General features: G+C 39.3%; 2 protein-coding genes across 8 annotated transcripts; both read right to left on the reverse strand.

The window, feature by feature from the left end:
- Positions 1 to 1856: 1856 nt before the first annotated feature.
- Positions 1857 to 111874, reverse strand: LOC128733852 (formin-like protein). 7 transcript variants are annotated; one of them, XM_053827679.1, is made up of 11 exons: positions 110862 to 111376; positions 89120 to 89610; positions 88259 to 88902; positions 33294 to 33377; positions 19164 to 19250; positions 10331 to 12080; positions 9972 to 10264; positions 9460 to 9912; positions 9292 to 9393; positions 9097 to 9228; positions 1857 to 2548 (listed from the first exon to the last, which is right to left on the reverse strand). In XM_053827679.1, exons 3-11 carry the CDS (start codon positions 88526 to 88528, stop codon positions 2336 to 2338), a joined length of 3384 nt encoding a protein of 1127 aa, XP_053683654.1. In that variant the 5' UTR covers positions 88529 to 88902; positions 89120 to 89610; positions 110862 to 111376; the 3' UTR covers positions 1857 to 2335. The 7 variants fall into 7 exon arrangements, with proteins under 7 accessions (XP_053683654.1, XP_053683659.1, XP_053683657.1 ...); XM_053827684.1 differs by lacking the exons at positions 89120 to 89610; positions 110862 to 111376 and adding an exon at positions 111587 to 111874 and having other exon boundaries at positions 88259 to 88710; XM_053827682.1 differs by lacking the exons at positions 89120 to 89610; positions 110862 to 111376 and adding an exon at positions 111587 to 111874 and having other exon boundaries at positions 88259 to 88713.
- A 3970-nt stretch (positions 111875 to 115844) lies between these two features.
- On the reverse strand, positions 115845 to 116591 carry LOC128737947 (M-phase-specific PLK1-interacting protein-like). Its single transcript, XM_053832730.1, has 2 exons — positions 116112 to 116591; positions 115845 to 116054 (listed from the first exon to the last, which is right to left on the reverse strand). The coding sequence occupies exons 1-2, from the start codon at positions 116532 to 116534 to the stop codon at positions 115884 to 115886; spliced, it is 594 nt and encodes a 197-aa protein (XP_053688705.1). The 5' UTR covers positions 116535 to 116591; the 3' UTR covers positions 115845 to 115883.
- Between the last annotated feature and the right edge of the window lie 1079 nt (positions 116592 to 117670).

A 117670-nucleotide genomic window follows, 5' to 3' on the forward strand; every position in this document is an offset into this window, starting at 1 on the left:
ATAGTTCACCGCCTAGGCGCCATTCAGGTGTTCGTCGAAGTGCTGCTTCCATCTATCGGTCAGCTCACGATCGTCCGTCAGAATACTACCAGTCATATCCCGACACGTTTCAGCTCGCGGCACAAAGCCTTTGCGGGATCCGTTCAGTTTCTGGTAGAACTTCCGCGTTTCCTGAGACCGATGCAGCCGCTCCAACTCTGCATATTCCTGCTCTTCCAGGTAGCGCTTTTCTCCCGAAAGATTTGGTTTCGCTGCATCTTCTTCTGTTTGTGTCTTTCCACGTTCTGACGTGTGGCACCGCGCATCTTGGCCACCCACGCAGCGTTCTCCTCATCCACCACCGTCCTACATTCATCGTCAAACCAATCGTTCCGCTCATGCCCGATGGAGCTCTCCGCTACACCGCTGATGGCTGTTTTGATAGTGTTCCAACAGTCCTCGAGAGGGGCTTCGTCGAGCTCGTCCTCTTTCGGCAGCGAAGCTTCGAGTGAATGCGCGTAGTTTGCGGCGACGTCTGGCTGCTTCAGCCGCGAGAGATCTAACCGAGGTTGGCATCGGTACCGAATGTTGTTCACAACGGAGAGTCTTGGGCGCATCTTAACCATCACTAGGTAGTGGTCCGAGTCAACGTGAGTGCTTCGATAGGATCTGACGTCGATAATGTCTTAGAAGTGCCGACTGTCGATCAAAACGTGGTCGATCTGTGATTCTGTCTGATTTGGTGACCTTGTGATGGATTCTGTGCTGGAAAAAGCTACTACGTACGGCCATGTTCTTGGAGGTGGCAAAGTAGATAAGTCTCAGGCCCATTTCATTGGTCCGCTGGTGTGCACTGAACCTTCCAATCACCGGTTTGTATTCCTCCTCCTGGCTGACATGAGTATTGAAATCCCCGATGACAATCTTGATATCATGTTTTGGGCAGCGGTCGTATTCCAACTGCGCGTAGAATTCATCCTTGTCGTCATCCGTACTTCTGAGGTGAGGGCTGTGCACGTTGATGATGCTTATATTGAAGAATCGGCCCTTGATTCCCAACCTGCACATTCGATGATTGATTGGTCACCACCCAATCACCCGTTTCTGCATCTCGCCCATCACTATTAAAGCTGTACCTAGCTCGTGGGATCTTCCATCGGTGAACCCCATTCAGCACGGCGAGTACTGATACCGTTGAAACGAGGTCCCGGAAAACGCCATCCAATCACGACTTTGCCCCGGTCTATACCCGTGATTCAGCGAGTTGTCATCGTACGCCATCTGGCCGATAACCTGTGGGGCCACCTTCACACCGGCCTCTTCAAATACGATAGAGGATTTTCTAACCTCGCAGCCCACCCGGATAACCGACTAGACCACAGCCGATTGTAGCAGCCCCTTCGTTCATGTTTTTCAGTGAATAAACTCTCGTGAAAGGTACGTTTTGTCAGGTCAAACTGCACATTCGAGATCTCCTCCGTACAACGCCCTGGGACTCGGAAACAAAAGAGTCGCAACGACTCCCATACCAGAAGTCAGAACTTTGGTAGCTTCCCCCCTCCCCCCCCCTTCTGGGTTGCTGCGCCTTTCCGAGGCAAGAGCTTATAAACTAATAGTTGTTTCTTAGCAAAAACTACTATAATCTAACAATAGAAAGTATCAAGAGGGAAGTGCAAAACGAAACTGTTTCTTCATCATAAGAGATAGACATTGAAATAAGGCATGATTATCAATAATTCTCTATTAAATATATACTTACGAACTTTTGTTCTGCCATAAGAAAGCTACTACCCCCCTTTAAATTGGATAAAAATAACACATAAGGATCATTTCGGCATAACAAATTGATTGATAAAATGTTCGTAAGAGCGTTCAGTTTCAATTTCATTGTATAATAAAATATGTGCATACGAGCTTTCCCCATATTTGAAATGTTCGTTCGTTATCATAGCATGATAAAATATTATTCCATAAGATATGTACATATGAAGAGACGAAAGTTTCACTAAAATGTATGCTGAATTAATATAATTAACAAAAGCCTACTTACGAGTAGAGACAAAATAACAACATTTCATTTCTAAAGACTGTCTTCAATCACTGTCTTCACTGTTAACCTATGACTAAAACTGTGTATGTACATAAATGAAGAAAGATCATTTAAAAGAGTATGCTAGGCTCAATAGTTAGATAAAGCAGTACAATACAGAAAGTGAGAGTCACAGAGAGTGGCGGAACGCACACGGTGTCGTGTGGCAGTACAATTGTTGTGCATGGTTGTGCGGAGTCGTAAAATTAATCAATCACATTTCCTGTCATTTTTTCAATCCTTTCGATGCCTCGTCCACTGTTCTGGTTAAAACTCCAGTTCCTCCATCGTTCGCGAGAGCCGATTGCTGTCGATTCTCCGTCGTTGGCTTCTCCGGACGGCATCCGCCCGGCGGTACGGTTCGTTCTTCAGTCCCAGCAGGATATCCTCCAAGGCACCGTTGTAGACTTCGTCCTGCTGAAGCAATTTCTTCTCGCGCACCGAGTTGGTTTTCGTCTTCAGTTCGTTGATTACTGCCTCCTAGATGGGGGGGAGAGGAAGATCAGGCCACAGGCATTTAGCAAGTCTTTTATTTTTATTCAGGGTGCTGGCACGGGGAAAATACATAGTGCCGTTAGGTATTACCGTTACCAATCGAACTGCTAGTTAGCGTGCAAAAGCCATTTTATATACAACAGTTACAGTTTTGTTAATTTACAAACCAACTCTCCTCTTAGCTTTATGTGATTGAAAAAAACAGAATGTGATTTTGTGTTCACGCGTGTGAGATAACAAAGCTTTTGAACTTATACATGTGCAAGCAACCGAATAGTCAAACTTAACTAATTTTGTAGAATGAAAAATTTGAGAAATTATACTGTTGATGTCATTCGTTGTTAAGTTGTGCATTGGTTCCGATACCTGTAGCTACTCGCATAACAGTCCCATTTTCTATGAAGTTTCCTATGTAAATGGGACTATTAAGCGAGTAGCGGCAGTTTAATTTTGTTAAAAAACACATTCCATAAATTCTCGGGTAAATTTTCAAATAGACCTAAGTGACAATGAGAGATTCTCTTCGCGTCTCCTCTCTTCCGTCATTCACGGCTACATAAACGCATAGAAAAGGAAATTTTCAAAACATTTAGCTAACTAGTGACTCCGGCAACCGTTTTATGCAAAGCTGATGTGTTAAAATGCATAAGAATCGCCGTAAAATGCGGAAGAGAGGAGACGCGAAGAGAATCTCTCATTGTCACTTAGGTCTATTTGAAAATTTACCCGAGAATTGAATATATACAATGACACGCAAACTTTATTTCTATCAAATTTTGTGAATAAATGTACCTATTTGAAATGTATCGTAGATTCCAAAAAAATTAATTATCAGTTAGTATTGTTTTCCAGGATTGTCATTGATGCGAGAATGTCATTCGGAATCAAGCACCAGTGCATGAGTAGAAATGTTGAACATGAGCAAGGGTACACTGACGTGCCCAGGCTAGGTCTCACTGGGAAAATTCAAGGTAAGACAGAATAGTTTCTGTAACCCAGAAGTCCGCGGTTTTTAATAAATCGGTTACTATTTTTGCGACGAGTAAATTAATTGCAGTTATAAATTAAATTTCAAGTTTAGTTTCGAGCCTAGTTTAAGCACAATTTCAAGTTTAAATGCAAGACTAATTTCATGTCCAATTCCAACACCGAGTTCATGTCCAATGTTAAGTCTAGTTTCAAGTCGAATTCCAAATACTATTCCAAGTGCAATTTAAATTCAATTTCAACCTGGTTTCGTATTCTACTAAGACACTCCAAAAACTTCAGTCGGTTTCTCTGAATATTTATCCTAATTCAAAAATTTATATCTCATGAACCTAACGCAGACAAACAGTTTCTTATGAAAATGTAAGTAAATTTTCTTAGAATATTCACAGATGGATTACCGAGCGATCTAGAAGTGGTCCGTCTCCTTCAGAAAAAGGCTCTCCCAGAAAAATAAGCAAAAAAAAATTAAAAATTTGACAAAAGGGGAAAACACGGAAAAGAGTAGGAAAGAAAAGGTGACAAAAGCTGGATGGACATAACAAGAGAAAAAAGTGAGAAGGATGAAAACGGGAAGAAAAAGATGAAAAACGAGGTGACTTTACAGACGAAAACTAAAAACGAAAGAAAAAAAGAGAAACATGAGAGAAAAGAAGGAAAAATCATAAAGAAAAAAATCTTTGAAATTGTGAAGAAAATGGAAGCAGGAAAATGGAGCAACGAGAACAGAAATAGAGGAAAAACGAGACAGAACAAAAAAGACATGCAGAGAGACAAAAGATAGAAAATGAAAAAGAAGAACAAAACATGACAGAAAAGAAGAAAAAGCAGGGCATAATAGGAGTAAGAACAGAACAGACGAAAACGAAAACAGATAATGGAAAAAACAGAGGAAAAGAACAGAAAATAGGACAGAAAAAAACGGAAAAGGAACAGAGAAAAAGGAGACAGGGAGCAGAAAAAGGTTAAACGAGAGAGAAAATAGAGAATGGGACAAAAAGCGAAATAATGGAATAGAGAAAGAAGTGAAAACTAGGAAACACGAACCAAACTAAAAGTAAAACGCAAGAGAAAAAGACGAAAACCGGCAGATACAATGGGGAAACCGAAGAGGAAAGGGAAAAAAGGGGGCCGTGACCGAATGAACGTGACAGAAAAGACTAAAAAACGGGACATCAAGAGAAAAAACGGAACAAACGAAGAAGAAATGAGAAAGAAAGGCGATAAAACTGCTAGAATAACACGAAAACTGTAAACCAGAAACGAGATAAAATAACCAAAAACTAATGAAAAACAAGAAGAAAAGCAATACTAAAAATAAGAAAAATGGTAAAGGAAACGAAGTAAAACGGAACAATGGAAAAGGAAACAAGAGCTAGAAAGAAGGAAAACGAGCGTAAAAGAGGAAATACCGAAGGAAAGTGACAGTATTTCAATAAAATAGTACACGAAACAAAAAGTGGAAAGTCGAGACTGGAAAGAGGAAAAATGAATCAGCAAAGAAGCTAAGACGAGTAGATGTAAATGTGTAAATTTTCTTGACGTATTCACAGATGCATTACCAATGGATCTAGAGGAGAGTCCATCTTCTGCTACTCTTCAGAAAAAGAAGTAAAAAAGAAAAAAATGAGCCAGGAGAGAAAACAGAAAAGAGCACGAGAGAAAATGTGACAAAAACTGCATAAACGGAATATAAAAATGGGAGAGGGAGTGACAGAGAGAGCATAAACTGGAATGACAAAAAGCAAAACGAAAGAAAAACGTGACAATGGAAGGAAAAATAAAACATAACAAAAGAAAAAAGTGGAAAAGAAGAAAAAGAGAAGAGGAAAAAAAGCGAGAAAGCAAAAAATGGGTGAAAAAATTAAAACCCATAAATAAAACAAAGAAAATGAAGATAAATTGAGCAGGAAAGGAAAAAACGAGACAAAATAAGCAAAACAACTAACACTACACAAAACTAGAGGAAAAACGGGACAGAAAAAAGAAAAAAATGAGTAAAAGAGAGGAAAAGATGAAAACGGAAGATAAAACGAAAAAAAGGAGATCAGAACGTGACAGAAAAGGAGGAAAAGCAGGGCATAGTAAGTGGAATAACGGAACAGCTGAAAACGAAAAACGGAGTAGAAAACGAGTTGAAAAACGAAAAAGACTAAAACCGGGACCGACAACAGAAAAATGCCAAAAACAGAGAAAAGTCAGAACACAGGAAAAGGCATGAAATGGGACAGGAAAAGAAGATCACAAGAACAGAGAAGAATAGAGAAAACAGTGAACAGAAAAACGGGATGAAAAACGACAAGAAAGGAAGTACAGACCAGAAAGGGGAAAAGGAGAATAGCTAGAGATAAAAGAAAACCTAAAACAAAGGAAACGGAAAAGAGGTCAAAAAGGATATAAAAGGAGAAAGCTGGGACAAAAAATGGGAAATTTTGACAGAAAAAGAAAAGAAAACCAGGAAAAAACAATGAAAAAAAAGGTAAAACGATAGAAAAAAAGACGAGAAAAGGAGAAATAAAAAAAAATAGCACCTCCCAGCCGAGATTCGAACATGCAACGACTGGTTTGTTAGGCCCTAACTAACTAACTAAGCTAACTGAGAGGGCGTAACAAAAACTGCAAAAACAGAATAACCTTATAAAAATGACGGGGAAAATGGCATATTAAAAAGAGGAATGTGAAAACAGACAAAGATGAAAAATGGAAAGGGAAGGAGCTAAAAAGAGTTGGAAAAAGAAAACTGGAAACAAAAAGAGAGGAACAAGAGAAGAGAAAAAAACGGAAAACGGGAAATAAAATAACAAAAAAAAACGTGACTGGAAAAGAGAAAAAATGGAAAAGAATAAAAGTAATACGTGTGAAATAATAAGACGAAGAATGTCAATTGTCTAACAGTGTTGAAAAATTCATACCAGCAAAAAACTCAATGAGATTTCAAGCACCATGAAATTTCAACCTAGATCAGAAGCGCCGAACTCACATATGAAATTCTGTCGCTATTATACGTGATGTCTCTGTTGCTATGCGATGTGAACAAAATTCAGCTGTGAGCATTTTGCTTAATTCTTCCACAGCTGGCATTTCATTTAACTTTACGATTTATTTAGAGATTCATTCTCTCACGCTCACTCACAGTTACGTATCGCACAAGAGAATGCCTATGCTGTTCAACAACGAATTTGTATGTATATGTGTATAGCTCCGGGTAGCAGTTGAAGGAAAGCAGGATGTGATCAAGCGGGAATAAACTTGCTTTTTGCTATGAAAACAGAAAAACTCACGCGTGAGTTTTTTCTGCATAGGATCAAGTTGACATGATTCACAGTTGATTTTGATTTTTGATGAGTTTTGAGATTTTGAGTTTTTAACATCACTGTTGTCTAATTTAATGTCCAATGTCATGTTCAAAACTAGTTCAATTGTATGTGCGATTTTGAGCCCAATTTCAGGTATAATTTAATTTCTAATTTAATCTCTTCCAGGTAATTTGATAATTTGAGATTCAATTTTAGTCTAATTTCAAGTCTAATTTCAAACGCAATTCCAAGTCTAATACACAATTCCAAATCTAATCCATAGTTCAATTCAAATCCCATTTATGTTAAATTTTATTTTTAGAGAGCGAAACAAGGCGCTATATCCTTCGTCAATTGCAGCCTGGCTTTTGATCTAAATGGCATTAGCTCATCCCTGAGGATCCAGAGTATCAGTTAATCTTTATTAGTGACGATACCCCAGCAACTGTAAATAAATCATTAGTTATACGGGAAGTATTCGGTACGGGAGGTCCACGCTTTCTTCTATTCCTTTGATTTCAAGGAGTTGAATGGAATTTGGTATTATTTCTGGTTCCACTTGATTTCTTGGAATTTTCTTTGTGGTACATGTTGCGCAGTTGGCCTGGCCGTTGACAAGAGGAATGATTGGTTCGAGTAATCGTCATTTTCAAGATGCTTTCAAGAATTGGCTCATTTGTAGCAAATTATATTAGATTAGAATTTCAATTTGAATTTGAAGTTTAACTTCGAGCCTAATTAAAATTCAATTTCAAGTCAAATTTTAACTTTAATTTTAAATCCAATTCCAAGGCTATTTGAAACAAAAACTTGAAATTCTGTTTTAAGCCCGATTTCATGTGTGATTTCAAGTAAAACTTTCAAAAAAAGTTCTTCTAAAAGGTCGGGTGCCCCACCTTTTGTCTATGCATGGGCACGCTAGTTGCAAGGCATACCGGATAAGGTTTCTTGGCTTCGAACAACCCATGCTTGCTTTGGAATACTATCAAATATTTGACATTTTTGGTTAAAGGTAGAATATTTATGCACAGAATTTTTGCTAAATTGGCCACATGCGGTAATCAGAATCCGAAGCTGTACATTATTTTAGATTTTGACAGCACAGGTTTTCACTAGAGTTTAATTAAAGGTCAAGGCAAATCGGGAATTTGTAAGTGTACAATTAGAGTTCATAAGTTTCATAAGTTACAACAATAAGTTTCATAAATATACAGTATCAAAATAATTTCATGTTTTAATCTGGTTTCGTCTGCTTGAATTACGGCCTCTCCGTCAAGTCCCGTAGTCTTTTTCTTTGAGTCAGCATCTTTTGAATTAGGTTCGAGTCTGATTTGCACGCTTTTCTTGCAACGACAGTGTTCGGATAGTTCTTCGCTTGATTTACGTCAGCGACAGGCAGTAAACTCCAGGACATCCGAAGCTCATTTCCAGTCTTGTCGTTGAAAATGAAAAGTGATAGTCGAGTTCATTAATGGTTAATTACGTACCTCTTTAAGTGATAGAAATTTTCAAATGCTGTTGAAATGGTCAAATAGGCTAGATCATGTACGATGAGCAAAAAGCACATTTTATGAAAATGATTTATATTTAACATAGCAATGGATAAACTAATAGTAAATAAACTAAACACAAAAACCTGATTATGCACAAGATTATCATACAAATAGTTACTACACTTTGAAGCGAAAGGATATTAATAACATGTATTAAATCTTAGTCATAGATTGTGACATATACTAATGTCAAATCGAAAACAACCTCAACCAAAAAGCAAACCTTTTACCAAAGAGCGCATCCCGGCCTAAACCTTAACCAAAACTTAAATATGCCTCGGAAAGAAATTTCAAAGTGACGTGCATCCACTACGCACCGGGTAATTGCTGGCAGTTTCCAAAAAATAAACTTTTAGAAAAATAGCGAAAGCATGAGAAAAAACACAGTTCAAACTCTAAATAACAAACAAACAAAAAAGAACACCTAATCACACTGTCTACTAAAAGCTACACACTCGGTTTTTGGTTTACTTTGAACTTATTGTTAACTAATCAGCGAACTCGTGCTAAACACATGTTGCAATTCCCGATTCATTTGTGTTAGATTCTGTAGGAATGCACTGGACAACCGAATGCTAGCATCGCCAACACCGCTAACGTTGCTGCTGCTGCCACCGACGACGGTAGCAGCGCTACCGCCCGTGGAAGTAGCATTATTTGCGTTCTGCGCTATTGCAAAGGGAGGAGGTAAGCGTACCTGTTGCTTCTTCTGGTTGTTGAGCTTGTTGTTCCGCAGTACGACTTGCTCTTCCAGCTCATCCTTCTTGTTTGCCGCTTGGAGAGCGGCCAGCTCGAGGCGACGCCTTTGTTCGTTTTCCTGATCGCAAGTCTGAATAAGAGAAGGTTGATTAACGTTGATTTATGGCCATAAAGGCTGAATATCACCATTTACCTTAAATGCTCTGACAAAGCGCACCAGCAGCGAAAAGAATGCGTTGGCATCCGAACTGCGAGACGATTCACCGAAATATTCGATACACTCTTTAAAGGAATCCTGAAATGGATGAATGCATGATTTAGTGTTTGCACGATTTTCACAAAATAAAAAACACGAAAATACCTGCGCAGTTTTACAATCCGTTCGAATCTTTTTCAATTTTTCTTCGGAATTATTCAGGAAGTCTCGCAGTACGTGGTTATGTGTGCCTTTTCCTCGCAAGTCAGCCTCTTTTCGAACCGCCTCCATACCCTTCTCCAGTTCGCTTACGTCAGTGATTAGAATTTCCAGCGAAACCTGCGCGGCCTTATCGATGCAGAACAGCTCGGAATCAAAGTTCAAGAGCTCCGGGAACTTTTGCCGTACCGTTGCAACGATATAATGCATCAAGCTCATCCGTTTGTCGTTTGATTTTGTGTCTAGCAGAGTGTCCAAGCTTTGCAGCTTGAACCCGTAAGCCGGCCCTCGCTTGCTACTATTCAAATAATTTCCAAACGCAAGAATTACCTCGAGCAACGAGCGGAACTTTTTCGACGATTTTATCGAAGACGAAGCCGATATAATAGCGTAGATTTGCTGCCGGAGAAACGTAAAGTTATGCGTTTGACTTAACATAATAGTAAAAGACAACTCACCGGATTAATCAGATGCAAACTGTCGAAGAAATTTCCGATGTAGTTCATAATGGACAATTTGGAGGAAATCCGTTCGACCTTGGTTAACTGCAGCATGAACTTATCCTCCTCGGTTAGCAGATTCAGATCCTTCTTCTCTATCACATACTCCTTGTAGAGCTTCTGTTCCTGATCAGTGGGAACCATCTTTTGCAGCAGCTCAACGTTCTCCAACGATAGCTGTTTGAGATCGAGGTTGTTGATCGCTTTGATGACTGATTCTACGGGCATTTCCAGCTTGCGGCGAGAGATTGCTAAAAAAAGAAGCAAGCATTACAATTTATTAGACTACAGCTTCTGTTGGGTTAGCCAAAACTTACCAATATTTCTTAATCTCGTGTGCTCTAGCAGTGATATATGCTCCGGTTTCTTGAATCGCTTACTGGGGAACGTAGACAATCCGTCCATGTCACAGCTACCGTTGGTCAGCGGACCGCCCATGCCGATCTTGAACCGTTCCTCAAAATCTATGAAATCGATGTGCCGATGAAGCTTCTCGTCATCCAGCTCGTTGAAGATGGTTCCGCGTACCTGGTTCGGTTTCAGTGCAACCCAGTTGAGCGTTGGCAGTTTGTATTTGGTTTGTACTTTGCGTTTGATAGTCATCGCACCGTCCGTGCAGTGGATAGCGCCACCAAAATTCATGAAACCGCCCGGACCAGCCGGTGGAGGTGGAATAAACGAGGGTGGTTTCGGAGGAGCACGTGGAGCATCGCCGTTCAAGTTAGGCAGAGCCGGTGGCGCTGGCGGGCAAGGTGGAGGTGGAGGCATAGGCGCTGCGGGAGGCGCTGGTGGCGGTGGAACCGGTGGAGCGGCTTTGTCTGCTCCGTTACTCGTAGGACTGAGCTCGGAGAGCTTTCCGCCCTTCGCCAGGAGGTTGGATACATCCGCAATCGACGTACCCTTCGGGAGAGTTTTGGTGAGATTCTCAAGCTCCAACAGCATAGATTGGCGACTTTTTGATTCCTGCTCGTGCTCTTTGAGCGCGCGTTTTAGTTTCGTTATTTCTTCTTCTACCGTTCGTTGTTTGTTGAACAAATCATCTCGTTCGGCTCGGGTTTGACTTAGTTCCGATTCGAGCTCTCCGATTTTGAAGAGCGCTTCCCTCTCAATTTCACTAGCCTGATCTAAGGCACGACCTAGTTCGTCTTCCAGTTCGTTGACCCTTTCCAGGGCGGCAGTCTTTGTTTCACTGTCTTCCATAAGTGCGGCTACATCGAACACATTATCCAGATAGGCCGATATCTGAACCTGCAGCTCTTCGGATTCGGTTAATCTAAGTTTCTCCAGATAATCATCCAGACCGAGGGCAGTAAATTCGTACTGCAGGTGCACCCTGTAGTTCATATCTTCTACGGAATGTACTACAATATTTACAAATTGCATGCAAGCCACCATAAAATCGATGTTGAACAATTCATAGTTCATAAAGTACTCCATGAGCGTCTGAAATCGACGCTGCTCGGAGCAAACTACCTTAAAATTATCGAATGCCGATAGAATAATTTCGTGACCGCCCTTAACTAGGCAGATCGCCGCTAGTAATTCTAGAACCAGAGCTTTCGTTCGCAAAGACTTGTGAGTCAAACTAAGCGCTATACAATTGATCGCTTCTCGATGCTGCAGCACCATATTGAATCCGTACTTGTTGTTCATGATTGCCCTCATACACATGTTGCACACATGAATATCATCAGTCGTCAGTCCCATGTTCAGCTTAGCAATGTGCCTCGATCGCCGCCGGATGCTGGGACTATCCATCATATCTCCTAGCCCAGGTCTCATGAACCCATTCACACCAAGCTTGTGGTTCGTTTCGTTACTTCCGTACGACGTGAGGGTCGTATCTTTCGGATTCAAACCTTCGTCCGATTCAGACTTGGCTTCCTGTATCCTCTGCTCGTGACGCATCATCGCGAGCCGAAAGCTGAGATAGTCAATCAGAGCATCCAGGCCCTGATTCTCCGTGTCCAGGAACTCTTTTACCCACTCGATGTGATTGGTGCGCAGGGAGATTTCCAAATCCCGCAGGACCTGCGTCGATGTGGATTCACCGACCATTTTTCGTTTCTGTGAGAGAAAAAAACAAACATTCGGGATTTATCACCAGTAATTTGAACTAACGAACGACACAAACAAAATACTTGAAAGTGATATATCAGCGATAAATATCGCTCAAAACAAATAAGTCATTGTCATCCAGTTATGGATTAGCTTTGCATTTCTCCTTCCCGGTAATCATTCATGGCGATAGAAAACCGACACCGATTTCGATCCCGCAGTCGCAGCTCACAGCAGCTCAACATGTGCAATCAACCGAAGTGATTGATCAGCTTGACCGATACGCACACGGCATCCGTTTCAATCTTCCGTCTACCAGTCTCCACACATCCTGCGCCCTATTTGAGGTTGCATAATGCAAGTGACCATCATCATCGGGAACTGACACTTGTTTTGATTTTTGCAACACTTTCGTGCCTGTCGTGACTTCGACTAGATGCCGTCTACAATTACGACAGCTGCAGCGTCTCAGTTATTCATTAACGAAGCACCATGTTACAAGTGTGCGTAAAGGGGTAATCGGAGTAGTGACTATTAATAAAAACTACCGGTAGTGATGATAAGCATACTGTGTAAGTTCAAAGAGCTTCTGCCACAAGTTTATCAATATAATTATCATATAATTGCATAATTTTAATAGCATCCTTGGTACTTGAAAGCCCTAACGATATTGAGTTTGTGATAGCAAAATCAAACCAAAAGATTTTAATCTGATGATGTAAATTCCTGCAAGCCTTGTCGACAATGAAAGAAACGTGTTGTTTGGAGGTCAAATTGGAGTCGAGTAGTACCCCGAAATCTACACTACACATCTGACGCAATCTACACGTCTTAAAGGTACGCTTGATAGTCGGTATTCGAAGATTATCGGATTTAACTTTCTCGAGAACGTAACCCGTTGATAGATGCATTAGCAAGACGATTCGACGGGTACGATTTAAACCACCGCACAGTGGGCAGTATCGACCGAAAAAGCGGAACTTTTTGTTGCCGCTATTTTTAATGGGTATAAAGGGTATTATATAAAAAATCACGATAAATAGATTGGTGAGTCTCAACGCGCAGAAATAAAGAGAAGTGGCCCGTTTTGCCCAATTCACCCGTTTTTCTAATAGTTTTGGAAGAATTATGTACAAACTCTCTAGGGGCACCTCAAGCGTCCAATAAAAAAATATGGGTCTAACAACTTTCGACTAGGATCAAATACACTCAAGTCGCTTTTTACGCGAAGGATGCGTCCCGCGTAAATCAAAACCGCGTAAATTCCGAAATTCGCGTAAAAGAAAACCGCGTAAATTCCGAAAATCGCGTAAAAAACCGCGTAAATTCCGAAATTTGCGTAAAAAAACGCGTAAATTCCGAAATTCGCGCAAAAAAACGCGTAACTTCCGAAATTCGCATAAAAAACCGCGTAAAAAGCGACTTCAGTGTACACCAAATTTGAACAAAAGCAAAGCACTTGTACTGTTGCTCCTTTTCCTATCAATACATACTCATATTTAAGCACAAGTTGTAGGTTAAAACAAGGTAAAACATTCCCTTACACGACATTATAGTAAAAAACTAGATCGTCATTCGATCTCATGACTTTATCTACTTTCACAACAGGCGTGCCTTTTTGAAAATCTCTGGTAAATGTATCGAATTAGCATTTTTACTGTAGTACTAAATCCTTGAGTATAATGGAGCAAATCAGACTTCTACATTATGTTGTATTAAAATAAAATTGTTTATAGAATTTCAAATTAGAGATTTTGTACATAATTCTTTCAAAACTATTATAAAATAGGGGTGAATGGGCTAAAAAAGTGCTACGTCTCGTCATTTCCACGCGTTGAGACCATCACCAATCGATTTCTCGTGATTTTTTGCATAAGTCACTTTTTACCCTTTAAAAACAGCGACAACAAAAAGTTCCGTTTTTTCGGTCGATTCTGACCACTGTCCACTGGAGCAGCGATCGCCAGATGGTCCAGTTTAGCGACGGCGATTTGATGACCCAGCTTGGCAAAGGCAGCAGAGAGGTCTGTGTAGATGATGTCTGTTTGAGAACGGTCGTCGAAGCAGTTCTTTACATAGGAAGTGAGCGTTAGTAGATTTTGTAGACGTTGAGCACTGTAGCATGAATCCGTGTTGTTCATCGACCATGTACTGCAGAACGAACGAAGAAATTGGTACGACCACAATGACTCGAAGAGTTTCGATAAGGCGGATACTACTAATAGCGCATAAATCGGTTCTGCCATCTTTGAGAAACGTTCGAGTAATTGACATCTAGTAAAAACACATTTTAAGTACAACTTTTAAGAGTAACGGAAGTCCACTGAAGATGCTATTCGACTAGCAGTCGAGCGAACTAATAAATCGTCTAAACAGAAGTGAAGAGGAAATCGTTTTTGTGGCGTTATAACTATCGACGTAAAACCGCCTTAACAGTGCCAGCTAGGAGGCCATCGCCGAGTCGCTGCACAGAATCCAGATACCTGCAGCGTTCAGAATTCTAAGGAGTTACTTCTAAAATCGGGTGCTTATTTACGAGTCCGCCGAGGTGTGGAAGACGAACGCTGATACTGACTGATACTGGTCAGCCACCATGTTATCGGTGACAGGCGAAACACCGGAGGAGGTGAAAATGCTAGCGATCGAGGCGTAAGAACGATAGAAAACTGGATGCAGGTGGGCTGCAAATAGCCCATCACAAAACGGTGGTCCTGCTGGTCAGTAATTGTAAAAATACAAATACAGATAATAAAGGGTGTCCTCACCAATTGCTCTAACTTTTGAGCCGTTGCACAATGGGTAAAAACGAGCTCGTAATCCCAAGAATTAGAAGCCACTAGTTTGGAATCTTACAAGATACCTATTCCTATCTAAAAAATGCAGGAAATCGATTGGCGATGGTTTCATCCTGCGCAGACTTCGGGATGTGGTATATTTTGCCCTATTATCCGATAAAAACTAATTATATAAAATATAGAAACATCTTTGCCGCCCGTAAAATGAACTCAAATAGGTTCCAAATGTTGTCAAAACATCAGAAGAATCAAATCCCATCCATTCTATTCTGTAGGATAGAATGCAAAAATAGTTCGTTTTGCCCAATTCACCCCCATATACATAGATAACCTAATTAAAGCGATTAAAACTAACTCAAAGGCAAAAACAGTCTTCAGAAAAAATGTGTATTTTATCATACTGAATAACTTTAGATAACAGTTGAAAGCAATGTAAATAAATTGAATAAATTGAATGCAAAGTTATTGTGCAGAATTGATTTTTGAGTGTACTTTTTAAGCAAATCATTATATCTCGCAACTGTACAAAACGCTAATTGGACCGGTTGTCCTCAACGGGCACGAAACGTGGACACTGCTAGAAGAGGACCTACGAGCACTCGGAGTTTTCGAACGGCGGGTGCTAAGAACCGCGCGTCTCTACGGCGAACCAAGTATTCAGAAAGTGGTTAAAGCTGGACGGATACGTTGGACAGGACATGTTGCTAGAATGCCGGACAACTATCCTGCAGAAATGGTTTTCGCATCAAATCCGGTAGGAACAAGACGAAGAGGGACACAGCGAGCGAGGTGGCAGGACCAGGTGGAGCGAGATCTGGCGAGCACTGGGTGCCCGCGGAACTGGAGATCAGTTGCCATGGACCGAAACAGATGGAGAAATTATACTGCGCAGGCCTTGTCATAAGACGTTAGGCCAATTAAGTAAGTAAGTAAGTAAATTAAGTATATCTCGCAACTAGTAAAAGATTTATAGTTACTATATTAAACAAAGTTGCTCATTTTAGTGTGTTCTACAATTTTTTTGAATCAAAAAATTTTTTTGAACGGATTCAGAAAAGCAAAAGTTTGTATCACTCTGCTAGATGAATATAACATCACCCTAATAGTTTAAAAAGATGCGCTGTATTTTATCAATAAACTTCTCTAAAGACACCATCGTTGAAAATTTACGATTTTTTTACGAACTAGCAAATGAACGTGTTTTTGTAGATCTAGGAGATAATCAGGCTAGACGGGACCATTATGAAATCTTCACGGTACTAAATCGATGACATTCAACTCTCCTGATGTCTTTCGGATGTATTGGTGCTGCTATTGGAGTTTATGCCCATGTCTATGAATTAGTTTTAATTGCTTTAATTAGGTTTTACTATGTATTTAGGGGTAAATTGGGCAAAATGGACTATTCTTGAATTTCGCACAGTATGGAATGAATGGAATTTGTTTTTTCTGATGTTTTGACAACATTTGGAACCTATTTGAGTTCATTTCACTGGTGGCAAATAAGTTTTTATACTGTTTAGTTAGCTTTTATCGCGATTTTTTGGAATAATAGGGCAAAATGGACCACATCCCGAAGTCTGCGCAAGATGAAACCATCACCAATCGATTTCCTGCATTTTTTTACATGGGAATAGGTATCTTGTAAGATTATAAACCAGCGGCTTCTAATTTTTGGGATTACGAGCTCGTTTTTGCCCATTGTGCGTTGGGTAAAATCAACTGAAAATTTGCATGGAGAAAGTTCAAAGTGCATTGTTTATACTGTGTGAGTGTGAGTCTTTTTATCAGGTGCGCAAAGATATGAAAAATGCCGTTGAAAGAACAGCTCGTTTGCGAAAAAGTTCTGCACAAGTACATCGAAAATCAGAATCTGTCACATCGTGCCTTCGCACAGTGGTCTAAAAAGCGAAATACGTGATCGTTTGATATAGCGCCGAAACGTGAAGTTTTTCGCATATAGTACCTTTAGGAACATTTCTTGGTATAACAAGCCCCTTCTTGTGAGAAACATCTTTGGGTGATTAATTCCATTAAAGGTGAGATACGAAATTTATTTTGTCGTATATTCGAGATACAGGTTTGGTACTTTTGGCAAATTTGTAGTAAATATCAATACAAACAACTTTGTTAAAGACACCATACTTGTATCTCTTCATAGAAATTGTCTATGAAGCGTTATTCGAAAACAAACCCTTCAAAACAGTTTTTAAACCCTGACTTATTCTGGTCAACTTTTACGTGTTCATAGTGTTCTATAAAGTTGTTTATCTTGCTAAAATCAACGTTTTTGTAGAACATTATTATACGCGATTTTCTGCAGTTTCGGAGATTTCGAGCTTTTTTGATGAAAAATAGTATTTTTTTAATGTTAAATATTTCCCAAGGTGGCAAATCAAACAACCCGTACTTAAAAGTACAACATAACGATGTGTTGCTTATTTTATTTTTGGTTTGAGTAAAGTTAATTGTTAATTGCTTGTCAATTCGTGTTTTCTAATTAAATAGTTATTTAGTCATTCCGAGAAAATTCGGCCTTCCGAGACTGTTGCTGAAATTCGGCGCTTTGGATTTCGGCCATTCGTGATTCGAACATTTGTGTTTCGGCCATTCAGTACCAGCCCATTAAGAGTGTAATCTTTTGAAAAGACACCAATCCAAAGTATAGAACAAAATAGACTTAAGTTACTCATTTGAAAGCTTCTCTCTTATTAATTTCGTCAAACAATTTTGAGTCTACATTCATTTTCAACTCGAAACTAGGCGCAAAATTTGCTGATAACTCAACTTGTTAAAAAGAGATTGTCAACGTAAACAAAATGGCATTTATTGCATTCGAAGTACATTTTAATTGTTCTATAAACATGACTGAGATGGATTTTTAAAACAACTATAACTATTGGGGATACAAACAGATACAGCCAAGTGATACTTGCTTTTAAAGGTTTTTTGTTGTACTTTTAAGTAGGAGTTGTTTGATCTGTCACCGTTTGCCACCTTGGGAAATATTTAAGCTCAAAGTAGTACTATTTTTCATCAAAAATGCTCAAAATCTCCGAAACTGCAGAAAATCGCATATAATAATGGTCTACAAAAACGTTGATTTTAGCAAGATAAACAACTTTCTAGAACACTATGAACACGTAAAGGATGATCAGAATAAGTCAGGGCTTAAAAACTGTTTTGAAGGGTTTGTCCACGAATAACGCTTCATAGACAATTTCCATGAAGAGATACAAGTATGGTGACTTTGACAAAGTTTTTTGCATTGATATTTACTACAACTTTGCCGAAAGTACCAAACCTGTATCTCGAATATACGAGAAAATAAATTTCGTATCTCACTTTTAAGGGAATTAATCACCTAAAGATTTCTCTCACAAGAAGGGGCTTGTTATACCAAGAAATGTTCCTAAAGGTACTATATGCGAAAAACTTCACGTTTCGGCGCTATATCAAACGATCACGTATTTCGCTGATTGGACCACTGTGCATCGGTAGAAAGTTGGGAATCCCAAATTCTACCTACTGCAAAGGATAAATTTTTTGTTCCAGAGAACCTCCGGAAACAGAAAATGTCGAACTTTGCCAAGAAATTCTTGATTTGGCAAGCAATTTGTTCATATGGAAAGCGAAGTACAACTTTCGCGACCCCACGCACCATAAACATAGACAGGTGTGTTTGAAAGAGTGTCTCCAAAAGCGTTTTCTTCCTCTTCTGAAGTCTCACAACTGTCCCACGATCTTCTGGTAGGATTTCACTTCATGCCATTGTGCAAAGGCTGTGCTGGAGTGGCATAAGGCAAATAATGCCAATTTCGTACCGAAAGATCATAGCCCCTCAAATACACCAGTACTGCGGCCAATCGAGAAATAGTAGACTATTATGAAGCAGGATCTTCTAAAACATCCTAAAGTAGTCAATAGAGTTGAAGAAATGAAGAAAGTACGGGTAAATATGCAAACCATGTCGATTTTGAGGTTGTGCAAGATCTCATGGATGGGGTTAAGACCAAAGTACCAAAATCGGATGCGGATGCGAAATTTAATAAAATAAAAACTAAGTATAATTGTTTCATTTGATGTCTTGAAAGCTTGATGACAATTGGATAAAAACTCGAATTTTGCGAATTAATTTTGTGTGTCGCAATTTTAGCGTGGACATAATTTCGCCTTTTTAAAAATATCATTTTTGTAAATCAGTAGGTCAGTCGACATATTCGGATTCTCCATCATACATTCTTCAACATTCAGCTTAGCCTTATTGTGAAAAAAACTGTAGTACCAAAAAACTTACCCGATGACTCCGTGAGGCCTTGGGATCCAGATATGTTCGCAGCTTGGTGAGATAGTGGGCAGGAGGATCTTTCGCATGTACCATTTCCTGCAAAGGAAAATTATAAAAAAAACTATACGTTAGCATGCAGGTCTCGTTCGAATGGAGGCGCACAGGCGAAACAGTTTCCACTTTTACGTGATGAGTAACACTTTCCCATCGGATTCAGATGATAAAGGGACTGCGGCGAATGTATGTGCAAAAGCACTGCCAACCGCGTGCATTGCAAATGTTTTATTTATGAGCTGTTGGCACTGTTCCTCGAGTACAATATAGATTGAAGTGTGCAACTAGAAACTATCGAAGCAGTTAAAAAAATACATTACATGACATCACTGTATTTATTATGGATGCAGTCGCTTATCGCGATATTTTTCACTTTCAGTACACCATTCCAGTCGGCATTGGCGTCTCGTATGCTAAGAGTTAATCACGAACGAAACAAACGGGCTATAAATACACTTAGTAATCACGTACCGCTTCTGGTTTCTGGGTGGCTGAGGAGTACCGTATTACTCCTACAATGCGTCAGCATGTGATTAACTAGCTGTTGGTATGCTGTCAACTAACTGTTAGGGCTCAGCAAAATAATGTTATCAACTGGAAAACCCACATACGTGCGTATTTATTTGCATCCTTGTTTTGTTAATCGCAAGTCGAAAAATGCGTTCGTTGGTTTAAATGCACCATAGTAATCTAGGTTGGTCACTATTACATAGTTTTCGATTGAAAATATGGTTTGGTTTGAAAGCTTCAGCGATAAATTGTTTAGGAAGCCTGGTCAGCCAGGAATATCGATGGCAGATAACAATATTCACCGTTCCAAAGCAATGCTCTGTTTTAGATGATATTACTAGAAGGGATCGATCTATGATGAAATTTGCGGAATTTCTTTTTTGGTAATTTCTTATCACATCGATGCTTGCTCATATATAGTTCTACTTGGCAAAAAAGACTAAAAATTGTTGATGGAAGATTTTACGCCACCCGCCACATTCACCAGATTTAACGCTGTCCGATATTTATGTTGATCGATACGAAACACCCACATTGGAAATTTCAATAAGACTGCTCAAACTCGAAATACCAATGAATCTCAGTATCAGTTCTTTTCACCTGACAAAGACTACCACCCTAGCGCGCATAAATTATAACAAGATTTAGTGCGATGACGTACCGCCAAATTCTTCAACCGTGCGGCTCATGCTTAATAACGTATATACGTGCTATTATCATACCCGAGTTTGGCACAGAGAATGACACGTTATGATCTCTACAGTACTTTTCCAGTTTGCTCGTTGCACAACTATATGACAAATCAAGACCCCAGAGCAGACAGGCATACATCAAAGCTGCTAAAAATAAAATCTGTTCCTATAAAAGGGAGTTCTGCAGTAAAAAAGCAACGACTTTTTGCCAACTTTTTCAAGCAGTATACAGCACTCAACTTATGTATAGTTCGCCGCCGCCGTCGTCGTCGTCGTCGTCGTCTGGTCGGAATTATGAATGAAGCTGCCGGTCGCAGCAGCAGCAGCAACAGCAGTAGACTACAAGCGAGTTGAAAAACAAGAAGGACTGCTGAGCTGAGGTTGGGAACTGCACGCAGTGAGTCAACATCCTCGATGACTGAACAAACATAGCCATTTGGCATCGAAACAACGCAAGCAGCGAAATGGGAAGAAACCGCTGCCAAGACATCCTTTTAGTGAACGCCATCGGTTTAGTTGTACCGTTACCGGTCGGCCGGTCGAGACGGTTGCACTGAAGTGGTTAAAGTAAAACATAACATCTTCTGAATGATTGATATTTGTGACTTTTTTGTACTCTTTAAAGCTATATGTGTTGGGCAAACCTAGGTAATTAAAATGAAATATGATACCGATCCGGTTTTATCAAGATGAATGTAATTAATCATGGAATCAAGACGGAGTACGAAAATTACGAAAGTACTGTTGTAACTCAAGTAGATTTAAAAAAAACTTCACTAAAAATTGCGAAAAAATTACATCAAGTATTGACTTCAAATTTCACTATACGCAACCGAAATTTTTATAATCGAGTCCAGGACCTTCCATTAAAAATATGAAAACTTCACTACACGTTACACACATCTAGTTCTTTCCAGTTAAACTGGATATCAAAGTTTTTTATGCCGCGACTGTAACTATTCAATATTTTATTTAAATACCTTTGATGCTAAGGAAAATCTCGAAATAAATACCCTTTTTTCACCAGTTCGATGGAGAGAGGTACAAAAATACCTGGTGAGCAGCATTTCATGTTATTTTTCGATTTTCTTACTGCCTTTTCAAGATCCATTTTCCGATCTTCTGAATCTTTTCTATGGTCTTCAAAACGCATGGAGATGGCTTCTTGAGTCACATGCAACTAATCCGCATGTTGTAGTTGTGTATGAGTGTCAAATTCGCCCAAAAGTGCTTGCAGTTTACTGTCCCCGAACTTTTCGAAAGCTTTCCACGCTCTCCGTCTCTCACGTTGATTTTGCGAACCGCTCAAAGCACTGCGATTTTCCAAAAAGATGAATGTTAAAGCTAATTCTGGTTTCATATTCATCTAGTACAAATATAATACGGAAACAATACGAAAATGGTGCAAAAAATGGCACAACAATAACACAAAATGGTACAAAAACGACTATGAATTGATATGAAAAGGACACAAAAATAGTACCAAAAATAACACAAGAATGGCACCGAAACCGATACAAAAATAACACAAAAAGAGATAATAATATAACACAATTGTAGAAAATACAAAAAAAAAATATAAAAATGAGCCTTATGACCCATTCCAGCGTTACGGGACACTATCCCTACTATGCAGATCGGTTTCTGTTTCATCACATCCCTAGCATTCTAGTGGAATATAAAGTACTTTTTAAACAATTTTTTTACAACGTATTGTTCAAGAAATTGGCGAAATAGGAGGCAATTTACACGGTAGCAATGGGTGCTAATTGTGTCCCGTAACGCTGGAATGTGTCTTATACGGTTTTACATTAAATCTGTTCAACATGAATAACTTCGTTTTTGCGACAGAAGCGTATATTACTGGTAGGATCAACCACACACCAAAATGGCACAGAAATGCTACGATACAAAATAGCTACGGCTACAAAAAGTCGCCAACCACTAAAAGCACTGGGATTTTCCAAGAGGATATCAGTTAAAGCCATCTATTAGCGAATTTCGCTTTCATATTTGTATACCTGGTACAAAAGATACCAAAATGGCTTAATATCAGTAATGGAAACAAAATGACAAAAAATCAATACAAAATGACAGACTCGATGTTTGGCACAAAAAAAAACAAAAAAGTCCAACGCCTCTATGGCTCAAAAGTACATCAGTACCAACGAGCCACATGCCCTGGCGGGGGTTGTGGGTTCGAATCCGGTTATAATCTCAGGTTATAGCTTGGTTCTATCCATGCAACTTCCAGCATTGGACAAAAGGTAGGAGTCACAACGACTACTTGTTAAGCGTAGCTTCTAATAACCCCCCCCCCCCCCCCTCTCACCTTTTCGCTCTTTCACCACCACTCTAAAACATTTTCATTACTTTCTCCTACCGTCCCTTCATCAATTGTAAAATTTTCGAGATTTCGATAAAATTTTATCGAATTCGGTGCTTTTTTAAGTGTGTAGTAATCTAGCGAAATGGAGGGAGAGAACGTTGAAGAGCACGAAAGCTAGGCAACGAAAGAAAGTTTGGTGAATCGATTTCTCCATTCAACAGTTTAGCAACAAATATGAATTTTGCTTTGCCATTCTGAAGTATCAATAAGACCGATAAGGCGACACCGTTCAGGATATATCTCAGGATCGCGCCAGGGAAGATCACGCAATGATAGGTGAATGAGTTTCTTCTGCACTCGTTCAATTCCCAATGTTGATGGCTTGGCTTGATAAGCACTCTAGATCAGACACGCGTTTTCTAATGGTGGTCTAACTAAGAAGTAATACAGAGTCATTGAACTTATGGAAACAGTATGGAAAACCCGTCCAATTTGTGATATAAAACCGAGCTGGCGGGCTACTTTAGAAATGACAGTCGAACGATTCAGATTAAAATATAGCTTGGTATCGGGGACAACGTTGAACGTTGAACCTATCCATCAAAATCGACCAATCCTGGGGTAACGGTTCGATGAAATGTCATGATCTGCCACTTAGCCGAGCTAACGATGAGCCGCTTCTTGCAATACCAATTGTTAAGAATGTCCAGTAGCCTTTGCTAATTACGATAGGCTTCGATGGATTAAATAGCGAGATAGAATTTCAGATCGTCCGTGTATCATCAACTTACATCCATCACCCAAAAGTAAAGCTACGTCATTACGGTACAACAAAAAAGCACTGGGACTATATTGTTACCTTGTGGTACACCCGATTTGTTTGTGAACGGGGATGAAAGAAATCAACTGACTTGCACACATAGTGTTCGCCGGCTTGAGTAATACCAGCCGAGCCGGGAAAATTTCCAGAAAATTATTCGACTTCGATGATTTATATGGTCAAACACTGTCTTCGGTTCATAGTAAATTATGTCAATTTTCGCCTTCTGCTCTATATGCGAGATGTATGTCGGAGCCAATACAACTGGCACGCAACCATGTCCTGAGAGACAAATGTCGCTCCAAATTTCAACCAAACGGTTAACGCTTCTGCTTTAATGCAGTCCATCAGCGGAATCACACCAAGTTGTTAGTGCTAGTGAGGCCAAATGGGGAGCACGGGTTGCAATAAAAACCGAGTGATAACTGTTCGGGATGAAGAGAGACATTTTCTGACATCTTTAACTAGCAATCTAGCAGTCATTAACTTTTCGTCGGAAAGCCCAATTTCAGAACCAGTTTTTGGGCCCAAAAGCGGGAGTCTGTTTAATAAAATGCAAATACTGCATTCTTTTTGCCTATCTGAACACAGCGAATATGTTTTCATGAACAGAATTTTTGTTTCAAACAAAAAAACTGCTTTTGAAATTGGCAGAATCGATGGCGACTAATTTCACCTTAAGGTACTCGGAATAATTGTAAGATGCTGTCCGAGCTCCGAAGAGATTCATGACGGTCTTTTTAATGACTACGTAAACAGAAATTACATACATATCTGGATAAGTCTGGATTTCACCAAACATCAGCAAAAATCCAAATGCATCAGTCATACAGCAAGTCCCGCTTGCGGCATTTGGCATAGTCCTACCGTAAATAAAATTAGACACAGCGACCTTCATACTCATCATATTATGCATTCGGAATTGTGCTGCTGTGAGAACAACGGCACTTACTGGGAGGGTTAATAAATTTGATTAAAGCAGAGGAGCGTTTGGTGCGAAAAATGTTAAACTGAATACTGGGAAAGTTTCGATCTGCGGCTAAAAATATTGAGTTAGTTTGTGGCAGTGGGACTCCAACCCATAATTTCTCGATTAGTCCCACTGGGTGGAGTCCCACTGACACAAACTAACCCAATATTTTTAGCCGCAGATCAAAACTTTCCCAGTATTCAGTCTAACATTTTTTGCACCAAACGCTCCTCTGCTTTAATCAAAATAGAATTTACGTTTGACCGCGAAAAAGTCAGTAACAGTAAAACAAAAAAGGGTTAATAAAGTTTTTACTAAAATTTGGCAAAATAAAAATAAGTTTTTGAGGAAAATATTAAAATTATGCTGGATAACTTGAAGGCGATGTGTACCGAAGTTGTAACCTGTTGTTCAATGTGTAACGTAATGACGTTCTTACATGATAATAAAACAAAATAAGCACCAAAACAAACATCCTTGCTATTTTCAGGTTCTTCCATACAAATTAAGATGATGTGACACACTCCAGTAGTTTGCGTCACAATACAGTGTTTTTGGGGCAACAAAAGTCAAAACCACAATTTGAATAAAATTAAAGCAGCACTCAGAAATAATTTTAGATAAACAGATTCACGATAAAAACCATTTGAATTCAGAAATCATGGTTAAAAGGTATCATATAAATTCAAAATTATGATGAAACTAAGTCAAGATAATAAAAATATAATTTTATAATTTATACTTTTAAAAAATAAAACAAAATTAACAAACAAAACAGAATTCGGACATGAGTACGTGCAATTCGAAAGGATGTTGAACAGTTTCAACCTACGTTATGGTTGCCTCAACGTAGTAGTTTTACGGTATACAAACATAAGCTTTTAAGACCGTTTTGGTAACTTTACGCAGTAAAAAATAAATTATTCATTGAGTTAAACGCCCAAAACGAGTTTTAAGTAGTTATAGTGGTAAAAAGACTAAATTGAATACCTATTTTGTATGAAGCGAAGCACTCCTGGGAAACGAACATCATCTCGTTTTATTTGATTTGTTATTATTTCTACTTTATTATCGACCAGCTAAAACGTGCTTCATGTGTAAAGAAGGTGAATAATTGAAAAATGCAAAAAAAAAACAACAAAACATGAAAAGACACTATCCATAAAATAATCTCAGCACGCACAAGGTACAGCAGCATCGCTTGACCAACCCGGAGGAAAACACTAGCAGGAAACTAGGTGCCTGTGTGAGTGCTCGTGGTCGTGTGTTGGCTTGCCGTGCACGGGCAAGTTGGCAGTTTGCAAGGTAATTCTGTATTTTTATGGCAATAGCATTTATAGCTGACGTGACATTGACATTATTCTAGCTTTCTCACCCATCTCTTACCGCGCGTCACACTGACACTGTTACTATCTATACAACAGGCAGGCCGGCAGACAGGCAGCAGTATTGTTTGAATGTTGTGTACCACAACACATCACATCAAGTGAACTGACGGCTTCGGAGGCTAAAGCTCACCAACCAAATGGATTTATTTATTCACTATTGGCGTGACCGGGTAGTCAGTAAATAGTGAAGCGGTGGAATAATTTAAACATTTGAATGTTAATCAAACATGTGTTGCCTGAAATATCCATTATTATAACGGTACAGAATATATTCACATGAGATGCAGGAATCTCTACGAAGTGAAATAAAAATTTTCACATACATTATAATCGGGGTACAATTGCAGATTGGTTATCATCAATATATTTCACAACTGCGAACGAGCCACAAATAGAGTAACAAAATTACAAATCTGAAACTTAATTTCCATATCTAGTTGATCAGAATTTACTGTCATAATATTACACTATAAAACGAGTTTCAATAAATTGAACAGTTTTCATAATAAATTTTAGTTGAATTTACATTAATGGATAAAACACGCACAGACCAGCAATAAATGACAACCATTTCTGTCAGTTTCAGCGCTGGTCTGGTCAGTTGAAATGATGACGATACATTCTATCAAACTGTACTCATTTGCTAGACAATTTTTTTTTTGCAAACGAAGTGCACACGGAGTCGAATAAATGCAGTTCGTCGCAATGTATCGCATTGCATCGCGGTGCGAATGTCGGCGTCGTTGTCGTTGCACAAAGCGTCGCGGGCGGACGGGGAAAAGAGTCAATTTTCAACGATTGTCAATGATTGAATAATGGCAGTGCATATAGCCACGGTTATGCTGCTCCGGCTACAATGAGCACTGGCGTGAAACTGTGCCGGTCAATGTACGCTTCAAAGGCACCGTAGATCCATAGATCGTGTCTAAAAGCCGAAAATGTTAATGGATAAGTAATAATTTTTTAAACACCTGTAGATCGTCCAGTTTGTCTTTTGATTTTTTTTATCTTTAATATTTTCGGCCTTCACACGTTAAACTTGGTAAACGCGTGTGATTGATTTGAAACGTAACTTAATTCCTTGTTCTTAAGGTTTAGTAATGTCTAAACTTGTTTGAAAAGTGGCCCGAAGCTGAGAGAACATAACAGCTCAACAATTTCTACACCACTGAACAGCATCTCATGTATCTCGATTCGGCTTTTAATCTTTGAACTGAGCAGATTTTATTATGTCAACAACGCAGTAGTTGACGATGGGCAAAATCACGCTCAAGGCGAACTGGGTAAATTTAGTTCTGACGTGAACGTCACGCATGTGAAAAACATCGAAACACAGAATCCAACCACTGCAATTTACTAGCTGAAATAAAATTCTGTTCGACAAATATGGTCCACCCTAGTGTTCAGTGTTGGCACATAGGTATCTCGGTTGTTCGAAAACGATCAATTTTTATGGCATTTATATCCACAATGAGTAATAGTTATCCCGCCTCAAAGACGCCAACACATAGCGCACCTTGTAAGCAAGCTGTTGTTGTGAGCCAATGTATAACATCCAAGACGGCATCCGGTAATTGACATCATTATTGACACCATAATATTTGTGTTCAGCTCCATTAAATCTAACAATTTTAACTATGATGGTCCAATTTATTTAATAATTGTGGCCATGTACCGAATTTTCTTAATTTTGTATATCACGATCGCTGAAAAAACGATGATAAATTGTTTTTTGGTAATCGTTTACCATCCAGCAGAGGAGTTTTTATTTAGCTCTCCATTAGCATTCAACATTAACATCAATCGGGTTTTAAAACAAAAAACACTCGTGTTTGCCCTGATGAATGTGTGAAAAATCAACTGTTCCGGAACGTAGAATAAGCACAATGCCATTCCAAATTTGTTCGGAAGCGGCAGAAAACAACTAAATCACAGGGAATGCTCCAAAGCTGCTGTTTATGACGATTAAATTTTCGTCGTTAATTAAATCTTCATCGGGCTGTAATGAACACTGACGTTGTTCTCTCTTGACGAAAGTTTGAAGGCGCTTGGTTGGCCGACACCTCGTTTTCATCGCCCATAGAGCTTGTCAGCTCAGAAGGCGGAGTCACAGCGCTTTACACTTAATTGCAGTGCGATAATGTCTAGAAGGTGGCACAATTTTGGATAACAAACTTCGATGGTTTTCTTCTGTTAAGCCATTCCAAGACTCCAACGGGTTGCGGTATGAAGTAGAAAGAAAATAGCTTGTATAAGGTGCTTAATATAGCTCGCTTCCTGATTCGTGCCTGTTAGAATCAGTACCAGGAAATATACCATCAGTCGCTTCGCCTTTTTATCGCTGTTGCAGGATATTCAACTGGATTCCGAAAGCAATAGTGACAACGTTCCGTCGTCGTACTGAACACTGGGACGCAATGACATTCAACTCGTGACATGTATAAATCTTGTCTTTACGTATGCCCCGCTAATGCGTCTCGCGCTTTCAGGCCAACGATAATCCGCTCGCCATTGGGCTATAATTCGCCTCATGATTCTATTTCTCCATCATCGGAACGCACATCAAAAGTATGAAGCCTCAACCCGCCCGGCACAGTCGAAAATCGCTGTTTCGTCCATCCTACAATCAGTTCCTGTTGCTATGCGCGGCGTTCCGTTGCTATGCTCGGTATCGATGATGAGGGTTTCATGAGGGCTGATAGTTCATCTTTGCTTCCTGAAGTTTTTTCCGTCCGTAGCAATGGTTTCTCTAGCGATATCGATCCCTCGTCGTCGAACCTCTGATCCTATCGCGCTCTGATGCTGCTTTCTACCGGGTACCTCAGAATTGAACAATGGAACTAGAACAATGATGAAGAATAACCACCCCATGCGCTTTTACTACCAAAACGTGCGAGAATTACGGACAAAGATATATCCACAGACAAACAGACGAGACACTCGCGATAATTCCATCGTCCAATAAAAAACCACTCATTTTTCAAAAAAGCATGTTTCGCAACATGGCCACACCGCGGCGCTCGAGTGTTGCTTCGAGTTTCCAGTATAAAACCATACAAATGTAAAAAACCTACAGCATAAAACCCTGCAAATGTAAAAAATCTGCAGTATAAAACCCTGCAAAAGCAAGCTACTCCGCAATATGCATAACAGATGGCGCTAGTGTACTAGCAAAATGTGTAGGACGATGGTTTTTGAAGAATTTCTTTCTATGTGTCATGTCAGTTCGTCAGTGATATATCCATTCTTTCTGGCTGTGAGTGTGAGTGCTGACCGAGACATGGTTTGATGTATGTTTATACAGTGCGCTGTTCGTCAATGACTTTGCTGCCCGTGGCGCTATGCCTCGTCGAACTGTCAGTGTGGGTACTTATCCCCGGATAGTCCTAACGATATTAGCAGCATTCATAAGCATGTGAACTCTATCGGTGCTTTTGTCTCCAACTTGGAACTCCTTGATTATGCTCTGCACTTTGGGGACTATAATCAGCCTCAACTTCAATGGTGTTTTTGTCAAATGACGGAAAATTTCAGGGCGACTTCCTAAGGAATTTATCTACCGCTAGTTTTACACTTATCGACGGCTTTGACCTACATGGGTTGATGCAAGTCAATGGCATAACCAACAGAAATGCTTGATTTCTTAATTTGGTTTTGTCTAACGGAGCCGCAACACCCGTCTGCCGCGTTTCGGAAGCCATTGAGCCTTTGTTTGCTCTTGACGCAGACCATCCTGCTTTGGAGGTTCTATTGAATTTCCCAGCAACGATTTTTTTAAGGATTGCTTCGAAAATGCTGGAACACTGGACTTTCGACGAACCGATTGTGACAGGATCAGATCCGCTATCTCTCGCCTTGATTGGCAGACACTAAACTGTGCTATCATGTGTTGACAACGCCGTAGAATATTTTCAACAAATAATCTTGAACGTGATAATTGAACTTGTACCCGATGCCCACCACCCACCTTGGTCAAACCATCACCTTACTTACTCCTAAGCCGGGGTGCTCCCAACCAAAAGCCGGGGTGGTTCTAGCCGTATCAAGAATTCCTCTCCACTGTACTCGGTCCAGGGCTGCTCGTCGCCAATTCGTTGCACATCTGGACACACGCAAGTAGGCTTCAATCTAATCGAATCATGTAGGTTGGGCCGCTCTATTCCTGATACCGGTGAGGTTCTTAAAGAGACCGAATTTCACTGCACAGTCGTCCGGCATCCTTGCGCCAGGTGTTCGATGGGAATCTCTCCGAATAGAGCATGCAACTCGTGGGTCAGACGCCTACGTCACTCTCTGCTATCCATTTGTACTCCGCCAAAAACAATTCGCAACACCTTTCGTTTATATACGGCAAGTGTACGTAAGTCTTCCGTAAACAAAGTTACTGTCTCACTTCCAGTTCATCGCCGTCAATAATCACTGTCCTTGGGAGGCAAACGTTGCTTCCTCTGGAGCCTCTTCGTACCAATCATTTGGTTTTCGACGCATTGATTTGTAACCCAATCCTTGTAACCTCCGTCTGGCGTGGAGGCATCCCAAGGATTCGAGTAATGATGTCAAGGTCGTCTGCGAAGGCTAGGAGTTGGCTACTATTGAATAATATACAGGACAGTCCTTCCTCTTGCCACAATCTTCTGCACGATTCGAAACGACTCGAGAGTGTCCCCGAAACGCGCACGTAGCACATCACTCGTTCCAGAGTAGCTTTGATCAGCCGCGTAAGTTCCGGAAAACCGTATTCGTGCATTCTCTGTCATAGCTGTTCGCGTTTAACTGTATCGCATGCTGCCCTGCAATCCACGATAATATGATGCGTTCACATTGCAGTGACATTTTTGGAGGATTTGTCAGAAAGTGAAAACGGGTCCCCATAAAGCCCATCTGATTCTGCCCTACGAATTTTCATGCTATTGGGGATAGACAACGTTACAAAATAATCTAGGAGAGCACCTTGTAGGAGGCGTTGACCAGCGTAATGCCTCGGTAATTACAGCAATCTGGCCGATCGCCATTTTTGTAGATGGGACAAACCATTCCTTCCATCCCACTCCTCAGGTAGTTTCTCCTCGTCCCAAATCCTTCAAACTATCCAATGAAGTGCCATTGCTAGTGGGTTTTTGCCATTTTTGTAGAGTTCTGGCGGAAGTCGGTCCTCTCCGGCGGCTCTATTATTCTTCAGCTGATCGATTTTCGGCCGGATCTCTTAGAGACTGGGAGCTTGCAGGCTGTTGTCGTTTGTAGGCACCCCTGGGTTAACTTCCATTGCGTCTCCTTCTGTCATATCACGTTGAGATGCTCATCGAAGAACTGCTTCCACTAGTCGACCATCTCGCACTCGTTTGTGACTATATCGCCTCCCCCTTTCCTACACATGTCAGGTTTAGGTGTGTAGCCCTTGCGAGTTTGGTTCACCTTGTCGTAAAACTTGCGCGTGTCATTAGCCCGGAATAGTAGTTCCAGCTCCCAACGTTCTCTGTCCGCCTTCTGGCGCTTTTTCCTCCTCAGGATCGTGGTCAATTCCGCACTCGTCGATACTAGGCCTAATTCTTCCTCGCAGAAATGCTTAGATAATTTTCCAAAGCTCTTTTTTCCTCTCCATTGCGTGTTGACATTTTCCTTCAAACCAATCATTTCGTGCGCTCGAGGTTTTCTGATCTAGCACCGCGTTCGAGAAAAACCGGTCCTCGATGAGAATATGGTCGATTTGGTTTAAGGTTCGTTGATCAGGTGATCCAGGTGACTTCGTGGATATCTTTGCAGAGAAAGAAAGTGCTTCTGCTCGCTCGACCGCGGGAAGTTGCAAAGTTGATGCATCGCTTACCGTTATCGTCGGTGTGCAGGCTAAGGAACCCAATCACCGGTCTATACATTGCTTCTTTCCTGGCGACCTGGGCGTCCATATCCCTGATGACGATCTTAATTATCCGTGACGGGCAGGAATCGTAGATCATCAATTAGGCGCTGTTGTGCTCATGTAAGAACTAGATTTCAACTGCTCAACATGGGTTATATCCTAGCGGTATGTTGCGACCAATTTTACCGAATTTCGAATCACACATTCGCACATTGGACAGCGATGGACAAGTTGATGCTGTCTACACTGATCTTAAGGCAGCATTTTGACCGAGTGAATCACGAAATTCTGTTGAACAAGCTAGAGAAACTGGGAGTCTACAGTTCCTTAATCGTCTGGTTTAGATCCTATTTGACAAACGGATCACTCTGCGTAAAGGTCGGAACTTCTCGTTCTGAAGTAGATACTGAAGGTTCTGAAGTTCTGAAGTAGAGGAAGTAATATTGGACCCTTTTTTCGCTATTTGACAACGAGCTTTCTGTCATACTGCCATCTGGATGTCGCCTGTTTTACACCGACGATGTCAAAATATATAACATCATCAACAGTACCAATGATTGCTAACTTGCAACTAAGTATTCAAAGTTGTCCCGGTGCTCTTTGATACAGTATTAACAAATACATTGTGATAACCTTTAATCGCGGACATAAATCGATCATGTTTGCTTATTCTGCTTCTGTATACATGCTTGAGCGAGTTTATCAGATTAGAGATCGAGAATTGAGATATATGAAAAAACTGTAATGTTACCGGCTTGAAACAGTTAGTTTTGAAGCAATTCTCAGAAACGTTGGTTGAGCAAGCATAGGATGGTTCACCGTTCACCGAAATGATTGTAATAGGTGGCTACAAACAATACAGCAATAGCTGTTCCATTACGACAGTGGTCATGGGTTTGTAACATGCACTGCTATTATGCTTTTGCCAGTTTCAATTTCTCATGAATCACAAACGTGCGTTCTCGAGCATGAAGAAGAAAGGAAAAATCGCACTAGTTTTGTGATTGCTTCAAACATTATTCTCCTGTGGCTTCTTTGTCAACGTTTGATGCGTTTGAACGAATTTGTATTTTTACTAACAACAATCAGCAAATCGTAAAGTATGGTGCAGAATACTTTCCAGCGCTCTAACTAGGTGTATAGAAAAACAAAAGGGCATGATATAACACAATAAAATACCTACATATTACAGAACAGAATGAGACTTGTAGCATGGTTTATCGTACAAAAAATGCCGGCCCAACTTCAAATCTCCACTAACTGACAGATCGAAGCCGAGCCGCTGGTCAACGACTTAAACCGATTATCGATTACCATTCGTTAGTTATGTGAATTTGCTCTCGATTTCGGAGACTGACAGATAGCGGATGGACGCCTCGCATAAATATTTATGGCTTATTTCCACCTGGTGCGCGGCTTATGGAGTAACACCCAGGGAAGCCGAGACAGACAGAAGACATATAACTTTTCGCTATATACCTCGGGCGGCAAATCAACGATCATCAAACCATATTAAACTCACCTGATCGCAAATTATATCCCATTTCTTTTCGTTGTCGTAGTTTTTCAACAGTTTCGCTTTATCCGGTGGTAAATCCATAGAAGCCTGGAAATAAAATAAGAATACAGAGCAGAAGTGAGAACTCAATCGTAACTGAAGCAAAAAAAAACATACAGTCAACACAATGGAATAATTAAGAGGAGATTAGCAATCAAATTAGTGGTCCCTGGCCAGTTGGTCGGACTTGATTTTGTCCGGTAGAAGATATCAACCTGTTTCCTGTGATAGTAAAATGCAAATTTTATAGGGCTTCATTGAATTTACATATATTAACTAACTATGTTCAATTTATACGTATATCGGCATCCCGTATTCATATTCAAAGGTGGTCTCAATTCTGAATACCATATAGAAGTTATAGGAGAGTTATCGATATACATACTTATCAACTTTTGTTTCAAGTTGATGATAGGTGAACAAAATTTGATTTATAACGTAATAAATCTATTACAGACGTTTTTTATAGCATAGCATAAACACGGTATATCTCGTAAGGTTGCATACTGATGTAATTCAAATAGATGAGCATGTAACTCTTCTTAGTGATTGTTATTATGCGAATTACATCTTAATACAGTGAATATAATTAACCAAACTTATCATTATCATAATTCCAAGCATTCATGTTTTGAAAATAACAAACAATTAAAGTCCCTATAATCAAGATCAATAACTAAAGGTAAATTTAATAAACGGAAAATAATGCAGAATTTTCTATTAGCGTCCAAATATTTGATTGTCAGTATGATTTCCATGGTTTTGATTAATACATTTGTTTTGTCACAAAAAGTATACTCAACAATAACTCATTTTAATTTGCAGTTGAAAACAAACCACTCAGCTCAGCTTTGACGCATTGCTCCACATAGAATCATATCGATTAAATACCACCATCGTTATTTGGGTGATGGTCAGCTTTCGCTGGCGGTCCTTTGTATCACTCAACATTTTTCGTGACGCGGCACAGGAACATACAAAAGGATAGACGGCTCATTGACACGCGATAAACCGTGAGTGAGAATCCCGTTAGAAAAAAAACAGCGAATAGTGACACAATCCAACAAAATGAGTCACCGGTTTCTACTGATTTTAGGTTCTCCAGTTCATTACTATTGTGAAAATAGAATAAGATCTGTTTATATGACCAAGACGGAAGAATTATCCACTATATAGATCTTTCCTGTAAGCAGTCTAATTCCTAGATGTCAATTGTTGTTTAAACTGTTTATAGTCGGCATCAGGCGAACACATTAGAAATGTGCAACAGATTTACACATTCTCCTCGGCGAAGGGCGCAATAAACAGTGATTTTCAAATGACAAAACGTGATCTGAATTGAACTCTTTTTTTTTTGTTATGGTTCGTCGTTACACGATTCGACCGTTCGGCGGCTGGATATATGACATCCAGTTTTCCCCTGTATATTTATGTAGATATCCATGTTTTCTCTGCTCGTAAAGAGCAACAAACAAAAGGGTTTAATCCGAGCACGTTGTTTTGGCGTGATTTTCTTTCACTTTGTTTTAGTATGGATATTTTCGATCTACAGATTTCACTGTAAGTATGTATATCTTTACTGAACTGTTGGTTGCTTCTATGTTTATGAGCTGAAATAAAAATGTAGCATCGATTTAGTTTCGAGCGTGAAGGGGTGTGAAGTATTCACAAGGTTATAGAGATATGACAGAGTTTCAAACGACAAATCCTCGTATTTGTTGCGTTTCAAATTGGTTATCTGAAACGATTACTGTGATACTCTAATCAGGAGGCTGAGGCAACATGTTTTCATCTTGTATGAATACAGATAATGAATGTACCTAGTGATGTAAAATGGTTCAGTATATTAAATTTACTACGCTCCAGTAGCAAACCAAAAACAATCTCATCTGACATCATCCACCGAAAATGACTCATTCGAGCCACTGAAGCACCGGACAAAACGCTGATGTCGAAGGTGATGATCATCAATTCACAAACTCGACGATGATCAAACACTTGAGTATAATTTATTCACGACAAAGTCAGCGTTTGAATAGCCACATTTGAATCATCTACTGCTGAACCGGGCACTGACTGACTGACTATTTCCAGTCACGCCATTAGTCACGTACAAGTGCTGTCTGTACCACGGTAGACGAAACCGATACATACACCTAAATTTAAAAATGATTAGAAAATATTTTCAATTGAGTTCTAGCAAATTGAGCCGAAGAACACCTAGATTGAAAGGAGCACATTTTCCGCTTGTTTGTGTTGAACTACATAGGTTAAGGAACCCCCTCCGGAGTGCAGACCTGCTCGCCGGATGTCGTCGATTTTAGCTCTCGACAACGGTGAAGGGCATTCAAACCATCTAAGATGTGGCTACACTTTACAGAGGGCGCGACATGATGTGAAATTACGACGGAGAATGTCTACGCTAATTGCCTGGTGTGCTTTATGCTCGAATCCCCCTCGTAAAGCCACACACATTTCAAAGCAGATGATCAATCCTGCTGCAGCATACATTACATACAGCAGGGACTTGAACGTGTTTGCTGTAAGGCAACTGATTTGGATTTGGATGGCAGATGTTTTTGTTTTGTTTTCGGTTTCATACCGTTATTGATAAGATCGCACGAGCCAGGACTTGAATACGGTTGAATACGGTTCTTTCATTAGTTTTTGCGATTTACATTGTTGTTCTTCCGTCTGATTTCGGTACAATACCGACGATTGCTCTATTTCTGGTAAAGATTATGACAAAAAAGTTCAGAAGGGCACGCGTGTCGTTTTCGCATCCGACCGGATGTACAGTCACACGCTGAGATAAGCGAAACTAATTCGCTTGGCATGTTTCTAGCCGAATATGAACTACATAATTCAAATCAATCAGAAATAAAAAATGAGATTGCCATAACTCTATGGCTGAGCTAATTTTATTACATAGTATAAAAAATTATGAAATTACTTTTCTCCTGGGACTTCAAATTCAAATGACATTGTTAATAGTTGATTTAAATTTTTTCGATTTTTTGTGAATCTCACTAGTTCGTCTTCTCCATTGATAATCATCAACGTATTAGAATCAATTCTCAACCGATTTTGAACCGATCTTTGATGTGTCAAAATTAAAAAATCGAGTCCCTCTGTATCACTCAGGTGAAATATTTTTTTTTAGGTACAGAGCCTTACCCCGAACACTGTTGAAGATCGCGGCTAATACACTGACGGCCGAATAACGTTACGTGCAGTGCCTTGTAAGTAGCAAGTGTCTGTACAGTTTCGTCGTCCAGTCTAAAAATAACCCAACCCGCCAGTGTTGGTGGAGTTTTAAGTACGTCGCACGCTTACTAAAGTAGGTTGTGGAGTCTTCTTCTACCACAGTCCACTGTAGTTCAAAAATTAACCAATAACTGTGATGCACAAGGTCAATTCTTCGATATGGGGCGAATCAGGGCGCAATACAGTGATTGAAGACAGTGGAAATCCTCCAAATTTCGTCCAATCTTATAGATAAATCCAAGCTGCCGAGATGCTTTAGAGATGATTAGTTCACGATGTACGTTAAATATCAGTTTCGTGTCCAGCGAGACGCCAAGGTCACTAATTCGGTCCACTTTGCGTAACTCAATACCATTTCGCATTTGGCAACGCTCACAAGGAGCCGGTACAGTTTGCGTAAATGGTGCAAATAGTAAATCGAGCAATTCGTGTAAGCGGCGGCAGTCAGCGTACATTAAATTGCAGCAAATACCCAGCAGTAAAGGGACATCGTTAAACATTTTATGATGAACAAAACTTCAATATTCGTTAAAAAATCCAATGGCGAACACTGAATGTAACCTATTAAAAGGCCCAAAGTCGGTGGTGAAGTGAGCGGTTTTTGAAAAAAAAGCAAAAAGTTTTCTTTGGCACATTTTACGATTTATGCGATATACGTATATTTAACGATGATGTGCATTATGCATTGTGAATGTATGTTTGCTCAAAGCCGAATTGAACCATTCGTTCATCGTCGATGTTATGAATGAATGGTTTGCTAATATTCGGTGCAAATATATTCAAACGGTGAATTTCCCAATCGCTAATAAAAGATAATGTGCTTAATGGCACATTAAGCAATAAACGATCTTTGTTTTAAGTATGTACTAAAAAATGTCTGTGTTTTTCATCAATGGTTATTGTTTGTGAAGTTGGTTTTATTCCAATGTGTCTAGTTGAAAGTGTAATCAATTGAAAAATGCAGTGTGTTTCGAAAGATTCTTTGTTTTTATGCCGTTGCAATTATGGACATAAAACGAAAACTAATGATGACACATTCCAGTGTTACGGGACACAATTAGGAGCCGTTTTTACTTGATTCTAGTTTAAATAAATATATGGCAAAAAGTTGTAAAATATGTGATTAATGATTGTTTAATTATGTGATAAAAGATGGCCGTGGATTTGGTGAAATAGGTACTTATTCGCGTATATTGTAAGGTTTAGAAACAGAGGACAGCTCCATCACATCGCATCGGCGTCAACAAGAGACTTCTCAACTATACCATGAAAATGTAAGGATAAAACGATATTAAACGTGAATTACCCGGAATCCGGGCGATCAACACCCACAAATTATCCAGTGTGTCCCAATCGCGAACTAGGATTATGATTAGATATGATTTGAAGGTCAAAGTATACAGAAAGCAGATTGTGCTACGGATTAACGGAATCGAGCTATTGTGATTAGAAGTATAGGAAGCTGCACCGGCATAACGACTGTGAAATAGGCACTTTTAAAAAATGTTTTTTATTTCCGTTGTTTGAATCACCGTGCGATTATAATTGAGGATTTTGTTGATTTAATAATCGTGTATATGTAAGCTATTGTTCAGTCCAGTTCAGAAAAGTTTCTGCCTAGGAGTTTCGAAATGTGTCGAAAGTACTGGTTTTGGGATAGAATTTCACGTTAAATCTATGACCTATATTTTTATGAACCATTTGCTGATTCATGCCATGGAATTGGTACTAGACGAAAACTACGACTTTCCAACAGGATTCTGTTCCTTCGCATCAGTCGAAAGAACACACAAGTGTGGTGTCGTCAAAATTTACCCCATTTCAAATTGTCACAAGAAAGGCCTATTTCATCACCGGATCTCAATCCTTCGGATTACTTTCCATCGGAATATATGCACAATAAAATTGGAATCATAAAAGATCATAATCAGCAAACATAAATTGTTGCTAAACGCGGCTAAATATCCTAACACACGATGCAAGTTTATTACACTCCAACTCAGTGCGGAGAAAGCGGTTGCTTAACTGTAAAGATGGACGCAGAGTTCTTTGTGACGCTCGGAAATTCAATAGCGCCAGTAATCTCGGGGAGTGAAGCTCGGCATTTGGCAGTTTTGCCACAAATAGATCTTGGTGTATTTTACAACGAAGCTCCAATGTTTCTCATCCAAGCAAACAATAGCAATCAAAATACGGCAGTAGATTATTTGGGTCACGCCAGGGGAGATTGCACAGAGCCAGTCGTATAAATTGTACGTACTAATTCGATCCGAAGATTCCAATAAAGCTGGCGAGGAATCTAGATTAAACAAATTATCATTGCACGATGACGATCAAATGCCAGTTTCAGGTCACGAGTGACACCAGAATCGTTTACATAATCAACCCTTATCAAAACCTGATCATCAGTTATGTAGTGAAATACGATTCAATTCAATTTGCATCAATTAATTTGCAGTTCAATTTAAAATTAACAAATGTGTACAAAAGTATTTGAAGACGACGGCACACCTTGATGCAACGAAACGTCAAATTGTCAAATAAATCTTAAAATCATCAACATTTGCCAGTTGGCAACCAATGCCGAGAGCAGCCAGCGTCCTTAAAGAATAAAATAAACAAAAGTGGTCGCAAATTATTGACTTGGGGTACACCACATATATTGGTGAATGGGGACGATACTTTCGACCCGAGCATCACTTGCAGAACCCTATTGCCGAGGAGTACCGTGGACCCCCGTTCGTTTGCCCGCTTTTAATATGAACACTTTTAATTTGAATCCCATTGATTTGCACGACGTGCAAATTTAAAATGGTTTAAATGTCATTGTCAAAATGACATCATTTGCTTATGCACACAGTGCACATCAACACGATTTGTTGTACTGACCAAGCCTGTTTAACCTGTTTCACATTACGTTTTTCCAACGATTATGACAGAAATCTGATCGGAGAATGAAATATTCGCTGCTTGCAACTACCAACTAAATCAAACCATCAACACAATAACAAAGAGCAGGGCGGCCAGTTCATACGAGTTTCAGCACATTTAGGGTGACCAGTTGTTCAAATTAAAAAGCAACCCCGTTAGTTTGCGTTCAAACGAACGGGGGTCCACTGTATGCGAACTCTCTAATATAATAACGACATTGAATTGTGCTAACCGAATCACACTGGGCTTGTTAAACCCACTAAGCAATAAAGTTCTCGACGTCAGCTGAGATTAATGCAAACGATCATTCGTTAATGCAAAACAAACTTTCTTCTAATTTGTTGCTACGAACAAACGGTTTACGTACACCGACATCGTAGAGGCAAACGATGTACAACAAATAGTAGTAGCAACACATGACGAGTGCGGTCGGTCAGTCAATTGCATTTTCAGTCTCCTCACTACTCCACTGGTAGCCGTACCTAGAAGTTAAACATCATTTATAGCGCATTCGAACAATGGCTAAGCTCGCGTTATCGGTCTCATTTATTATCCTCTCCTTTGACTAGGTTATTTACTTCTCCGGCGGATTACAAACACGATGCACTCTTCTAGAAGAGGAAAGTTGAGCTTCAAAGTGATCCGCTTTCCTCTTCGCTGTATGTACAACATTCTACATCGTTACAGTACAGCTCCATTGTTTTGAATACATTGTCAGCAGATTTTTTTTTCATCGCAGCATTTTCTCATCTCATACAGAGCAAAACTCTTATATTGGCGAACGAAGGCAGACTATAGCGAACATTTTGTTGTCGGCGTTCAGCATTAATCACTGTGCAATATTCTTGGGATATGGCGGTTCGGTTTGGAGTAAGAATACTAGATGTGGTCCTCGTAACGTGTCGTTCTCGACTATATTGTACTGAAATATTTCTTCCTATGCTATGTGTCGTACGTTTTACGCTATGCGCTGTGTCAGCGTATAATTGTCACCGTTCGACGCGGTACAGTCCGTTTACGCTTATACAGCATAACCGATCCGCGTCGCGCTGAACCATTTCAATCATGAGCGTCCACCACACGCCCTATTTACATTTTTTTAAAAATTGTTATCTATAGTTAAGAATTTTTAAACTAAACAAGGAAATATGAACTAGGATTTATATAATGCGTATTATTCCCATGTAATTTGAAAGAACTCATTATGAAACAATCGTCCACCACACGTCCTATTGTTTCAAATTATATGTATTATTATTTTCATTCCTTATAACTTTTTATTCTATTTTTATGTATTATATCCTCTTTACCATTGATCTCTACCCTTATATTTGAGTCTATGTCCTCTACTACTCTGTATGGACCTATAAATTTATTGTCCAATTTTTTACCTATTTCATTTTTAATTAGGACTAAGTCATCTTTGTTATAACATTTTGGTACAATGTTTAAGTTATTTTTCATTGTTCTTTTCATCTTGCTAGAAAGAAGGTTTTCTCTTATTTCTTGATGGCATACTTGTAACTTTAACGTCAATTGCTTGCTATAGTTGTCTATGTCATAAATAGGCACTGGATTATCATTTGTTAAATTTGAAGGCATGTTACTATTTTTTCCGAATACTAAATAAAAAGGTGTGTATCCAGTGTTAGTGTGAACGGTATTGTTATATGCGAATGTGTAAAATGGTATCCAATGTACCCAAGAAAATAATTTTTCGTTACAATAGATGCGTAAAAAGTTTCCTAAACATTTGTGTGTGTTCTCCAAAGAACCTATAGTTTCATGATGGTAAGCTGTAGAATTTAGTTTTTGAATATTCAATAATTTGGCAATGGATGTAAACAAACTCGACATAAACTCTGTTCCTCTATCCGACGCAATTCGTTGTGGAACACCATATTTTAAAATAACATGCTCCACGAATGCTTTAGCTACTGTCTCTGTTGACTTGTTAGGTATCGGTGTTGCGGTTATAAATTTTGTTAACTCGCATTGCGTTGTTAGTATATATTCGTATCCATTGGTAGGTATCAAAGGACCAACCAAATCTACGTAGATTTTTTCAAATGCTGTGCTTGCTGTTGTCGTAATGATCATTGGAGTTTTTCCGCATCTTCCAACTTTTGATATCTGGCATTGCTTGCATTTTTTAATGAAATTCTCTACATCGCATTTCATGTTTTTCCAAAAATATCTTTTGCTTATAGTTGCAAGTGTGCGTCTAATACCCGCATGTCCCGCTGTCGGTAATATATGGTAGTCGTTTAGTATTAAAAGCTTTGACCTTTCGTCTGTTACTTCTTCTATTTGCTCTCCGATTTTTATTAAAATTGGTAATGTTTTTACTGATGATGGTCGACCATATATCTGTAGTTCTTCATATTTTTTAATGACGTCATATGTCTCCTTATTATTTTTGATGATTATATATTTTATATTATTAATTTTTGAATATTCCGCCACCTTCGACAACATTGCCCGTAGGTCAATTTGTGTCCTTTTGAGGGGAATTTCAATTACATCTGTGGAGATTTGCATGCTTTTTATGTTATCTTTCATTACCATTTTAACGTATTTGTCTTGTTTAGACGAAGGTTGATCAGTCCTATCGTCATTCGCTTTTTCGCCTTTAAGTTTCGAAGCTCTGGTAACGACTAGAACAGTTTTTCCATGAAGTGTTTTCAGGTCTTGAATCGAAATGCGTGACAACGCGTCCGCTATCACATTCTCGCTTCCTTTCCTGAAAGTTACTTCAAAATCATATTCTTCTAAAGCTAACCTGAATTTTGTTAATCTGCTGGAGGGGTCAGCTAAAGTAAAAAGGTAAACTAATGGTCTATGGTCACTGTAGACTTCAAATCTTCTTCCATACAGGTATGGTCGAAAATGCTTGATAGCCCACACCATAGCCAATAACTCCTTTTCTATCGTACTGTAATTTGATTCGGCTTTATTCAGAGTCTTGCTGGCATATGCAACCGGTTTGCCGTTGCTATTAGATAGCACAGCACCAATCGCATATCCAGACGCATCCGTATGTAAGTTGAATTTGTTGGTCTCCGTTAGATCCGGGTAATCCAGTACTGGTGGATTTATAAAACATTGTTTTAAATTCTCGAATGAGTTGTGGCATTCGCTACTCCATTCAAACTTTACACCCTTTCTGGTCAACTTGTTTAACGGTGTGCAAAGCCTAGCAAAGTCTTTTATGTGCTTCCGATAGTAATTTGCGAAAGCAACGAATCGCTTGACTTCATCCGCAGTGGAAGGGATCGGCCATTTTTTCACTGCTTCGATTTTAGCAGGATCAGGCCTGATGCCTTCAGCAGATATGTAATGTCCCAGGTATACTAAATTTTCTTGCAAAAAATTGCATTTTTCGGGGTTTAGTTTTAAATTTACCTCTCGCAATCTTCGGAAAACGTTCGAGAGATTTTTGTTATGCTCTTCTAGATTTCTACCAAATATGATGAGATCATCCAAATATACTAAACACTTCTCTCCATTAAGACCTGCCATCGCTATGGTCATTAGTCTTGAAAATGATGCTGGGCTTATTTTTAGTCCCATTGGAAGCCTTGTCATCTGATATTGTCCAGACGACGTCGAGAAAGCTGTTAGTGGCCTATCCTCTTGCTTCAAATTGCATTGGTAGTACCCTTGGGACAAGTCTAAATGCGAAAAGTACTTCGCTCCTGCCAATGAGTCTATGACCTCCTCTATATTTGGGAGTGGAAATGTATCGTTCTCAAGAACATTGTTAAGTTTCCGATAATCAACAACCAACCTCCATTTCTTTTTGTCATTCGCCGACTTTTTTGGCACTAGTAAAATTGGGCTATTCCATTCGGAACTAGTCTTTTCAATGACTCCATCTGACATCATCCTATCAATCTGGTCATTTATTTCCCTTTTTTGCGCCAGGGGAAGGCGATATTGTTTAGAAAATATTGGAGTTGTGCCATCCTTTATTTTAATACTGGATGTGTACTTATCCGTTACTGTTAATTTATCGTCTTTCAAGCAAAACACATCAGCGTATTTTAAGCATAGCCTCTGCATCTCTGCCTGATCTTGTTTTGTCAAATGTTTCAAGTTCAACTCATTTAAAAGTTTACTTGCTCTATTAGTATCGTATTTTGGCAGTTTAATTTTTCCTACCACATTGTAATCCCTTAGATCCTTTGTTTCAATATTTTTTGTTTCAATGCAAATTTCCTTATTTGCTATATTAATAATTCTTACGGGTAATTTCCCTTCTTTTGGAACTGATATTGAATTTGCTATGAAAACATGTGGCATTATTTCTTGTTGTAGTACCACACAAGTACCCGTCACACCGGTATCAACGTACCTTACCACCTCAGTACGAGCCGGTATAATGTAGCATGTTTCAGTTTTTGGTTGTTGCAATCTCATCTCCATACCCACAAAATCAACAATGGCTCCAAATTCTCTCAAAAAATCTGTGCCAATCAAGCCGTTAACTGCATCCGGCAAGCTCTCTATAATATTAAATTTAATGGGATATTCCACAGACTTGTACCCCACAAAAGTGTCAACGGATCCCAGAGTACGGGTTACTCCGTTTACACCACTGATCTCTAATGTGTGTGAATTATTGATATTGATAAATTCGGGAAGACATCTTTTGTCCAGAATACAACAAGATGCTCCACTGTCAATTATGAGTTCTATTACTCTGCCAAATAATTTAAATTTTGCTCTGAGAGCCTTCTTCGCACTAAAATTAACGAAAAAGATCGATTAAATGTGCCTCTTCTACAGGTTGTTGTTGTTGCTGTTGTTGTGTTTGTTGTTGCTGTTGTTGTCGTTGCTGAGGTTCGGCCATATGTGCCACATGTCCGTTGTTCCTCCCGCGACTGTTATTTCCTCGGTAGGTTTGGTTGGTTTGGTGGTTATTGTTATAACCATAGTTGTTATTGTGTTGTGTACCCCTACCACGGTACCTAGTGTTTCCTCGGTAACCACCACGACCTCTAGAGCTTCCTCGGCTTCTCCAATTATTTCGATCGTTGCCCCTATAGGGCGTTCTTCCTGATGTGCACCATAGTGCCATCATATTTTCTAAACTATTTTCAGTTTTTGGAGTACTTTGGCACTCCAACGCATCCGATATCGCTTTATTTAGCGATGTCGGATTCCGTGCTTTTACGAAAAATTGTGTTGAGGGATCTTTCAATCCCTCGACAAATGCCTGAACCGCTACAGGTTCGACAATATTTAGGGCTGCCGCCTCACTTGGGAAAGTTCCCATTGAAACGTGTGCGGCTGCCAATTTAGCGGACAGGTTTTCTATGTCCGCGCCGAACTCTGCGATTTGTTTAGAATGTTGTTTTTTCAATGCCATCTCCTTTTCCACCGCTCTCGGTGTAATCTTCACCGAAAATTTTCTTTTCAGTGCTTCAAACGCCTCGGCGGTTGTTCGGGCATTATCGATTGCCCCGTGGGCTGCGCCTACTAGTCTTGTTTTTAAAAATTTCAGGACGTCTGCTGGTGGAACTCCGTTGGAGTATTCCTCCAGCAATTCGACGGTTTCAATAAATATGGACAGTTTCGATGGTTCGCCATTATATCTGTCGACTACCTTCATGGCCAAGCTAAGGTCTAGTTTGGTCGCCATTTCGTAGCGTTCTTCTTCTTCGAAGTCTGAAAATTCTTCTTGAAGAACTTCCTCGTCGTCGTTTGATTCCTCTGAGTCTTCTTCGTTATCTTGTATTTTCGAATTTCCACCCTCACCCCCTTTAGTGCCTTCAGGGGCTAAGGTGTCGTCTAGGTTAGCAGGTACTGAGCCAAGCAGCTTATAGCACTGCCTAGCAACAGACTTCAGTTGTAGATATCTTCTTTTAAATTGGGCTTTAGTCTCTATTGCTTTACATTTGTTTACGGCCCTTTTTAGCTCTTCTAATATGGTTTGGATTTCCTTTATTTTCCTTACCTTAGTGCCTGGTTTATAATTGGCATGTTTTTTTTTTAAATTAGCATGTAATTTCCCTAACGCATCTCCTGCTTTGAAAAATTCTTCCATTCCAGTGATAGTGCCTAAAACAAAATTTTTTTTTTTTTTTTTGTAAAGTAATTTATATTCTTCTTTTTTTACTAATGGATACTTCCCAATTATTTCTCTGGTTATATTTGAGATGTTCTATGGTCATCACATTTGACATTTTTTCCCCGCAGCAGCCGAAATTTCCCATATCTCGCTAGTGTGAAATTTTCCATCCATCCGAAGCTGGAATCATCGAACGAAATTTTCTCTCGCAGTCATCGTCTGGTTGATTGAAATCATTTCCAGTTGTACAACTGAATCAGCACTTTTATCCGTAGAATGTATGTCGATGTACGAATGCAACGTGGAAGCTACTTGGGACAGCACTACACTTTTTTTTTTTATACGTTTGTTTTTTAAAGCAATTGTTTATTGTTTTAATTGTTTTTATTTTGAATCACAACATTTGGTAGTTTCTTACACGTTTGGCAAATTTGCCATACTAATAGCTCTTTGGGCGACACTTTCTGTCTGTTGGCGGTGCAGTTTTGCTACTATCCGCACTACAATGTATCCTACAGCCAACGCTGCTATCACGCACAGTGCAATTGTTTGTGCGGTATGGTTCTGTTCAATGACGCTATTTGATGCGGCCGGTGCGATGATTTCATCCGCACTAAACCATCCCATTGTAATTTTTTTTTTTTTTTTTTTTCACTCTACGATTCACGTATTACGTGGTCTCTTCCAGAACACTGTTCGAAGCGTGCTTTTTCGCTTTGCAACCAACAAGGACGTTTTTCATTGCACAATTTCTGAAACTATAACTTCCGGAACAAAACTCGACCACTTTTTTTTTTTTTTTACTTGGGCATCTCCAACGCGTGAATCAGAAAATTTAACCGTATCGAAACTCGCTTTCACTGCATACTGGCGAGGATCGCCATGCAATATTCTTGGGATATGGCGGTTCGGTTTGGAGTAAGAATACTAGATGTGGTCCTCGTAACGTGTCGTTCTCGACTATATTGTACTGAAATATTTCTTCCTATGCTATGTGTCGTACGTTTTACGCTATGCGCTGTGTCAGCGTATAATTGTCACCGTTCGACGCGGTACAGTCCGTTTACGCTTATACAGCATAACCGATCCGCGTCGCGCTGAACCATTTCAATCATGAGCGTCCACCACAACTGCGTTTAGCGCTGGCATCGGCTCTCCCGCCAGATGCTCTGACGCGGCGCGGCGCGTCGGTTAACGTTGAAGGGCTTTGCGATGATGATCATCGCTCTGTAGTACAAAGTGACCCATAAATAAGACCCTTATTACCAGTTCATGACTGGCGCATTTTCTTGCTAGCAAGGCTTGCACACTCAATTTGTAGCCCTTGTTCGTGATCCCTTCCCATGAAGGTGGGCGTATTAGCTGCCCTGTTGCGGTGGCGCGCGGCGTTGTTGTCCGTCCATAGAAGCATGGCAGCAACACTTCTTATGGTGGTTGGAGGATCAGTTAATTACATCAAAGAGATCAAGAGTTGTTTAGAACCATTGGCGTAAAGTTTCATCATCGTATTAATTGAATGGTGACAGTGCTAAATAGTAGGCAGTTAAGTACAGATATTGGTTGGTTGTTTGCAACAAAGTAACAGCTTGTAGCTTGCAGTGTAGTGCATTATTATAAAAATGACAAATGATTTATTATATAAATGAGCTTAAAATGCAGTATTTTGTTCATTATTTCAGAATCTTTTGAAAAGAACATCATATTGAATCACTTAACCATAGATATGATTCAGACAAACACAATTTACTATGTTTTAGACAAAAAATATGCTGAAAAGAATCGCCACCTCGCTACTGCTGAATAGGATCGTCCACTCGCTACTTTGAGTACACCCAAAACTCTGGGAGAATATTTTGTTGTTTTTGAGCAATAATCTATTACTTTTTTCGTCTTATGACCGTACGTTAGACGAAAAGAGTAACAACCTAAAAGTAACAAGAAAAATGACTGCTACATCTATGTATGCGTTTTTGCAATGAACCACACATTCGCAAATTGTACTATATGTGTTAGTTAGAGATTAGTTTTTGTAGCTGTATTGATGTGATATTCGCTCATTACTCTATTCTTCACTAACTAAATTTAGCGCTAGCGTATGTGTACACTAGCGCCGAAATCAAGCAGTTGTGATTTTAGAAACCTATTCCCAGTTTTCAAACCACTCTTCATGGATCCATTCGCAGATCGACGTCACTTTTGTCCGTTTGCATCTTATAGGGTATAATAACCAAAAGAAGACATTTTTGTACTTGAGTTAATTTCTCTTATGAGAGAAAAGTTGATTGTTGGTAGTTTATTGATTACCCGAAATGCCCAAAAAGTTATGTTTACATCTTTAACAATATTGTCATATCATATTGTTGAGCTGTATTTTTCACATTAATCTTACGAACAGAATCTGTTACAAGAATTCTAACGTATTTACATGGAGAAGATTTGCAAAATGTGACATCTTTTGCATTGTAAATCGTTTAAAAGATTTTGCTAAAAATACAATGATAAATCGCTTAGAACACTATGCACCATATTCGTCTGAAGTTTTTGGAGCGTCTTAGTAGAATACGAAACCTAAAAATAAAAAATAAGAAAACTGCAAGTCGTAGGCGAAATACGTATCTGTCATTGAATAAAATACACATAGTAGAATTAAATTGGATAAGTTTTCTTATTTTTTATTTTTAGACCATATTCGTGCCAATTTTGTTTAAATTGTAACCTATTGTGCCGGCAAGGTGCAGATCAGTTCAAATTTGTGCTCGTTTGTTCAGTATGACAATGTTAAAAATGGGCAAAGCTGCTAAATTCCAAGATTTTAAAGTTTAGGTGTCAAAAAGGTGTCACTGTGCACTCAATGTGCAACAAATTGTGCAATGAATATACCGCAATTGTGATTAATGAGCTGAATTATGTAAGACATCGTTCCCTGGAAGGTGCCTAGCACAATGTTCTCAGCGACTTTCCCCTTCTAAAAATATTCGTTTGGTGAAAATATTGACATTTATACATTGATTATCGAACTCGGAAAATAAATAAACTATTAATAAATAAATTTATAAATTAAAGTGTATTTGATGTTAACTTTATCCTGTTTCAAGCCGAATATATACAAAACTAATTATTGTGCTTCCCGAGAAAATATTTCGTTTTCCAGTTTAATATAGTTGTGCGCAAAGGTAAATCATATATTATTGACAGTGTAAGCACGTGTAAGTTTTTTATGTTTATGCTCTTATTCTTTGCTTAGATAACATTTGTTTTGTCCTATTACGTACAGACTTACAAACAACACAGTTACAATATCTTACGTTAACCGAAAATGATAAAATTTAAATGCTGGTTGCGTTTGTGAAAAATTGTGCATGTTTGAACGGGCAAACACGAAGCAAGCTACCCTAGCATTCAGGTGATGAGCGAGAGAGAAATATTGTTGTTTTTCTCATCACTCTTGCGTTGACAGTTTCTTACGAGATTTCGTAAGAGTGTAAAAGAGATACTTTGACTGCGAGCAACCAGAACAGAGCTGCGCGCAACTGTTAGGCGCACAACTAAACCGACGAAAGAAAAATTTTAGATAATAATCGCAATATAAGCTAGAAAAAAAATATATGCCTGGGTTCATAATATGAAAAGGGTCCATAACTGGTAGATGAACCCTATAATTGAAACTGGATTACATGTTTGTCATGACCAGAGCTGCTAGTTTGTTTAACTTTTGGAAATTAGTATTCGTTTGCATATCAATTTATTTTTTTTTTTTTCAGAGCGGATGGTTGAAAATAAGCTCTATAGTTTATGTTTTCTAAGCAGAACTATATTCTAGAATTCAATGGCCGGTAAGAATAAAATAGTTTGCTTTGCTTCTTCCGTAAGGCTTACACAATAAAAGCAATGCAAACTGTTTTATTCATATGGCTCAATAGAACAATTTCTCGTTTACTCGTTTAACATTGTACTTTAGCTGGAAAAATATATTGCAATTCAGTAAACAACCATGGTTTTCAAAATATCCGATAATGGATAATTAGTTGCTTTTTGCCCAGAAATTCTGGCCGCGCAGTTTTACTCTTTCGTATTGGAATACGCAAACAAAACTTACCAATACGCCCACACTTTACAGATGCAAACCAGGGAGCTAGCAGGCAGCCATATTTTGCAGCTAACATCGAACATATTGCTAGTCGGCAACAACTTTTCAAAGGACCAATCTGCAAAATGTAAACAAACCGAGTAAGGGTTATTCTCTGCTGGGATAGCATAGGAAAAAAACCCAACTCGGTTTATTTACATTTTTCAAATTGGCCCTTTTGAAAAGTTGGTTCCAAAGTGTTTTCAAATGTCGGTCACGTTGCTTTCTGTTATGTCCCATCTGATGCTCCTGTCAGTACGAGTAGCACATGGTTGCTTAGATGTTTTGATGATTGCACAAATGGTAATGCTGTCATCATCTTTACAATAAAAAAAACCAACAGACAGTTCCGGATGATAGTTTTCAGCCGAATAATTTTCGTTCGAATACGGCCCGCGATTGCTGTAATTTGTTATAGGAAGGAATAGGGCTGCTAGTCCCCCGATGCAAACGGTAACGGTTAGCAAATTCAACTTACAACGCACATTCACATTCAGCGTTTTTGTATTGAGTGCTATCCAACAGTCATGCTATGAATGTAAATCAAAGCGCAGGCGCAAACCGCAAACAGTTGGGCTGTATAATGTATACAATATGCATTAGTATATGTTATTATTCAACCGGCGACGAACGCTATTACTCTTTAAGTAACAAAGTTGTTACTAAAAGAAGAATTTTTCGTTATTCCTTTTAAAGTAATAGTTTCAAGTTTTGGGTGTACTGCTTACAGCATTTCTAAAAGTCAAGCACTCAATTTTTCCATACCATATTGTAGTAGACATGTGAGCGCTTGTGTCATTTGATGTCGTCGTCACAGTGACAATTTGGGACAAGTTTGCAATACATCAGTAAAATTCAGGACTGCTTAAGAAAGCATCTTGGTGATTAAAATGCGTTCGGGCTGAATAACACATAAAATAGGTTCTTTACCCTACCTACTTGGACAAAACAAAATCCACCTGTTCAGTATTTTCTAGTGTGATGACCCTAGCAAAAATAAATTGACTAAGCAATTATTTTATACAAATTTCCAGAACTTACTTTGCATCAGTTTCAAAGAATCGGTGAATGACCAATTAATTAAAACTAAATTAAATAATAATAATAATAAAGTTTCAAAGAATGTAGGTAGACAGAGACAATGCTATCCAATATCGAATTTGTCGGTCAATACCAGTCACGCATCGAACGACAGACTTGAACTCAGAAGTGACGAACCGCAAAAAAATCCGAAGCAAACTGTTTAATAGAGACGCCAATCATGTTTTAAAAATATCAATCTTGTATTTTCTTCAATTTTATCAACCAGATTGTATATATTATTACCTCATGCTGAAGTTATTTATGTTTCCTTTTGAAATAAAGAGATAGGAAAATTGTTGCTTTGGAGACCATGAGATTTCAGTGTTCTGTTCAACCATTTGTTTTGGTCATATGAAGAGAAATATGATTGTGATGATCTCGATGAAGTAATCAAAAAATAACGGAAATTTCTAGGATTGGCAGCTTGTGACCAATAAAAGCATTGTATGCTCCTTCGAAAAACATAACCAAATAACAACGTTGATCACTGAGTCCAATTCGGTTTTCAAACAACCACAGTACAACCAATAGACAGTATGGATTAAAACGTTTTAGTGGAAATCGAGTTACCAATCCCGGATTTTTATGATTAAAAAGATTATTTTTGTCACAGCGGAATCCAGAGATATTGACTGTTACATCTCTTTTTATCAAGGAAATTAGGGTAAAACGCCCTTCATTTAGAAAAAAAAGTGGTAGAAAAAGACATGTGTTGTGAACAACAACAACATTGGAATTCGGCATACCTTTAAAAATATTGTTCTTTAAACATCAAAAGATTGAATCTAGCCCAGTAGCGTTTGGAGATATTGAAATAAATGTTCTTGTTTTCGAAACTATCTCAACTGGGCACTGTATTACTTCAAGTTATCGCAAACTTGTGTGCTACACTCCGTTTTCGAAACTTGACCTTCTGTTTCTATTCAGCAGCCAATTGTGAGGCTACTGCAACGATCCTATTAATCCTGACAGTCTGTCCTGCCAAGCTCCGAACACATGACGACGGGCTCGTGCTTGTTGATTAGTGTCGTACCTCAATCAAAGCCAACTGTTAACATTCAAAACGCAATGATAGAAAATGGTAGATTTTTCTAAAGTTTCATCATGATGTAATAAGATACTTTCGCAAAAAATGTTCACTAATTGCAACTTCGTTTGGGTTCCTCAGGGATCCGTTTTAGGTCCACTTTTTTCTATTTTGTATCTTAAAAAAGTGCCATAGATTTGGTTTTATTCGAAAGATATTTTTTGTAACTTTTACCTGAACATTATCTCCGGCCGGCCCGGATAAGTTCGAATGGAAAAATCCAATTTTCGATCTTTTTTTGCAACAATGGAAAAACCCATATATCTGGTTTTCCACTGGAAACCAGAGACATCACATTGCCCCAAAAACACAATAGTTCAATGGAATTAAACAGCACGATCTAGGAGCTTGAAGAGTTGAGGATTTTCCAGGTGCTTGCGCAAAATAAATTTGCGACGTTGCTTTTCGGGTGAAGCCATTTCTTCCAATTTTCGAAAAACTGACCGCGATAAAAATAGAGTGAAAACAATAAACTCTAAACTACTTCTACTCAAATCTTCAAGACAAAATACTCAATGGGTAATTTTCTACAGTGTTTCTTCCGTGGTGCATTTTGACGTGGAACACCCTTTATTCATTCATTGGAAGTTTCGTTCAATAAATCAATTGGGACACGCACGGTTTGGAATGTGCACCGTCCCATTGAAACCTCCACAGCTTCTCCACATCAAAGGCATCCAATTGTGATGCAAAAAATCTGTTGAATATGGTCCTGTTGCGGTTACCATAATATAATATTAAATGCTGGCACCATTTACAAAGAAATACGGTTCTACAATGATTCTACCAGCTCATAAAATGCACCAAACAGTGACGTTTTCAGTATGTAAATTGATGATGATGATGGTTTTATTAAGGACAGTATGTAAATTGGTCAGTAACTACAAATGGTATTTTTCAACACCTCTCTTATTCTATACAATTTCAGTTTTTCTATCAAAATGCTATAATTTAGTGTATCAAAAGCTTCTTTAAGGTCGAGAAATTCCCTTATAACTCATTTTTGGCAAAATAGAAGCTGAGCAGCGAGCTTTCTACATACAGTGGAATAAGTGGAGATTTATTACAATATTTTCGACATATTTTCTTGTCTTTCTCCAATGATAACAGAACGACGAAGGTGTAGAAATAGCTACTCCGAATGGTTTACACCGGTGTACAGTGAGACCATTCTGGGAAAAGGCGGTCAAAAGTCTTTTCTCGCTTTTTCTAACGTTTTCGAGCTTAGATGTCTTAGGAGAAGTTAGGAGAAGGAGAAGAAAAAAGTATTCTGCATCTAATGACATTTTCATATAATTGGATATTAAAGGGATAACAAATTTGAAAAAAATAATTTTTATAGGAACCAGATATCATGGTCATATGTACGACAAAGTTGTAGAACTTTGAATTTCATTAAACTTTGCCAAAGATACTAAGTATCTGCATCATATGGTTTGCGAGATATAATTGACTTTCTGTCGTGACCCACTTAAAATCAGTTTTTTAAACTTTTTGTACACAAAATGTCATCTAATAGGTTCGACATGTTCTACTATCTTTTGGATACTATCAAAATACGCGACTTTCCAGAAGGTGTATATATCATATGTTGCTTTATTTGCTTTAAAAATGGATTTGAAGCATAAATTTTACCGTTTTACAAGTAATGTTTTCCGTAAAGAGGCACCTACTGGCAGCTAAAGTTAGCGTCGCTTGAACCGCCATAGAATATAGTATAAGTATGCCAAAAATCTCGGCCGGGTTTGGCCGGGCATTTTGGTTATTTCAATTATGATTTACATACATATATGCTGGTTTATATTCTGTTCAGAAATCAGATTACTTAAATAATTACATATAATCATGATTCTTCACTGTTAACATACCTTGAACATTTACGTGCACGCTTTTCTCTAAAACGTTTATGTCTTTGTTACAGCACTCTTGCGGTTCTTTCGAAAGACGACCGGCAGGTAGAACAGCTGCATCTATTATTTCTTCTGTTACCGTGAACTAACGACAATATCGACAAACGAAGATGTTTTCAGAAGATTTTTATGACGTCGGATCCATTGATTTCAACTTTAAGAAAACCAAGATGAGGTTAGATGAGGTTTTGTGTACAAAAAGTTTAAAAAACTGATTTTAGGGGGTCATGACAGAAAGTCAATTATATCTCGCAAACCATATGATGCAGATACTTAGTATCTTTGGCAAAGTTTAATGAAATTCAAAGTTCTACAACTTTGCCAAACACATGACCATGCTATCTAGTTCCTATAAAAAATTAATTTTTTCAAATTTGTTATCACCTTAATTATATGAAAATGTCATTAGATGAAGAATACTTTTTTATAAAACTTCTCCTAAGACACCTATACTCGAAAACGTCAGGAAAATCGAGAAAAGGCTTTTGACCGCCTTTTTCCAGAATGGTCCCACTGTGCGGTGCTATTACTCTAATGAAAATGAATATAAATAAAAATAGATCAACTTTGAAGCGAATATGCCGCTCACCATCGAGCGGAAATGTGACTACAAACAAATTCTAAGATTATTTAAAACGATACACAAAGAAGCGTTTCAAGTTTACATCACGGATATTCAAATTCGTTTAAACACTAACCCAAAATCATTTTGGAAATTTGCGTCACTTCTACTGATGTTCAATCGCGGCAATCAGAACCTTACGGGGCGTACTTTAAATGTGGGTTCACTGAAACAACCGGTAGTATCAGGGAATCGCCTGGTAGTAATGACGAGGTACCCTATCAACTGACCAACACTTGTGTGTAAAGAAGTTTGTAAAGGTGTGTGCATGCTTGATGCAAAAAGATTGTAGATCCTGATATGTTATCAAATAAAATTTTGAATCAATTTTGGCAAGAATTTGAGACTCATTTCAAACGCTTGCTTAAGCTTCATTAGCTTCCGGTCACTTTCTAGGAATCTAGAATAATTTGCACACCACTCCGCTACATATAAAAGGTGAGGCAGAAAATTACCGTGGAGTTGCTATTCAACCGGCTATTCCAAACTTTACGAGTTGCTGGTTTATAGTCATCTTTATGACAGTATGCATAGCTGACCGCCTTTCCCTTGTACAGCACGGATTCTTGAAGAAGAAATCAGTGGTTACGTACTTTTGTGAGGTCACTTCAGTGGTCACGGATGGCATTGCAAGTGGTTTTCAAGTGGATTGCATATACACAGATATGAGCAAAGCATTGGCTGTCAGTACCAATAGCATAGAAGCAGTTAGTGATTTCGACATTCGAGGCATTTACCATACCTATTCGAAGTTTGAGACTGTTTTAAGTTTGAATCAGAACGGTATCATACATTCATAAATACTACAAAGGAGCCACTTAAGACCCTTACTGTTTGTAATTTTTAATCAACAAACTGCCGAGAGTTAGCTCCCATGCAACCAGGGATGGCACGATCACTTTGACTCAATTTTCATTCATTTGACAGTACCGTCTCAGCCAAGCAAAATTTAACAAAGTTATTTATGGGACATTTGTAGAATTAGTTATCATCTACAATTTTGCTGACTAAAGCTTTGCTGTATCTTTTGTAGTTACGCTGCTACAATGCTAGTAACTCATTAGTAGCTAAGTGAACATTCACTTGGTTACTAATGAGCTACTAGCATTGTAGCACCGTAAATACAAAAGACATGCATACATCCATACAGCCCAATTTTATTCACAAAAGTTGTAGATAATAACTAGTTCTTCAACCGTCCCATACATAACTTTTCTAAATTCTGCTTGACTGAGACGATACTGTCAAATGAATGTGTATTGAGTCAAAGTGATTGTGCCATCCCTGCACGCAACTGTTTTAACTCATACCACCGACGTTAAAACCTTTTTTTTTTTTCATTAAGACCGTGGATAATTGCCTGAAGTTGCAGCACCATATACAGCGCTTTGTAAGGTTCCGTGAAAACTCTGGATTAAAAGTTAACACAACTGAGAATAAGCATTCTGTGATGACAATTACTAAGGCTATGACCCCGATGATCCGTGTGCAATATTGGCGATCCAGAAAGATCTCATCAGCATCAGAAGCCAATTGGTTTTCCTTAGCGTTTGCATGAACTGGAAAACTTCGATATAGACCAAAAATATAACGGGTTGTGCAATGGAAGAGGGGCCTCGCATCCACGTTCTTTCGGTTGGTACCCGAATGTTTTACCCACTAAACTACTACCGTCTAATACCTAATTTTGTTTTTTTTGAAGTAGGACTACTTCTTTGATTTCTATATTGGGGTGCACTTTAGAAAAACGAAAAGGGAACATGTAACGAAAAGTGGTTATGGTTTGCACGCTTATAACTCAGTCATCCGTCAACAGATTCTAGAGATATTGGTATCAATCGATTGGAAATTTTTCAAAAAATCCATAACAATACAATAGATTCCATGTTTTCCAAACAAACGTTTAATAATTGAGATAATTTTAGACGGATATTCATTATTTCATTATTTTCATGTTTTTGCCTTCCCACGCCAATGCTTCCCTAGCACAGATGACAGAAATATATACGAAATGAGCTATGGGTTAAGCTGACCTTTGATTGTATTTAATTTACGCTCTATAGAATCCGCTCGAAAATTGTTGAGCTTCAGCGGTTGTTGCTTGCTCGGAATAAGGCATCGAAGACATTCAAATTCACCAAGCAAGACGCCAACAAACCGAAGAAGCGACTCGTCCGCCAGCGAACGGTATGGTTTTTGCTGCTATCAATACCCAGTAAAATCAATGGATCCTCGCTGCAAGCCGTTAGAAGTAAATCGCCGCTAGCCACAATTGTGACGTTCCAAGGTTGGACACATTCGTGAAAAAGGTTTTGAAATTAGCTGTCGAAAAGCTGGTCCAAACAAAAAGAACAGGCGATTCCGATTCGTTCAAGGTTGATAAAACGGACGAAAACAATTTATCTTTGCTAACTGCTGCAAAGGCGGCTCCGATTAAAGCTGTACTAGTAAATATGCGATGGTGCCCCCGAACAAAAATCTACTAAGCCAATGAAAAGCGTAGCAAAGGCACCGAAAGCCCCAGAGTCAAAGGAAGTCGTTCCAGCGGAGAAAGTGCCCGAATAAAACTGCTGCCTAGATGTAAATTTCGTTGATTTGCATTACTAATATCTTGTAGAAAACAATCAGTTCTTTTAAGAACTACTGAATAAAAGTATACGAAGCAGTAAAATTGATTTTTCTCACATTTTAAAGTGATGTTGGCAGTTTAGTATGAGCGTTCGAAGTACGAGCCCGTCAGAAATTACTGACTGTTTAAACTGTATTAAGACAAACCTTCCGAAGAATATTTCTGTCTTCTTTTTCCTATCGCGCTTTGCGGCCTTTCCACTGATTTTCGGTGACATGAAGACGATGCCGATGCTTCATATTAGGTTGCTCTGCAGAAACTGGTAGCTCTTCATTAACCCTCTAACGGGTAAGGCCGTCTGTAGACGGCCTTCGCTTTTGGTGCTCCAGAGTTGCATACGAAATTTGTTTAGAATTGACAATATGCTAAATGTCTTCAGAATAGATTTCTTAACATTTTGATATTAATATCACAACATTCTGACTCTGCATTCAAAAGTTATCATATTTCAAAAACAAAAATTACGAAAAATTTCGAAAATAATTAATGCGCGAATATTTCCTTTTTTACTTTTGGAGAAAAAGGATATCTAGAACAAAATGATGGACCTTAAAATTTTTCTATGAGTAAATTTCATGCTTTATTTCAATTTTGTAATGTATTTGAATTGAAAAAATATCTGGGTAGAGCGTTAGATATGAAAAACGAATAAGAGAAATTGGACTTTTTGTAACCTAGCGCTCCTCCAGATATTTATTTTTGCATGAAAATCAGAACTTAAGGTTCTTTTGAGTGTACTTTCATGATAAAATAGTCATTGGCTTGATCGCATCGTTTTTACGATGTTGCCCGTTAGAGGGTTAAGAAAGCACCGGACACCGGTTTTGTTCAAACAATGTACGGTTTCGTTGTACGTTGTACCGCCTTTCTTTCGTGTCTATGATTCTCTGCCCTACGTTGATCCGCCTTTGTTACAACTTGGTGCCGTTTGCTCTGGTATATAATCAGAAGTAAGCCGGCGAACGGCATCATTCATTCATTCAACACTCGACTGTTGAGCGGGACAGTTCGTTTTTCCTTTTGCTCTGTGCCAGACCCCACCAGCGGTAATCTAGTACAGATACCAATCGGAAAAATTCCCTCGCCGCGTACCAGAAGAAGATGGAAGTGGATTGGGCGCTGCACTCCTCAGACGGAGATGTGTCCACGGGCGCCAAACCCAAGCGGAAGAAGAAGAAAGCGGAACCCCCATGCATCAGTGACGACGAACTTGAAGCAGAAATGCCTCAGAAAAACGCTTTTAGCACACTTACCGAAAACCCTAAGAGCAACAGAAGTCAACCAGCTCCGGTGGTCACCAAGCCGGATACATCTGAGAAGAAACAGCCTCCTCTAGTGGTCAAAAACGTCAACTTCTCCACCCTCATAGAAAAGATGAAACTGTGTGATGTCCAACCGGCTTATAAAATTACCTGTTTCGGCATCAAAATTCTCTGCTCGTCGGCTGTGGATTTTGAAAAAGCAAAGATCTACCTGAATAAGTGTGAATACGAGTACTACACGCACGACAAGCCCAGTGAACGGCCCTATCGGGTCGTGCTTCGCGGCCTGCCACTGGTTAACCCCAACGACATCCTGCTCCGGCTGAAGAACGAACATAACCTCACTGCCCTTGCCGCTCACATCATCAAGCGGAAAGGCGACTGCGCAGCACTGGACGAGTCGTTTTATCTGGGGCACTTTGCTAAAGGACACACCACCCTCAAGAAGCTGAGTGAAGTTAATAGTATCGCACACATTATCGTGCGATGGGAAGCTTATCGCAACAAACGTGCCGATGTCACCCAGTGCATGAATTGCCTGTATCATGGCCACGGTACCCGCAACTGTCATCTGAAAAGCCGTTGTAACCACTGCGGTGAGCAACACACGACCGAAGTCTGCAAGAAAAATACACCTGCCAAACGATGTGCCAACTGTGATGGCGCTCATGCTGCTACAGATCACGGTTGCCCCAAGCGTGCGGAATACATCAAAATCCGAAAGCAAGCGACTACCTCGAACCAGCTGGGTCGAAACGGAATTAGGAAAGGCCATCCCGCGCCAGTTCTAAACGAGAAGAATTTCCCAAGCCTTCAAAACGTCGGAGAAGCAAGCCAGGTGGATCCCCCACCCACACCCAACGCCTGGACCAATCAACAGCATCGTGACCGCAAACTCGACCCCCGTATCAGAGCAGAAAACAAACCAGCAGAAAGCAACGACGTGCTCTACGGTTTTGACGAACTGTGGACCATCTACAACGAATTCTGCGATCGTATGAAGCAGTGCCGGAACAAATCGGACCAAGTCCGAGTCCGAGTTTGCAAATATGGGGTCAATTGAGCCCCCTTGCATCCGTATTGCCAACTGGAATGCTCGCTCTATTAGAGCGAAAAAGATAGAGTTGAGCAACTTTCTTGCTCTACAAAACATTGACGTGGGAGTAATCACCGAAACCAGGCTAAATCCAACATCCAACTTCTCGCTCCCAAAACACACCATGGTCCGACTAGATCGCCCCAACTCCAGTGGCGGCGGTGTGGCTATCATCATCAAGCATGGCATCCGCTACGAAATCTTACCTCATCCGAAAACAACCGTCATCGAAGCTATAGGCGTGAAAATCCATGCTCTCCATGGCGACATTATGCTGTTCGCCGTCTACTGTCCTCGCCAATGTGTTGAAAGTAACGGCACATCCAAACTATACACAGAAGATCTCCAAAAACTCACTAGCGCTAATACCGGTTTTGTGGTAGCCGGTGACCTCAACGCTCGCCATACCTTGTGGAGGAACCATAAATGCAACAAAAACGGCAATCTCCTGGCAGATCACCTCAGCTCTGGCACATGTACGGTCCACTTCCCAGATGAACCGACATTTCTATCACCAGCTGGAATTACCTCCACCCTAGACGTCTTCATCTCTGATGTGGCCCTATCCAAACCGATCACCTATCATGACCTGAGCTCCGACCACTACCCAGTGGTGTGCGAACTCGAGCTGAGCCCGATATCAACCCCAGTGCAGATGAGACGAGATTATCATCGGGTAAACTGGGTCGCATTCAGCCGCTTGGTGGACTCACGCCTGCCCAATGAACCGGATCTGTCTTCCATCGAAACCATCGACAACCAACTGCAGCTGTTTGAGGAAACCGTTCATGCTGCAGAGGATACGTACATCCGCTGGGTCCCGGTGAGGCGCCAATTCTCTACGATTGACGCTTACACCCAACGACTAATACAGCGCCGCAACACCGTCAGACGACAGTTCCAGCGTACAGGCTGCCTACAAGATAAACATCAAGTGGGTATCCTCAACAGAATCATCGCCGATCGGGTTGCGGTGATCCGCAACAACCAGTTCTCGGCGGACATAAGTCAAATGGATGACTACTCGAAGCCGTTCTGGAAGGTGGCAAAAATCTTGAAGCAGAAACCGAAAGCAGTCCCCCCCCTTAAGGATGACGCTGGAGGCATTCTAGTGTCTCCCTTGGAAAAGGCCAACGCGATTGCCAGTAAGCTGGTCCTGGCACACAACATTGGGGCCAGTATGCCAAGCCCTTACGAGACCATAGTGAGAGAATCCATCGCCCAGTTGGAGTCCCAGCCACACGATGTCCCCCCAACTTCCCAGGTGACGGAAAGGGAAGTCTGCGAGGCAGTCAAACGAGCTAAAAATATGAAGGCCCCTGGAAATGACGTCATCTTCAACCTGGTGCTGAAAAAACTCTCTGGCAAAGCATACCGGTTCCTCGCGGCCATCTTCACGAGGTGCCTGCAGCTTGAACACTTTCCGACGAGGTGGAAGATAGGAAAGGTCGTTCCTATCCTGAAACCTGGTAAAGATCCCACTATGCCGACCAGTTATAGGCCCATCACTCTTTTATCAGCAGTAAGCAAACTGCTAGAAAGACTGATATTAAGACGCCTGATGGAACACATCGAAGAGAACAACATAATCATCCCGGAGCAATTCGGTTTCAGGAAAGGGCATTCCACAGTCCAACAACTGGCCCGAGTGGAAAAAATTATCAGGCACAACAAAGCGCTCTCCAACAACACCGCCATGGCACTGCTCGATGTTGAAAAAGCTTTCGATAACGTGTGGCACAATGGACTGGTCCACAAACTGGCGCTTAACAGGTTCCCACATTACCTGATCAAAATAATTCAAAGCTATCTGAGCGGTCGTTTCTTTCGTGTCCACCTACACGGTGCGAAATCGGAATTGCTTGGAATACCAGCAGGTGTGCCACAGGGCAGCCTACTGGGCCCAATCCTCTACAGTGTGTTTACGTCTGACATCCCGCAGCTCCCCAGTGGATCCTCCTTGGCGCTGTACGCAGACGATAGTGCGATATTGGCAAATGGGAGATTGCCAAAAGACTATCGAGCCCGGCTGCAACGTGGAGTTACTGCATACGTGGATTACCTCGCCAGCTGGAAAATCAAAGTGAACGAATCGAAAACACAGGTCATTCTGTTTAAACATCGTCAATCACCAAAACTGTCGCCGCCGGAGAACTGCCGGATTACTATAAATGGATGCCCCATCGAATGGTCTAGTAAGGTGTGCTACCTCGGTGTCATAACCGACGAGAAGCTGCTATACGGTGCCCACACGGATTACCTCAAACAACGGTGTATCGGGTTGATAAAGGCGCTATACTCACTAACTAGTCGGAGGTCCCGGCTAACTCGGCGTAACAAAATTGCAATGTTCAAAATGATTGTGGCTCCTGTGGTGAACTACGCTATGCCGGTGTGGGGTTCGTGCGCGGAAACCCACAAAAGAAAGCTACAGGTAGTGCAGAATAGGCTGCTGAGGAACATACTGGATGCCCCCTACGACACCAGAATCACCGATCTACACCGTGCCGCTGGATGTAAAACTGTGCAGCAGCGGATCGAAGAATCAAACATCGCCTTTGTGGAAGCGGCAATTGCATCAGAACATCAGTCCATTCGTGACATTATCAATTAATTAGTATTTTCAAATTTTGGTTAGGCTTTATTTTAATTCCAATGGAGATCTCTCCGAAAAGATACAACAAATTACTGAAGAGAAAAATAGTTATTAAAAATACCAAAAGAACCCCAAAGCTGAAAACAATATGTATATCCCTTGAAATGAAAATTATTGTAAACACAAAAAGTTATAAATAAAAATCAATTTAACGAAAAAAAAAAACAATTTAACGGCGAACGGCATCATTTTCGCATTGACATCGGTACGGTACAGAGCAGAGAGTTGCGATTATATCTCCCTCACTGGACTCGGCAAACTGGTAAAACGCAGCGCAACGGCAGCAGCAGCCGATCATTGTTTGGTGTAGAGTGCGCCGAACGCGTTGGTACCGGAGCATCGATCTATTATCTGCTATATTAGAATATTTGGTTGCGGGAGCGGAAGAGCTTGAATCAATGGAAAATGCTCTGTCCGGTAACCATTGCATTGTCACCATTGCCCTGGGAGGTGTTGTTTCAAACATTCAAGCCATTCTGCTGGGCGGATTTTCAACCACATAAATTACCACAACCCGTCCTTTTTGGGACGAACAAATTTGTTTATGAAGAGATGAAAATTTTCTGTACACTAAATTTCTTTAATTAAATTTCCAAATGTCGCTGATTCTTTAAATCATGAAGAATTTCTTCTGATTTGATCTATAAAACGTTAAATATGTGGTGACTCAGTATGCGGTCTTCTAACTCATGACGTTGCTTTAATTTTATTTTTGCTAAAAATTTTTGCCTTCCCACGCCAATGCTTCCCTAACACGGATGACAGAAATATATAGGAGAAGAGCTATGGATTAAATTCCCTTTGAATCAAAGGGATCAAAGTTTGATTGTATTTAATTTACGCTCTATAGAATCCGCTCGAAAATCGTTGAGCTTCAGCTGTTGCTACTTCCCCGGAATAAGGCAACGAAGACATCCAAATTCACTAAGCGAGACGCCAATAAACCGAAGAGTCAACGGATCCTCGTTGCAAGCCGTCTAGAAGTATATCGCCGCCAGCTACAATTGTGACGTTTCAAGGTTGGACACATTCGTGAAAAAGGCTTTGATGTTAGTTTTCAACAAGAGAAAGCTAGTCCAAACAAAGAACTGGCGCTTCCGGTTCGTTCGTCTACCAAACTTGCTAGCGAGAAGCAAGATTACTAAGTCAATGAAGACCATAGAAAAGGCAAAGGCTATTTTAGCTTAAATCGTTTCGGTTTCTTCGGCGCACTTATTGCTTGGAAGATAACGAAAAAGTGCGCCGAATGCAAAATAGCACTTTTATGAGCGATATCGCACTTTGGATGGTACAATTTTACTTGCAATTGACAATAAGCTGCTATAATAGAATATTAAATAAGCTAGAAAACCCAAATTTTGGTCGCGGAAGCAGAACGGCTTAAATTGGTGGGAAATGCTCTGTTTAATATTATTAAAGCTTTCGTTCAACCGGCCCACTCTGTAATAACCATCAGCTTCACTGATGATCAAAAGAGTGCGGGAACTCATTCTCGATCTGTAGATAAATAGCAATATCGATAACAATGGGTACAATTTTCTATAAATAGCGAGATCGACCAAATTACTTTGTCTCTATACAATCAGTATCAATAAATTCTCGATCGGGATCGCGTCGCTTTGTTATCAGTAAACGGTGTATAATTTAGCGAACCCGAACTGTGACCAGTGGACCTTATCGAAGAAGAACAAACATGCTCTGTCCGGTGTTACGATTGGGAGACGAATTGCTCTACATTCGTAGTCCTACTTCAAGCCTGCGCCTGTGCCACTAGGCATGGACCCTTATACTTTTTTGTTATGATTTATGATTGGTTATGTATTAATGATCATAAATATAGATCATGAGATTCATTCAGTTTTACACTCAAGTCTTTTTTTACACGGTTTGTTTTTTTCGATTACTCTAGAATGGTGCAACTGAGTGACCATTTCCAAACTGCGTGACGAATGTTGGGCCTCTCACAAATGTAATGAGAAATCCATGAATGGTCCCTAAGTTGCCCCGTTCTTAATAATCGAAAAAACAAACCGTGTAAAAAAAGTACTTGAGTGTATTGTAATGTGAATGAACAACAAGCTTATGTTCGGGTTTTGGTATGAACAGCTTTTAGAATCTGTAATGTATGATATTGATAGGCAAACTAACATTAATTCCGTACTAGACATAATCAGTCACCGGTTCTATTGTTTGGTTCCATTTGCATTTACCGTCAGATTTAATGCAATTTTAAACCCTTTGAAAACCACATTCTAAATTGTTTTGATTTGACGATTCACTACTATTCCAGCGGTCGGGTTATAACTGGTTGAGCTTCTTTTCGAGAAAAACCGACTTAAAATAAAAAATACGCACACGTGTATGTACGTAAACAAACATAAAAAACGCAGGTATGTAAAAGTGGAATACACAATTTGTTGTACTCAATGCAAACATGCAAAAAACTTTGTGCGAACATGCACTGCACTGGAAAAGTTTCAATGCCATCAGAGCGTCTTCTGTAATTACTTTAATCACCACCGGAGTAATAAAGACCTATTCATGAAATGATTATGACATATAACCCTCTAATAAGTACGTACTCGCTGCTAGTGTCGGATCGTTCATCTCTAGGTGTACCCCATGGTATTGCATAATGCAGTTAATAACTATGAGCGTCTGCACGTTTTAGCGTTGAAGAAGACAACGCGCAACATATTGGTAGGATCAATGTGTGCCACTTGACATGAAATATGTTTCATATGCGACCGAAAAATAAATAAATCAAGTCCCCATTGTACAACATCGTACATATTCAGCAACTAGTTATTGATTTATGAAAGCAGTAAGGCTGATATTATGACTGTTAATGTTTCAACTCATCATTCACTGGTATTTCGGCTGCTGAAATGTTACGTAGGTAGCAATCTCAAAATTTCGGTTAGGAACTTGACACAGAAAATTCAAAGTTTTTTTTCTACACTTTCCCTATCGGCGATTATCATGGCGGAAAAAATCAGTAGCACATATTATTATTTATTGAAAGATCAAAACTGAATCAGCTACCATACCACAAGCACGTCTGAAGCCGGAAACCGAAGGCAGATTGTTATCGTCAAGCCGTGATAGGCGGCATCCATAAAGTACGTCACGCCTATAGGGGGGAGGGGGGGTAGACCTAATCGTGACGATTTGTGACGTAGGGGGGAGGGGGGGTTTGAAGTTATGTGACGTCACATGAAAAAAAATCAAATGGAAAATTTATTCGGGATATTATAATTTAGCCTTCCTTTTAAGATACAACTATTGAAGGTTTCTATAAAATTAACGTTCTGATGAATTTTAAAACAAATAGTTAAATTTTTTGAATGAAAACTTTTTTTCAACAGCACTCATTTATTCTTCTATGTAGTATGAACTCTCCATTACGGCTTTACAGAATATGCAGTACACCGCTGAAGAGCTACTTGAGTACCGTCTTGCCTAAAAGATTTTTGCAATCGCAAATAGCAGTCGCACAAACTCCTGAGAGGCTACGGGGTGCTACCAGAGACCCATGGCAATGTTTTCCCTTGATATTCGTGCTGAACTCAATCGATTAACATAAACTCATACCGAAGTTCCACTGCTGCTTTTAAGGTTTTTCAGTATAATTTATACTGCCCCTCACTCAAAAGCTCTCTGAAGAATAGAGTTTATGCCACTTGCGGACTAAATTTCGCATCTAAGGTAGTGTTGAATAATTGCACGATTGAATGAATACACAAAATGACGAAATCCGTCAGAAAAGTTCTTCCAAGGCGTGTTGCTGCAAGACGTCAACAGGAAGTCCTGATTCTTTCAACTAGATTAGACGAATTTGAGTGGATGGATGTAAAGGACGTGGATATGCGCGAAACATTCATCGACGACACATCAGCGACTTCTGATATTTTCAAAATCCGTGAATCGATGACTTATAAGCTCAAAAATTTTCCTTGTTTTATTTGCTGAAATTCATTTGATAGCTTTAAATAAAAAGGTTGAAATGAATATTTAATTTTTTTGTTGTGAAGGAGGGGGGGGGGGTTGCCGTGACGTGACGTACTTTCTCAGGGGGGTCACCGAATGTGTGACGAAATGTGACGTGGGGGGGAGGGGGGGTTGATTTTGGTCAAAATTTGCGTGACGTACTAAATGGATGTCGCCATAGAAGTAACACGATCGCATAGCCCACATCAAATTCGCACCGCATATTAGACGATGCGTAAAATCAGACCACCAACAGAACTGCACCACCACAACAGAATTCGATATATCGACCGGCTTGCTTTTGCTGCGAGTTGCTGTAGTAGGATTGAAATATTTAATCAGAAAATGAGCCGGTTCTTATAACGGCATAATAATGCAGCCGAAACAACAGCCACCACCCACTCAGTCTTAAAATGTTCGTTGAACTGTTTTTTGACCGCAGCACTTTTCGCCTCAAATTGGATTAAATTGGGATCCATTTTAGACTGGGATGATAAGCCAGACTTGAATAAATTGAGATAAAATAATGTTGAGCCTTTAAAGTTGTTGAAGCACGCCTTTGGCCAACAGGTTCTGTTGGACAATTATCGAAAAACACTGGATAAAAACTTTTCTAAAATCAAATGAAACTGGATATGTTTGAGGCTCGGTGAACTCAATATAAAAAGAACTCAATTTAAACTACGATTCAATCAAAATATTAGCGTGGAGTTTAAATTGAATGAAATAGACTGACAGAAAATAAAATCAACTTGTTATAAGAAACAACATTAAACGCCAATCCCTCGTTTGGATAGCTGAACTGTAATATAGCTGATCAATAACGAAAATACTGTTTTCAGGATATTAATCCCCACAATATAAGCACAGATTTTATTTCAATTTAACTTATATTTTAATCCATCATAGACTATAGGCATTAACATTGCACAAAATGTTGCGAACAGCATTGCAAAGCTCATAACGACGCGAAAAACAGACATGCAAACGAATCCCAGCTCAAGTGGGGTCTTAAATGTGGACCATCGAGTAGGTGCTTACAACTCGAAATGATCAAAACAAAGAGAGAAATAATGGATCGAATTGAACAATAATGATAATTGATTGCAGCACCGTCGTGGCGACCGATCAGAGTGTCGGAGTATCGTTACATACAGAAAAGCATGGAATATCGATGAACTAATAGGCACTGGCTGGTGAAGAAACCCTCCAGCGATGCTCTCTGCTGTTGTAACGATCGATTGGTTAATGCCGACTGTAACAATAAAAGTAAAACGGTTTCGAACCAGTCCGATGAAGAAGGAAGGAGCTTTTGCATTAAAAGCCAACACTTTCGCCTTTAAATATCGATAATTTCCTGTTTGTATTGTACCTTTGCCAATGGTCATAATTGGCTACTCACTTGCGCGCAGAAACAAAAGTAGTTGAGAAAAACCACAAAAATAGAAATGAAAGAACTCCACGGTTACCATAAATATGAAAATTAGTCCCATCCGGCATCGCTACTTGCAATGCTAGAAGTGCACATATGGGTTTCGTTGTGCTTGCATTGTGCTCATCGAAACATATAATTAAGATATTCATAGGATTTGCACTACAAACGGATACATTGAATGGTGAAAGTTATATGCAATATAAAAAAAATTGATACTGATCAAATTAGCGTTTAATGTCATCGATTTTATTTCCAGTGGCACGGGTACTTTGGATATAATGAAACTTTCAGACATTCATAAAAACAGAAAATGAAATTATTTTTTTATGACTTATGACTGCAGGTCTAATCCTGCTAGGCAGTCATTAAGGCATGGAACAATCATCTTTAGTAGATTTCAAAAATTTACAGTCAAGAAATGAAATAAGACAATCCATTACTGCCTCTAAAATTTTACTGCTTAATCATTTTCTTTTAGAAATTGTAATTACACGGTACTTAGAGCAAGCCCTACGGCTTTCCTTTTCCGAGCAGCCGTGTTTGACACGGATGACGGTTTTATTGGATTTATTTAATTTCAGATTGTTAAACATAACGTTTGCAACAAGCTTTATGTTGCTGTTACATTGAAAATTTCTCAACCGTATTTTAATCCGGGTCGCGCCTAGAAAACAGTAGTTGACATTTATTTCATGCTGATATTTTCTGAATGTTACTGAAACGAAATTTCTTAACCTCTCTTCACGACAGCACAATGTCGAATGCAAGATAAATTTTTTGCAAAACTCTTTAATTGTGCAAATCCAGGGTTAATTCGTTTAAGGTCATCCCAACATACACACAATCTAAACCAGCAGTGATTTGGCAAAGATTAAGTGTCTACATAGGTTGTCATGAGGCAGTCTTTGATCCGCTCAATTTTATGCCTCATTCGCGATGAATCACCGCCCGTCACTTCATTCATCCGGCACAAATTTGCATTAAAAATTGGAAACTGCATACACCGCGCAACAAACTGTAGGTTATATTGACAAGATTACATTTGCAAAACACCACTTAAACCGGCTCTGACAGCTGAGTCACGGTTTTGGCCGGCTTGACCTTCCCCGAAAACCCGTTCCGCTGAGCATTCTCTCCGATGGGGCCCGCGTTCGGCAGGCAAGCGTCATCCATCCGTGTTTTCGGATTGCAAATATATTTTCGTGAATGAACATTTTCGGGCAGCTTATGCCCTTATGCGAATAGGCTTAAAGCACGTCCGAATGGTGGTAGCTTAAGCAGGAAGTCGTGATTGCGATACCTCCCAGGTATCAATCAGGGCCTAGAAATTCCCACTTTCGAAAGTTCAGATGTTACGCAGTTATGCTACCGCCGGCATGAACTTCACGCTTCGATTGCGGCGTTTAATGTGCATAGCCGTTTTTGGAAACTAGCCCCACAGCGCACGAGCCACGACACGCAGAAGTGAAGGTCCACGCGAATCCGCCGATGCAAATCGGCTCTAAAAGTAACTATCAACCACCACCGTTGATGTTGTTACCGATGATCGCCGATTATTATTTCTGTTGTGCATTAAGCATTGCGTCAGTTTTGAATTTTAGTAAACTGAAAGCGATAACCGTAACGTAACGATTGCAATAATTTTTTTGATTACGAGACAATTTTAACATTACATTTATTGATAACAAACATTCAACAGATTCCAAACCGCGACCACCATCAAGTATCACTCTGCAGTCTGCAGTTCAAATATACGGGTGAAATTTGAGTTGATTATCGATACATTGTTGCCTTCTTTTATGTTGGTCGATCAATGTGCTATCCGCACATAGTTGCGAATGATCCTACGGAGGTAACGGAAACTTGGTAGAAAATATCGATGTTCGCGGTTTACTGCATTAGCATCGCATTTTTCTTATGGGCATGTTCAACTCAACCGTTGCTGTTGATCTTGGTTGGCCACAGCGGAAATGGTTTGAGGTGTATGATATGGTCTTGAGCACAGTTATTTCTGATTGCTTAGTCTGACGAGCCGCAAGGTGAGCGGTGATTGGGCCAATGGGTTCGACTCTTCATTGGTATTGATTATCAGCATTTGAGAAAATTCTAGTTGATGGTAAAAATTGTGCATCTGAAATTTGCAAAACACTGGAAGTACAACACAAATAATAAAGCTATCAAACGTATTGTTGCATTGGCAATTGCTGTCAATTATTGCCCTTATTGCCACCAATTGCGACTAGTTAAGCCATCATCAAAAGCAATATAATATGGAATGAGGGCACACCGCTGAACAGGGTTTCGGCAACACCAATGGCATAAGGTCAAAATTGATACATTATTTAAGTTTTGCGCTGCTGAGACTGCGGGCATTTGGTACCGGTTGATGTTCGTGTAGTCATATTTTCACTGAGTATTATAAAAGTACATCACGAATCTGTCTGACTTTTAAAATATCAAAAAATAAAATATGCTACGACCGGAAGAGCGTAGCGTGGGATGAAAGTGGTCAAACATTGCAACTAACGGCAATTTTTGGAAATTATCAAATAGAATGGGCCAAAGCGTGCTAGAGTTTTATGCGATTTTATACAGATATTCGAGCTTGACAATTTACTCAGAAAAGTCCAATAGAAATTTTCCAACCTTGATAAAAATCGTTGCTCAAAAATCGTTAATAAAGCAACCAAATTTTCTCAAAGAAAAATATTGGGAGTACAAATTAATTCGTCCGTTTTTCTAAAGGCAAAAACTCGTTTATTTCAAGATCAATATGAATCAACAGAATAATTGATATATCCTCCATCCCTTGCAACTAATTTTTACCATCTCTTCTTAGACAGTTTTCTAATTCCGTCTAAAAAATCAGAGGGGTTGTGTACAAGACACGACCGCATATATAGGTGACGCAGGACTACGTAAGTCTCTTTGTAGTGATAGTAGCATGTATTCATGCTTGTAATCATTCGATTCTTCATGTATACATGCTATATGCAACATATAAACATGCTACATGCGTTGTATGTAACATTTATCAAAGTAGTAACATTGCATACGTTCAATTCTCAAAAGATTGTACATTTGAAAACCACTTAACAAAATCAAGAACACAAACTATTGCTTTCCTGCTACCTTACTGAAATTAAAGATTGTTTTTATTACCCATGGTTCCCCACGTTGAAGGGATTTTACCAATTCGATCCTATTTTATCAACAGCACATCTTTTCACTACACTTCTAACGAAACGGCAAGTATGCGTATTCATACAGAGTAGTATTGTAACCAAACACTACAGCTGTAGCACATTTTTCCAACACAGATATCAAATTCGCCTAGGTTTAATCGACTCGCAGTAAAGAATTTGCAATCTGTTGGGACAACGAATTTGTGTCATTTTTTCTGGCATACTTCCCTAACACAGACATCAAATTGGACTAGGTTTAGTCGCGTTCGTAAGAAATCTGTTGGCACGAGGGGGCTTTAACACTCTTTCTGGCGTACTTCCCAAGCAAGGACATCAAAATGGTCTAGGTTTAACCGCGGTGATAAGAAATCTTGTTGAAATGAGGAAACTTCGTCACTTGTTCTGGCTTATTTCCCAAGCACAGATATCAAATTGGTATAGGTTTAGATCATCGTAAAGAATCTTCCAACCAATCACGAAGCGAGAATTCTGGTAAAACATAGGTTCATTATTTTCAATTTTTCAATAGTTCACCATCAGGAATCCATGCTTTTCTTCATTTGGGTCAATTCTTAGAAGATTTTCCGATTGATTGGTGTAAGAATATTGAAAATCGATCGGAATACCGCTGAGCTATTAGCGCTCAAAACCTTTCATTTTTCATTTTTCGTGACGCTCGCATTTTTCGATTTTTTGGAATGACACCCTATCTCAAAACTTACCGTAAGACGTAGTCCTACGTCAAAAATGTTTCATCTTACGAGGTAAATCGGCAACCTCATGTTACATCCGACCGGAAATAACATCGGTCAGGAGGAGCAATATCTGGATGCGATAAAACATACCGTTTAAGCGTTTCTAATTAATCTTTCGCGACTTTTGCGACATGAGACCGAGCAGTGTCATGCAGTAGAATCATTTTATCATGTCTTTTCGTGTTTTCTGGCCGTTTTTCATAATGCACTACTCAAATAAGTGTAATCTGTGCCGACAGCCGGTAATGGAATTTTAATGGGTCTCAGAAGCTCTGCCGCTACTCGCATAACAGTCCCATTTATATTAGAAACTCCATAGAAAATGAGACTGTTATGCGAGTAGCGGCAGAGCTGATAATATACAAAACCATTTTGGTAATACCAGATATATAGCATGACATTCGAACATTGGTGTGGAATATTGAAGTCGATGGCAAGGGTTGACGCAATATTTTTTCTTCTCTGGGCTACCTTAGAACAATTGACTGGTTTCAGGGATAACGAAAATAATATGGGTTATGTGAACAACTGAGGGGGCCTCCAGTTTAGTCGTGAAACGACGTGCATGTTGTGGAGCTGGATATATCACAGTTTAAATATTGTGGTAAGACCTGGGAAGCAATAGTTGATGTCTTTTCATTAGCTACTGCTTTTCAGCGTACCTCAGTTAGCTTAGCTCAGCTTTTATTCTAATTAGAGCTGAAGATTAGTACTTCCCACAAATGTCGATTAGTTCTAGCATGTCCCAGGATGTGTAAGCACGATTTTGGAATGTCATTCTTGCTTCTGAATGCCGTTTTAACCAGTGTTGCGAAGCCCTCTGTCGTGTGGTCTAATTTTCCCACACACGCGTACTCGTTCCAACGAACACGCCGACACAAGCATCCCTTTCGGACTCTCGTTCTTATTTATTCATGCACTGCGACGAGTTTTTGCCAGTGTGTATTAAGCTAACAGCCACGGTCATCGCTCTCGTTCGTAATTGCAATCCGAATAGCTGATATCGAAAACTCATGATGGTTTACACTTCCGTCCGCGTGTAGAATCGAGGGTGTAAGATGAAGAAGAAAAGAAAAAGTAATGCAAAATCTGTTGTGCCTCACGAGCAGCTGGTTGCTCACGATTTGTTTGCCTCACGAGCAAGCTATGCAGAAAGACGCTACGGGGCTGTGTGTTCGCGAGTCTGTGGGTAGCTGAATGACTGCACACACCACACAGCAACGGCGGCTGTTTGTCGCATGCTTGCCTCGGTGGCGTAAGTGTTGAATGCTATGCTTCTCATACTCGCTCGCGTGAGAGTAGGCATCGCTTGCTGCTCGCTCGATTTGCAGCATTGGTTTTAACGGATGATCATCACTGCTTATTATTGTTTACTTCAATCTATAAGTCTGTGTGTCTCTACTATGGGTTTACGACGCTTCCGTAGAAAAGCGCAAACAGATAATGAATAGATATCGCACTATTCCCGACCTTTCGCTGTGTTAATTGGGCCCAAGTACATAAAGTTTTACGATGAACTGCTGTGCGAAACATCGGCATGCGTAGCAATGGATAATGAAACTTATCTGAAATGTTGTAAAACGCTTCCGGGTGATCAACTCTATCACGTCCGTAATGGCCAAAATATTGACGATGCCGATAAGCCCATTTTTAGGAAAAAAATTCGCAAAAAGGCGATTTGTGAGTACGAAATGCTTTCAACACCATTTGTGACAACTGAATTGGCACATCACACACAAGATATGCTAGCCTGGTACAAATCCAATGGAGTCGAATTATTTCTGTCACATAGGCAATAATTCATCTATTTGTTCTCTAGAAATCCCTACACTATACTACTTCATATATCCTCCCTAAGAGCCACCCCTTCCACAACCCATGCGCGCTTTTTGTCACCCAACCACTTGCGCAACTGCAACTAAATGCAACAGAAATGCAACCCCTTTTATTTATCTGGATCTCCGCACCCTTATTAGGGGCCACCCCCGTTTTGTAAACCTACTAGTGATAATTCCTTTATATCAAGAAACATGTGTGCCAAATTTGGTAAAGAAGGGTCAAGGTGTTCTGGAGTTAGGGCGGAACATACCCATGTCCCACATCAAATTACGGAAAAACTGTTGTCGAACGGAAGGAGAAATGCGGTCAGAATGGATGTTCTATTAGTGATCAGAATCAGAACAGATCAGAAGCATGGCGTGGAGGCGTTTAAGACGAATCCCAATGCTTCGGTCAGGGATGTGGCCAGAGTTGAATCCGTCCAAGTCCAAGTACAAAGTGCAGAAAATCGTGACGAACGGCAAATACGGAGGGAAAGTCACGGACACGGAAACTGTATTCCCAAATGCTGACGCAGCCTCATTATCTCATCATGGATGATGAGACTTACGTCAAGGCAGACTTCCGGCAGCTTCCGAGGCAACTGTTCTACACCGCCGAGCACAAGTTTGATGTTCCGGAGGAAGTGAGGAAGCAGAAACTTTTAAAGTTTGCCAAGAAATACATGATTTGGCAAGCGATATGCTCATGTGGCAAACGGAGTGCGCCGTTCGTGACAACCGAGACCGTAAACAGGCAGATCTACCTCAAGGAGTGCCTACAGAAGCGTCTGCTTCCTCTGTTGAAGCAACACGATGGCCCTACGATCTTCTGACCGGATCTAGCTTCGTGCCACTATTCAAAGGATGTCCTAAAGTGGTACAAAGCAAACGGAGTCACTTTCGTACCCAAGGACATGAACTCCCCCCCCCCCCTCCAACACACCGAAACTAAGGCCCATCGAAAAATACTGAACCATTATGAAGCTGGCACTACGGAAGCACCCCATGGAGGTCAAATCTGAGGAAGACATGAAGAAAAAGTGAGTTTCCGTACCTTATTGAAGGTTATGGTACTGAAGTCGAATGAACTAAACATGCCAAAAGCTTACTAATGGGTTATATTTTGTTGTCTGAAGGTTTGAAAAGGATCGGTCAACTAGATAACTTTCTACAGCGTTTTTTCCTTGATACAATTTGGTGTGGGACCCCCTTTATATACAAACATACAAATTAACGTTCACTTTTATATATAGAAGATGTCTAATGTCCTTGAAACCATGTTAATCAGCTGTTCTATGAAACATTTATAACAGCCATGGCCATACTCATCACTTATAAACCAACTAAACTAAGTTGTACACTCAATAGTATCTGGAAAAAAATTTCCACGAACACCACAGAAGATCAAAACAATTGGAGGAGTTCAATGGACCGAAACAATTTTGTGCACGTGATAGGCATTCTGACAAACATCTTTATCACAGACAAACAGACATAACACTCTCGATCCCGTTCTCTATCCCTCTGTATTCCCATTGTTAAAGGCATGTTTTCAAAAATAAATCGGAAAATGCTTCTGAACTCTCAGAATGGTTGTACGTCGTCTGCCGTTTTGATTTTTTCTCTAATGTTCTATTTGTTCATCAGAAAAAGTTCATTCCGGCTGTCAAGTATTGGCATTTATTCCTTAGCGGGACGACGCTTCTGCCTAAACACAAAATGAAATATTGTACAAAAATAGCATACAACATTATTGTTCTTCAGGTTAATATTTCTATGAGGGATGATGCAACTCATCTATTAAAGCAAGCTGAAACGGCTCAATACTTAGCAACAATGTTCAAATATAAGACTGATAGTCCTTCAAACACGCCAAATTATTTATCAGGGTCAACATGCGCTTGTTTACCCTTCGCAGCAGCATCACAAGAAGTTAGTTAGCTTGACTTGACGCGAGATACTATATGAATTACCCGTGTCTCAATGCAATCTATTCATGTGCTCTCATCATTGTTGTCCTCCTTCTGTGTGTCGAGTGGCGCTGTGTCGCCGTTTCCTTTTCAGTTCACCGTTTATTTACCTTAACTTTATGCGGAAGTAATTAAATGTATGCTCTCAGTCATATGTCGTGATTGCAGTAGGTACAAATGGCCCCGGTCACCTTCAATGTGGGTTGGTTCTTTCGAGGAAACGTTATCAGCCTAACCTACACGATAGGGCCATATGTCAGGCAGAATGTAAGTATTGATAAGATACTGTTTTTCAATCAAATGAATCACGTCATATTTAATAGTGATAAAGCTTAAGTGGTAACCTGGCTTACGATTCATTCAAAGAATTTGAAAGTATAAACCTTATATGGTTTAAATCGATGACTAGAGCAAAACGTTGATCGTTGTTTCATCGCCGATTGGGAGTTTAGTTTTATGAATGGAAATTTACTTCCTTTTCAAACAATTTTGATTTTGGTACATAAAGAGCTAGTTTTGGACAAGCTCAATTATGCAAATTTTGACACGCAGGACCCGCTGTGCTGGAAGCAAACGACCGGCTTAGGATTAGTCAGTGCAGTACGGTTTCCGGTGCTACGGATGCTGATATTTGCATTCTTTATCACACTTGGTTTATGGATGTTATGTTGTTAAAGTGATTTGCATTTTATTGAATGCTGGGAATTGCAATCGCCGGAATCAGTATGCAGGTTTCGTCCTGTTCCTTGTTGAGGTGCTTTGCCGAGCATGTGCAATGCTACTTGTGGGAAAAGTAATTCACTAATAATAACTTTGTCTAGTTTTGTCTAGTTTGGTAACTTAGATTACCAAGTTTTTCTTAAAATTTTTATCAATGCGTTCAAATTCGGCATTGTTGATTGCAAGAAAAAATGTCCACCAAAAGTGCGTAATCATTCGAGGGGCAATATAGCGCTTATATAGTTTTATGTTTTCTAATACAAAGAAACGATACTGAAATTGTTTATAGATGGAACGCATGCCTTAAAGTTTAGTGGCCTCGTAACGTTCGATCGATTGAAATATGGTAATATCGGCATCGATATTTTTTATTGGTAATGAAATGTACCGTCTGTGAATACAATCAGTCTCTTCGCAGGATCAACAACGGGCACCACTCTGTACGTTTCATTGCGGCTAGCGGTCATAAAGAAAAACTTTGTTCAATTGTACGGCTCAGTTCGGCCTGGATTCTCTAGGCCAACGGTGCATTTGAGTCATACCTGATATTTATCGTAAAATACGGGCAGAAAAATATTGCTCCATTCATCGGTATGTCTGGTTGGGTTGCTGTGCATACCAACTGTGTTTAAATATTTATCGAAAGCGAAAGCACCATCCTGGAGTGTCTCTGTGGCTGTCGCGAGGGCGTCATGCACGAAGTCTGCATTGTTTATCGATTTCTCCTCCGCTCGGCGGTCAACTTCGAACGGAAACTGTACCAGAGGGCTGTCGGCGGCATTGCTGCAAGATGAGCTGCACAATTGAAAGGGTCTGCCTGTTCGTGATTTGGTTTCGTAATAATTTGTGATTTTACAAGCGGTTAAATTCTGTGCGGGAACCGAATGCAAAATAACTGCGGCTAGCGTGGTTGGTGATTTGGAAAATCATTTAGAAAACATTTACCGCCGATCACTTGACGCCATACTGTTTGTAATTCTCTTAAAACGTGTTTTTCCATATTATTCAAATTGAGCTTATTTTACCACTATCGATTTGATTTAGGAATCGAGCTGCAAACACATATCTTTCTACGAGTATAAAAAAATGTTTTATGATTATGATTTATGACGAGCTCAGCAATTTCAATTTTTAACTACTGATTGTTATCATTGTAAGTCCTGAAAGCTATTTGTAGTTCTCTGATCTAACAGTGTGCTACTTAGTCAGTAGTTTTTTTTATGTATTTTTGATTATACTTAAAAATTGAAGTTGACTTCCATCTAGCCAGGTTTCGTAATCGATTCTCGGTGTGCCGATTAATTGTAAGGCTAATGCTATGATTCCTTTAACAGACCTAACAGAAAAGAACAGTCCAGCACATCAAAGTCTTATTGTTTTGTCAAAAAAAAATCATAAAACTCATTTTACGCGTGACAGTGAAATATGACAATGCACATCGCCATAATTCCCCAGAACTTTACTGGGAACGCACCATACCGAACCGTATGCCATCATCAGCAACTGCATGGAACATTTCTGACTAATGGCGCAGCACTTCCTGTAATCAAAACTTCGCTGACAGCAGTTTAGTGTATAGTAATGCATACTGGAGCAGAAATCCGTCGTCGCACTTAGATTGGGACGGAACAAAAACACATGTGGTCAGGGTAACGCTAGATTGACAGTAGCGTATGGGTTGGTACGGAACCCTCCTCGTCGTAGACGTCACGCGGAGTCAAGGGCAAATCAATTTTACCGAAAGATAGGCGGCTCGATCTAAATGTGAAGGAACGCTTTGTCGGGTTAGAAAATAAAAAGAGGAACTGCATTAGGGGAGAAAGTACAAACGACACATTTTAATTGAATAATCCACCCGCAAGTCGACTAATCAGGCTGGGTCTGGTTAAAAGTAACCGTAGTGCGTGGGAATGGAGCGTTATGGTTTTTCTGGGTGGTGAATGGTTACAGGGAAGACTACGTGCAGCGTGTGAGGTTGATGGTGAATAATTGGAAAGTTTGTTGGATCGATTGGGTGCGGGTGATTGAAGAGACCAAGCACTAGTGCCACAAACGGAATCGGTTACAACCGCAGATGACTGCGGGCTACCACACCACAGTTGACGCACGGTTGACGTTTACCGCTAGCACATAATACGCTCAAAATGTCAGATTTCGCTTAACACGTGCGTGATTACTGAGTCGGTATGGTTTAATATCTTTCAGGCTACAGTACTTTGGATTAAAATGTGAATCTGTTTCGCAGTCTTATACAAAGTTATTGTATGTTATGCCATACTTTACGTTTACGATAAAAATTAAAATTCATTTGTTTTGTAGTAGAAAACCGAGCAGAAGTGAATAAATGTTGTTTTTTTTCAATCAACACATTTTGCAAACTCCACACAAGGATGTTTATGTTTGAGAAAAGTTAATTATGATTTAGTAATTTAATGTCAAATGAATCTTTTTAAACAAGCCTTTATTGAACACCATTTTTATGAACAAAAAAAGTTCTAAAGAGTGGACCGATTTTGTTCAAAATTTGTGTATTTGTTCCTCTGGAAAATTTTAGACGCATTTTCCTTTCACTTGGCAAACTTAAGGCGTTAAAATTAAGTCAAAAATCAAGTTTTGCCCATTAGACTTTTTATTCGATTTTTAGTGTTTTTAGGTTTTTCCCATGTATCCCAGCATAAATATTAAAAATTCAGAAATGTCTGGCATAGTTGTTAGAAATAGACGTTCTTTGAAAATCCGGCGATTAATTGATTACTCCAAACGCTAAACTTCTCAAAGCAGTTCAAAACGAAACTTATACCTTGTGTATATTCCTTCTTATAAAATGTGGCAGCACTCTCAGTTCATATGAAATTTATAATTTATAACATTCAGCTCAATTGGTGGCAGTACGAAGTGTGCTGGGTCAGTAAATATAATAAAAATCCAAAGTAGTAGAATTAAAATGAAAATTTCTCGTTCGCTACTAAAAAGTTTTTCCTTATACGTTGTTTGGTTTCCAAGAAAAAGGAACCAAAAATTATAAAAATCACGATTTTACAACAGGGATGTCTCTTTACATCGATTTTGTTCTATGAGTCGAGTTCTACGGAATTATTAACTGTATGATACATTCATTTTCCCTACCGGATCTTTATTTTGTTATTTTGTTATTTATTGTTTACATTCATCGGACAAATGGTCTACATGAACACTTACGAACTAAGAGATAAAGCTAGGGGTTTACATAAAAATTGTCAAACGGTCACGAAAAACACTAGATCTAACATTAAAATGGTCGCAGTGGTCAAATCTTCCGACAAAAAAAAAACATTAAAATCAAACAAACAATAGTACCGGTTGAATAACAAACACATTGATCTGATCGGCTCAGTCTGTGCGTAGTCTGTTCTGTGCTGTTGAAGTCTCATATTGTTCCAATATCGGAGATGGCGTGGCTGCACATTGAAGTTTATTCTGGCGAGGATCCAAGGTGCATCGATTTCTGCCAGTAGAACCTTGCCGACGAAGGTCGTCCTTTGGATGTTTCGTCGCTTTTCAAGGCAGACGGCATAGTGCTCCGTAGGACGGTAGCTCATCTGGGTTTCGCCATGGAAGGAAGCTCAAGGCGTGTTTTATGAACCATGACTGGATCTTTTTGATTTTAGCTGTCCAAACACTACGAAACGGGTTCCATACAATGGCTACTGTTTCCAAGACTGATCGAACCAGGCTGAAGTACAAGGCGCGCAAGCAGTACAGGTCACGGAACTCAGTTGAGACGCGAAGAATAAACCCAAGATTTCTTCGAGATTTGGCAATGATGTGACGGTAATGCTCCCGAAAGTTCAATTCAGAGTCTAGCATAACCCCAAGGTCACGTACTACGTTTATTCTATCAACGTGTTCGTTTCCTATCATGTACGTCCATTGAATCGGGTGCTTTTTCCTTGTAAAAGTGACTACTGAGCATTTCGCTACGTCAATCACCAAGAAGTTGCGTTTGCACCAGTCGTGAAATTTGTCGATGACTCCTTGTAAAAACTGACAGCCAGTGGAGGTTTTGATTACCCAGAAATTTTTAAGGTCGTCGGCATACAGTAGTTTGCAACCTTCCGGTAAGCATTGGCATACGTCGTTGAAAAATATGATTAATAGTAATGGCCCAAAATTACTGCCTTGTGGGACCCCTGAACGATTACGGAATTCTCCTGATTCTGTTGAGCCCAGTTTTACACACAGTCGACGATCAGTCAGAAACGACTTGAACCAGTTGATAAGATTTATTGATACCCCTAAACGGTCAAGTTTGGCTAGCAGGATTTGGTGATTAACTTTATCGAAGGGTGTCTTTAGATCCGTATAAATTGCATCAACTTGAAGCCCCTGTTCCATGTATGTAAGACACAGCGATGAGAACTGTACGAGGTTGGTGACGGTAGATTTGCCAGGGAAAAATCCGTGTTGCTCTGGTGAGATGTAGTGTTTTGCGACTCGAAAGAGTTCGTTGTTAATTAGTATCTCAAAAAGTTTTGAACCAGCACATAGTGAAGTCACTCCACGAAATGAATGAAATTATGAAATGAACTGTTTGCTCCTTTTTCTCCCCTAGATTCAGGAAGCGCGGAAATTAAGTTAAAATTTGTCCTTGGACAAGTGGTCTGTCTTTTACCAGGGAAAAATTTTTCATATCGGTGTACACTAACTAGCAAGAACGCAGCATTCGGGTAAATCGTTCATTAAAACAATAAAATTCACAGAAACCCATTTGGTGGATTTTGTTTCGTTCTGTGTTAAAGAATAAATACTCAAGATCAAGTTGGCACAATCAATTACCGCCTTAAAAGCTAGTTTTGACACGGTTAGTCATGCAATTTCTTTGAGTAAGCTAGCCAAATTAGAGTGTAGCACAAGATTTTGCAAATAGTTAGAAACATATCTTATGGCTAGATAACTTTACGTACAACTTGGTAGCTGCCGATCTGCCCCGTTCATGATTAGTTCTGGTGTACCAAAGGGTAGTAATCTGGGATCTCTACTATTCTGTATCTACATAAACGACGCAGCGTTACTACTCAATAGAGAATTCTCGGTTTTTTGCTCAGTAGATGCTCATTTGACTGCAGAGCCTCAACGAAACAGAATTCGAAAAAGGAGTGTAAAGGGCAATTGTAGAGTCAATTATTATCTACAATATCTACATTATGTTGAACAAAGTATAATTTTATCTTTTGTATTTACGGCGCTACGCGATTGCTACCCCGTTGGTAGCCAAATGAGCGCTCTTTTTGCTACCAACAGAGTAGCAGCTCGATAGCGCCGTAAATACAAAAGATAAAACTATACTTTCTTCAGCAATAATATAGATAATAATTAGCTCTACAATTGCCTTTTACACCACTTTTTCGAATTCTGTTTCGTTGAGTCAGACTGCAGAATGTTGCTTTTGGACTGGTTTAGTGACTGGTGTAATACGGATCAATATTATTGAGTATGAAGAAATGCTTTTACCACACTAGAAGTGCAGTCAGCGCTAATTACGAAATTCCGCAACCAAACTAAATAGGGTACTACAAATGAGGGATCTTGCTGTAATACATGATAAGACGGTAAGTTTGAAGTCCCACATTTCTACCATGGCAATTGACAAGTCCAATCGTTGTCTTGGATTCATATTTAAGATGGCCGATGACTCAATGATCTACATTGCTTTGAAGCTCTTTATTGTTCCATCGTTCGTTCGACGCTGAAATTTGGAAGCATTGCACTATGGGCAGAAACGAGAAAAAACAGAAATAGAAAAAACGGCACAATTAGGATTGGAAAGTGACCCATTTTCCTCATTTTCCCCTTTTCTTAACACTTTTTTTTACCCTCAGAGGACTATGCTATGCAAGGCTTTGAGAAAACAAAAATTAAAAATAATTTTGTGTAAAGAAGTTCGCCAAATCGAATTGGGTCCATCCCATTAAGTTTATAGCACATAATTATTTTGGTTGAGCTTCCGTTTGGTATAGTCGGTCTGAATTCAGGAGGCGTTTCCACGTTTCTCGATCTTAGGCTGACGCTCTCCAATCGCCTCTAATACCCGCTGCTCTAGCATCCACGTCAACAACGCTCATCTAACGGGTACGGGGTCTGATTTGAAGTCGTCGGCCTCTGTCGGGTTCTCGGTTAAATTTTATTTTCGCATGGTCTCTCATCCGGCATCCTTGCTTCGTGGCCAGTCCATTGTAGCCTGCCGTGTTTTAGTCGCTTCACAATATCTACATCTTTGCATACTTGGCATATTTCATGATTCATGCGTCTATGCCACTCTCCTTCAGCTAATATGCCTTCAAGAATTGATCGCAGGATCTTACGCTCGAAAACTCCAAGAGCTCGTCGGTCGCTCTCTTTCAACGTCAACGCTTCGTGGCCGTAGACTACCACCGGGAGAATCAGCGTCTTATAGAGCGTGAGTTTGGTACGAAGTTGCGTCGATAGTATCTTCATCTATCACCACTTCAAAAGTATCTCCATCTATCACCACCGCAGTTCCTGCTGGAACAAGTCCGAAGGGTTACCACGCTCTCTACCAGCCACCATATACTTTGTTCTGGTAGAATGTATGGTAAATCCTATCCTCGTAGCTTCCTCCTTAAGATGCATGTACGCTTCTTCCACACATCTACGGTTAACACCGATGTTATCGATTTCGTCCGTAAACCCTAGGAGCATGTGATATTTTGTGACGATGGTACCGCTTTTAGATCTTCTCCATGTTCTAACAGTAAATCCGATAGTCCGTCACCTTGCTTCAAACCATCTTACGTCACAAACGAGTCCGATATCTCACCCGCTATCCTGACGCTTGATATTGAACCATGAAGAGTAGCACGAATCAGCCTAATCAGTTTTGTTGGAAAACCATGTTCAAGCATAATGTGCCACAACTTATTTCGTTTAACTGAATCGTACGTTGCCATGAAGCCTATAAACATATGGTGAATTTGCAAGTTGAATTCTCGCAATTTACCGAAGATTGGTCGCGAGGTGAACATTTGGTCCGTCGTGGAGCGTCCCTCCCGAAAATCGGTATTTGCCAACAAATAATTCCTGCAACGGCCTCAGTCTGAAAAGCAGGATGCGGGAGAGAATGTTGTATGCAGAATTGTGGAGAGTAACAACTCGGTAATTGCTGCATTCGAGTTGATGGCCCTTTTTTGAATAGGGTATATGACACCTCTCCAAACCCCCTTCCATTGTCATTTCCTCTTCATAGTATCACTAGAAAGAGTCAAGACGCGAAGGGGAGAGAGCGGAAAATTAGATAAGAAAGGGCCATTGAAGCATTGCTAGATTTATAGTTTGTCACCAAATAGTACGGTGAATAGAGAGCTGGGAAGCAATTAGTGAGAAATAAAAAAAGTAAGAAATAAGAAGTAAGTGAGAAATCGGAAGTGTAAAGTTAGAGCTAGGTAGCTTGGGTTTCACGTAGCACGTAGGAATTCGAACATACGACGACTGGCAAGTTAGACTCAAGTAGCACTTGTAACTAATTATATAAATAAAAAAATGAAAAAGGTTGCACAACAGCTACATTTAGGACGCTTGTAACGAATTAGGTTACAAAAAATTAAAAATAGTTACTTTTTAGTTTGGTGATGACAAAAATCTCAAAATGTTTCCAGATCGAAACCTTTTTTTCGAACTGTCATCAACTTGGTCGTCGCAAAACAGTTAATTTTTAGTTACGAGCAGTTACAAAAGCAAAAAAGTTAGCTAGTAACATTTTCGCAACAATTCGTTCACTGTACCTTGTAAACACGACGGATTGAGCAAAAAATAATTTGATTTACCTCCAAAGTTGTACTTATCTATACCTATAAGAATGGATTTCTGTCTGTCTGTCCCGGGCTGGTACCGAATGGCCGAAACACAAATGGCCGAAATCCAAATGGCCGAATTTCAATAACAGTCACAGAAGGCCGAATCACGTAAGGCCGAATCACGAATGGCCGAATCACGAAAGGCCGAATCATGAAAGGCCGAGTCACGAATGGCCGAATCACGAAAGGCCGAAATTTTTCGGAATGCCTAAATAACTACTCAATAAAAAACCATGAATTGGCAAGTAGTTAACAAATAACTTTAATCAAACAAAAAACAAACTACTACTATTAAACAAACAAAACATGCTTTACGAACGCCTTTGTTTAGCGCTTAATAAAACCGCAACTGCGTCAACAAAATTTTTGCTGCTCATTTTGTGAGCATTAACACATTTCGAGTAGATTTTTTCGTCTATTTCTCGGCGCGAATTCGAAACATCCCCTTGACGAATTCTAAGGATGTTCCTCTCTATCGCCTTTTGCTCCACCCGCAGCTCTGTGATGATCCTGGTCATTGACAGGTGATGGGAACCAACAATAGTTGCGTACATTACCTGCTTGTTTTTATTGAATAGTACCCCATCAATGGACAGCATCGGTTTTCCTCTCTGCGACAACACAATTTTGACGACAGGTGCACTTTCTTCATCGTTGAAATCAGCAACATCGGATGAATCGCCGGATGCACTCATTTTTCACAGGACAACTACCAACTACCGTGCGGAAAGCAAACCGTGTTCAACAACAATGGACACAACTGTTGGCTTTGCTATGTGCGGTCAACAAAGATGGACACGGCGGGATATTGAATGAAATATTTCGGCCGCTTTAGTGATAGGGTAATAAACTTGTTTTTACCTGGTTTTTATCTCATATTTCTTAATTATAAATACATCTTCATTATAAGGTGCTAGACGTATTTACCGTGTTAGTAGCAAATGTTTCCTAGATGATTCAGGGCGAGACGGCCGTAGGCCGCGAGTGTGCGCCGGTGACCCGCCGTCGGAAGCGCCGGCCACTGCGGGGGGGCAGCCCCCCTGCAGAAACCACTACTATTTAGGTGCATGCATTTTCCTAGGTTTACTGTCTATTAGGGATTATCCCTTAGTTAAGTCCGAACGAGCGGCAGCGAGTAAGGACAGCATGTACCCAACGTTTGCGCAGGTTGAAGGCTATGAATATTTTCGGTCGAATATGACATTCGGGCATTCGTGTTTCGGTCATTTGTGATTCGGCCATTCGTGATTCGGCCTTTTGTGATTCGGCCATTCGTGATTCGGCCATTTGGTATATTATGCCATTCGTTATTTCGGCCATTTGTGTTTCGGCCATTCGTGATTCGGCCATTTGTGTTTCGGCCATTCGTAGGTAATCCGTCTGTCCCTATGTTCCTTATAGAATCGAAAACTACTGAACCGATCGGCGTGAAAATTTGCATGTAGGGGTTTTTGGGGCCAGGGAAGGTTCTCTCGATGGCAAAAGACCCCTCCCCTCACTAAGAGGGGGGGGGGGGAGGGCTCCCATACAAATGAAACACAAATTTCTGCATAATTAGAGAACTAATCAAGCAAATGGAACAAAATTTTACATGTGGGTGTTTTTGGAGACAAGATTTTTTTCTATGGTGAATTGAGACCCCTCCCCACTTTAGGAGGAGGGGCTCCTATATAAATGAAATACAAATTTCCTCATAACTCGAGAACTAATTAATCAAATGGAACCATATTTGGCATATGGGCGTTTTTGGAGGCATGAATTTTTTCTATGATGAATTGAGGTAAGGGACCTTTTCAGGAGGGAGGGCTCCCGTGCAAATGAAATACAAATTTCCTCATAACTCGAGAACTAATCAAGCAAATGGAACCAAATTTAGCATGTGGGTGTTTTTGCAGGCAATTTTTTTTCTATGGTGAATTGCGACCCCTCCCCTCTTTAGGAGGGGAATAATGACCCCTCTCCCTTTTAATGAGGAGGGCTTCCATACAAATGCAATACAAATTTCCTCGTAACTCGAGAACTGATCAAGCAAATGGAATAAAATTTGACATCCTTATAGAATCGAAAACTACTAAACCAATCGGCGTGAAAATTTGCATATAGGGGTTTTTGGGGCCAGGGAAGCCCGCTAAGAGGGGGAGCTCCCATACAAATGAAACACAAATTTCTGCATAACTAGAGAACTAAACAAGCAAAAGGAACAAAATTTTACATGTGGGTGGTTTTGGAAACAAGAATTTTTTCTATGGTGAATTGAAACCTCTTCCCACGTTAGGAGGGGGGCTCCTATACAAATATAATACAAATTTCCTCATAACTCGAGAACAAATTAATCAAATGGAACCATATTTGACATGTGGGTGTTTTTGGAGGCATGAACTTTTTCCATGATGAATTAGGACCCCTCACCCTTTTTAGGAGGGGGGCTCCCATACAAATGAAATACAAATTTCCTCATAACTCGAGAAGTAATCAAGCAAATGGACCCAAATTTGGCATGTGGGGGGCTTTAAAGGCAGGAATTTTTTTAATGATGGTTTGAGACTCCTCATCTCTGTGGTAGGGGGATAAGGACTCTCAAACAAATAAAACAGAAATTTTTGCGTAACTCGACCAGCTAAGCTTGCGGACGGCCAGCTAACTGGGTAGTAAATAATTTGGTTTGGTAGAGTTTATGATGAGCCTAAATTTCACTGCTTCTCCCTGGAAGGGTACTAGCAGAGGGCTTCCCCAACAGCTCGCTTTCAGAAACCGCACTGTTATTCACTAACGAAGGATTCCTAAACGGTGCTTACTAGATAGTCAGCAGGACCATTGGGCTAGCTCTGCAATTATCCTGTACTCCAACAGCCGGCTGCGGGGTCTGTCGATAAAGAAGGATCAAGTCTTAGAAAGACGTTTATGCTCGATAATTAATCGATAAATTAGCCTGTATTAACCTGATGCACTGATTGTTCTAGGAAATATGACCTTTTGATTATAAAATGATGTTTAGGGAACTATGTCAACTGGTCCCTTATGATTATAACAAATGGATTACACCAAATGGCGGTATGTCAAATGAATTAATGCCAAATGTGCTCCCGAAAGTCTTGTAAGATCCATTCATTGCAGGCATTGCATCCATTCAATCGGATCTCAAACTTCGCAATCTGACTCGATGGATTGTACAATACACTGTTTGTAAATTTGTATTTAACTTAATCATTTATATAAACTATCAGTCACGTAATAAAAATCTCATTTGTTTTTCTATCAATTAAACCAAAATCAACACGCAAGGAATGATTTTGATTGCGATGTACCGTACAAGCACCATATTCAACACAGTGCCTTATTTTGGACAGTTGCAGATTTTTCTTATATATTGACAAAACTCTCGCTATTTAAACCATTTTAATGATCTAAAACCATCAGATGTATTGATCAAATTGTTTAATTAGCTAGAATTATGTGAATATTTAACAAAAATTTGCAACTGTCCAGAATTAGGCACTGTCTTGACTATAGTGCTTGGTATATAATCATTTCAATAAATTATAGGAATTTTGCTCTTGGTTAGTCAGCTTAAAAGCCAACAAAACGATGAATAAATCATAAAAAATCCTTCAATGCAAGGAGAAAAGGAAAAAACACTCGAGTATCGGACGTTGTACAGAAGAACCTCCTTGAGAGTGAAACATCAAGTTGTCAAGAAATCACGAAATGCAGGTGGGTAGAATAGGACAGCACCTACCGGGAGTGTTTTCCTCCATTTCACAGCGTACTCTTTCGGCAAGTACAACATGAGGACACACTTCGTGCTATTAGACCCCACTCAAATACTGACAAAACCATCGGATGCGTTGAAGTGCATCGCTTGCTACTCTAGCTCTAGGTTTCAGAGACACTCAAGTAGGTACAGCCCTGCCAACATCTTTATTCGTGTCGCTGCGCTGTGTCGAGTGCCGTAATGCCAACTGAAATAAGATCATAAAGCACACTGGTACCGATTGAGTTTAGTGGCCTAAGTCAGAGCTACTCGCGCTCATCGTTCCCTTTGTGAGTAAATTAAATGGAAAATGTACGAGACGCATATATACGACGACAACAACGGCAGCAGTAGCAGAAGGAGCAGCAGCAACAGCTTCTAACGTGTAAATATTTGTTTCTGAAGGAGCAGAGCGTCTCCAGCTGGTGATGTTTCCAGCCACTGGAATGGAAGAGTGAATGCATCAATTTACGTAAGACAACTCCCATTCTAGAGGGGAAACAAAGACCGATACATATACTACGAACGAAACCGGGAAAGCTGCACAACGCACATTTGTGAAACGTGGCAAGTCTGCCATTGGCTTTAATGCTATTTGTTAATAAATTTAATAAATTATTCACACCGATTTACAGTTGCACAAATATTGATTATTAACATTATGGTTCAACTGTTTGAAATAAAAATTATTTAACAAAAAATTCTTACCAGTACTTTCGCGAATCGTCGATCTAGCTCGCTGATGTCCGGCATGGGCTGCAAATTGCGCGACCGGATACTGGCCTGCCGTACGTGACAGCTGGACGGTTTCCATGTATCAATACTGCTGATACCACTCGACGGCGACGGTAGCAGTGAACACGGCTGCTGAATATCCGGATGGTGCGTTTCGACGATCACGCTGCCGCATTTGGAGCCACCAACGCCGCCATTCCTGGCGGCTATGCTGTTGGCCGCTTTGGACGATGCCAAGCCCATTTTCGGACACGGACTGTCGCCGGGGTTACAACGTTTTCCTAATTACAACACGGAAATTATCCACAAAATAACACTGCTGCATAAACATGTAGGATTTAGCTCATTCATAGCACTCGATAATTTTGTTCTGCTTCATCGACGATTACGTAACCCTTTCGTTTAAATTATGCAAGACACAGACCCTGCTTAAAACGGTAGCACAAAGCACAACATTTACACCTTCGAATGGATCTCTTTCGATCGTTACGGTTGAATTGAATTTTTTTATGCTCTCACAGCATATCACAGACATACACGCAGTGTTCAGAATATACCACATAAAAATCACGTGCCTTCAACTTCCTTACTGCGTATAGAGCACGTATGCAAATAAGCTGAAATCATACACAAAACAACAACTACAATTACTTTCAATTAATGCTCGCAGTGTTCACCACCGAAATAGAAGCTAAACTCTCGCTTCCGGTGCTGGCGATGAGTGGAAAAAGGCCCTCGGAGTAACGCGTACTCCCCGGAGCTCCGGATGACCACCCACGCCAACGCAGCCGCTGCCGGTCCTAATTCGAACCCACCGAATCGAACACTTCCTACCGTCGGTCGGTCGTCTGCACCAGTGTCAGTGCCAGTGTCTGTTCGCCTTCACCGTCGGACTTGATGTGGAACGTTGAAAATTGATCGCAGTTTAATAATCCAACCCGATACATGGGCCTAGTTCTATACGCCCATTTTGTCCAGACCAGGCCGATGGATGTAATTTTCTGTAAACTGATGGGCGCAGGCTGCTTGAACGCAGAACAGGTTGAGGTATTATGGGGCTCCTCTTCCTTGCGGACACACAACCGTATAGCGAAAGCAGATGGTTCCTGATGGTAAGCCTGTATCGATTTGCAACATGGATTTCGAGCTAGCGGTCACTGCCTCCAAGCGCATTCAGCGCAATTCGGTCGCGGAACGCGGCTGAACTGCCAACTGCCAACGTAGGCCGATTGTTTTTTTGCTGCGATGTTTGTTTTTTTGGTTTCGCTTCTATGCAGTACACCAATGAATACCGGACCAGACCGAAGGATGGGCCTGTTGTAGTGCTGAAATAAACGAAATCGAAGTAAATTGGTTAGAATTGGTGTGCGGAAACGCGGACTTGAATGAGAAATTTTGTTTATTATAAATTGAAGATTGTACATTCAGTCATACCTACTAGTTCAGAACAGAATTTTAGTTTTGTATAAAGACTACATACATTTAATATTATACATTTGAGAGGCTTGGAGCGATTTTGAGCTTAATAAGGGATCATTTTCTTTTATGGCCTTTATAGGGGGTTTACAGCGATTCTGAACAATTTGGGATCATTTTCTTTTTTGACTTTTACAAGGGGTTTAGAGCGATCCTGAGCTTAATTTAGGGACATTTTCTTTTTTTGGAAATACACTTTATTATACACAAGGATATATAAAAAAGCGGTAGTTTGGTCCGTATGTGAGGCTGCATACTACAATCATAAAAAATCTACAATCTTAGATAAAATAGGGTATATTCGGTAATAATTGTCGGTCAGACGTCGTCCGACGCAAACGAACCATTTGCCTGCATCCGTCTGACACAGTCTAACCGGGCAGTCATTATCCTGGTCACATAAGAGATTGTCGCATACAAAACGCATACAAAAAAATCTGACTCTTCATTTCCCAGTGCTGTCTACCACCCGGAGTACACTCCCCTAAAGCTGATCCCTCAAACCCATCAGGGAGAAAAGTTTTCTTTCAAGTTAGAATAAGATTGGAGCAAAATTGAGGCAATTTAAAAAAGTAAATATTGGAATATTGTAACACATGAGAAACCTGTATGTTATTGAAACGGGTACAAACTATTACATGGAGACGAATATAGCAGAGGAACTGAGTATAAGAAAAATAAAGCTTAAATATGTGATAAATCTATGAAACAAAGACATAGAGATTTGCGCTCTTCGGCAAAAATATGAATTTCGAGAGCTCCAATAGTTGCCTGGAACAATGTATTCTTGTAAAATTCAATTAACGAAAGATACATACAAAAATCTTTACTAATCTTTAGCGCATTTTCAAAAAAATTCTATGACTCTGACCCCCGATAGAGATAGAAATTTCATTTTCTCAGCAAAGCTGTTTGTTTTTATATTTTCTACAGCCTTACCGAAGAAACCATACCTCTATCGCCTAACACTAAAAAGTGTTTTGATTTTATCATGGTACACCCTGACTAACTTTTGGCACTTTCAGTTTATGTGGGGCATTTATACGAACAAATGTTCCGAAAAGACTATATTACTCAAATGAAAGCATCTTTGCTTTGCGTTAAGGGGGGACCCTACTCTGGAAGACCGAAAAATAATAGATTTTCGTAAAAAAAATTCAGATGCTAGAATTATAGTTGAGTGTTGGGGTATTATGGCTATTGGTTAAGGTATATTTGAAGATATATTTTGTATTTTTTGGACACCAGAATAGTGTTTATTATGCTGGTGGCAGGTGAGCGCATGAATGCCCTCCAGAAAATAGTTAGATTTCAGGGATGATTTTGAAGCTTTAGGTCAATACCTAAATTGTTACGTAGCGGTTTTTGAAAATTCGAAAAATTACCAAAATGGCGGCAATTTTTCCAAAAGAAAGGTGTTTTTTCACCAAAAATCACCAATTAAGAGCTCATAAAAAATTGAGATATCAAAAAACCGCTACGTAACAATTGAGATAATTCATTTTTACATGCTGAAAACAAATTTAAGCCAAATCGGTCCCCCAGATTCTGAGATACACGTACCGCCACAGCTAAAGAAACATGGTTTCGGGGAAACGCGTTCAAAGTTTCGTACAGCAATGGACTTCCCTCGAGGTAACTCCACAATATTTGCCGTAAGTTTTCAACGAGATCCGTTATCAAAAAATCCTTTTGGCATGACATTTCTGAAGGCATAAGCGACTCGAAAATGCAAAAAAAAATAAAATTCTATTTTTCCGTCTTTCCAGAGTAGGGTTCCCCCTTAAGAAAAAGTTCCACTTTTCACCCTATTGGACCATAGTGCACTGGTGTGAAGTACACTATCACACGTTTGAAGTGTTGTTGATATAAATAATTGAGCGGTTATACATTAAACTTTACGATTTTAGAATGCTAAAATTAGAGCAAACTAACAACGAATCTAAATACAGTGGTAACCCGATTTTGTCACTCCCCGATTTTGTCACCCCCGATTTTGTCACGTTTTTGACCCGATTTTGTCACCCCCGATTTTGTCACCCCCGATTTTGTCACGTTTTTGACCCGATTTTGTCACTTCATTGAAATCGATTTTGAAAATCATTTTCAAACATGTCAAATGTGTTAAAACACTGTGAAAAGAACTGTGTTGATTTTCGTGGAGTTTCCACAAAAGTTGTTTCTTATCTCCATAACTGTAATAGCTAGAAGGTCACTTTCTTTGGCAAAGTTCTTTATAATAATCTTCTCAAAAATTTTGTAGAACATTGTTTTGCTCTCTCTCTTACTACTTGAAAAATAAATTTTCTATCTTACTTTTAGGGGGGTTAATCAAAGAATCGTTCATACCATAAGAAAGAGCTTTTTACGCTATGAAATTTTTCTGAACATAGTCAACCAGTATAATCAACCATTTCGGCGCAATTAAAAACGCGTGTTTTCATACCTGTGGGACCTCACAGCACAGGTGACAAATGTCCACAGAGAGGTAGAAAGAAGTGCGAAAGGTCCTAAAATTGATCAGAATGAAATATATGTAGTTCGGTCTAAGTTATCTGCAAAAAAATAAAAATTGAAAAAATACCCGATTTTGTCACTGTCCCGTTTTTGTGACCCCTAAATTCATCATGGGGGTGACAAAATCAGGTCATTACTATATATACTTTTCTATACTTAAATCTATACCTATAAAGAAGGATTTCTGTCTGTCTGTCTGTCTGTCCGTATGTTCCTTATAGAATCGAAAACTACTGAACTAATCGGCATGAAAATATGCATGTAGAGGTTTTTTGAGGCCAGGAAAGGTTTTAGTGATGGTTAGAAACCCCTCCCCCACTAAGAGAGGGGGCTCCCATACAAATGAAACACAAATTTCTGCATAACTCGACAACTAATCAAGCAAATAGAACAAAATTCGGCATGTGGGTGTTTTCGGTGACAAGAATTTATTCTATGGTAAATTGAGACCCCTCCCCTCTTTATAAGGGGAATTATAACTCCTCTCCTCTTTAAAAGGGGGGGCTTCCATATAAATTTCCTCATAACTCGAGAACTAATCAAGCAAATTGAACCAAATTTGGCATGTGAAGGTTTTCGAGGGCAAGAATATTTTCTATAGTAAATTAGGACCCCTCCCCACTTTAAAAGGGGGGGCTCCTGTACCAAAGAAACACAATTTTCCTCATAACTCGAGAAGTAATTAAGCAAATGGAACCAAATTTGGGATGTGGGTGTTTTGGGAGACAAAAATTTTTTCTATGATAAATTGGGACCCCTCCCCGTTTTAGGAGGGGGGGATCCTATACACATGAAATACAAATTTCCTCATAACTGAAGAATTAATCAAGCAAATGGAACCAAATTTGGCATGTGAAAGTTTTCTAGGGCATAAATATTTTCTATGGTGAATTAGGACCCCTCCCAACTTTAATAGGGGGGCTCCTATACAAACGAATTACAAATTTCCTCATAACTCGAGAACTAATCAAGCAAATGGAACAAAATTTGGCACGTGGGTGTTTTTGGAGACAAAATTTTTTTCTATGATGAATTGGGACCCCTACCCACTGTAGGAGGAGGGGCTCCTATACAAATTAAATTCAAATTTCCTCATAACTCGAGAACTAATCAAGCAAATATAACCAAATTTGGCATGTGGAGGTTTCTGGAGGCAAAAATATTTTCTATGGTGAATTAGAACCCCTCCCAACTTTAAGAGGGGGTGCTTCTACACAAATGAAATACAAATTTCCTCATAATTCGAGAACTAATCAAGCAAATGGAACCATATTTGGCATGTGGGTGTTTTTGGAGGCAACCATTTTTTCTATTGTGAATTAGGACCCCTTACCTTTTTAAGAGGGGGGGGGGGCTCTCATACAAACGAAATACAAATTTCCTCATAACTCTAGAACTAATCAAGCAAATGGAACCAAATTTGACATGTAAGTGGTTTTGGACGCAAGATTTTTTTCTATGGTGAATTGAGACCCCTCTCTTCTTTAGAAAGCGAGTTATGGCCCATCTCCCCTTTAAGAGGGTGGGCTTCCATACAAATAAAATGCAAATTTCCTCTTATCTCGAGAACTAATCAATCAAATGGAACCAAATTTGGCATATGGGAGTTTAAGATGGCAGAAATTTTTTCTATGGTGAATTACGACCCCTTCCCCTTTTAAGAGGGGAGCTCCCATACAACTGAAATTCAAATTTCCTTATAACTTGAGAACTAATCAAGCAAATGGAACCAAATTTGGCATGTGGGAGATTTTGGAGTCTTGAATTTATTTTACGATAGTTAGAGACCTCTCACCCCTGTGGTAGGGGGATATGGACTCTCATACAAATAGAACAGAAATTTTTGCGAAACTCAAAAACTAATCGAACTCGAGAAATTCGAGATTCTTCCATAAAACATTAGTCAATACAAGACCGCAAAAACTATCTATAGTAACACTAGATCATCTAGGTTTTAGGACGAGACGGTCGCGAGTGTTGCCGGTGATCCGCCGTCGGAAGCGCCGCCCACTGGGGGGCTTGCAAAACTCGAGATTGTGACAAAGATCATCCGAGATTCATGATTTATGTACAACACAGGTTAATTTGTGGCAATACGAAGTTTGTCGGGTCAGCTAGTGACTCATAAAAACCACATACCTTTCACAAGCTTGCAGCAAATTATTATTATTCTAATTACCACATATGTTTGTGGTCTTTGAAAACCGTTCACCGTGAATCGTTTGTGACTTAAGTCAACAGTTTAATACGTTATTTAATTATCTGGAAATTATTTAAGCGTTAACATATATTAGAATCGACGACGCTCACTCTCCTTGATGTTGTATAATTGACTGCACCTGCACATAAAGAAACTGTCTATGAGCGCAGTAATTAACCCATTTATACGAAAACTGTTTAAAATCTTTTAGAGATGTCGTTTTGTGAGCTCTTTAATTTTATTTTTTACTCATCGAAATACATTTTTTGCAAGTATTACAATTCTATAGGCTTTTAAAGATAATTAGAAAAATATTACATTTAATTGTACTACACAGTATGTTACTATCTTTTAACAAATGAGGGTATTTGAACACTTCAAAGCTGCCGTTTTATTTAAGAAGAATAGACATCCTTTAACTCAAAGCATAGAAATTGTGATACTTTCTAATTACCAAAAGCACTTCTACCTTCACTGGCTAACAGTGATAGACAGTGGCACAAACAATCTCTTTTGTGCTGTGGTTATTGGCAAATTTCCAGAAACACAAAACAAACCGCTGTGCTGAGCTGACAGGAAAAGTTTTCCGAAAACATTTCTCATCCCTGTGCATTTTGCCGTAAATTCGAATTGGGTCGTCAAACTGCATTTGCATCTTTGCCGGTTTTATTTCGCTAGTGCCTGCCTGGAATGACCACACTTTTATAAGTCCGCGTAAAATGGAACCACTAAGTCTCCGAAGCGGAGAGGATCGAAGTCAGGAATGCCACGGCAATCAATCTTTCTCATCTCCCTCGGGTCTTGTTAGTGCGCGCTACACGGTACGGTATAACAGCCTTTGTGACCAATGAAAGCCAAAGAGTGAAAAAAAACTAGAAAAGAATGTTAATTCAAAAATATTTTCCATGGCTATTTGTTGCTTATTCCCGCGCGTGGACCGCACTGTCTCCGGCGGGATCGGCCCTTAAAGCCCGTTCTGATGCGTTTGGTGTGTTGGATCTTGTCTGTGGTGTTATGTATTGATCCATTTGTCAATGGTTTTCATTAGAGTTTTTAAAAATTGATTCGGGGCAATTTGGTAGATATATTTTAGCAATGTGAAATTTAAAGTTTCAGAAATTTGAATTTATAGAACATATGTACCGAAAATATATCATTATTATCACAGCAAAGGTTGGAGCAAAACATCACAGCAGCGACAGTGCCGGTTTGTAGCCGGTCTAAAGGCGGACACTTTTGTAAGCGAGAGGGCTTCACCTTTCCGAAGATTAAAAGATCTACAGGCTTTAAGCCTCGAAGTGTTTATCGAACTTACGACCGTAGGTTCAACACCAGGAAGCTAGCCTAGCCTAGCTAGCTAGCCAAGCTAGAGTGCTAACTCCAAACAGAAAAGCCGGTTTTGGTTGAATCCAGCTTGCTCGAAACCACCACCGCAGCACCGACCGGCCGGAGTCTTCTCGTTCCTACGCATAGTGCGAAAGGCAAGCGGCCGTTATGTCAACAACCGACAGAAGCCAGTAAGACTGCATCGGCAGGGAAATAAATTTCGCGTCTATGGCCATAACAGAGCGGCTTTAAAATGAACCGTTTGAAACTGACGGTGGCTGAGTTAGTAGCGTGCGTTTTGTCTTTCGCCATGAGACAGTTATACTGCAAAAAAAAAAAACGAGAGAAAGAAAAACATTCCTCGATTGTTTTCAGCATAAATATGGTGAGCACTACATTTGCTGTTGACATGAGAATAATTTTTTTCAACGTCAAAATGTTATGATGCAGCAATTATCGCCTAAATGGAAATCAAACAATAGTTAAGAGATCGATCAAATTAATCAGTTAATGGGTATTTCATTTCATTTCATTTGCATTTATTGTCCGATAGCGTATAAAGGCAAGCCTTTTTTTATCTGCTATTTCCGATCTTATTAAGTCAGTTTTGTACAGTCTTCTTTTATAAATAACTAGCTGACCCGACAAACTTCGTATTGCCACAAATTAACCTGTGTTGTACATAAATCATGAATCTCGGATGATCTTTGTCACAATCTCGAGTTTTGCAAGCCCCCCAGTGGGCGGCACTTCCGACGGCGGGTCACCGGCAACACTCGCGACCGTCTCGTCCTGAATGATCTAGTGTTACTTTAGATAGTTTTTGTGATCTTGTATTGACTAATGTTTTATGGAAGAGTCTCGAATTTCTCGAGTTCGATTAGTTTTTGAGTTTCGCAAAAATTTCTGTTTTATTTGTATGAGAGTCCATATCCCCCTACCACAGGGGTGAGAGGTCTCTAACTATCGTAAAATAAATTCAAGGCTCCAAAATCTCCCACATGCCAAATGTGGTTCCATTTGCTTGATTAGTTCTCAAGTTATAAGGAAATTTGAATTTCATTTGTATGGGAGCTCCCCTCTTAAAAGGGGAAGGGGTCGTAATTCACCATAGAAAAAATTTCTGCCATGTAAAACACCCACATGCCAAATTTGGTTCCATTTGATTGATTGGTTCTCGAGATAAGAGGAAATTTGCATTTCATTTGTATGGCAGCCCACCCTCTTAAAGGGGAGATGGGCCATAACTCGCTTTTTAAAGAAGAGAGGGGTCTCAATTCACCATAGAAAAAAATCTTGCGTCCAAAACCACTTACATGTCAAATTTGGTTCCATTTGCTTGATTAGTTCTCGAGTTATGAGGAAATTTGTTTTTCATTTGTATAGGAGCCCCCCCTCCTAAAGTGGGGAGGGGTCCCAATTCATCATAGAAAAAAAATTTGTCTCCAAAAACACCCACGTGCCAAATTTGGTTCCAGTTGCTTGATTAGTTCTCGAGTTATGAGGAAATTTGTATTTCGTTTGTATAGGAGCCCCCCTCTTATAGTGGGGAGGGGTTCTAATTTACCATAGAAAATATTCATGCCCTAGAAAACTTTCACATGCCAAATAAGGTTCCATTTGCTTGATTGATTCTCGAGTTATGAGGAAATTTGCATTTTATTTGTATAGGAGCCCCCCTTCCTAAAGTGGGGAGGGGTCCCAATTCATAATAGAAAAAAATTTTGTCTCCAAAAACACCCACGTGCCAAATTTTGTTTCATTTGCTTGATTAGTTCTCGAGTTATGAGGTAATTTGTATTTCGTTTGTATAGGAGCCCCCCCTTTTAAAGTGGGGAGGGGTCCTTATTCACCAAAGAAAATATTCTTGCCCTCGAAAACTTTCACATGCCAAATTTTGTTCCATTTGCTTGATTAGTTCTTCAGTTATGAGGAAATTTGTATTTCATTTGTATAGGAGCCCCCCTCCTAAAGTGGGGAGGGGTCCCAGTTCATCATAGAAAAAGTTTTTGTCTCCAAAAACACCCACGTGCCAAATTTGGTTCCATTTGCTTGATTAGTTCTTGAGTTATGAGGAAATTTGTATTTCGTTTGTATAGGAGCCCCCCCTCTTAAAGTTGGGAGGGGTCCCATTTCACCATATAAAATATTCATGCCCTAGAAAACTTTCACATGCCAAATATGGTTCCATTTGCTTGAGTAATTCTCGAGTTATGAGGAAATTTGCATTTCATTTGTATAGGAGCTCCCCTTCCTAAAGTGGGGAGGGGTCCCAATTCATGATAGAAAAAATTTTTGTCTCCAAAAACACCCACGTGCCAAATTTGGTTCCATTTGCTTAATTACTTCTCGAGTTATGAGGAAAATTGTGTTTCTTTGGTACAGGAGCCCCCCCTCTTAAAGTGGGGAGGGGTCCTAATTTACTATAGAAAATATTCTTGCCCTCGAAAACCTTCACATGCCAAATTTGGTTCCATTTGCTTGATTAGTTCTCGAGTTATGAGGAAATTTGTATGGAAGCCCCCCCCTTTTAAAGAGGAGAGGAGTTATAATTCCCCTTATAAAGAGGGGAGGGGTCTCAATTTACCATAGAATAACTTCTTGTCACCGAAGACACCCACATGCCAAATTTTGTGCTATTTGCTTGATTAGTTGTCGAGTTATGCAGAAATTTGTGTTTCATTTGTATGGGAGCCCCCCCTCTTAGTGGGGGGAGGGGTTTCTAACCATCACTAAAACCTTTCCTGGCCCCGAAAAACCTCTACATGCATATTTTCATGCCGATTGGTTCAGTAGTTTTCGATTCTATAAGGAACATACGGACAGACAGACAGACAGACAGAAATCCTTCTTTATAGGTATAGATACTAATAAACTAATTTGTATTACTAATGTCGGTTCCAATAATCTAGTAAGCCCCTCTTAAAAATGCTTCTGACGGTATGAGAACTACGATGATGCTGAGTATGTTTATATCAACTTTTTATTTTCAATGTAAAGCGCAAGACTGTGCTTAATGTCTTCACACTTTCTCATGCATTTTTCTGCTAGTTTGCCTTTGTGTTAACACAAAAAGCTGCGATCCTGAAATTTCAGCAGATCATCATCAGAATGAAACGTAAAGGAAACGAATAAATATCACTGATGAGACATAAGATGTGCAGTAAAAGAACTATGAAGCGAACGAGGGTGGTTCTGAATAAAACTTGTTCATTTGTTTTGTATCATTGTATTTTGTCAAATGAAGACATCCAGTGGATGTGCGTTTGTGCACTAATTTGACATTCAAAAGTAATTAAACGGATAAAGTTTCACTACCCTAACAAAAAAATGTATCCTTTGTTGCTGGTAACATTAGGCTGTACTGCTGGCAGATCAGAACGTGGGATGAAGACTGGAAGTATCGTAAGAATCCGGCTTCGAAGTTGCATTTATAGAAGCAGGCTAGACTGACGAGAGCATAACGTTGCCATAGCATATGGTGTTACATCGAGCCATGAACGATGCTAATTTGTTTGCTTTTCAGCATAATCGTGTGCAGCATGGGAGAAATGTGTGTGCTATGGTGCAGCAATGGTGGATTGTGTCTGAGTCATTTCTGTGAACTTCCGAGCAAGAGGTTAAGGATTCGAAAAATTTCCGGCTGTAATGACGTTGAATACATGGTGAACGCTTGTTCTATTCCTTTTTATAAGATTAACAATGTAACCCAAAAGGTGAAATAACGTCGAGCACGAGCAAGAAGTGTGCTAAATAATATTCGTCTAGTGCCAGTTTGGCAAGTAAATCTTGTACTAAGCTCATGACTGGTAAAAAATGCATGGTTCTTCCGTTTTTGGTAATATTTCTTTAGGGTTTACGAAAGAAAAATCTGAGCAAACCACAGAGTGCTTGATGTATAATTTCTCCTGAGTAAAAGTACGAAAATGGAAAACTTCTCCATCCAACCGTACCTGTCCAGTGAACGAACACACCGGCCGCAACGCATACAACACAAGTCGACCACAAATTCTACTGTCCAATTTTTCACTCCTAATGCACAGAAGAAGCAAAACTATGGCTTCAAAATTATAATAACTTTAAATGGAAGCAGTAATAATTGTGCATTCCTAACAGTTCAATTATATGAAAAGTCCACCGTAAGTGGAAAAAATGAGTTAATCACAGCAAACGATCAAGAATTTCTCAAACTAACTTCTAATTTTATCCTTCTCCAGTAGCATAGAGTGCTGAGCTATTCGTCGCCAATTCGGTGAGTGTGTCGCTCGGCATCTTCACGACGTGGCCGGCCCACCGCAGCCTCCCGACTTTCGTTAGACGTACGGTAAAAATCTCTGCAATTAGTGCCTGCAGCTCGTGATTCATATGCCTCAGTTACTATCCGCTTTCAGTTTGTGGGCCGCCAAATATCTGCAGCACCTTCCGAAACTCGACAAGGGTGCGCATGCCCTCCGTAAGCGGCGTTACAGCTTCAAGTCCAGTTCAAAAGTAGTGTATTTTGAAGATGCGATACTCTTGAAAACCTGCTCAATTTGTACACCCAACGAACACAACAGTTTAATACAATTCGCAGTCGATAGCTCTGGCGGAGGCATTGATAATCAATTCTAGACCATAATTGAAATGCGGAAGCAACAGGGACTTAAATAGTTTTAATTTCATAGAGAGTGGTAACATAGATGCAGTCAATTTTAAATGTCGTAAACCCAAGTAAATTTTACTACATTGTGCATTTACCTGATCATCCCATTCTAGATCTTGTTGGAAAATTACCCCCAAAATAGATATCTTTGAAATATAACTAATTTTCTCTCGATTAATTACTATGTCTGGCAAAAGTGTTGGACGTTGTCTACGTGATATGTACATAGTTTTAGTTTTAGAGGAATTAATGGGAAGCAAATTTCTTTCAGACCACGAGAATACATTTGAGAGATCATTATTTACAAGTCGGGACATTTCACTAACTGAAAGCTGTGACGAAGACAAATAGATTTGGACATTGTCAGCAAAAATATGAATATTACAAAATTTTAACACGGCAAATCGTTGATAAAAAGAGAAAAAAGCAGTGGCCCTAGAACTGATCCTTGTGGGACACCAGAAATAATGGGTATTTCACTGGAAAGTTGACCCTCAACTTCTACAGCTTGGTATCGATTATTCAAGTATGAAAATATCAGGTTGACTGCATCACGAGAGAAATTAAATTGATGAGAGAGTTTCTTCAAAAGTTTCACATGAGACACCCTGTCGAATGCTTTCGAAAAATCGATAAGAAGAAGAAAAGCAATTCTTTTCTTATCTACGGCTTTGTGAATGTCATCATGGACTTTGAGAAGAGCTGAAGTTGTACTATGTTTTGCACGAAAGCCAGATTGATGGGGAGTAAGTAAATTGTAATCTTGAATATATTCGAGAATTCGCTTCTTGATAACCTTTTCGAAAGCTTTAGACAAAGAACATAAAATGCTTATCGGACGTAAGTTATTCAGATCAGCACCACGTGGTTTTTTTCGCAGGGGGATAATTTTAGAAGTCATCTACGAAGCTTAAGAGTTGGTTGCTTTTACTGAAAATCTCTTTGATGGCTGCTCGTCGGATAGCGATATTAAATAGCATGTATGATGAACCTTGTCACCATGTCTCGAAGGGACTCGAGAGTGTCCCCGAGATGTACACGAAGCACATGACTTGATCCAATGTTGCTCTGATCAGTCGCGTCAAGTTGTCCTGAAAACCGTGTTCGTGCATAATTTGCCATAACTGGTCTCGATTGACTGTATCATGTGCTGCTTTGAAATCAATAAAGATATGATGCGTGAGCACATTGTACTCACGATGGAAACAAAATTGGTCCGCAGTGGCGCGAATTCTCCTCGAATCCTTGTACTATTGGTAACAGCGGGTGTAACAGGATCTGGAAGAGTACCTTGTAGCCGACGTTTGCCAGCGTTATACCGCGGTAGTTGTAACAGTCGAGCCGATTACTCTTTTGTAGATGTTTGTCGAACTCTTTAAAACACAATTTTCTCCGGAAGAAACTATTGAATTAAAAGGAGGAAAAACTACTTTTTCCTCTAAATTAGGGAGCCACTCTTAGCGCGATACTATCGTGTGCGACCGCGTCTGACTCCATTGATGAATCAGAAGAGAAAGAAGTTCTTTCTCTCTCTTTCGGATTCAGGTATCATTCGAAGGGAGAGCAAACGATTGAACTTTAATGTAGAGAAAAACAATATTATAAGCAAAAACCTGATTTAATCCACCTAGTGGTGAAAGGAACCTTTGTTATACGGTCTTACTTGCAATTTGAGATAGAAATCGTCACGTTTGGTTTGGTAAGTTGTTACTAATGAGGGTAAGTGCAAGTAAAAGTAAGTTGTAAGATGAAATATTATTCTTTAACATATACATTGCGTAGTAAAGGTCTAGTTAATAGGTTTTTGAACTATGCATAATTTCCTGTAACTCCATTCTATTTGATTCACAACAATAAAGTTTTCTTGAATAAATTTCATCAATTTTTATGAACCTTCGGTTACTTACGTTGTTGTATTTTGTACACCATATGTAGGTTTTTGAATGCCATATTGTTATATAGTTACAAATCGTATATTACGTATATACTAACGTATATTCTTAAATAAACTTGTTATGAGCAAAATGTCAGAATTATTCTATGCATTAATACTTTAAATTGTTAGGAAAATAGATTAGCATAAACCGACATCACAGAAACGAAGCAAGTAGCATGTGAGGTGTACCGCAATTGGCCCCAACTGGAATTTTCTTTCGTTTCTTCATATGGAAAAATAATGTCTGTGTGCAGCAAAACTACCAGCAAATGTAAAGTGTTTAAAATGTATTCGTCTGTTGGTAGTCGAGTAATTCGGGGTCAAAATCAGGGTATTTTTTATAATCAAAGTTCTACAGTTCGTAAACAAGGAAACATAGAGGTATACTATGTTCAGCATAGTTGTGTATTTGTATTATTTGTAATACATGAAAAAGTCATACAACAATTACAAAAAGAGCTAAAATAGAAAAACTGATTTTTCAAATTCATATACAATAAATAAGATCTCTTCGTTGAAGAGATAGAAGGTTACTGTCTTCAGCAAAATTTCTTGTAATAATATGCTCTAAAAGTTTGCAGAACACATCAATGTGTTATATTGAAACTGAAGGAAAATAATTTTTTTATTTCACTTTTAGGGGGATTAATCAAAATTCAAATTCTACCAGACGATAGAGCTTTCAATTTCAAGAAACTCTTCCAAAGGTTCGATAAACTTAAAACCAAGTTCTCTTAGTCAAAACTCTAGTGCGCACGTTTTCTTTGGTTTTGGGCTATTGTGCGCGCGCGAACTGTGTTACAAAAGTTGGCGCGAGTGTTCGAGGGTTAATATCTTTTGACCGGTAAAACCAATTCTTATGAAATTTTGCATATATATTCGTAGTGTGGAAACCTCTCGTTTGATATTAAAATAATTGAAATTAGGTTATTTTTCTTGGTTAAAATCATAATAAATTATTGTTAATTTTGGTGTGGTGTATTGAATTACTCATAACTTTCAAATTAAACATCCAATCAAAAAACCATTCAATAGTGATCTATCCGGCTATATTACCAGCCAAATGAAGCTAATAGCACAAAAATCGGTTTGGCCATCTCTGAGAAACAGGCGATCATTTGAACCTTGTCAAAACTGGTTTTTTAAGCATAACTTTTAAACCACTTGTTTGTTTTCAATAAAAATTAGCGTGAAGTTTAGCAATAGTAAGAGCTTTTATTTGGTACTAAGATCGATGAAATCGGTTATGTGGTTCCGGAGAAAATCGAGTCACGTAATTTTCACATTTTTGCTTATAACTTTTAAACTAAAAGTCAGACCACGAAACCATTTAATAGTGATATACTAGGTAAAAATACCTTTCAAATAAAAGTTATAGCAGACGAATCGGTTCAGCCATCTCCGAGAAATAGTCGATTGAAAATTGAAGCGCACACACATACACACATACACACACACACACACACACACAGACATTGCTCATTCGTCGAACCTGATCGATTGGTATATGTGACACGGCCCTCCGGGCCTCAGATCGACTTCGTGTTTTTCGACCAATTCCTAAACCTTTGTTATATTGTATAACAAAGGTAAAAAAATACAAGGTAATAAGATTTGCGCTGCAAGATTAATTTTGAAAGTAGACTATATTTTGTATACAAATTAGCTCAACTCGAAAGCTGTCCTCTATGCTCGGACATGAAAAAATGATTTATTAAAACCTGCATCGATAGAAGAAAAAGATCCACGAACAATTTAAAACTCCGATACAAATCTTGTTAGTGCAGTCCTTGCAGGTTTGCTGTACAAAAGTTGAGTAAAGTTCTATTCACATAATTTTTTGTTTGAGTGTTCTGGTAATGCGGAATGCACGTGAAAATGTACTCGCTAACTCCATTTACAAGGCACGTTGATAGGTTGACATCAAACTGATATTTTGCCGCAATTTTTTCCTGATATTTTCTACCTTTTGCATTGCTTAACTAATGTTATTTCACATAGGAATCAAAGATATAGCAATTCTAGACGAAGTAAGCAAATTTCGCTGATTACTTTACTGTCCGGTCATAGAGGACAAGTTGGTGTCCGACCGTAAAGGACACGGCACAGTTTTAAAAAATCAAGTTTCAAAATCTTGTATTTTTATGTCAGATTTAAACTGTTTCAGAAAACAACTTTATCAAGCCACCGTTCAGAAATATGACATCTTTTATTTATAAAAAATATTTTCAACTGCACTTTTATGAAATTTACTCGATTCTCTTTGTTTTATTGGTTGAACCGTTCGAAAGTTCTCATTACTTTAGCTTTTGAAACAAAGATGTCATAATTGGGACACCATGAAATCTTGCAGTTTACTACTGTTACATGCTTTCCGAATATATTTATAAAGCTTTGTTTTTGAAAAATCCTAGTGTCCTAGGCCATAGAGGCTGTCCGGCCATATGAGACTTCCCCCTATTAGAGAGATAACTATTGATCCAATTCCATACGGTTTACCAAGATTCTATTTTATACAGAACATCAAGCAGTTGCTATCTAACAGTTGTTTTAAATGCTCTGTTAAAATCGAGAAAAACTGCCACAGTATTATTACCCTTTTCAATATTGGACTTCCAATTAAGTAATATCAAGTTAATAGCTGTCTCCTTGGAATGATTTTTTCTAAATCCTGACTAATGCTCAGGTATTTTGGGAATTTACAAAACTCAGATGTTCAAAACCAGGAGCGCAGCGAGCAAGATGGTTAGACCAGGTGGAGCGAGATCTGGCGGAGAGTACTCGGTGTCCGAGGAATTGGAGAGCGGTAGCCCTCAACCGAGTTACGTGGAGAAACTTTGTTTAACAGGCTTTGTCTTAGGACGGTAAGCCACCTAAGTAAGTAAGTAAGATGTTCAAAACTAGCTGTTCTTTGACAATGATTCCAACAATTTTTTTTTCTTGAAACTCTCATATTATAATAGCTCTGTATTGTGTTACATTTTTTGTGTTGCTATTTTTCCAGAGTCTCGGGACCAAACCCACTGCTAAACTAGTATTTCTAATTTGCACTTATGTCTTTTGTTTGCATAAATGCATCCTTGAAAACTTACTTTAGTGGACACTGGAACTTGTTTGGGCACTGCTTGTTTATCTTATTCTTCTATCCCATCGAATATTATTGTACGAGAAGATTCATTTTTAGGATTTGTGAATCTTTGTATAGTTTCCCACATTTTTTTCTCTAGAGTAGTTTTATTCTTGGCCCAAATATACTTATTTCAATTATTTTGTGCCTTACTTCTTCTGTGCTTTTTATTTAATGGAACACACATTCTCTTCATCTGGGGTATTTCATTGGTGACAAACTACTACAACAATTTGTGTTTAAATTTTTATGGTGTACTGACTTAGCAACATTGTTTTAAGCATTACAATATAATTCTTGACAAAATTTTACTATCTTACCAGGCTCGTCTTTGTAAACAATAAGAAGAAATTTGTACGTCAAGTTAACTCTGCCTTAGGAGACTACATAGGTCACGTTGGTTGTATCTTTTCCGCATTTTACTTTTAAGAATTCGTTATTAAATGCTCACTTAATGTATTGTGATTGCGGATAGTAATAGATAACACATATCGTTTCATGCTCAGTTTGGCTCAATATCAGCTTCACAATTTGCATAATTAACAAAAACTATATCTATACTTGTACGGCTTTGTTGTGTAACACAAGTGTCTTTATTCACAATTTGTCCATGTCCATATACCATTACTCGTCCTAATTCTCTTCTATCATTAATCGAATTGTAATTGATGTTGAAATCATCACATGTTATGCTATAAGTTTTCTTAGGAAGGTGACATCACTTGCATTGTGAGAGTGAAATACACCTCCAACAATATCATATTTGTTACAAATCTTTACTTTCAAGCCTACAAACTAGTTTTCGTTGCCTTTTACAGTTGATGCTACTATTGTGCTCTGGTAATTTATGTTTTAGGTGTATTGTTACACCACATGTATGTCTAGATTGTAACAAACAATTAAATCTGATATACCCTTCAATTGAGAATGTTGCGGCGCATGCTTTGTCAGTCTCAGTTAACATCAAAATAGATGGCCTGTTCTCGTGCACAATACATCGAATTTTGTAGTCAATTTGGCATAATTGACATACATAATTAAAAACTTTTTTTTTGCTTTTTACTAAGTCAATAAATCGTTTTGCCTTACGTTGCCTCTTTTTGAACATTTCACACTCGCAGTCCAATGCCGAGTGTCAAATATCCAAAGTTAAAATCGATTTTTTTGGTGAAATTTGTCGTAGTTGATACAATTTTATAAACTGACTGCACATTCTATTAAATCATGATTTTTGGCGGATATGGGACAGCAAACGTTCTATCTTTTGTCCATTATTCCAAAATTTACCCAGTACGCTACTCCAAACGTCTTCAAATATTTTATATATATCCCGACAAACATTCACCTTCTTTTTCATTATAGCAGTCTCAAACGTAACCGCGTCTACTTCTAAAATTGACACCATTAAATTTCTTTTTCACTGTTCATTATTGAATAGGCTGTATGAATAAGAGTTAGAACAAACTCTCCCATACGATTTACACGGGCAAAGCAAAGCAAACTGTTTTATTAATACGAACTAATGTCTATACGTTAATGTCTGCTTTGTCATGTATATCATTTTGTTTGATTAGACTATTCATAAATTTACTGCCACCAATATCGCCCTCAGTAATCGTTCTAAGTTTGCGAATTCGAATCAATGCAAATCTGATTTAATATGACTTCCATATGTTACAGCCGCCCATGATACGAGAATATGCGTTATTGAGAATGCTACACACAAAGGCCGAAATACTGGTATTTTTAGAGTATTATCAGTTGTAATCCCGTCGTGTGACTGTGTGAGCCATGTATAAAAATTATAATTATAATTGTTCCGGTTTTTTGTTTCTCAAAAAACGGAAGTCTATCTTGGCAAATTGATGAAGGCGACGTGAGTTCTTTTGGCAGTTCAAAAACAGAGATACAAATACTATGATGCTATGAATATGCTAGCTAATGGAATTTATCATCAGATCATTGTACTGAAGAGGCAATATCCTCCGATGGTTGTGGCAGTTGTTGCGCTGGCGCATTTCATTCACGATGGACAATATGATTGGCGGGTGGAGGGAATCCGAACAATCAATTAGAAAGGAGATTTTAGACAAACCGGGAATTGAAAATTTCCCATTTTAAGCACATTTAACGAATTCAACTACTAAATCAAGTTTATACATTTTATATTACGTGATTTCATTGGTAATAAACAGTCATAAATCATTAGACTCAACAAGAACTCTTGTAGGTAATTCTATCGATTTCGAAACATTCATTGCACGGCGGCAATCGAATCCCACACCTTTATTTAAAGCTTTCGAATAATGGCACCGCTTGACATGCTACATTGGCCGTAAACAGGGAACCGTCTGTTGACACTGTGTACGATCCAACCATTTGCAGACAAGTAGCCAGAAAAGGCCTGGGGCCAAACGGGGGACGGCGCGTAACTCTTTTGCCAGTCGCGGGGCCGCCACCGCCGCCGCCGCCACACCATCGTCGGGGAGTTGCATGCTCGTAAATGCACATTGAATTGCGAGACCATTTCGACACGCAGTTTGCGGACCGGTTCCAGTCCAACCAATACTACAAAATTGCTACGGGTGCATTCTGATGCATTGCATTCGTTTTCATACAAAGTTGTAGCAAATATTTAAAAAAATGCCCTACAGTTTTGCCACAATCAAAAGTCTGGAAATGTAGAAATTGTTCAATGAACCTTAATACAATAAACTTTACAGCAATTTCGATCACTAGACGTTAACTGCATATAAAAAACTGTGTGTGAATGGATGGATCCCTCGCACATTGTTATAGAAACGAAGAGAGTCCTTTACTCGTGTACATAGCACAATAAACGGATACACACGCACACGTTACCGAAACCGGTTGGTCCTTTTTCATGGATGGCTCGAGTCCGATTATCACACCTCCCAAAGTTTCCCTTTGCACAATCAAGCCTTGGTTATGTGTCTTTCGTTTCCCATTAACTGATTCAATTATGTTGCTATTAAAGAGTGCAGCTTTGTTACAATCAGCATTGCATTTTCCTTTCTAATCCATCGCGATTGTCCGTAACAACAGTTATTTGTGTGGATATTCCACATACTAATTTAGATCGCCGTGGAGCAAGAACCGTGCTGTCAAACTTTTTGAGTGGTAATCATAATGAAAAGTGAATAATCTTTTATTTAACTAATAGGTGAGTGATTCAAAGTGAAATGATTAAACGTTCAACCTGACTCTCTCCAATTTTAATAAAACTTTCAACATATCTTCAGTGAATGAACCCAGTTTTTTAATGGTCAATTGATCATTGCGATCCAAGACTAATTTTCATAAAAGGCGTATTTATTTTGCCATATAAAACTTAACAGAAGAGCAAAGCTGGGGGCTTAAACGACTTGACCGTTCTTTATCAACAGATTTCGCGGCCGACTGTACAGGCCAGTTACGGGGCTGGTGCAAAAATCCTACTGACCCTATCTAGCAGCCCCGCCTAGCCAAGATTCGAACATACGACGACTGACTTGTCAGACCAACATCGCACCTCGAAGCTAATTGGGCGGCCAGAATTGAACAGAATCGTAACTCAAAAATTATGGATAGTTGCGAAATGGTGTCTAAGAAAAGTTGATGACAAGCAAATAGAATTTAAAGAAAAATACACTAAATTTAAAATAAAATTATTTTAAAAAATCTATAAAAATTTAAAGTATAAAAATCTTTTTCGTCGTAGGGGAAGGGCGGTAAAGACGGACACCTTAAGGTAAAGACTCAATATCTACTCAAATATAACTGTATTGATCCCAATTTTCGTATAAACTGAACCTTTAAGTCTCTGTCTAATAAAGTTACAACGTGTGCTGGAAAATTTCTTCCAAAATTTATGCTTTTTTTAATATTATAAACATCATGTATAAATCAGAGTTTCTGCGCATGGGCGGGAAAGACGGACACTTGATATGGGAAAGACGGACACTCGCAAAAAGATGTCACGCGTCGTTGAATTATCAGTATTAAGAAAAATTAACATATTTCATCATGTATTTAGGAAAGAATTGGTTTGGGAAAACCCCCTTCCCGATCCCTCCTTTGAGCGAGAAAATAGAATGGTTCCTTTCAATATTTTAATTAGTGACGAATTAATCGTTTCTAAAAGTTGGCTCATTTCAACTGTTATATGACTTCTGGTTACTTTTACATATATAATATGTAAGTATTTGCAATGTTAAATCGTTGTTGGGCAAAATGGGTTCAAAATCTGTGGGTCCGCCTTTCCCTACCGTTGGGTGCCCGTCTTTCCCGACTTGGATACCATTTTTTCAAACTTCAATTACTTTTTACTGAATATTCAAACATTCACTAGGTTTCCAATAGATATTCAGTGAAAGATCAAACTAACGCAATGGCGTCGGTTTAGCATGAATATGTTGTTTTTTAACGATTTACCAGCTATTTTCTTCACACACAAAATTACATCGGTTAGCATATATACGCATTTTTTCTTTGTTTTGCTTATAAATTTGTCAGCTAGGCTGCTAAAAATCAGCAGTTTAGTTCAAAAGTGTTAATTCAATCTATAGAAACATTTCCCATCATTGATTTGCTTCAAAAAATTATTGTTTATAAAATATGACAAGTGTCCGTCTTTCCCGCAGTGTCCGTCTTTACCGCCCTTCCCCTACGTTTTATTTTCTGCAAATACTCAAAGTATGCTATTTATAAGACAGTTTTGAATATTTTTTTCCCAACGGAACAAAAGAATTGGTCGAAATAATTGTTACTCAATCTGTTTTTAGTATTTTTTCAGAAATTTGATTTAATTTATGCAATCATTCTTTTATTAAAGGGTTTAATTTTTGCAATGATGCTGCTAGTAGAAGCATTCAATCTAGTACTAATTTATAACGTTACAAATTTACAAAATTTACAGAGCAAATGAGTAGCAATGCCATATGACATATGTTTGAATAGAAATTCTATTATAAATTTTTCAATATGTTTCTTTAGTAAAAATCAATGTAATTCTGCAGGTAAAGTGTTGCTTTACAACAAAACACAAAGAAAATGTTTGAAAAGAAAATTTAGAAATCTGCCATTTGACTAACGTTAGTGATAACTTCTTCAGTGGAAGTTTATAAATTGCTCAAGTCGTTATTCACGCGAAGGATATGTTCCGCGTAAATTCCGAAAATCGTAAAAAACGCGTAAATTCCCAAATTGGCGTTAAAGTTCGACTTCAGTGCATACCTATCTAGCTGGATATCACGGATGACTTAATTATTGATACCTAGTTGTGACAAAATTATTTTAAAACAAATATCTAAGAATTAAAACTGATTGAATTTGATAATGCTACAAACTTACCGTTCTGCCCAGGCTGGCAACGCTGTAGTCTAGGAAACGCTTTTCTAACAAGCAAGCCTCCGCTCCGTGCATGCACAACTTTCGAGAATCACTATCACACCAGCCCGGCACGGCAGCAACAGACGATTCAAACAAACGGTAGAGCAACTGAGCTGCTATAGAGGGTAGCGCAGATGAACGCATCACCAACAAGAACACGACGATAAAGGCGAACAACACACACTGCGGAACGGCAGCAGAGCCACCAAACTGAGCGAGCGAACGATCGGAACAGAACGAAAGAACACACTGGATTTAGATTGCGATAATATACCGCTCGTTGGTGTTCAAATTCCAAGAATCATTCAACAGGAATGTGTGGTTATGCAGTCTGGTAGAAATCAGACACTGGCAATTTCGGTTTTCACATTCATGTTGGACCGGCACTAAATCACAGAGTTATACGCTTGCAACTGTATTTCATTTAATCTAATACATTGGGTCTCCAAGAAAAAATAACTAAAATTATTTTGTTTCTTCGTTCATTCACAAAAAACGCACGGATTTTTGACACCATGAATAAAAAAAACTGCCAAAATCAACAGGTAACTTCGATGTGCAATTTTCGATCTGTTAGGAAGATCATTGTTATTAAGAATTTTGAGATTCGAACCGAAGATAGCTTAAGCACCACCTATTCTATCCAACCGAAGTACACTAAGCAATCGAATCATGATTTCACTTACAATATGCATTCAAGTACTGGAAGCGTAGTTTCTTTTTCTTTTCTGATTAATAAGAGTAGTAACACTAGCAATAAGACGATCGCGAGAACAACTCAAACATGCCGAGCTCCGGCTAGTGGTATGTGCTCAGCGGGGAATGTACATTTCAAACTCAGCTACACAAAACATAACACAACGCCGTGTATACACTACACCAAACACCACACAGTGTTCAGTTCAATCACATATCCGGCATTAAAACAATTACAGACATCACTCTTCGGAACGGGAAATCGACCTCGCGTCACAACATTCTCCAGCCAACTGACTCAACTGTGTCCGTGTTGTGATCTGTAAAGCGGCTGGTTTGGTATGGTTGGAGAACGACGGCAAAAGCTGAACAAACATAACTGAAGCAACCGACACGCACACTACGATGATAGAATTGCGCTCCGGCACTGTGGTGAGTAAATATCAAATTGGCAAAAAAATTATTCTAATATGAACAAAATATTTAATACTTTTGGGACGTTTTAGAATATTATGCAATTCTGCCTACACATTTTTATTAAAATACGGAATATCAATTTAAATTTTTATTTTTTATACATTATGGAGTGGGCAGAGTTTCATAAAAAATCCATGTGACAATAAGTTAAGAATTTTTTAATGAAAACGATAATTATAAAATTAGAGGTCTCCTATTTTCCCAAGAAACTTCGAGAAAATACGGATGAAATTCTGAGACCATTCGGTCTAAATCTGTAACGTATACGCACCAATTCTGCGCATGGTTCCTTATTCTGCGTACCGCATATTTTCCTTGAAGGCAATCAATGAGAAATGGTAAGGCTGCTAGGAAGGACGGTATCCCGGTTGAGCTTCTAAAAACGGGAAGCGAGCGGCTGTACGGGCTGTACCACCGAGTCTTGCCAGGATCTGAGAACCAGGTTTTTGCTCAGTAAATGCTCAATTGACTACAGCGCCTCAACTAAACAGAATTCGAAAAAGTAGTGTAAAGGGCGATCGTAGAGCTTATTATTATCTACACTATTGTTGAAGAAAGTATGGTTTTATTTTTTGTATTTACGGCGCTATGCGATTGCTACCCCGTTGGTAGCCAAATGAGCGCTCTTTTTGCTACCAACGGGGTATCAGCCCCATAGCGCCGTAAATAAAAAAGATAGAAATATACTTTCTTCAACAATAATGTAGATAATAATTAGCTCTACAATCGCCCTTTACACTACTTTTTCGAATTCTGTTTAGTTGAGGCGCTGTAGTCAAATGAGCATCTACTGAGCAAAAAACCGAGAATGAAGCCTGCTGAGAACCAACGGCAGAGAAATAGTTGGATCATTCGCTTACTTACTTATGTGTCCATGTCCGCCGGTCCGGTAGAACAAAGGGATGAAATCAGAGATTTCCACTGCTGACGGTTACCCGTCATGGCTTTTACCTGTCGGCAGGACAGGTTCTCGTCTACAGCCCGGATGTCGTTGGCTAAGCGGCGTCGCTATGAGCCTCTGGGTCTGCCTCTTTTACGCTGTCCTTATGCATTCCAGTCAGAGGTGGGCACAATTCCGCTAATCCGCTAACAGCTAATTAGCTCAGCTAACATTTCGGTTAGCGGTTAGCGTTTTCGCTAACTTTTATTAGCGTTAGCGTTTTGGTTAGCTTCCGCTAAATTTATGCACCACTTAATAAACCGCTAACTTTTTTTGGCAGAAGAAAATTTTTTGAGAAATATCGCACAGGTTTAAGTCGCAGGGTTTAAAGTTCCAAACTTTTGTACGCGGACTCAAATAAATCGATATATAATAAATTTGAGGCCTCGTACATTTACAGAAAGCATTCCGGGAGATTTTTCAATTTTCTCGGACATCACTTGTTTTATAAATTCATATCAATGCAATAAAGTTTTCTCAACAACCAAAGAAAATTATTATCTGCAAAATAGTTTTTCACAAAACTTTCTATGGCAGCGGAAAACTCAGAAACCAACTTTAAAAAACTTTACCGCACCTTCTGATTCTAATCCTTTTATTCTGATTTCATTGTATTTTTATTGAAAACTTGAAATTTGATTACCAGATGCGCCATTACTGGTAGTAGGGTAAGCGCTACTACTTTGAAAATGCATGTCTCAGGAACCAATCATGTAATAAAGCAAATATTTTCAAACGAAAATGTAACTTTTAACATGGGATACAAATACAACACGTATGGTTCTTTCAAACATAAAAAATATTTACCTCTTGCCGACCGATTTCGGGTAAACAGTTGCTCATCGACATGATGTCCAACTGTAAACCCAACAAAGTGTAAGCGACTTTTTTTAAGCAATCCAGAGAAAATGCTATTTGGAAATCACAATCACAAAAATTTTCACAGCGATGGAAAACTTCAATGAAAAATCGAGAAAGCTATGTCTTGCCACATGAAAATATTTTTTACCCTTTTTAGTGTGCTAATGTGGTAAGTGACAATATTTTTTGAAATATTTTTCGTGAATGCCTGCAATTTTTTGCACGGAATTAATTCATGTACTTTTTCTTAGACCTTTGCAACGATGACTTTCTTTTATTGCAGAAATTAGCATTGATCAAAGTATTGCCAAATCTACAGTGCTAACAAATTTAACGGTTAGCGGTTAGCGTTAGCTTCCGCTAAATTTTTGGATGATTTAGCGGTTAGCGGTTATCGAAGCTAACGTTTTGATTTAGCGGATTAGCTATTAGCGAAGCTATAATTTCGGTTAGCGGTGCCCACCTCTGATTCCAGTTGAGTGCTTCTCTGCAGACCTTGTTCGCTCCTTTCATCAAGTTGCGTCCGATCCACTTCCACCTACGTTCACGAATTTCAGTGGCTATCGACCGTTGCTGGCACCGACGATGGAGCTCCTCATTGGATATCCAGTTGTCAGGCTCTCCAGTCGATTTTGCTCTTTTTATTACTGCACCTCAGCCAAGCAGAATTTGAAAAAGTTGTGTATGGGGCATTTGTAGAACAGTAGAGCTAATAATTAACTGTAATATTTCTGAAGGAAGTTAAATTTATCTTTATCTTTAGTATTTACGACGCTGTAGGGTGGCAATGCCGTTGGTAGCAAAAAGCGCGCTCTTTTCGCTACCAAGAGGGTAGCAGCCTTATAGCGCCATAAATACACAAGGAATAGTAATGCTTACTTCAGCATCAGCAATATTGTAGATAGTAACAAATTCTGCAAACGTCCCATACATAACTTTTGACGTAGGACTACGTCTTACGGCAAGTTTTAAGATAGGGTGTCATTCCAAAAAATCGAAAAATTCGAGCGTCACGAAAAATGACAGGTTTTGAGCGCTAATAGCTTAGGGTTGCCAAGTGGCCGGTTTTTGGCCGGCCCGACCGGTTTTTCACCTGCAAAGCCGGTGGCCGGTCAATCCTGCAAAAAGACCGGTTTTCCGACATAGGAAGCCGGATTGGTACTTTTTTCCTGGTTTGTTAAATTTTCTGATAAATTTATTAGCAATCCTGAGCAGTGGATCATTGAAGATAGCCAGTTTTGCAGTGACAATACTTTGCTTCTGGCGGTAATATACATTAAATTGTCCACCAGCACCAGAAGCAACTGGTTGGCTTCTAGTATAATCTTCAATAATCCATGCAATGTTCCGTTGGGATTTCGATTCCGACGACTACCTACACATTCCAGGCAAATCCTCTAGTAATATTCTGCCACAACCCCCCCCCCCCCCCCCCCCCTCACCGCAGTTTTTGAACGCAGGACCGACCGGCCGGTTTTTGAAAGTTTGGGTTGCCACCCTAATGCTGAATCTACTCCCAAAATATTTTGAATGTAATTTTTTCAGATATTTTCAATTTTAAGTATGTCTAGGTATCTATCAGTTTTTGATTTCATCATTAACGATGTTGCAGAGGAAGACCGACATCTAGTCAATCTAGTCAAACATGAACAAAAAATCAGTAATCTAAAACATTTTTTTCCTAGATGGAAATGCTACATTTTGCCTGAAATTCTTATCTGTTTGTAAGAAGCGTGAACCAGGTTAATCGGAGCAGATGGTTAGCTCGGTGCTCGACACAACTAATCTTTTATTGTGTTCATTTCGATCCCAACAGGTTCTTATCCGCCACCTATGAATGTGGAAAGTTTATTTTTGTTTTATTTCATTATTTAAATAATCATAATAATCATATTCTTAACGCTCTTTTGGCAAAGAGCATTAAATTTAAACAGCATTAAATTTCAAAAATAGTTATATTTGATTGACGAGTTTCAAATAATCATACAGCAGGTACTTGTTCGAGCGTTTCATTCTTCTCCCACATCACTAGCAGCAGCATCCCCTTCCCTATCTGCGGCATCGCTTGAATCGCAATCCGCCGGCTCATGCTGCGATTTTTGCTCTAAATGTGCCCAAGGGTCCTCTAACATCGAGGGATGGAAATAGTCTCTAACGTCATCGTTACTATTATCGTTACCCTATGACAGAAAAATAACATCAAATTTATTTTTACAAATCGTTTTCCAAACAAATACCTGATGGCCAAAACCGAATCTATTTCTCTTTTGTTGATGTTGATGTTGCCTATGGCGTTGCTGATAACCGTGCTGTTTCCAGTTGCGATTGTTAGCATGTCTGTGGTGTTGCTCCTGATGGGAACCAAAACTACGACTGTCTTCGCTTCCAGGAGACGATTTTTCGAGAGGACCTGTACCGCCTTGCGAGTGTTGCTGAAAGCGACCGCGGTTGCGGTGTCCCTTTTCTCGCGGCAACATGTACTTTGGCTGAGCAGAGTAATATTTGCGGTTGGAGTGGTCTTTTTGTGTCGAACTCCTGTGTTGCGGTGTGCTGAAGCCAAGCGGGATAAACCCATCTGTGCTGTGATACAGCGGAGCGCCGTCCTTATTTTCCGGTGACTCAAACGCTGGATAACGGTTATCAATCGGAGGAGAAGACATCGCTGTTAATTTGCACTATGTAGTATAAATTTTTTGCACAAACTGAGAATGAACAGTTTGTAAAGTTTATAAATAACTCGTAAAAGCAGATAAATATTTTTGAAATTTTGTTTATGCGCGAATTGTTTACAACAAATTTGACACATAAGTATCAAATGATGATGTTTCGTACACAGAGAACAGACTGACCTAATTTTATGTGATTTTTACTGAAATAGGTAGTTTAGGTAAATTTAGGTACACTGTAATAAATCTTTACCTATATCCACCTTTTCGCGCGCTTAATGGCGGCTACGTGGGTACTACAGAGACTGTAGTAGATTACGTCAGAGGCGCCGAGACACTCAAAATCCGCTATATTTTGAAACCAAACGAAGAGTACCATCATAAATAAAGGTAACTCTCTGTAGTGGGAACACTTTTCGAAAATCTTTATTTGCTTTTGGAAACTTTGCTCAGGTACTACAATGATAGTTCTACAATAACAATCAAGGGTGAAACTGTCAACTTGACGCGAATAAAGTTGGCAAAGTCATGCTAATATTTTCCGTAGGTTATACCGACTAGCCGCCATTGCGCACGCGAAAAGCTGGATAGATATCGAGCTTTCCGCGTGCGTAATGGGGACTAGTGGGTACAACTTTCGGAAAACGTTAGCATGGCTTTGGTAACTTTATTCACGTCAAGTTTATATTTCCAGCCTTGATTGTCACGCACGCACACTTCGCCGCGTATAGGTATACGCAGTTTGTTTGCATCTGCAAATTTTTTTCGAAGCGAAATTTTTTTCCCGATGCACACAAACCACTAATACAGTCGCACATCAGCAATCCTTATACACCTTATTTTTTTTTAATCATGTCATTTATTTGTACAGGCTCGTATACACCTTATTATGTTGGGTTGGAAATGAACAAAATGTTGGCGGGTCATTCAGGTCGAGCATCGAGCCCAACATCTTCTTTGGCTTGGCTCGAGGCACTCACACACAAACGATATCGCTCGAGCGTATCGACCGAACATGAATTCACCAAAATTTTCGGCCAACTTGTTCGTACGTGAATGGCGGCCGTAAAACTTGATTGAAAACCACCCCATCGGCCGGTAAGCCATGTTTTCGCCGCCAACATCTATAG

The sequence above is a fragment of the Sabethes cyaneus genome, chromosome 2 (assembly GCF_943734655.1).
Source record: "Sabethes cyaneus chromosome 2, idSabCyanKW18_F2, whole genome shotgun sequence".
In the NCBI taxonomy this organism is placed as follows: Eukaryota; Metazoa; Arthropoda; class Insecta; order Diptera; family Culicidae; genus Sabethes; species Sabethes cyaneus.

What these genes read in the sequence shown, in the direction of transcription:
- LOC128737947 (XM_053832730.1), bottom strand. Translation starts at nt 116,534, where the DNA reads ATGTCTTCTCCTCCGATTGATAACCGTTATCCAGCGTTTGAGTCACCG. An exon ending in GATTCGGTTTTGGCCATCAG is followed by an intron (nt 116,055 to 116,111) that starts GTATTTGTTTGG and finishes TTTCTGTCATAG; the next exon opens with GGTAACGATAATAGTAACGA.
- LOC128733852 (XM_053827684.1), bottom strand. Translation starts at nt 88,528, where the DNA reads ATGGGCTTGGCATCGTCCAAAGCGGCCAACAGCATAGCCGCCAGGAAT. An exon ending in GGGATATAATTTGCGATCAG is followed by an intron (nt 19,251 to 33,293) that starts GTGAGTTTAATA and finishes TTTCCTTTGCAG; the next exon opens with GAAATGGTACATGCGAAAGA. An exon ending in GCTTTGTCAGAGCATTTAAG is followed by an intron (nt 9,229 to 9,291) that starts GTAAATGGTGAT and finishes TCTCTTATTCAG; the next exon opens with ACTTGCGATCAGGAAAACGA.